Here is a 121,896-nt window from a genome sequence, read left to right on the forward strand (position 1 = left end):
TACCGCTGCTCCTGATGACTACGATGACTCTGCTTTAGTTCAAAATGGCAAGCTCGTCAGCTCCTTTGCCACTCTGATGTGCACCGACGGAAATCAATGCACCGGAACGATGGGTGGGAATGACCTGTACCAGACCAGTAATAACGGTTGGACCTGGTGGGAATCCTCCTTGATAATCATGGTCCGCAGACCAGAGGATGTCGATGATTCTTTACGGGTTAGACGTAACGGACGCAAAGTCCGTTAGGCCGTGTGAGTGTGACGGGTTAGTTAATTCAATAAGAACCAAAGGTCCTGTGGACGTACAGAAAAGAATACCAAATTGCATACACGTCGCAGCAATTTCTAGCATATCACTGTTGCTTTTCGCAAGGCATACCTGAAACGCTTCGACAGCCAGCTACATCCAATTAGATTTCTACTTTCACACAAACTTTTTACAACAAACTCACAACTCCACTCTAACGTATTGTCACACTCGCCGCCTAGAATCAAATGGCCGAATCTGGCCAGAGAAAACCGCCAATTTTTTAATTCAAAATGGAGAGTTGATGAAGCAGGGTTTAATAGTTCCCACACCCATGTTCTACACATTTTTCCTTACTCCGACATTTTTCTTAAGTTCCACTAATGTTATGTTTACAGTGTGTTGAAAATTTTATAGTGTGTTGATGATTAATTAAAACTACACAACAAAAAAAGTGTTGCGATGTTACATCAAAAACGTGCACATAACTCGAGTCGCTAAAGGTATCTAATATTACATTGTTTTGATGTACCAAGCAACTACACGTTTTGGATGTAAAAAAATACACTAAATATATGTAACGCAGTAGACAAGATCGAGCACAGAGGTAAAATACAACTTGTGATAAGATCACTAACCGTTATCATTTTTTTTAATTTGAATAATTTCCGATATGTTAAAACAAATTCGACAATTCAAATTAAAGTTTCTTATTTTAAGCTTTTACTTATGTGTATAATGATAACGGGTTCAGAAAATTTTATCATAGAAAATCAAACCATTTTAAAACTAAAGCGATAATTTTATTCCATGAATAATATAACAAACTTAAAATTGAAGGATAGAAGCATTAGAATGGATTCAATTACAACTGCGTCGGTGAACCTTTTAGTTGAAATTTTGATCATATCCATTATTCTACCTTCAGCCAGATATTCACACGCGAAAAAAACACTGATTGACAATGTTCCGTATCCGATAATCTGTCCCTTTGAAGGCCATTGGTCAAACAACCTCGCATTTGCAAACGGCGACAATCCATTTCTGTAAAGATTGAATGAAAAAGTTCACAGGGAGAATAAAAAACTGAACGCAGAATACTCACCTCAAATACAACTGTTTTTATTTTCTTTTCTCCGGAACTCTTTTGTATCGCTGATTAACGATGGCCAAAATTCCTGAAAGAGCAAAATTATGTTAAGAAATTATCACCAATAGTTTTGCTTAGATGTATTATCAATATTGATATGACTTACCAACAGAGCAAATCCTCCTGAGCTCCATAATCCGGTTTTAACTTTCCGATACGAACACTATTTAAAATGTCAATTGGAATAAACATTGACTACTTGATGTAATACTACATAGTAAGTTGGAATATTACACAACATGACGTGTTCGAATTGTGTAGATCGTTTGGATGTAATATTTTAATCGAAATCAATAAAAATGCATAGGTTGGCTAACATCCTTATGATTTACATCGTCCAACGTTACATTTTTTTTTGCTGTGTATAATTCCCAAACTAAACTAATAACAATATTGACAATCTGGCTAACAGATTTTAGCAATGTGAACGTTCGCTCAATTATTTTAAATGGCACCAACAAAAATAAACGAAGATTTTGTAACGAAAGGTTACAAATTAGAACTCTGAGTTATGATAACTTCCTTAATTATAGAAGTTTCCTGTTGATTTGAATTGGTTATAGGTTAAATAACGTGTTGGTCAACATGTTGATAAACTAATGGACCTGCATGAAAACTAAAAGCTGATTAAGGAATAATTTAATATACTCCATTCAATCCAGGCAGAACTTCCCAGGCTGTTTTTGTTTCTGAGATACAGCGCTTTAGAAACATAAATTCTACAATTTTGGTCAATTTTTAATAGTAATCTATTAGTTACTATAACTATTAGTTTTTAAATGACTAAATTTTTCAGGAAAAAAAACCAGTATTTTGCAGATTTGGAAAAAAAACCTAAAAGAAAACTTTTATTATTTTTTCTCAAATTAATCGCGGTGTTTTGAAAAGTTGATCATTGAGTCAAAATCTAAATTTTCAAAACAGTGCCGACCAACCATGTTCAAAAGTTATCTTGAAAACTAGAGCTGATAGAAATAAAAACGTAATGAATGTTTACAATTAGCAAAAACAAAATTCGTCAATATGTTTGCACCTTGGAAAAAACGTGAATTTTTTGCCTTGTGTAATCATTGTAATGGACATTTAAGAGAATATATAATGGCGTTCCGCGTCTGTACAAAAGCTTTATTAACTTAATTGAAACAACGATTCAAAGCTTTCATCATCGGGTAAATCTCCCCACAGGTGCCACGAAAATCATCCTGATCGTAGGACCATACCATTGCTCCTCCAAGCTGTCTGCTTCTAATATACTGACACTGTGAAAGATAAAAGAAAAATGCAATCATTTCTAGCCAAATCAGGTTCAAAACTACAAACCTTATATGACAGTGTGTCCAAATCCTCATATCCCACCCATTGGTCTCCCGATACGCCGTATACAATTTTTTGGTAATCGTTCCAAAATCTCAACCAACTCTGTTGTATGTAAGGACAATATTCCAAATATGCCAAATATCCGGGCTCACCAGTGTAGGGACCCACATTTCCTGGTCCAATTGCCGGTGCTCTCAGGCCATTATTTGAACTGTTTTGAAGCTTAAAGTTTCTGCCGTAAAGTGGAATTCCCATAATCAGTTTATTTGCGGGTGCTCCTTGTTGCAGCCAATAACTAACACTATGGTGAACATTCAGCGTTCGTTCGAAATCCGTCCTATCCGCAGGGCCAGAGTGAAGTGGGGCATTGTGACCGGTGTCACTATTCCAAGCTCCATTGTAATCATAAGTCATCAAGTGGATCAAATCAAGATGTACGGAAATGGCAGGAATATCGTAAACAATTTCTGCTATATTTTGAGGAGCTGCTACAGCCGCCGTAAGAATCAAACCACTCGGTTGTAAAGCTTCCCGTAGATCTCGCAACATCAACACGAAGTTCTGCCTATCATTGATAGGGTCACCCCCTCGAAGTCCCGGATATTCCCAATCCACATCAAAGCCATCGAATCCATGTTGCAAACAAAACCTCCGGGCATCTTGCGCAAATACTTGCCTCAACTGCGGGTTCGCAGCAACATGTGAAAAAACCTCCGATCCTTCACTGTCCCCTCCAATCGCAACCAATGTCTTGAGGTTGGGATTCAAATTTTTCAGCTCATTAAACCTTCGAATTTGACCCAGCCCCCAGTCGTCATCCAAATCACCCCATGGATCGAGAATTTTAACAGTTCCATCCCAATCCAGTCCAACGAAGGCGTACACAAAATGCGTACAATGGAAGGGATCGGCAAATTCTACCTCGAATTGACCCCTTCCAGGTCGATAGACAGCCCACGACGAGTAGTAACAAACGATGTTTGCTGGAAAATTTCGAATGATGATCTGATTAACATAGTTAATTTTAACAAAAACCAATAAAACCTACCTTGAGCATTGGCCAAGCAAAGGAAACTAAAAAGACTTCCTATCGCCAGCAGCCACTTATCGGGTATCATTTTGTATATGCGAAAGGTGTCACTAAACTGAACCAGAATCAACTGAGCGCTACCGATAAATATACAACCCAAATCTTATCAATAATCGTAAGACTTGTAAACAAAAAGAAGGATTATCAAATTAGTTTAATTGAACCTTTACATACGGTTCGTGCCACACGACCAACCCCAAAAAAATTTGACATAGATTTGAAAAAGCACGTGCTCAGTATTCGAATGATAAGCTGCTCTGATTATTTGAAATTTTAACTTCTCAACTGATCAGCAATCATAATCATGGATTGTCAATATCCTATTTATTATATTCAATAACCGCGATCCGGGATCATTTCAATTATTTTCCGGAAATTAATTGATATCTGTGATCATTGTTTTTGGAAATTCCTTTCTTATTATTGATTACGGCATTTGTGCCAGAAAAGATAAGGAATCGTCGGGTTTTCACCTTTTCTCTCACTGATAGGAGGACCTGTAATAATGTTTTTTTAAATATATAAACGATTTTAGTGAAATAAAAATGAATAAATTGTTTATTCAAAAGGTGTAAGATTCATCAACTAAATATATAGTCTTTTCTTTTTGTTTAATTGATGCTCTTTGAAATTGCAGGTGATCTTTGTTTTATAATTAAAGGTTTAATTTATGGTTGGAAACAAACACGAGATCTGACGAAATTTGCTGATGATTCAGGTATTGCTTTATCGCGGCACGTTATCCAAACATACGGTAGAACTAAGCTTATTCGTGGAACACTCAAAATGGCAGAGTTCGAGGGTTATACGCGTTGATCACATTGCATGCACAAATTAAAATAAAATACAAAATCTAAGAATTGAATGCTTAAAAGCAAAAACCTTTCACCTAGAGGACCTGTGCTCAGTGCTCCCTGAGCCAAGGTTGATCCAGGGTGACTTCAATTCGCATGGAACTGTCTGGGGAGAACAAATTGACAATAGTCGTTCTACTCTTATCTATGATATTTGAGACAGTTTCAATTTAACAGTTTTGAACACGGGCGAAAAAACACGTGTACCTAAACCTCCAGCAAGGCAAAGTGCAATTGACGTATCACTTTGCTCAAATTCACTATCATTTGATTGCCAGTGGAAGGTGGTCCAAGATCCTAATGGTAGTGATCACTTGCCTATCGAAATTTCAATCACCAATGGGGCCAGCTCTTCAAATTCAACAAATATGGTAGGTATATGACCTTACAAGAAACATCGACTGGAAAAAGTACTCGGACGAAATAACAAAAGCCATCGATTCTATGAATGTTTTACCTCCTTTAGAGGAGTATAACTTTCTTTCACTTATGGTACATGAAAGTGCACTTTGCGCTCAAACAAAATCCATCCTAAATTAATCTGTTCCTAGAAACCTAATCCATGGTGGGACCAGCAGTATTCCAAGCTTTGTAAGGACAAATCGAAAGCATTTAAAGATTTTCAAAAACATGGAACTCTAGTTCTTTTTGAAGCCTATGTTCCCCTCGAAAATCAGTTTAAAAAATTGATCAAAGGAAAAAACAAGGCGTATTGGCAGAATTTTGTAGGCGGTTCATCACGGGAAACATCCTTGAGTACCTTGTGAAAAGTTGCACGAAGCATGCGTAATCGATCCTCTACAAATGAAAATGAGGAACATTCACATAGATGGATATTCAACTTTGCACTGAAAGTCTGTCCAGATTCCACACCTGTGCAAAAAATAATCCGGAACGTGCCTCCTGAAAGGTGTGGTCTTGATTCCAGCTTTTCAATGGTCGAATTCTCACTTTCCCTCCTCTCTTGCAACAATTCAGCTCCGGGAATTAATAAAATCAAATTTAACATGTTGAAAAACCTCCCGGACGCCGCCAAATTTCGCTTGTTAAATTTATTTAATCAATTCTTGGAGAACAACATTGTTAACCAAGAGTGGAGACAAGTGAGAGTTATAGCTATCAAAAAGCCCGGAAAACCAGCGTCCGATACGAATTCGTACCGTCCAATAGCGATGTTGTCTTGTATACGCAAATTGATGGAGAAAATGATTTTGTTTCGTTTGGATAAATGGGTAGAAGCAAATGGTCTCCTTTCAGATACTCAATTTGGGTTTCGAAGGGGCAAAGGGACAAACGATTGACTTGCTTTGCTGTCTTCAGAAATACAAATGGCGTACGCAAAACGTGAGCAAATGGCTTCAGTGTTTCTAGACATAAAGGGAGCTTTTGATGCAGTCTAAATAGAGGTTTTGTCAGACAAGTTGCACTCCCGGGGTCTGCCTCCTCTATTGAACAACGTCTTTTACAGCTTGCTTTGTGAGAAACATCTGAACTTTGCTCCAGAGATATTGCAGTTAGAAGAACCTCTTATATGGGCCTCCCTCAGGGTTCATGTTTGAGTCCACTTTTGTATAACGTTTACGTAAGTGACATTGACAGTTGTCTCTCTGAAGGCTGCACTCTAAGACAACTTGCAGATGATAGCGTAGTGTCTGTCACAGGATCTACTGAGTTTCAACTGCACAGACCTTTACAAGATACTTTAGACAGGCTTTGGGGCTTGGGTTTGAGTTTTCTCCACAGAAAACGGAGATGGTTGTTTACTCTAAGAAACATAGACCTGCTCAACCTAAGCTTCAACTCCTAGGCAGAACGATCACTCAATCGAGGTGTTTTAAGTATCTTGGGGTTTGGTTTGATTTCAAGTGTACTTGGAGAGCCCACATTGAGTATCTGAAAGGAAAATGCCAACAAAGAATCAATTTTCTCCGATCAATCACTGGCACCTGGTGGGGAGCCCATCCAGAAGGTCTTTTAAAATTATACCGAACAACTATTCTCTCATGATGGAGTATGGAAGTTTCTGTTTCCAAACGGCAGCCAAAACACACCTCATTAGACTCGACGGTATTCAATATCGTTGCCTCCGCATCGCTTTGGGTAGTATGCTCTCAACGCATAATATGAGTCTTGAAGTTTTGGCAGGCATACTCCCACTGAGGGACCGATTCAGTTTACTATCTCTCCGGTTCCTCATCAGGTGTGAGGTCATGAACCCATTGGTGATTGTGAATTTTGATTACTTGAGCAAAATCTTCAAACCAGGTTTATGTCTATATACCATGTCTTCATATCGATCCTTTCGAGGTAAATCCTTCTACGTACTCTCCAAATCGTGTTTGTAGCCCAGACTACGACCATTCTTCTGTCCAGTTTGATTTGTCTATGCAGCAGGAAATTCGAGGAATCCCGGACCAACATCGCCCACTTTTGGTACCAAGAATTTTCGAAGCTAAATTTAGACACGTCGATGCTGAAAAAATGTACTTTACCGACGGGTCTCTAATAGAAGAATCAACGGGATTTGGAGTATTCAACGAAATAAATAGCGCCTCTTTAATCTCCAATCACCATGCTCTTTATATATAGCGGAGTTAGCAGCTATTCACTGGGCTTTGGACAGCGTTGCTTCACGACCTGCTGGACATTACTATATCGTAACGGATAGTCTCAGCTCTATTGAAGCAATGCGCTCAATAAGACTGGAAAAGCACTCGCCGTACTTCCTCGAGAAGATACGGAATATTTTGAGTGCTTTAACACGACATAGCTTTACCATCACCTTTGTTTGGGTTCCCTCGCATTGCTCGATAGTGGGAAAAGAGAAGGCAGACTCTCTGGCAAAGGTGGGGGCGATGGAAGGCGACACGTATCCTCGTGAAATCGTCTTCAACGAATTTTACTATTTGGTTCGAAGAAACTCTCTTGTCAACTGGCAGCGCAAATGGGACGAGGATGAGTTGGGTCGGTGGCTCCACTCGATTATCCCAAAGGTAAGCCTTAAACCCTGATTTAATAGATTGGACCTGAGTCGGGATTTTATTCGTATATTTTCTCGTTTTATGTCCAATCATTATTCCTTGAACACGGTACTTTATCGTTTTGATTTTGTTGGCAGCATTTGTGTACTTGCGGCCAAGGTTACCATGACATCGAGCATATTGTTTGGTCGTGTGAGGTCCATCTTGTCGCCAGAACGAATTTCATAGACTCCCTTCGGGCCCGAGGAAAACCACCTTACGTTCCTGTGAGAGATGTACTAGCTGTGCTAGATTTGGACTACATGTTTGAAATCTACTGTTCTCTAAAAGCTATCGATCTTCGTCTATATTTTTTTTTTATTTTCACATTTCCCTTTCTATCTTATTTTTTCTTTTAAAAAAAGTGCTAAGCTAAGAAAACGATTGTAAAAACAAAGAAAATGAGTTTGGCTTCTTAAAACATAATCGTATGAGCCGTTTCAAGTAAAGAATTATAAAAAAAAAAATCACACATACCTTAAAACATCGCAATAAAATTCCATGGGCTTATTTCTTTTTATTTTTAAAATGTTTTTTGTGAATACATTACTCAAAAATTTCCACGCGTTTTCGAAATATTTTTATTTTGATTAGTGTTTTTTTGAAACAATACTATGCATTAAAGGGTCTAAGATATATGATCTGTATATGATCAGTTGATTTAATAATAAATAAATAAATAAATAAATAAATATATTTGACAGATTTGAGATCGGTGTAATGCCCAGTTTCTGAAAAGCATAAATTGTTGATGAATTTCCAAAATGTACAAAAAGGGGTTTTGGTCAAGCTTTTGTAGGCCCTGCTCCACTATAACGTGTCGCAAACTGGACGGGTTACAGCTCATTAAATCAGCTAAATGCAACATTGTTTTTCATGCATAACTTTTGAATCCTTGAATGGAAATTGATAAAATTTTCAGTGATACTACCAAACAATGTGTCAAATTATGCGCCGATTGGTCCGGTTGTTTTTGAGATGCGACTATGCGATCAAAGATCGGTAAATCGTTCTAAAAATCCTGAAGGATCCAACGGAGAGCTTCAAATTTAAATAAAAGAGAGAATGACGCTTACCATGAAGGTGAGCGATGTGCGGGGTTCAATTAACAGCAATCCCAATTTTTCGATTGGAGAAGTATTAAAGAAGATCAATTTTTCTCTCTAATTCGCCCAAACAAATGCTAAAAACAAAAAACAGACCAAAATTCGTGATTAAAACATTTAAAAAAAACTCTCCACTGATAAAATAAACAAATTAAGGTGGTCAAATCTTGCACCAAATGGTGCTAGCGGAGGTGAAATTTTGAAAAATTTCGTAAAGGGAAACGACGACTTTGACAAGTCTTCCCTGAATGTTCCAGAGGAAGGCAAAATAAAAAATAAATAGATTAGTACATTTAGAAATGAGACACTTTCATTTGTTTATAGCTAAGCAGTTTTTGCAAGTTCTGGAGCTCGAAAGCTGTGTAGCCGGTGACGAACCAATGCGACAGATAAGTTTTAAGGGGGGGTAGGGTCTAACGGGTATAAAAAAACACAATTTTCACGATTTTTTTCTAGAGCTATCGTTCAAACAAATGTATTCAAATTTTTTGCATTATACAAAGCATTGTTAAAAGAACATTTAGTAAATTTTTCGTAGAAAAATATTGAAAAATGAGCCGGTGACGGAGCATTTTCGAGGATGCCTTTAAGAAAACAGGATTTGCGGTGGACACTGTATCTCAGCACAGAATCATCAGAAGTCAAAAAATCAGAGGAATAGATGTTTTTCTGGACCCCAACGTTTTTATTTAACTTAAAAATATTTTTATGAAATTTTTGTGGCTGTTTGAAGTAAAAACTACGATTTTTCACTTAAAAATCCGCCATTTTTCACCTCTAAAATCTCCCCAAAGTAAAAAAATCAAAAAAGAAAACGTTGGGGTCTGGTATTTTATATGTAGAATATATGTTCCAAATTTGAAAAGAATCAGATAAGTAGTTTTCAAATGACGATGTCCACGGACTTTAAAAATGTGCTTTCGTGAAAAACGCGTTTGAAGTTTCTGCTCTTGCTTTCTTGCAGTATTAGATAGAAGGAGATAAAGGCCTATAACTTCTACAGTTTTGCTTCAATTGACTTGAAAATTTGACACAACATTCTTGAAATGTTTTACAATAAGAAAATAAAAAAATAAAAAAATCGATTTTTTGAAAGTGTTAGACCCTACCCCCCCTTAAGGCACGACAAAACTTGTAGAATATACAACGTGTCACAAGTTACGGCAGCTGAATTCTGTAACATCTCTGTTTCTGACAAGGTCCCTGACATAATGAAGTATATAGGGGAACATGCCCTATTATGCGCCACCTAAGCGAATCGCTGATTTTCTATGTATTCCACATACAAATTGTGTTTAAAATTATTGTTATCGTTGAAGAAAAGTGTTTTCTACAAATTCCTATGATTTTTCATTACTCAAATTGCTATAGTTTCTTCAAAAACATGATTTTTAAAAACCATATTCAAAGCCACAGAACAAAACTGTGTTGCAAATACGCGCCGCTGTGTATTCAATACGCGCCTAGCAGCCGAACACACCCGAGAGCAGCCGAAGACCGAAAACACACCAATACTTACAGACACTTTGACTGAAAAGAAATTCAAAATGGACTAATATAAATTTAACAAAAAATGAAAAATAGATTTTTGGGCTGAATTAACGCTCAAAATATGATTTTAGACTTTTTGTTAATTTTCAATGAAAATTGACCTTTTTGAAAAATTAATGCTATTTTCAGCCTACTACGATTGGCGCGTTATAAAGAGCGCATGGGCCGTGATAGAACATACCTATGAAAAGCATACCTTAGTGAGTTCAGTAGGATTTTTTAGCATAAAATCATAATTTAGATTCTCCTCTATCGATGTGTCAGAAAATATTGTCTTATTCGTTTTTCTTTGCTTGGTGACACCTTATTAAAAGTGTTTTAAAATTTAGATCGAAATGAAGAAAAACCTAAATTGTGAAATTATCACGACACAGGGGCATTTTAAGGAAATATTCATACTTGCCATGACCAATCACAGCATTTAAAACAAATTCGTAATATTTTGCAGGCTTAAAATGTTTCAGATTTTTCAAAACAAGAGTGGCGCGTATTAGCCACATGGGGCGTTATATGAACTTTTCCCCTATTTGCTGGTTGTTTAGCAAAAATACCATGATTTGAAAAAAACTCTGCCCCTGCGAAAAAACCAAAACATTTGGACGAAAACTTTGGATTTCGATGTTTTCAAAAGCCTGAAAAAGGGAAGCATTGTTTGGATAATATTTTCAAAAGTTCAAGACACTTTTCTTCAATTAGAATGGAATTGATTCGGTACACTGAAACTTAAATTTAAACTTACTAAGATACATAACTCTTCACGGAAAAATTTAAGGAATTATCAATTGAAAATTTAACGATTAACGAAAAAGTCAGTGGGCTATCTAGTTAGCAGATCTACTGTAAAACAATAATAAGAAAATTTCGCTGTTGCTAAAGTCTGCTTCATTTAATATTGGAACAAATTCTTTTGTTCATTGTGGCGCTCCTAGTGGACGGATTTGGAAACTTTTTTCATCCACGTGTCGGGAAATTTATTACCTTTCACCATGTATTTATGTCATAACACCAAACGATAGCATTTTGTAAACAACCGCCATGGAAACCGAACGGAGAGATCAAATTGTGCACAGTTTTCTTGAAAATCCATTGTTGTCGGCATCGAAGCTAGCTAAACAGCTTAAAATGCCCAGAAATACCGTATGGCGTGTTATCAAGCAGTACAAGGAAACATTGACGACGGCTCGGAAGCCGCATTCGAAGCGTCGGAGTGGAACTGTCGACCGGAAACTGCGTGGGAAAGTCATCAAGGCCGTCAAGAGGAATCCCAATCTTTCAGACCGCGATTTGGCCAATAAGTTCCAGGCCGCTCACAGTACTGTGCGACGAATTCGTCTCCGGGAAGGAATAAGGTCATTCCGAGCCAGCAAACAGCCAAATCGGACGCTGAAGCAGAACAATGTGGCCAGAATCCGTGCTCGAAAGCTGTACGACCAAGTGCTGACCAAGTTCGACGGATGTATTCTGATGGACGATGAGACCTACATGAAGGCGGACTTTGGGCAAATCCCAGGTCAAAAATTTTATTTGGCGACGGCTCGGAGGGATGTACCTGCAAAATTTAAGTTCGTGTTTGCGGATAAATTCGCCCGCAAGTACATGATTTGGCAGGGGATATGCAGTTGTGGACAGAAAACCAAAGTCTTTCTCACTGACAAGACAATGACATCAGAAGTCTACAAAAAAGAGTGCCTACAGAAACGGATTCTGCCGTTTATTCGTGCCCACGACCGTCCAGTAATGTTTTGGCCGGACCTCGCAAGCTGCCATTACAGCAAAACGGTTATGGAATGGTACGCAACGAACGGGGTCAGCGTAATACCGAAGGACCTCAACCCCCCAAACTGCCCCCAGTTCCGGCCGATAGAGAAATACTGGGCAATCACGAAGCGGAGGCTTAAGGCAAAGGGAAAACTTGTAAGGAACATGACTCAAATGAAGAACTGGTGGAATCAAATCGCCAAAACGGTGGACGAAAAGGGTGTGCGCCGCCTAATGTGCCGTATTACGGGAAAAGTACGAGAATTTCTTCGAAACAGCAATGAATAATTTTTTAATTTTTTTTTAAATTAAAAGTAAAGAAAATGCTACATTTGTATGAAAAACAAATTATGAATTCGTTAATAAATGACTGAACTACACGCAATTGTGTGTGTTCCAATATTAAATGAAGCAGACTTTAGGTTCGAAGAAAATTAACATTTCTTTAATATCAACAATCGCCATGGAAGCGAAATTTTAAAAGGTTTCCATATTTACTATTAGCGTTATCGTTAGGCAGAGGCAACCTAGTTCTCCACTAGTTTTGCTCTAACTACTGTCAGTGTGTTCGTTTATTGATTCCGAAGTTCACCAGTTTTGCCGGATTTGGAACCTCAAGCAGGCGGTTGCACCCCTTAGAAGTTGTCAATGTTGGGATTGAGAGTAACCATGAGGGTGAGTGTAGCTTTCATTGTGATTTTAACAATGACAGCTTTGCTGATGATCGCTGACTGTGACTCGGTGCATGGTTGGAGTTTGGGAAAGTGATGATGATCTTAAACGTTGTCAATTTCAAACAACTCTGATGAAAACACTGCAATTTCAAAATTCATTTAATAATTTTTGCCTAGTAATCCCCTTCAAGCGTCATTTGCGACCTTTGAAATCATATCGTACTTAAAATCTTCCAATTTATCCGCTTCACTCGCCCACATTGGAATAGATTTCCCCTCCACCGAGAAATGCAGAAATATACCGAACAACCGGCTTCGGCAGAGTTCTGAGGTGAAAAGCGACCCGAGAAAAAAAAAACTGCAACCCACGTAAATTCCCGCGTTATTGCGAGCGAGCAAAATCATGTGGATCGTGAAAGCAGGGAAAAAATCACGCAACGGTGAATCCAAAGCGAATGTCGGTAAGTTACCTACCAGAAGTTGTGTACAGAAAATAAGGAAGGTCTGTGAAGGCGGCTCACAGATTGGTCCGACGAAGACGACGACGACAGTTGCGGAAAAAGAGCAAAAATACTGTGTATGTGACATACCTTTCCGAAGAGTCAGTCTAAAAATATAGGAAAGATTTATGAAAATAAGTAGTGCCTTGGGAATGGAAACGTTGTTTTTGCCTTTCGACCAACCGACCGACGACTCCTTCTGGGAGCATCGCTATGATCAGTGTATGTTTACAAACCGAAACTAGAATTCGGACACCGAGACAGTATTGGATTTCTAGTCATGCATTTCTTTACTTTATTTGATTTGAGGTCAAGATATGGTTAACAGGATGTTGTAAATTGAAACTGTCCCCGGAGAGTGATTTGTCATATCGGGACCGCGGATGTAGGGCACGCGTTAGAAGCTTAGCGCAAAAAAGTTCTTAAAGGTTGTGAAAAGATCGGTTAATCAACGATGATTATGATTCTAGTGTATTGATGCACCTTTCAAGTGGAAAATAATATGGATTCTCCGTTCTAATTAATCGAATATAATTTTTCGATTAACGATCGACAATAACAATTTAAAGAGATCGTAGCCAGAAAAAATCTTACTAAAAAGTAACCAAATTTTTCCCAATTTTTTTTTCAATGCTTTTAAAGCATTATGCTATAAAAATTACACAAACGTGGTAAAATGTACTCAAAGTTTCCAAGAAATTTGCGATTAAATCTATTTCACATTTAATCATACCAAAATTAAAAAACTAAAAAAATTACAAAAATAACAAAAATGACAAAAATGACAAAAGTGACAAAAATGACAAAAATGACAAAAGTGACAAAAATGACAAAAATGACAAAAATGACAAAAATGACAAAAATGACAAAAATGACAAAAATGACAAAAATGACAAAAATGACAAAAATGACAAAAATGACAAAAATGACAAAAATGACAAAAATGACAAAAATGACAAAAATGACAAAAATGACAAAAATGACAAAAATGACAAAAATGACAAAAATGACAAAAATGACAAAAATGACAAAAATTACAAAAATTACAAAAATTACAAAAATTACAAAAAATGACAAAAATGACAAAATTGACAAAAAAATACCAATTATATCAAAATTATCAAAATACCAAAATTACAAAAATCACTAAAGTTACCAAAATGACCAAAATGACTAAATTGAAGAAAAGTTTGGAAATAGAAATCAATGAAAACTGGAACAGCAAAAAAAAAAGCTTTCTGGATTTAAGATCTACTAAGTGATTCATCTTCAGACATTTATCTTAAACATGAAAACAAATCTGAGCTCAACCTTAAATCGAAACTGACATTTCAAAAGATTGAAATTCACAATAATTTCCAATCCGTTACGAAATCTTTAACACGTCGTTGAGCACCTGTGTGAGGTTAGGAAAGAAAACTTCTCACTTTGCCTCGCACGAAAACCTTGTCCAGATTGAAATATACAAACAAGTGGATGATTCGCTGATGCTGCTGCTGAGTGGATGTCTAGTAGAGCTAGAGTGTCGGTTATTTAGTTTTGAAGCATCCCACTCCATGTCTAATTATAGCGAAATCTTAGTCCGTTGGCACTCACCTCCGTTGGCAGGTTGTTGCGGGCATATGAAAATTCTCCAAACATGCACAGTCAATTCCGAATACTTTATTTATAAATCTTAGTTAATAGTTGAAATTAGAATTTTTTGAATTCTGATAAAACAATCCGATAAAATTCTCTATTCCTATTTTCCAAAACCAAACTTATTCCGATTTTCCAAAAGTAAATAAACAATTGTTCCCTCTGAAAGATACATGAGTCTATGTGTTTTCAACGATAAACTTTCTTCTGAATGATTTTGTTTTTATCTTAAGTGGCTCAGTTACTATTATATTAGGACGATTTGTCCTGCTGTAAAAAAAACTAGATAGTCCATTCTGAGACATGGTTAGTCTGTGTTTTTTCACGCGCTGGAATTTGGCTAACTCAAACGTATTTCGCCGGGACATAAAAAAAAAGAAGAAATTGCTCCAATTTATTACCATTTCTCGCGAACACACATCCTAGCAGCGTACATTGAAGCTCAGCGAAATGTCGAAACGGCCACAATCTCCCCGCTTTAATTGTGAATCCATAAGATGTCGGTCGGTCGATCGCATTTTCCACCGGTCCAGTCGGCAAACGTTCAGTTCTCTACGGGAAGTGGACGAGGTTATTTGTATATTCACACGTAGCGCACTAAAGACATTAATGATCGATTTAACAGTGTTGCTAGAGAATAGTTTAAACTTCATGACCAGAATCTAACACTTTAACACGTTCGTCGCCACGTCACCCATATATGGGTGACGGCTCTCTCAAGCAAGGTTGCCGCTCAGTTCTGCCACGCGTTGTAAATCTGAAGCTCTCTCGCTTTACTTTCATGCTCTGAGATTTTTTTTTGGGCGACGAACGTGTTAAACAACTATTACCTTATTCTATACATTTGAGAAGTCAGAAATGAAACGTGAGGAAAAAAACTAGATGAGAGAAGAGAGGAGAGAGGAGAGAGGAGAGAGGAGAGAGGAGAGAGGAGAGAGGAGAGAGGAGAGAGGAGAGAGGAGAGAGGAGAGAGGAGAGAGGAGAGAGGAGAGAGGAGAGAGGAGAGAGGAGAGAGGAGAGAGGAGAGAGGAGAGAGGAGAGAGGAGAGAGAAGAGAGAAGAGAGAAGATTGAAGAGAGAAGAAAGAAGAGAGAAGAGAGAAGAGAGAAGAGAGAAGAGAGAAGAGAGAAGAGAGAAGAGAGAAGAGAGAAGAGAGAAGAGAGAAGAGAGAAGAGAGAAGAGAGAAGAGAGAAGAGAGAAGAGAGAAGAGAGAAGAGAGAAGAGAGAAGAGAGAAGAGAGAAGAGAGAAGAGAGAAGAGAGAAGAGAGAAGAGAGAAGAGAGAAGTAAAATTCTGTTAGGTCCTCATCATTTAGTAGTGGTAATAGGTCACTTTAAGTCGCTTCATTATAAAATCATTAAATCATTAAATAATTATGAAACTTTCAAATAACCAGCTTTGGTCGGCAAAACCAAGCACTTTTATTATTTCAATATGAGGTCTCAATCTATCTGATTTCATATCATTCAAAATTTTCAATACGACTTCACCAGTAAATTCAACGAGTGATATTGAAGAATATCAGTGTAATATCTATTTATCAAATAAAGAATCTGAAAAATAATAATTCTGATTTTCAAAAACCCTTCCCCTTCCGCAAGAAAAACCACCAAAAACATCTTGGCAACTTTGTCTAGAACTGCGCCTCGCATGTCCACCTTCTAGTGAAAACTCCTGAAGACTTGGATATTTAGTGTTACAAAGTGAAATTCGGTCTAAAAATAAACGACAAATCTCTAGGTGGAAAAACGTCGCAACGTTTGGAAACTGCAAAAAGGTCGCCCGCGCCCGTTTCATGCGATGTTTTCCACGAGGCGACACGTCCCAATTAATCGCTCCTCTGAACAGATGTTGATTTCGATGCGCATCCAACATGGACCGATGGAGACGCCTGGTTGTTCGAGCTCGGCTCACGGGCAATCCTGGAAATTTGTGCGTGTTTTGTGAATCAACTCAACTCTTCGACTTCAAGTCAGTATTTTTTTCGATTTTCCTCCTCGATCGCATCTTTTCACATGAGTTACCTTCCACTCAGTTGCACCAACACAGCGGCGAGATTCAGCATATTATAGTTAGCGAAAATGGCGTTGTTTATTAGAAAAATTCCATTAGGTGTTTGTTTTGGTGAAAACGTATGCCGAAGAAAGTTTAAAAATAGAACTTTCGGTGATCTCCTTTTTTCGCAGAACCACCAGCAGTGGTTAAAAAGTTTGACGGTGTGATGGTCGAGCATAATTTTTAGGAAAACAGGAATGCACACCTTTACCTACTTGGTATAGGTAAGACAGCCAATGTGGATCTCTGAATTTTGTCATATTTCGTGCTGCTGCTGGCTCCATTTTCAATTCGACATTTAAAGGCCGAGTAACGATCATCATCATGCGATGGAACTATGTGATGAAACTTTTCAAATTTGGAAGTGGATTTGTGGCGGTATTCGGGAACAGTAAATCAAAAAATGCTAACCAGGAGAAAAGTGATCCTAGATTTTGAATATCTTTGAAATGAAAAGTTAGTAAGATTTGTACACTCTATCATCATCTATCTAAATAATTTACATTCACTTAAAAAATCATGACACAATGAAATAAATACTTATTCGCTCGTGCTATCAGATATTAAAGATCTTGATCCAGAAACTGACTCGTTATAGATAGACATTAGGGCGGCAATGGATGTATGGGAAATGTTTCATGATCGATTTTTTAAAACCGACCATATCCATTTTGTATTTGGCCCTTAAAAACTGTCCTGTTTAAAATCTAAGCTCAAACGGACTTGATTTAGGGGTGCTTCGAAGCGCCAAAAGTATCAGTTTTTTTTTATTCTCAAAAATCACCAATTTTAATTTTGATACCAAATAACTTCAAAATGCATAAAAAGTCGAAATCTGGTGTTATCCTGAAAATTAATGTTTGTCAAAGATCGACTTCAAAATTTCAAAAATCTCCATCCCCCCAAAGAAAATCCGAAATCAAATTTCTGGGACTTAATCGGTGTTCCGAAAAACGGCTATGTCCAAGAACGTCGCTTTTTGGCCAAATTTCTTTTTTTTAACATCACTAGATCCCGACATTTCATGCATATCTAAGTCAAGTCGATTTGGGAATTGATCCCCCTTAGGTTAATTTTGAAGTTTAACACATTTCCAATTTCGAACTGTCTCGTTTTTCGCTTGCCACGAGCGTGCTACGCTTAGAAGCATAACTTAACTGTGATGAATACAACAATGAAACTATATTCTACAAAATTTAACAAACCTTTTAAGGTAGCTCAAATATACTAAAATTTGTAGAATTTTGTTCACTGGTTTCTGAGATATATGTAGGTGACCGAATTTCGATCTTCTTTGACTTAGATTTCTTCCCTCAATGTGTGAACGAACGCACTGCCAGTTTTGCGGTGCGAACCACGCAAGACCAACTATTGTGTTGTGTTAGACTCAACCCTGTCCGATCTTAACTTTTCCAAATAGTTGATCCGTGCTTGAACAAAAGTTTAGAATGTAGTGAAAATGTTTCTTAAAAATTTCTAATCGATCATTTTCAACACCTGTAATTTTCTTCTAATCTTCTTCTATCCATCTATAATTTTCAAATCTTGAAAATCTGTTCTCACTATGAGAACATAACATTCACCGATAAGGCCTTTCATTTCATTTCATTTCATTTCATTTCATTTCATTTGTTTATTCATAATTCATGTAACTTAAGATACAAATCTTTTAAATTGTTACACTTTGAAATTCAATTAGATTGTAATCGTTCCTTCGATTTTCGTACTTGGTTTAATACTATTACTGCAGACTAACTATCCTAATTTGTGAACCTCGCCAGCAAACGTCTCTTAAAACTAGATCTCGTATTAGCAGATTAGCGTATTAGCCTTAAAATCAATTTCAAATCAAATATAATATATCAAAACTATTTGCAGCAGCACCATTCAACATTTTCCAACTTATCAAAGGGATGATTTTAATCCAGAAAAAAATGGTTTATATTTTTTAATATATATTGTATGCATGAAAAATCAAAAATAGAAAAACGTATAGGGGGAACTTGTCTATGACCGGACACCGCCTAAAGGGTGATACGGTCAAAATTTGGTCAATATCAACTTGACGTATTTCTTTCAATTTTGCATTTAAAACCTGGACCTGAACCTGAACACCCCTCATTTTGAAAGTGTGTGTGTAGAATGTTGCTCCTATTTTGATTTTGGAATTCACTCTTCAGTTGTCAAAATGCCGTCCAAGGAAGAAGAGCAGCGTATCAAATTTTTTCTCACGCATCGCGAAAATCAGAGCTACTCGCACGCTAAGCGCTAAAAGTTGCCAAATCAACCGTTACAAATGTAATTTAAGTGTTTGGGGAACGTTTGTCGACAGCCAGGAAGTCTGGATCGGGGGAAAATCGAAAACCGGAAGCCGCTGAGACGACAAAGAGAGTTGCCGGTAGTTTCAAGCGAAACCCTAACCTCTCTCTCTGAGATGCCGCAAATAAGCTGGGTGTATCGTCTACAACCGTGCCAAAAAACGAGCCGGAATATCGACTTACAAAAAGGTAGTGACTTCAAATCGCGATGATAAACAAAATACGACGGCCAAAGCGCGATCCCGGAGGCTGTACACGACGATGCTGACGAAGTTTGACTGCGTGGTAATGGACGAGGAAACCTACGTCAAAGCTGACTACAAACAGCTTCCGAGACAGGAGTTTTATACGGCAAAAGGAAAGGGGAAAGGTAGCAGATATTTTCAAGCACATGAAACTGTCAAAGTTCGCGAAGGAATATCTGGGTTGGCAAGCCATCTGTACCTGTGGCTTGAAAAGCAGCATTTTCATAGCTTCCGGGACTGTCAACTAAGAAATTTACGTGAAAGAGTGTTTGAATAAACGTCTGCTGCCTTTCCTGAAGAAACACGGTTGTTCCGTACTGATTTGGCCGGATTAGGCATTTTGCCATTACGGTAAAAATGCCATGGAGTGGTACGCCGCCAACAACGTGCAGGTGGTTCCCAAGGACAAGAACCCTCCCAACAGGCCAGAGCTCCGCCCAATTGAGAAATACTGGGCTATTGTCAAGCGGAACCTAAAGAAGACCAAAAAAAACTGCTAAGGACGAGCAGCAGTTCAAAGCAAACTGGCTTTCTGCGGCGAAGAAGGTGGACAAGGTGGCTGTACAAAGTCTGATGGCAGGAGTTAAGCGTAAGGCCCGGCAATTCGGATTTGGAAAAGCGGAAGCCCAACTCAATATTCTTCCTGATTTTTATACTAATTAATCTTGAAAAAGAAATTTAATTTGATTTTTTAAATAAACGATTTCACCGATTTACACGCGTTTTCCCTTGACCAAATTTTGATCGTATCACCCTTTATGACCGCACAACATTGATTTTGAAAACGCATTAGCGTAATAATGTTTTAACACCATGAAAAAAAAGTAAATAGATGCCTGATATGGTGTTTGAAATGTGGTAATCCAATTTGTGAAGATAATTATCTCAACCAATGGTAGGCATCGAAACCTTTATTCCTAGTAGCACGGAAAGGACCTCCTAAACTTTGCATTGTGATGTCATTGTGTGGTACTAGATTACATCTTCGGCCACATTGCATAGAGACTACGCATTCTGTTGAGCGCCTCGCATACAAAGGCACGAGGCGCATTGAGAGAGCTCTTGATTGTGTTATACACGACTGTATAACCGTCATGCAGTACATAGACACAATCTGCTGGATGATGTGTCACGCACACTATATGCCGCCAGGCTCAGCGTCAGCGCATATAAGCTAGCGCCTATCATTCGTATACAAGCATTCGGCCGGCTAAGTTAGTGCCTCGTGTAAAGGGTGACTTTCGTAGCAGAAATATGAGACTGCACATTGGCAACCTAATCAGGACATTTTCTTTTTGTACCAGGTCACAAACAGAAAAGAGCTTGAAAGTCACCCTTTCTCGAGGAATAAGTTTAAGTTGTTTTTGCGTGGTGTTCATTTTTTCCCTGGAGTGTTGGAAAATTCTTCCATGTAAGTATAGAAAAAAACACTACTCATGCAGCGTGCTGGGAGTCCGTTGCATGAGAACGATTGTTTGCAAGCGCGTTGAGAGTCCGCTTGCCAACACAAAAACTGCTACAGAAAAAAAAATCGTTGGCAAGTGCGTTGAGAGTCCACTTGTCAACGCAAAAGGCGTGCTGAGAGTCCGCCGCAAGAAAACAGCCATTGGCAAGTGCGTTGAGAGTCCACTTGTCAACGCAAATGAAAGCGTGCTGGGAGTCCGCTACAAATGAACAGTTGTTGACAAGTGCGTTGAGAGTCCGCTTGCCAACACTTAAAAAAGAAGAAGAAATGAAAGCGTGCTGGGAGTCCGCTGCAAAGAAAAAGAAAAGAAAGAAAACGAGCTAGGAGTTCGTCTGAAAAAGAACAAATAGCTAAGTTATTGTGAAGTGCACAGAGCCCGCTTGTCAACAAGCAAAGCATGCAAGAGATCCGTCGTAAGAAAAGTCGGAAACTAGAGTTTCCTTGAGAGTCCGCTTGGGAAACAACAAAACTGCCTGTGTGTTTAGAGAGTACCCTGTTGATAAGAGAAGTGGGCTGAGAATTTGCTTGAATGAAATTTTAGACGTATATACCAAAAGTATTATTTTGATTATGAAACCAAAAGCGTAAAGAGCCCGTAGAAATGAAAATTGAAAAAGAAACAATGAAACCAGAGAAAAGAAAAAGGAAAATGCAGATAGAGTTCGCTTCGAAGACAAAATAAATGCATATATTGGGTGAACGAGTCACCAGCCAAACAATATTAATTTGAACTGGTAGTTATGGTGCGATGAGTACAAACACGAATCAGATGAAAGGAGAAGCTCGTAAAAAAAAATATGGCTTAGACGAGGAGCAATGCTAAATGTCCATCTGTGGGAAGTATTGTGAAAAGCTGAGAACGACTTTGTTGATCATAGTTGAAATAAAAAAAATATCATTTGATGAGAGGAATTTGAAATAAACCGAAAAAGAAAAAAATATTTACATTGATAAAAATCTTGGCAATGAAAGAGGAACAAAAAAAAAAGCATAATGTGAGAGACGGAACTGGTAAAACATAAGAATTACATTGAATTTCGCACAATTGGCGAATCAAGAGTCTACGTTGTGGGAAAATTCAAATTTGAAGCATAGTTAATTTGAATGTCAAAGGAATATAAAAGGAAATGCTTAGCAAAAAAAAATGCATTCATTCAAACAAGTGTTACGAACATTCATAAGTGTTTTACTGGGTTACGAATATGCAGTGCGTTGTCTGTGAATTTTCATCCAATACAAAATTCACAAGTTTTTCTGACAAAACTTTGATGCCGAAATCAAAGGCTTCATTTCGAAAAATAGCTACTTTTCTTTTTCAAACATGAGAATTCTCGAGATGTGTACATATTTTATTCCTGAAATCGACGAAAGGCTCAAAAATGATTTCAGCGAGTTTGATCATTTGCTTAACTATAATGTAAATTCCAACTAGTGATCCGCAGATATTGGGTAACATTAAAATCTGTAGACTTACAAAGAAGTCGATCAACACCTACTTTGTTTGTTGCCAAACGAATTAATACCTTTCAACAAATATTCATTAATCAACGCGCGCCGGTGAAATAGTGGCGGAGTTGACTGCATAAGTATTCATGCGCTTTGGAAAGAGAAAGATCGATCCTACGAAGTAAAGTGCTATCTCTCTTCCTCTCAATTATACGATTATCTGTTCTTAAAATACAACTAAAAAAACCGGCTTCGTATACGCGAAGCGTATCCACTCGTTTGCTGTTTGTGTTGTTGTAAATAATTGAAAGGCATCGGCCTGACTCGTTCAACTTTGCATGGCTAGATTGTTAAGGGGTTCTCTTACGCACACTATGGTGCGGTAGACCATTCACGAGATTGAGAAAGTGTACGTTTTGCGAACGGAAGCCAACGGAAGGAATGCACAAATAAAATTAAGCTACAGTTTAAGTGAAGGCATATGCCCACATAAACGCATATAACTGAACCAAAATAGTTGTGTTCAATAGTTTGAAATCCATTTGTTAATCAGGTATACCTAATGAAGTTACTTATTGAAATTTAAAACGAAAATGATGAAATACCTTCATTGAAATAAATGCAATAAGCACAATAGGAATAACAGTAAAGTGGCACAACTGATTGCCTCTTCAGTTCAATTATCGAACAAATTCAATAAGGAGAAAATATTGAATGTTTTCGCAATTGGAAATGACGGAAAATTAAGAGTAGCCATTGAACACACAGGTTGTGGTCGATATATTTATCATGTGACGAATACCTACAATAGCAAGCGCTTCGATGGAGCGATTCAATAAAATAACTCTGAGCTTTTTCGCTATTGATTCTACCTAAAATATGAATAAAGACAAATTGAAACCATCTGTATTACTTTACTAGTTCCTTCGATTTCCACAGACCATATGTTTGAATCCGAAGAACACACATTATCATGCGGTGAATTCTGGTTGGAGTTGAGAAAGTGCTGCTCTCATTTACTCTCCATGAAAAAAGCGCAGATCTGACAAACTGAGCGCGTTGGACAGTGCGACAAAACACGACAAACTGATGCCAGGGTGTTTTGTAGCGCGACAAGTCTTAAATCTAAAAGAAATATTGTTTTTCTCGGTTTAAAGTACTGATTTCGGGTATCAAGCAGAAAACTCGAAGATATGTCCGAATTTGTGATAAGAAACTAAATAATATCTTAATCGGTGAGAAAATTCTCATAAACTCTTATTTCCGAAAAACAAGGAGTGTTTACGGCAATCTCGCAATCCGGATAATGATCTGATGAGCCCTTAATGGCTCCAGAGAGAAAGGAAACGATCCCAAGCTCAAATGGCAAAAAATTATTTGTAGTGAAATTAAATGCGCCAATATGTTATACCTACGCTTTGCTTTGCTTTCTAATAGGAACGCAGGATGCAAAGCAATGGCTTGTCGCTTGAGCATCAATCTTATTTAGACTACGATTTTATGTGTGTATGGATGTGTTATTATTTTGCACTGATGGGAATAACAATTAGGTAAGAGCAGTGTTCAACGACACAAAAGCTACTATTCGGAATTTAATAAATTTATTAATCATTCTGTAAAATAGACAACGGCAGATTAATGAAAATACAGATATTTGATACAGACAACTGATTAAAGGATTTTTTTTATGGCGGTTTCTCGAATGGATTTAGCCGATGAAAGTTTTCATGTTGCACTAAAATAATTGAATAATTCACGTGCAATTAATTGTAGATTTTGGAAAACGGAATAAAAAAAAGATGCTAAATCGTACACTTAAGTAAGTCAAAACAGATCGTAAATGCAGGAAGTATAAAATTTGGAAAATATCAGTATAGTAGTACGACGTATGATGCTTCATGTGAAGTTGGAAAATAAACATACAGTAGGATAGGTTTGAAACCTTGTTTTCTAACACAATTTATGACTCATGTTAAATACATGAATTGATTTGTTGTGAAAAAAATGTTTAAAGTTAACAAATTAACAGACATTTATGCAAAAGATCCTGATATATGTACCTCATTTTTATTCACAGTTATTACTGGGTCCAAAGAAGACCTATAAATAGAATTGTTTAAAAATAAGACTCTTCTCCTCGGTGTTTAATTTTGGATCAAAATTATTTTCGAATAATACAACTGGAACAAATAAATTGGAAAACCTCAAATGAAGTCCAGTAATAGTACCGAAGGCTGACCGACGCCAAAATACCGTCTTCCTTTATTCTACTAAAATTACCGGAAGATAGTGTAGAAACAGAAAATTATTGAAGTGAGCTATCCTCAAATGTTTACTGAAGCACACTACAGCGAAAAAAAATGTAACAGAACCAGTATGTAAATGTTAAATATTATGATTCTCTTTTGCTCATTCATGATTGGAAAAGAAGTTTTAACTTTCATTGGAAAAGACAGGATTAAGATTCATGTTAAGGACGTCGACAATTTGAATGACTATTACTTTCTATACAAAGTTATGAAGTTTCAGAATTTAAAAATATTTCGAAAAACCAATTTGCTATTTGTTTGATTAGGAAATATTTGTTAAGAGAGCACATGCACTGTAAAAAAAGAAGGAATATCTTAATACCTATATAGGTATTACTTTAATTTTTCTGACCTTCTGGACCGTAATTTGTTACTGATTTTTTGTTCAAATTATACAGATGAAAAGATTTCTTTTTTCGATTGTCTTTCTTTTTTTCAAGTGTGTAGAGGGGAGATGTGTGGTACTAGATTACATCTTCGGCCACATTGCATAGAGACTACGCATTCTGTTGAGCGCCTCGCATACAAAGGCACGAGGCGCATTGAGAGAGCTCTTGATTGTGTTATACACGACTGTATAACCGTCATGCAGTACATAGACACAATCTGCTGGATGATGTGTCACGCACACTATATGCCGCCAGGCTCAGCGTCAGCGCCAGCGATGCCACACATACCGATTTTCCGGTATTTATACCGATTTTTGAGCAAAATTTTGACCAAGAATCGGTATATACCGATTACCGATTTTTGGCAAAACATACCGATTTCATACCGATTTTTAAGATTTTAACTCAAACTTCATTCCACTTTCACATTCCCACTTAATTCAAGCTATCCTCGTAAAGGTCCCGTAGAAAGGAGACAAAGTGCGGTAGCTGGCGTGGCGTAAGTGGCGTAAGTAGTAAGTCTGTACAACTTTTAAAGTACCCTGCTAAGATCTGCACGGCTCACTCTCATAATTCGTTCAGATGTTCGCGCTGTTTTGTTCCTATGTTCTGTCAAATGATGCACTATTATAGTGCTAAACCTCAAAGCCAAAGGACTCAGCTCAAGGCTGATATTTGACCTTATGCGACTGCAAGCAGAAGGTAGAAGTTTGTAAAGATCAATCTCAATTGACAATGTTCTTGTCTCCTGAGATGCTAACTTTTCAAGGGAAAATATACACCGTTGGAATATAATTCTTGTTCAATTTGTCGCCAGATGTGGTAGGGGAGGAGCGGGCTATATGCGCCTATTAAGCAGAACACTGATTTAATCAAATATCACATCGAATATGTGTACAAAAACTATATACACGTGTGCAGGCATCTGTTTTCTATACATTGGAGTTATTTTTATGTTAAAATTTTCTTCTGTTTCCAAGAAAATGATTTTATTATAAGTTTTGTCTAAAATGCCGAACCTCAAACCGTGCGGGCTAAATGCGCCTATTTATGTTTTGAACAAAATTTCTGTTTTTGGGCAATATTTCCGTATAATTTCATTGAAACTGTTAGGAAGTAATAATTTCCGTACGACAAAGCTGAAGTTTTATAAAAATCTATGTATATTATAATTTTATGGAATAAAACAAAAGTTAGGGTTGCCATACTATGGAGGCAGTTCATCCATGAGAAAAACTTTATCAAATCTGTTTTTAGATCTTCAATTCTCTCTTAAGATGTTATTCAGAGCTTAGATTTGAAGGTTCAATGATAAAAATCATTTATTTATTCTATTCAACCTGTTATTCTAGGATGGAGGCATTTTACAAACATGATGGGGGCATACAAAAACACTCTATTATTCCACTATATAATCATTATTAAACCTCCACAAAAGCTGAAATATGTTTAATTTCTTAAGTTCATTTGAGTAAGAAACAAAAATCATCCTAGTTTTTGTGTTAAGCTTCTTGACGTATAATTTTTAAAAGTCGAAATATTACATCAAAATGTTTCAAAACCTTGTACGATTTTTTAAATTTTTATGAGTTTGTAAATTCATAAAATTCTTTCTAGCCTTATGTTCTAAGCGTATCACCCTCAAAATGCATTGGTCAGATAAGCTGTCTAGTCAGCCATTTCATCAAACAGCCGTAGGGTCATTTAACCCGATAGGCCCATTTAGGAAACCTTTCCCCTATGTCAAGATTTGAAGTGCAATCAGATACACGGTTTGTCATATCATCGGTATAATCTTCAATCCTTCTCCATCTTGTAAGCCAAATAAATGATATCACATGTTCCTAACTGCAGATATCGCCAGGCCACGTCAGGCAAAATGGGTATTTTCAGTTTTGGAAAAACTATGTGTTTTTTAAACATTTTTCTTAGGAACACCTTCTTTTAGAACACGTTTCTCATTTATTTTCGCATAAAATTCTTGGGTTTTCATATGAATAATGGGTGATTTTTCAAAAAATAAAATTAATTTTCCATTGCCTGAAAAAAATTGAAGCAACAACTTTCTCCAAGCATTTCTTTTTTTAATTGCTAAAACTCATATCTAATACTAAAGGCTTTAAAAGCTGAAATGGCCAGTTTGGCAAAAAAAAACCATCAACCAAACGAAGAACATCAACTTGGCCCATATTTACCTCGAACATCAAAAAGCCATTGGATGTGTAAGTGCTTACTAAATTGACATTTCCTTTAGGTTGACCTGGTTCTATTGCCTTATCGAATTTATCAAATTTACATCCCACTTTAGCTAAACATGAATTAAAGAATCAAGTTTTCATTTCATTAATATGCCTAAACCACGTGTAACATGAAAGTGATCGCCATGCCCTTATTTTTCTTTTCAAATGGTAACTTTTAAATTAGATTTCCATTCAATTATAGTACTGGAAAGGAATACTTATTTTTGATTCTCTGCTGAATTTTCATTTGTGATTTTTACTTTTCTTCAGCAAAAGCAGATAGTTTTGAAAATATAAAGTTCTGTTAAAAATTCAAAACCGTCTTTTTATGTAAACTAGTGTTACCTAGAACCAAGATAAAAAAAGAAATAATAGGTATAGGCTAAAACACACTTAGTCAGCTAATTTAATACTCAAATTAACATTCATAAGAGTTCTTAGACTTGCTTTTTATTACAAGCTTCCATTTATATTAAAAATACGTTAGGAAGTTGAAAGTGTAAGCTTTTTTGAATATCCACCTCAAATACCGATTTTCATACCGATTTTTAGGATTTCCATACCGATAAAAGATTTTTTTGGGTTCCAAAATACCGATAAAAATGTGGCATCATTGGTCAGCGCATATAAGCTAGCGCCTATCGTTCGTATACAAGCATTCGGCCGGCTAAGTTAGTGCCTCGTGTAAAGGGTGACTTTCGTAGCAGAAATATGAGACTGCACAGTCATGAAGTCGAATTTTGTCGTCGTGTTTGAGGTCGTCGTTTTTGAATTCTTTATTTTCTTTGAAAACTGTGGCATCGCTCTTAGTTTTTTTTATTATTGAACTGTATATATTAGAGATCCCGATAGCGTTCTTGTTTTACAATTTTGGTTATTTAAAACGGCTCTGACCTCTGGTTTTAAGGAGCCAAACTCTTGTTTTTGTATTTACAATTCATTGTTCAAAACTATAATTAGAGAAAGAATAGAGTTAAAAGAAAAAAAGGCTTATATCTCGATAGCGTCTTGTTTTATGTTTACTGTATTTCCTTTTTTCAATTTAATATGTAATGTTTCAACAGTCTTTTTTTTTCAACTTGGCTGACTCACTCTAATATATAAGCCTTTTCAAAATCAAATTTGTGGTTTTGTTCAAGAGCATGTTGTGTCAGTCCTGTGGCCCTGGAGTTTTGTTTAAGACTTGTTTTATGGTTTTTATGCGTTTTTCCAGTGTTTGCGTTGTTTGGCCACAGTATTTCTTTTCAATCAGACGGAGTCGAGTACTCTGGGCTGGTAATTCCACCTCCTCGTAGTCCAGGGCGGAAACGTGTCTGCAATCCCGGCGATTGCAGATGTACGGCTAAGAGAACTATCCCTAAACCCATTAGAGCCCGTCGACGGATCGGCCAAATCCGCGCAGAAGAAGTGGTGCACCCGGGTATTTAAGTACCAGTGTTCGGGTGTGAGGGTGAGGGTACAACACGCGTTCGGGGAGTCATGTCCCTGAACTGCGGATGCGACCGGAGGGAAAGCGATCGCCCACTTGTTTTGCGTTTTGGTGGGTCAAGACCCGACTCGCAAAATGAGTAGATGCGCAAAATGGCAACTATGATTGGCCAATCACTTTGAGACGTGTAAGACACGTCAGGCAAAGTATTATGCCGGAGGTGTCAGGGTTCGACACGCGTTTCGGGAATTGATGCGCCTGAACCGTGAGTGCGACCTGATGAAGGCGGTCTACAGCTCGATTTGCGCTTCGGGGAGTGAGTCACCCGACTTGCAAATTGGGTAGTTGCGCTGAGTGGTGACTAAAGTCAACGCTAGAGGATTCGAGGAAGTGTGAGTCTTACACTCCAGAGAAAGCTCCAGAGAAAGTGTTGTCGACAACTCGCTTTGTGTTTCTGGACTTCCTGGACTAGATCCACAAAGTTAGTAGTTAAGCTAAATATAACACGTTGATATGTCGGATCCTAACTTGTCAGAGGAGGGGTCGTGCATCGAGTCGTATTGGAATGAGGTATTTGCTGATAGTGGTTTGGTTGCCTTGGAGCGCTTTAGCGCGAATTGACTTCTCACTATTGAAGTATAGTGTGTTAAACAGCTCGAGGTTTGAACAAAGGTCGGTGGCCCCGGGTGGACTTTATGGCATAGGGGGTACAGTGTTCCTTAGCATTGTATCATGAGTCGTCCAATTGCACCCATGGACCCAGCGTAGCAAACTGGGTGGCGTGGTGGCTCGCCGTACCTTGTAATGCAATCCCTAAAATGGATTTGCCACCTGGGTTATCAACTAATAAAACAAAAAATAGACGAAAACCAGTAAACTACTTTGGTTTTTTCATGTTTTGGGATCTGTTTTTTTAAATTTTGTTTTTTTTAAATACAGGTTTTCTGAAGATGGCCGGAACAAAATAATAAGCTGAAACGTAAAGAAGTTGTTTGGATGTGACTTGATATTCACCAAAAAATATCAACCAAAATCGATAGTAAAAACTTAAATTTCAACAACGTTTTTAGATAGATATTTACATTTTAAAATAAGTATTTCCCACGGACATAAAAAAAATTAAACAAAGAACTTACGAGGTAATTGATCAATATCTGTTGAAAATGTAAGGTTAGCCAAGTTGGATCTCATTGGTCTAAGAGGCATAAGTCGTGTAATATAGGCGCATACAAATAAACAAATAAACCATCAAACAAATAAAAAATGTGAAGGTTTTTTTTACCTTAAATATGAAAGAAAAGGTTTCCAAATTGATGACATGTAACCCGAGATATTTGGATTTATGGACAAGTATTTTTCTTTCAGCAAAATGTCATATTTTGAGCATAACTCCTTGTTCTACTTATTTTCTTAAGCACTCATTTTTTAATTCAGCGCGCGATTCAACAATTGAAACATGGATCGTTCAATAAAAATCGCGCTTTTTCTATAAATTTTGTAAACTACACCGTACATAAAATACAAACGAAATGCGAAAAAATCACACATCATTTCCGAATATCTTATCACAGCAAACTTGTATCGCAATACAATATTCTTCAAATTTGTTTCTCATTTTTATATTCAATAAAACTATATAAATATTCATAAAAACAATCGGCCAGTGAAGAAAAAAGTTTTTAAATAATGAAAAATTTAACTCCTCCCGAGGAAAATTCCTCAAAATCCGAATTTGAATCTCAACCAATATTGATAAATAACCACTTGAAATCTTAGTTTTGAATTGATATTTAAAGCCCATTCAAGGTCAGATTTTTCAAACGTTACTATCGAGTTTAAAAATGTCAATAGAACAAAATTATCTTTAGAAAATGGCATTTTTAATCGTTTTTTCCGATCATGAATTGTCTAATAGCAAAAATAGCTACAGTAAAGTTAAGAAGATCGATTACCCAACATTAATTTGCAAACCTTTAATTTCCAAAATTTCATATTTGGAGAATACTGTCAACTGGGGCATCATGCAACACTTTTCAACTTCAACAGCTTCTAAAAACTCAATGTCCACAGATAATCATAACGCCTGTACATCGAAAGTTTTAATGTTGATGGGACATCAAATTGACGAAGTCTAAAAAATTATTAATTTCACCAGTCATTTTAAAATTTACAAAAACATGCGATTTTCCCTACTAAGAAAAAATGATAAATTGCAATAAACTTTGTTTTTAATGAAAAATCAAATGAAATCGTTTTAAAATGGGTCGCGTGTTTTTTTTCTTTGATTCGTTGCTTCAGAAAATTTTGGAAAAATTAAATTTTAGCCAAAATCCGGTTTCAACGTTTACAAAATTTAATCGTGGTTTGGTAGTGTTTGATATTGAGAAAGTGGAATTTCGACGTTCGAAACTGAAGAATAAGAGTTGAGTTTTTGAGTAGCTTCGGTAAAGGGGACTGGTGCTACGCCTCCCGGACCAACTCAAAAGACTGAAGACCAGCTTCTCCGATAATCTAAGGACTTCAAAAGATAAGTACATTGCAAATTTATGCATTATTTGTTAATATTCATAATTTTCTATGATTATTTATGATAATAAAAAAACATGAATTTTAAAAGTTTTGACACCGCTAATATTTGCTGGCAGGAAATATTTCATTCGAAATTTCGAAAACATTTGAAAACTTGGATTGCATAGAAACTTTTATGCTAGTCCAGATGAAAGTTCTATAGGAACAATTGCTAAAATTAATTTTCACATGTTCAAATAATGTGTTTTCAACAAGTATAAAAACAACCTTTTTCAACAATTGATAAGATTTTTTTCATGAGACTGAACAAATTAAAAAAAACGAATCAAGATAAATAAGAAAATTTAGTCTCAAGAATCATAAAACATCATTTGAGAAATTATTTAATTCTTTATATTTATAGACTGCATTTTTATTATATTATTATTTAATGGTCTAAGGCAGTGGTTTTCAAAGTGGTCCCTACCGACCCCTTGGGGGCGTTGAGAGCTTCCAGGGGGGCGGTGAGCTCAATGCTGAAATTTGGGGGGCGTTGGAAGGTCTCAGGGGGGCGGTGAGGTCGTTATAAACTTTTTCACGAATTACGAACAACTTAGATCTGATATATAGAAATGGAGGTGTTTTCTTTGTAACACCATCACGTATAAACGCTGGGTCGGATTGAAGTGAAATTTGGTATCCGAGGGTTTTTTGGGTTGGAGATGGTTTGTATAATAGTTTCAGAATCTCACTTTTTAAGGAAGGGGGTTCCCCATACAAAATCTTTTCTACATATCTTGTATATAAAAATGGAGGCGTTTTCTTTGTAACACCATCACGTATGAATGGTCGGTCGGAATGAAGTGAAATTTGGTATCCGAGAGTTTTTTGGGTTATTAATCACATTATAAGGTAAAACGAAGTTTACCGGGTCAGCTAGTTTATAATAAAAACGAGTAAATTCGATGCAAAAAATTAAATCACGTTACAAAACTGGACATCAGGTTGAAGACTAAAACATCTATGATTTCACAGAGCTGCAAGCAAATTTTGATCTCAGTATCTCAATGATTATTTTGAGATGTAAATGTAGGAACTAAAAGGTTTTTATTATATTGTCACTGAATTTGCATTCGCTCTACATGTTGATCTTGTTTGGTAAGATTATTTTGGGTTATATTGAAACAAGAATAATTTTAGATGGAAATGCTTGATTTTCTTTAAAATGTAGGTATTGCCTCAAAAAATCAGGTAATAACCTTCAAAAAATCTGTATAACAAGGTGTCATCTGTAATTTAGTGATGGATTTGTTTTTTGATAGAAAATATGTAAGAATGATTTCAGATTAGAGAATTTTCACTTAAAGTTCCTATTTGTTCATCTCTATTTCAATCAATTCAAAAAATCAATTGTGCCATTTACCATGGATAAACTTCCAATCTTTTCGGTTATCACTAACAAAGCCTGGATTCAGCTATTAGAATCTAATTTTAACTTTAGGACCCGTAAATGCTGCATAACTTTGAACAGGAGTCAAAGTCAAATATCAAGAAGTAATATTATCTTTTCGTTATTTGACCGGCTGGAAATTATTCAAATTGTATCCAATAATGCAATTTTGACTTATGCAAATTGATGGTGAATAGAAAATTTTATTACCGTAATTTGAGATGTATGTTTTGATATCAAAATAATTCATAAGTTCAAGTCTAGGAAAGGCCCTTGGAGTTAAAAAATTATAAGTTGAGGTTGCCAGTTTGCTCAGATATTTAATGAGAAAATCGACAATTATGACGGAAATTTTTTTTTCAAGTTTATTTTCTTGATTTTTTGTTTAGAAGTTCCTGGGTTTTGACAAAATTTGCCTGGATTTAACACGGGTTATTGGTCAACAATTTTAAAATCAAATGTCCGGATTTTGCCAGATTTTTAGATAAAATATCCCGGATTTGTCCGGCTCGGGAACGTGCTGGAAAAATTCTCGCAACCTTAGTATAAGTGCATAAAAACTTTTTTTGTGAAAACACGCTTTTAATTTGCTATGTTCGGTCATTTTCAATGCATGTTTCAAAAAATTGCATTTTTCTTCGAACGAAATAGTGTGTAAATTCTAAAAATCTGAAAAATCATGATATAAAGTTCGAAATATAAGAAACGTTTGACCATTTTTTAAAACTTATAATACCCCCTACACAACAAAAATTATTCAGGTCGAAAAACAAATTACGTGACATTTAATTTTTTGTGTATAACTTTTTTACAGGACATTTGCTGTAATAATAAATGAATCTTCGTTAACTTTTAAGGAAATCAATTTAAAATTGCAGATTTTGTTAATTACAGGTTGATTTATTTTAAAGGTTGCAGTTTCAGTGACACGTAATAGTCAAAAAAAAATTCTGTGTACATTTTTGACTCTCAATTTGAATTAGTTTTGAATCATGCCAAAAGCTAACGATTTTTAACGATCCAGATTTTCATTTTTTGATAGATTTTCTGAAAATTTGCCAAGGGGGGCGTTGAGTTTGAAAATTTAGCAAAAGGGGGCGGTGAGTGAAAAAAGTTTGAAAACCACTGGTCTAAGGTGTTCATTATAAAAGCTATGTTTGGCAAAGAGATATACATCTATAAAATAATACCTCATTCTCATATTGATTATGTAACTATTTAAAAACCTTTTTAAAAAATTATTTTAAAGTAATGTAACAAAATTAAAGCAAATTTATGAGAATCAATCATTCGAGAATGTAAAGGGTAATAGATTTCAAAATGAAGATAAAATTAACTAAAATTGAAAGTAAACAGTGTAGCCTTTCGCAATGAGATAACAAGTGAATAGAAAATCGCGTCCTTTGTCTTTCCTACATTTAGGGAAGGATTTATAAGATTTCCAAAATTCATGATAAAATATAAAATTGACTAATTCCTTCCATTATCCGTCGTTTCTTCAAGCATTTAAGCAAAAACAGGAAGATAATTAATAACTTTATTGTGATAGCGTTATCTTACAAAAAGCAACCTTATTTTCCAACCAATTTTTCTAATAAACGCTATTTACTTGTATCACCTTTTTTACAATTTTTTGCTTAAAATTGTTGAAATAATTTGATATTTTTAGTATTTAATCCTTAACCAATTCAATAGTAACCAAATCAAAAAATTTAATACAATTTTTCAAGCGTTTCAGTTCTTCTGTTTTGATTGAATAAAGTTGAATATTTGTTATTGGTTTGCGATAGATTTCAAAATTCGTTAAACACGTTTTCAACTAGTCAATCTTATCCATAAATTTACTAATTCTAGCTGAGAAACAAATCTTTTCAAAAAAATTCAAAATAAAGGCAGATGTATTTTAGGTTTCAGTAATGACAATAGTTTTGATCACACTAGTCAAAAGTGTCTCCCGATCCAATCCTTTAACCCAAACCTCCAAACCAAAATTCTTTTGCTAGGACGCAGAGGTGACCTCGGTCCTAAAGCACAAAACTGATCTTTCATCCTTTTCTACCTTTTCCAATCTATCAATTGACTACTAGGACGTGGCCGGCGCCGTTATTGATGTTCAAAGAGAGAGCATCAGGTTTGAACATTGTGAATGTGTAGCCAATCCCAGGTTCCATTCATTTGACCTTTGAACAAAACTGGTGTCCTCGGTCAATCACGGAGTAGCAACCATTGGCGATGTGGAACTAGTTCTACTGAGCCACGCCAGCGATCATGGAATTCGAAATGTTTTTATTTTCATATTGGTATTTTCCAGATTGAAAACATTTTGAAATAACTTAAACTTGTCTAGGTCAATTTATACGAAAGAAAAATGTTGATGATGCATTTCGGATTCAATGATTAAAGGTGGATGTGAGTAGTCAATCAAGCTAAGCTAAGCTAGCTAATCAAATGAAATCGTTTTAAAATGTTAAGCTTTATAAACAGTGCCGTTCATAATTGTATAAAAATTTCTAAGCACGCGCACTGTCATTTCGACTTTGAGCTTCCAGAACATTTTGCTCTGATCATGTTTTATGGTCAAATTTTCTGCGTAAGACGATCACTCTATAATGTTTATCACAAAATTTAAGTTTCCTAAAATTTGTGTGGGCTGAGATACAGTAATTCCACAAAAATCGGACTTTTTGGACTTTTACCATTCAAACTGAAATATTTCAGAAACTACGCTACAAGTTTTATTGAAATTTGGCAGAGTGATTGAAAAAACATCTAGTTAGCATGTCTGAAGTCTGAAGAACAGTTTTATCGATGGGATCTAAAGTTACGCGAGGTACAATATTTCAGGCATGAACCTAAAAATGCGACTTCTATAGAAATTTGGACGAATGTTTCCATAGAAAAATCATATTTTATGTTCAACTATCAGTAAATCTATTTCAATCAAAAACCCAAAACAATATCGTTAGATTCTGATTTTAAAACTCAAATGGATCATTTCATTCATTTTTATTTCTTTATTACTTTTGTCAGATATTTTTGACTGATTTGTGGATGGAATAAATGTTTTTCTCATGAATCGCCCAAAATTCTATAGGTTTAGGTTCATTCTCGAAATATTTTATCTCGCGTTACTTTTGATACCATCGATAAAATCGATAAAATACTTTAGACATGCTAACTGAATATTTCAACAATCGCTCTGCACAATTTCAATAAAAAGTTAAGCGTAGTTTCTGAAATATTGCAGTTTGAATGATAAAATTCCAGAAAGTCCGATTTTTGTGGAATTACTGTATCTCAGGCCACACAAATTTAAGAAAACTCAACTTTTTTGAAATAATAGTGTGATAGTTGATCTATCTTACGCAGAAAATTTGATCAAAACATATCATCAGAGTTAAAAGTTATGGAAGTTCAAAGTCGAAGTGACAGTGCGCGTGCTTCCAATTTCTATAAAATTATGAACGGTACTGTACATACTGTTTGGATGGATAAAATTTTGAAATTTACAAACGCGTGATGCAAATCAATTATGTTCCGGCATATGGAAATGAGATTTGAAAGGTGAATCTTTGATTTGCATTTTGATGCATTTTAACTCAGACTGGTAACTGACAGTGTTCGGCATCGCTAACTGAAATATTAGCGGCGCTAATTATATCGCTATCTCGGTCAAAGTTAGCGATCGCTAATTAAAACCGCTATATGTTGCGTTGAAGTTATCGATCTTTAATAAAGCGCTAATCGCTAATCGTTAGTAGAAAATTTTGAAAATGATAAGCAAAACACAAATTTTGCAGCCATCTTTAATTATAATATTGACTTGAAAAGTTGTTAAATGATATCAATAGGGGCAGTTTTCGTACTTATTTTGTTATATTTCTGTCCATATCAGTTGCGCTAGCCCACTTTTAGTTTTAGTTAGAGCAGCGGTCGGGGAACCGGGGTAAATTACCCCAAATGGGGTAAAAGTGAAATTCTTGGGGATAACAGTGAATATTTTGTGAGTGAAAAGTGTATATTTTCATTTTGCAATTTTATGAATTTGTTGGTGCGTAACATGAAAATGCTGAAAAAATTTCGATTTCGTTTTTTGCTCTTCGTCATGGGGTAATATCAACTTAAACAAAAATGTTTTGGGGTAATGATTCAAAAAGTTCCCCGACCCCTGAGTTAGAGTATTTGGTAGAAAGTAAAAGGAAAAAAAATTAATAAAAATTTTCAAAATATTCACCCGTTTATTTATTTTTTTTACATCAGTAAATGCAAAGCTAGGTAGATGTTTTGTTTTGTCCGAAATAGTTTTTCATCTTTTTTGACATTAATGCTCAAAAGATTGATTGACTTATTGACTTATTTTGTTCTGGAAATCTCAATTTTTCACAACTTTTTCATCTCTTTTATATTCGAAGAGGGCTTATGCTTAAGACATAAATTCAAATGAAAACAATTCAAAAAGACTCTTATTTCTATGATTCCAATGAAAATCGAGATCGAATAGCTTCTGAAATCAATTAACGAAAATTTATATACCTCATTGGATTCAAAATTTTAAATATGAAGGATGCCGAATTTATGATCTATAAGTCTATGGCCAAATTTAAACTTCAAAGAGGTAGCGTTCTTCAGTTAGCGGAACTAAAAATTAGCGTAACTTTCTTATCCGCTAACTGAAGAAAAATATAGCGGGAAAATTAATTCGCTAACCGAAAGTTAGCGGACTAATTAGCGATTAGCGGATTAGCGTTTTTGTGCCGGACACTGGTAACTGAATTATGAAAATATTCATTCACAAAATTTGGTGGTTGTTCGAAAAATATTTTTACACCAACAGTGTTGGAAAAGGGTAGTGAAAGCAATATAAAGTTTGTAGGTGCCATACTAGGTAAAGTTTATAATGGCATCGGAAAGTGTAAATCTATTGCTCGATTTATAAAATTTTCTATGAGAATCAAAAACATTGAAAAACTGTTCCAGGTTGTGACAGACTATGTCATCATCATTTTGTTACCATTAAATAATAACTTTATTACATTACAAAAAAAAATTGAATAAGTGTTGTGGTATACAAATGTTGTATCTAACCCTTCTGTTGATGATGCCCCGTTTGACGGTAACTCAAAAACTGTTCTACAGAGACTTTTTGTTTAAATATTATTTTCGGATTCAGCGCTAGATTTCACATTAAAAGTGATCTTCAGTTTACTTAGTTCAAAAATGCTGTTTAGGGTAATTAGCCTAGCAGGCAACTCCGTAATGATTGAACAAAGTCAATTAAGATTTAAAACTTACAAAAATATCTTGTGTCTGTGTAGGTGAGTTTTACCTGAAATATACGCTATTAGTAATCCGATTTCAGAGGATACAACGAACAAAACAATAAGAAAATGACGATTCAAGACCATCACAAAAGGACTTCAGTCTAGTGCATCTTTAAAAAAAACGTTTCTAACAGCAAACCACGGTGAGTAACAAGATTACACACGCGCTTGCTAACAGACTAACGAAGTAGATGAGTAAACCACCCCGCACGTACATATGTATATATTTATAAAACAATAAAACAATCCGTGTTGTGCTAATTTTAACCCACCTGTCTTGTGTCATCTATAGGCAACGGAATCGGCACATCTACGATAAAACTCATTCTTTCACGGCTGACTTGGCCGGTTGAGGGAGGCCGCGTCGGAATGATGCGTGCGCAAACGTGGTTCTCCGTTCCGTGGAGTGGTTTTTCCATCGCTTGCTCGAAGATCGCATCCTCGTGGGAGGATGCTGGGCTGGCTGAGTTCCCTTCCCGTCTCGTTGAGGATGATGGGAAAAAATGCCGCCGCTGAGCGACTTATGATTCGATGTTTTTCCACTCGCAGAACCACAGAACGGCACAAATGGAAACCCAACGCGGGACCTATCGTATAATGCCATGAAGGACGTTCCGCGCAGGCCCAGACCGCTTGCAGAAATATTCAATGAAAATCAACCAAAAAACGGTCCGCATGAGAAGAAACATTCAGTCTCGTTCGGATTCGATGAGTTTTCTGCCTCCGTTAAGGAACCGCATCGACACGCACACTTGGAAATTGCCTTTTTGGCGACGTTTTTCCGACTCAGTGGCCACTCAATACCAACTCACCGATGGTCGTTCCCGAGTTTAGTAGATCACCAACCTTGCTCCGGCATTTATGAAAACTTTGGCATATAGTGTGCTCCTAACAGTCGGTTCATTCGGTGTTCAGAACGGATTGATCCCAAGCTCTCTGCCGGTGGAAAGTGGTTGCTAGTTACTTCCTGGAAAAAAGGATTCAGTTTGGGGATTTTTGTGTGTGCATAACTCTCTGTATCTCTCTCTATTTTATTTGTTTTTTTTCTGTCTATCGATCGGATACGTGTCCTGTGGCAGGATAAAAAAAAAGTGAAACTGGTTTTGATTTTGACCAATTGAATTCAACAAGTGCTGATTGAAATAATTGAAAGTGTCTGTACGAGAACATAAAAAAACGATCTAACGAAAATGTCGTCCTCGGCCGTTACAACGAAAACCTCCAAGTATACTTATAAATCCACTGGCGGCGGAAGTGCCGATGTTAGCATCGAGTACAGCGCCGACCTTAGCGCCCTGTCCCGGCTGGAGGTAAGTTCCCTCTTACAGACAAGCCAACACTGTACACTTTAAGTCACATATTTTACAACTCACAGTCAGTTACATAACAACTCGATTAATCCTGCGAAACATTCCAAAGTCCCACGGTCTAGAACCAAAAAGCCATAATTCCCATCCAATCGCACCCGATCCCATTGCGTTCAAATGTCATCCCGTAGAGAGGGTTTCTTGCGAAATTGCTACCGTGTGTCGTCCGTGTCTTTGGTGTCGGTCGATGCATAGTTCTGATGTGCAGTCGGGAACAGCGCTAACTTTAGAACGATCCCGGTCGACAACACGGCCAAAAGCAAAGTGCAAATTCCATCCCACTTCTCGCTAACGTGCGGCTTCAATCGTGTGCCACCCCCGCCCTCCGATTGCCACCACACCATTTCAGTGCATATTGGTGCCCCAAGCTCATCTCATCGATCGTGCGGCGTGCGTCAAAGTGGAATTTTCAACCAAACAAACCCAGAAGCACATCCACATCCACTTAATATCACTTGCCATCAACCCGATCCCGATCCCGTTGTCATTATCAATGGCAACGACCATCGCCACGGATGTTGAACGCACCTGAAATAACTTCCTTGGTTTGGGTTTGGGACTCGAGGGGCGAAACACCCAGTTTTGTAATGCCTATTCAAAGTTTTTTTCTGCTACAAAGCAAATTTTTTTGGCTGAAAACCTGCAAAATTTTGCTGGTTTTTTCCCGCTGACTTTCCAGCAATTTAAATTGCTGAAAAAACAGCAAACGTTAATGCTGGTTTCCAGCAATTCAAATTGCTGGAAACCAGCTATTTCTTGCAGTACAACCTGCTGTATTAAGTATTAAATTTATATTTGATGAATTCAAAATTAATTTTGAATACTGGCTGTACAAATAATCAGCATTAAAAACAATTATTTTTCCCATTTTTCAATAAGGGATATATTTATTTCAAGAAACAATTTTTTTTCAATATTCTATAACACCGGCTCTAGGGGGGCAGCTTCGAGCCAAAGTCTTGATCATCCGCCACCTGTGAAAATAGTTTCGATTAGTTTTTTTTATGGAATATCTATCAGTCGAACAAAAACCCATACTTCTGGTTGCTAGAATATAGAGGAAAATAAAAATAATTAAATGATTCTAACCAAAATTTGAAAAATAGAGTTTACCTTGCATTTGCTTACGAAAACAAATAAACTCCAATTTGACAACTCGATTGCGGATTTCGCAGCAAACTAGATTAACTGCTGAAAAGTCCAGCAATTTGAAAACCGATTGCTGATTTCTCAGCGAAAATGACAAGAATACAACCAAATGCCGAAAAATCCAGCAATTAGAAAACCTATTGCTGGTTTCTAGCAAAAATTTGGATTGCTCAACGTTTCCAGCCATTTTTATTGCTGGAAATCGAGGCAAAATTTTCGTGTATATAATATCAAAACATAACAAATTGCTGTTTCAATATATAAATTCAGTTTCAATATTTCATAGCATTTTGCAAAACAAAATACGGTATTGATTATTTATCATCGTTTATAACATTTTGAGAGCAATGTTTGAAAGTTCCTTTAACTCAAATCTGAATACCTAGTCAAGCTTATTATGATTTTCAATAGATCCACACTTCAATTTGAAATCCTCGAGGAACATACACAAGAATCTTGTTAAACTTTCAATAGAAATGTTTCTACTAGGTTGGTAAACGGATCATTAGAACAACTACAAAATCAATATAAACACGTCTTATTTGCAGTTCTTGAATCTTGGATAAGGACTGTATACTTATTTTGTGAATAACTTTTGAATGCATAGTTGAAAATTGATGAAGTAAAGTGTAAATCTACCTAGTAATGCAATGTATACAAGTTAAAAATTGAAACGATCTTCCGGGTATATTTTATTACACTAAAATATGTTTAATATAAAATTAAAAAAAGTGCCAACTCACAAATTGCTGTTTGAAAAAGGGTTTTCTTCTCATTTATAAAGATGGAGATGACCTTAAAGTCGAGTTGGTAAAAAATGACAACAATAACATGTTTAGGGTAACTAAGCAGGACCGGATTAAAAGAAAGCAAAATTTGAAGTTACCCTGAGCTTCCAACTCTAACTGGCCTCGAGACAAATAAGCAGTATAGAATTCCCTTCGACGAGCCCAAGAACTGTTTAAAATTGAAAAAAAAAACACATTTTTCACCATTTCCACTGTCTGCAACATTGAAATTTTCTAATGAAATCTTAAAAAAAAAGAAAAAAAATTTTCATTGCATAGGTAGTTTATCATATTTCGCATCCTCTGCAATAGATTACTCATTTTTTTCAAATTGGCGTTCAGTTCGGCCTGGTCGAATACCGACCATTTGGTCTAGGAGGAATTATGTAAAAAAAATATTTTACCTTCTAGAAGTTTATAGAGTTTTCAAACTCCAAACGTGTTTTTTTTTTCTTGTAACAGTGATGTTGACGCATTCACCATAAATATAACTTATAACCGTAGTATCTTTTTTTTTCGTCCGTTGGATAGGTTTATTGAGATGTGTCACAAGGCTAGTTTGAAATAAGCCAGATTTGAGATTTATGAGACAACAACACTGGACCTCATCTGACTTAATTTCAAAAAGTTCCATGAGAGATAAATCTATTTGAAAGGGTATGAAAGTTTTTCATTCAAATTTACTTACGTGTATCTCGTAGAAGTTTTTTCAAGAAAATTTTAAAAATCTTCTTCGTTTTCTTTGAACATTCTTTTAACAGAGCTTAAAATCAGTTCAGTAATACAATATTTATGGAAATGTGTAGCAAGTATATCCAAATATTTAAGTTCCAATAACATGAAATTGAACAGCAGTTTTCGCATTCAATTATTTCTCAATAACATTGTAAACTGGTTTACTCAGCCTTTCATTGAGCATTGATGAAAAATAAAGAGCTTTAGTAAGTTCCCTTTAACAAACATGTCACTTGCGAACTTTCTATACTTTTATGATATGGGTATTAGACCGCTGCAATAAATAACTTTTTACTCGCATATGTTTTTTCGATGCATTTTTGTTCACCAAATATCAGGGTAAAATTTTAGATGATTTGGTTGATTCCTGAGTTAGCGCAACGCGTTTCAATTTTGTATGGAAGAAGAAACTTTTACAGTTTAAATCATCCAGAAAACTTAAAAAAGCTTGAAATAAAGTTGGTCTTAGATTTTTAGTTTTGACTATTCCCAAGCTTCATTTCTTACTAAAATGACAAATAGCTAAGCATTTCATGAAAAAAATTATAACCATTTCAAAATAAAAAATCTGAAACCATTGAAAAATATTTAAAAATGGCAGACTGGCGGTTACACAGCTTCCAAAAAATCAGTCTAAAACGCTGAAATTAAAAAAAAAAAATTTTTGTATAAAATCGCACATCTTTTCTGGGTTACAAGTTAGGTTTGTGCTTTGTTCACATGAACTTTACTGCATACATCAAGTAGTATTTTTCATCTCTGGCGATTTTTGAATGAAAAATTTGGTTTTCCCATACAAATTTCCATACAAAATCGTCACGCTAATTCAGGACTGGATGAATCGCTTCCAAAATTTTTATTGCTATTTCTGACAGCAAAAACAACCAAAATAAGCTATGGGAGATGTAAAAATTTAAGAATTTCATATTTCCATACAAAGCTTGCAGCGTTCTAAAGGGCATTCACGGCGATTGTTCTGAAATTTTGGCAAGAAAAAATCTTAAATACTTGAGTTTTTTAGATCTTGAATTATTGCTTCGAAAATTATCCAGCGTGTTTTATATTTAAAAAAGTTATGCCTGAAAATGACAAACTTTTAACGAATTCATAGAAACAACAAATTTACAGCTTCCACCAAATGGAGCAAAGCAAAAGGCGCAAATTATACCGTCCTCCCCATAACATTTGCATAGAAAAAAGAATCCCAATCTATGTTCTGCAACTCATCATCAAGTGCAATCCCCTCACAGCGTGCGTAACCATCACATACACCCGCCGCAACCACACGAACACTAATCACAGCACACTAATCAAAACACACAATAGAGTTAAGCCAGAAACCCGCTCGAGCGTGTGGAATTTCTGCAGGGTTCACAGAAGAAAAAGAAAAAAATGGCAAATCACGGACATGATTTGAAAGATCACAGTGTTCGAAGCGCGTGTGCAAAAGAATTTTAGAAACACAGAAAGGAAAACCGTTTGAAGAAAACTGCTATCATCATAGCGAAAATATGCACTCTGTAAGAGGTGAAAAAGAAAAACACAAGACGGCTAACATTAAAAGTACCCAGATGAGGGTCGTTAAAATAACGATTCTGGCGACAGTCAACCGAATCCAGCAATTTGACCAGTGAAATCATAAACCAAAAGAAATGGTCAGAAAAGTGGCGAGCCCTAAGATGTGCGAAACGGGTGGAGTTGGGGTTAAAAGTGACATAACATGTACAAATCGAATTAGTGAAGTAAAAACGTTTTGGCATCCTGACATGAGAGCGAATGTACCGTGAAAGTTATGGACTGTGCAGAATGGTGTCATTTAATGTTTTGTGTTTTTTTCGCGATGAAGTGGCGTTTTTTTTTTCAAAAGTTTACAATACAATATTAAACGAAAATCGCTTATCGAAGATTAAAACGAATCTCATCCTGTCTTCTTCCAGGATAAAATCCGTCTGCTGCAGGAGGATCTGGAATCGGAGCGTGGCCTGCGCTCGAGGGTAAGTGGATTAGTTTTGTTTACATAATTATTAAACATCAAGATAAAATAACTGTATCACCTATTATATTCTATGATAGAAGGGTATAACGAACACCCGGGGCGAAAAGAGCACCTTTCTGTTCTGTTGAAGTACCCACGCTTTTTTTCAAATAATTTTCATGGGTAACTGTTTTGTGGTTCCTACAGCAGATATCAATTTAAAAAAAAAATCGTTATCGCCTCTTCAAATCCAGAAAAGTTATATTTTTCCATCACATGGAAAGTTCATGTTTGATTTATCATCTTGATCTCTTATGTGAACATTGAAAAATAATGTACACATTGTTCTTCAAATTTCACTGTCGTTAAAGTTCTGGGTTTTAACTATAATTTATTCTATAAATGACTTTTTATTATAACTAGGGGCAAAAGGACACCATTAGGTGGGGAAAATGGGGCACCATATACCGTATAATCTATATTAAAATAGACTCAGTGGGCTTGTCATTTTGTTGGTGCACTTCACCAGTGCGTATTTTCAGTGATGATACTCAAAGAAAAAAAGGGAATTTCGGGTGTCAAAAGCATCCTTGGTCATGGTAAAACAAGATGCATCATCAACTTAAATTATGTAAATCAATGATTGAAACTGGGAGATGATACTGCTTATACGGCGTAGCTTATTTGATTATATGTATCATTTCATCCTCCTCTAAACCTGCCTTAGGCATTTGTACTGAATTCCGTTGTAAAAATGATTTCACTCCTTTTTATCCGCTGGAATATTAACGGATCTCCGGAAGGATCAAGCAAATTTGCAAACTAAAAATCGATTTAGCTAAAAAGTCCTAAGATCTACAAATTCGTATTCGAAGAATCGATCTATGCTATATTGATCCCGGGTTTTTTTTTTCTATTTTTCAAGGCGAGTGCTGTTCGAATTAAATCTTTATTTTAATTTTATCAATGAAAAGGTCAATCACCGTAATGTTTATTGTCACTTAATAATTCGGCCTTATCGGTGAAAAGTGATATCCTTTTAAGTAAGAACATCTTAAGATTACGAAATATGAAGCTCAAATAGTACACTGGATACATACATACAGAACATCTTAAGAATACGAAATTTTATACCCGGATAGAAAGTTCGAAGAAGTGAAAAATGATGAAAATGAATGCTTAGAATTTATTGAAAGCACTATCATCAGATAAGACACGAATGCCGCAGAGATGGTAAAGTGTCTCAAATAAATCAAAAAAACTATCATCAGATACCAAATGTATCTATCTGTATCTACCACTTCATAGTAGTTGGCCCGTGCCGAACAAAAATTTGGTATGTGATGATAATGCTTCTAATAAATTTTACCCGCTCATTTTCACCCTCTTTCATTTCTTCTAACTTTCTATCCGTCTATAGAGTTCCATAATCTTAAGATAAAAAGGACATCAATTTTCACCCATAAGGCCGATAAGTTAACGCGTCATTTCATGATATTTTTAATTTTTCTTGAAACAAAATTTCAATAGTTCGGAAAGATGAGTACATGAAGGGAAATGAAAATGAAAAAATATTATTTTCACATATTTCGTGTATTTACCCTAAATATTAATTGTTGCAAATTGGCAACAATATGAAATGGTTATATCTTTTTGTTCCTCACACAAGACAGTTAGGAATAAATGTTTACTCCTGGTTTATCTTGCACAAATCATAGTTTTAGCTCAAGTACCTATGTATGTTGGTTATCTACCATGGGTGCACGGATTCACCGCAGTTTCTGCCGGGGTTTATGCTTACATGCATTATTTAGATTAATTAAATCTTAGTTCTTTTAGAAATTGGACACTTTCTTTAGCTAATAGCTCGTTTACTAGTAGTCGGATATTCAAAATTTTGACAGCATTTTGCTGCCTGTGAAAGACCTATTTTTTTTCAAAATTATAAATTTACGCTTTTCTAAGATATTTACGAAGCAAGAGAAAAAGAAAAAAAAAATCCCAGTTTCCTTCAAAATCCATCATTATCATATTGATAGCTGACAAAACCGTTGATTATTCAAAGAATTTCTGTGTGTGAGTGGTGTAAAAGTATACAAACACTGTCAAAAATGTCCACAAAGTTCAAATCAAGCATTTGAATGAAACACATGATCGGCAACTACGATTAAGGGTCATCAGGGAAGTCAACCCAGCTAACATGAAATCGTAATAGAAATGATAATCCAAACCGATTAGTAACACATTTTCTATAACCGTCGTAAACAAGGTAGTATTGAGTGATTTTCTATCATTCATTTATAACAAGCTTTGCCCAAAAAAAGTTGAATCGAATAGCAGTTTAGTGAATTCGTAAATATCTCTCCAAAAAGTTGAGAATATGCTAATTCGACATTTTCGATTTGAGTGAACCGATTTACGATAAATGGGCTGTCTTCAATAGACACTCCATCCTGTCTGTTCCTTTGACCGGTTCGTAAAAAGAAAATCTCACCTAAAGAGCTATAGCGTGGATCATATCAACTGATGAGTTGGCATCGTGGTAGGATATCGAACAGCCAACTGGGAGCAGGACTGGAGTTAAAATCTCGGTCGAGGAATTTTTTTTCCGTTTTATTCAAATACTGCCCATATTTGATAAACGGTCTAATATGCCATGAACACCAATGCGAGAAAAACGCAAAACAAATGTTTTAACTATTTTTTTGTATCCTTATACTCAAAATAAAGTAGATTATTGTGCATAACAATCATTGTACACGCTGTTTTTTTTTAAACTCAAAATTAAGTACTTTTGGTTCAAAACAGCACTTCAGTGGCAGCACTCAACTTTGAGTTCGACTGGGCAATCGCAAAACTAAGTTCTGATAGGCATACTCAATACTAAGTTCGGCAGCCGAACTCGAATCTATCCCTTTTTTCGAGGGTAGCTTATTTTCAGGGAATTAAAGGATGATTAAAATTTGTTGTACCCGGATGTTGCTGTTCCGGTACATTGCATTGCAATAACAGAGCGGTGGAAAGTTTTGACACTCCCGGTCATAGAAAACTTCCGGATGTTACTTCCTACGGGAAGTAAACAACATCCGGAAGTTCTTCGGACACTCCAAGCCGCTCACCGTATGATGACAATGACGGACAGAATTTTACGCTGACACGGTGAACATGCATTCCTTCATAGTCTTCCGGTAATTGTTCCGGAACGACAAAATTTTGCGAAGTGTTCGTTGGTTGCTGTTCCGGTTCGAACTGAACTCGCTAAGTGCTTTCAGTCCAACAAAGAGAGTTCAATTTTCAGTTCATATGGTTGAACTAAGCTTTGCTCCCTCGCCGAAGGAAAAAAGGGATCAATTTTGAGTTCGCAGTTCGAACTCCGTTTTGAACCATCGCAAGGAGAAAAAAGGGTACTTAACTTTAAGTTCATAAGGCTATGATGATTTAGTATCCGGGCACTTTATTCCGGTGATAGCTACGTTAATAGAGCTCGGATATGCAAAACTTTAGTAGCGTTGTGTTGGTTATGAAAAGGATTATCTTGCCTATTTTTGACAGATTTTTAAGTTAACGTGTGTTTGAGATATTTACGATGCAAAAAGACATGGTAAAAATAAGTTTGCACAATCACCTCGGAAATTCTTCATTGTCGACTTGAAAAGTCATGAACTGTTGATTTTTCTAAATTTTTTTTGGCTCAAATGGTTAAGAAGTATAAGGAGCCACTTTAAGATGCTCACGAAGTTCAAACCAAGCATCGGAGTGGGACCCTTGATCTCAAATATGGGTAAAAAAAACTATGGTTATTGAGAATAACTAGAAGTAGACCGCTTAACTATGCAGTAAATCCATTTCCGGCTGGCAAAAAGTGTTGCCTGACTAGTAGACACCGAGTAAATAACTAATAATGAGCAGTTCCATGGATCACAATCTGTGCAACCGGTTTTTACGCAATGTGACAGATGTGTTCTGATGGACAAAGAAATTTATAATACAACCGAATTTAAGAGGTCAAATTATTCGAGATGCCTACTAATGAAAAGATTCGAACCAGATTCCAATTGGTTTTTCCAGGTGAATTTGTGTAAAATATCATGATTTTGAAAAGGTTTTGCTTTTGTGGTAAAAAAATAAATAAATACATGACTAAAAAAAGTGTGCAAAAATAAAAAAATTGATTTTTTGAAAAAGTTAGAATATTTCTTGAAATCATTGATACATTTTTTTATATTTTTACATTACATGTCATATTAACACCTTCATTTCATCCATAGAAACTTTTTCGATCAAATGAATAGTTTTTAAAATACACACGTTTGTAACTGCCCGGATACTAAATGATCATAGCCTTAGAATCGAACTATGTTTTGAACCTCGGTCGTACTTAATTTTGAGTTGAAATAAAGGAGCGTGTAGGTGTAAGACATAGGCGGTTGAGTTAAATTGCAAATTTTTATAAAGAATTTATGAAAAAAAAATTTCGGTCTCAGTAGCCCTCTTTATCAAATATACGTGAACAAAAGTTGACAAATAGCTCTGAATTTGCGTGACGTGCATACGTTTTCAAATATTGCTGCGGTTTGCATCTACAAAATGGCTTTAAATTATTAAAAAAACAATGGAAGCTCTAGTGGAAGCGAAAAGGAGGATGAAGTAGTAGCAGATGCTTTCCAGGGTATAAGAGGACGAAAAAGGAAGATGCTGCGTTGGAAATTGAACGAGTGAGACGCTTAAAGCATCCGGTGCTGCCTGGCTGCTCAAGCTGCCTTTTCGACTGCCATTCCAAAATTGATAAGGATTCGCGCTACCGGATCAATGAAGTTTATTGGGGGAAATCGCAGGCAGAACAAAAAGAATTTATTCGGGAATGTGTCCTCCCTGAAGAAATCAAACGGAAACGAAAGCAGTCCGACAGTAACAGGAAATCCTTTAGCTACCTATATCACAACAAGAAGGGATCAGAAAAACTTTCTATAAAAAGACACCGGTTGCTGCGAATGATAATTCAACACATCATGCACATTAGACAATTTATCAAATATATTAGACAAATTTTCTTTAGGGTTGTATGCCTTCATCAATGGGTTTTTTGAAAAATGAATAAAGTAGGGATATTATATAGAGTGTAAACTATCAAATGGCACAATTTTCACCATTTCTAAAAAAATAACATATTAGACCGTTTATCAAATATGGGCAGAATAACTTGAAATCGTTTATTTAGCTTTTTGTGGGTAAACCGTATGTTAACCGGCATCAGAAAAAAAATTCTATGTTTCCAACCGACGGCAAAACCACCAGCCGAGATGTGCTATGCGTATGTAGGGGAACTGGGTGTAAAATGCGCAGTCGGGACAAGATGCGCCACCATCAGTATTTCACTAAACAAACATTGTTCAACATTTCTAAAAACACCAGTTTGTTCTTTTACACTTTTATGCGTTTCTAAACATTTTTGGGCCTTCTTAGTTTTCTATATTTCGTAAGTTTGACGAAAAACGAAAACAATTTTTTTTGGGAGCTTTTCTTGAAATTTTTCAACTTTTCTCGTAAGGAATTACGACATCTATCAGCAAAACATTTACCTGGCATCTGTTCTAATGATGAACATTGGTCTTGACAATTATCGCAATGTCCGTTTAACTTTAAGCATGTTTCATATTTGTTTAAATTTATATGCTGTTTCCATCACAACAATTTAAAAGATATTTATATGTTGAATTGGAAAACAAAGCTTGAATAAAAACGAATACATTTAAATTTCCTACATTTAATATAAATTAAATTAACTATTCACCAGAACGTCAATATATCTGGCAGCACTGCGCGTAGCAATACATTTTTCCATCTGTTAAGTTAAAAAGAAGTGTTTTTATCAGGCAAACACTTTCGGAGGCCCTTGAATTAATAAACGCTTATTATTCGTTAAACGGCGCGTTTGGGTACACACATATGCGCTCTTTGCCCCAAACGAAATGAATATCATACTTGAGAAAGCCTTTCAAAATTCAACGATTAAGACGTATATAGGTAATTAGTATAAGTGTGCATGTTTGTATATTTCTGGTGAAGAATAGTCCCCTTTTCAAAACTATTGTCGAATTTACTGGATTGCATTCTTCATTTACGAGTAATGAAAGATTCTTCTTAACGTGGGCGTCTTACCCCCAGTTCCCCTATTTAAACCGCCCGGCTATTGAAAACAGTTTCTAGTTTCCCATTCACATCCCTTCCCCTTCGAAAACAAAAGAAGGATGAAAAAATACACCGGCTAATCGGCTAAATTGCTTCGAATATTTAATTCAAATAAAATAATAAACTCATCCTAAAAAACTTTAATTCTAGAGATTGATTTGATTAGGTCGTATTAACCACCTGACTTAGTTTTCTAATACATTTTCAATTCTGGTAACTCAGAGTTGTCTGAAAAGTTGTTATGCGATACAAGAATAGATGAGAAATATGCCAGGATACTCAATACAGGCCTAAATTTAGATGTTGTGGTGAAAACGTACTTACGACCTTTAGCAATACTTTTTTGGCGCATACGTCGTATTGCTAATTAATAAATTTTATCTTAAAACATGATTTGTTTTGTCCTAACCTTGCTTGAAATACTAAAGTTCTAACATGATATGATTCCTTTGGCGTATGACTCAATTAATTGCATGAAATTTGAGGAAACTCTTCAGCTGGTACTTTGTCAAGTATCTCGAGAAAGAGCAATTAAGAAAGAGTACTTACGTTTCAATCCCTGGAGTGTTGTCTGGATCCTCGCAGGTTATATATTCTCTACATAATGGGTGGGAGGGCCTTGTCCAACCCGAATAGCAATTCTCGATTCCCAGTTAAAGAACTAAACTTTCCATCATATGGCAATGCATTTACTACCAAAATGCATTAGGACACAAAAACCAAAACGATGAACTGTTGTTTGGCGTCCTTTTGCATCACGGCAATTCAATGTTGCAAAGTTTGTAGAAATCGGTACAATAGTTTCTGGGATATAAAGCGGCGTTCCCACTATTTTTCTCGATTGTTCTTAGTGTAACCAAAACACCTATGGTCCTTTCAGTGTTAAAAAAAACAAATGAGGCCCTTGGAGAGAAAAGGGTATAAGTGCATGAAAGCTTATTTCGAGAAAACAGGCTTTTAAGTTGTTGTGTCTGCCAACTTTCCATATATTTTTCGAAAATTTGTATTTATCTTTGGAACGTAAAAGTATGTAAATAAAATTCTAAAAATCTGAAAAAATCATCAAATATAGTTTGTAACATGAAGAATCTTTTGGCATCATTAACTCAATATCGACAATTTTGTCACTTATACCCCTTTGACTCTGAGGGCCTCAAATATTATCATTAAATGAAACGTTGGAAACGTAAAAAACCATACTATTTTCCATTTTAATTTTATCTCATATTATTAAGAAGTTATGGAGCAAATACAAAGGAGACCAAAATAACCATCACTCCCCTAATAATTTCACGTTTTTGTGATTTTTTCTTCAAACGTTCGTAATTGAATCAAGATTGAGAAAATTCTATTCGGAAAGTTTAAAGTACTTGGCAAAAAGAGTCAAATGATATACAAAACAGCTGATTTTTTTAAATCGTTCAAGCGCATTTACTGATTAGAACAAATCATTTCGAAGAAATCCTAATGCATTTTTTATTTTAAAAAACTGCTGACGTACTGTTAGACAAAAATTTTAAATTTTTAAAGATTGCTACAACTCATTAAGTAATGGCGAAATGAAATTTTAAAATCAATCGTAGTTTGAAAAACAAAAGGTGACTTATGATAATCTAAACGCACGTACTGCGTGAATCAGTAAGAAAATGTGGCAGACAATTCCACGCTGTTTTAAATAACAAATTTGAAATAACAGAGCTTGATAATTACATGTATGCATGCATAGGATACGCTGAAGATCTGACAGGTTATGCATAGCTCTGCTCGGTTTAAAGACTTGCAGCCAGGTGCAAATTACCATATGCCAAAGTTGAGAAGCTTTTTTGGCAATAGCTCTCCGTTTATAGCGGGGAACTAATTTGTCAAGCCTTGGCGACAACAGCCAAATTGAAAATAGGAAGGCATGGTTCGAAACTGATTCTATAAGGAAATGCTGTATGTATTTCGAATTGATTCTTTTTTCGATATTCCTGAGGACGGTTCCGTAATGGCTCATAATGTTCATCTTAAAAGTTAAATTAAGTCGTATGACAAGTCACACAATATCTACCATGTTCGGTAAGACATTTAAGTAATTACGTGTAAGAATTTGACAAAACCAAGAAATTCCAGTTTGTCATACATATTTATATGGGCGTCCAGTAAAACTGACATTCACTGATTTACGCAAAATGTGTCGCGTGCTGTCAGGTGCAATACACTAGAGGAGCATTGCGAAATTCCGTTCTCCGACAGAGATTGCCTCTGGGAAGATGGCACCGCTAACTGATACTAACGGCCAACCTGTCGTACTTTGTCAGAATCCGTGGGCGAACGGTTTGATTTCAACTCCGAAAAATCCACAGCCGCAATTCGTTTAGCTTTGCCGCGACGTCGACGACGATGTCGGCATCTTTAACCCCCCCTCCCTTCTTGTCCTTGTTTTTCTCGTTTTTAGTGAGCCAGTGCCTGCGTGTGGGCGTTGAAATATCGCATATTGCTCAGCAAACGTAAGAACGATCGAGAGATTCCGACATAGCTAACTTTATGTAATTTAGCAAAACGTGAATCATAAAAGTTATAAAATGTTTGCAAAACGTGTGCGATCTGTCGCCGTTGTTAAAATTGCAGATGAGAAAGAGAAACAGAAATGGCATCCAAATTTTGTAGTCCGATGGTCAGTTCCTGTCGGCATGATTTACGAGGATGCATCGGCTTTTCCTCGTTCCGCAATGGCGTCGACCCTTGAGCGAATGCCGTAAGGATAAACATTCAAGAATAAACATTTCCGATTCGAGTGCGAAAGAATAATATTGTTTCGAAAAGAAAAAGTGTCCCTATTTTTAAATATGCCACCCCATTCACAGAATGGATGGGCGGACGAGATTTTACCTCCGTCTAGGAAAGAAAATGCTTCTATGGCGGCAATTCGAGGCCCAACCATCGAGAAGACGTTCCTGGTTGTCGCCGAAAAAGCGAACAATTTTGGTTTATGAAACATGACCTAAAAATAGTCGAACTCGTCAAACGGTTTTCCCTAGAGAGGTGGACAACTAGTTAGGTGTTGGGCAGGTTTTTTTTTTGAAAATTTCGATGTGTTGGCGTGCGTAACCTAGATTACTTTACCCTCAATTAATCCCGCGTTCTTTTTCTGGGAAATGTTATGAATGACACATGGTCTGAGATGACATTTCATAATTGGTGAAATCCTACCTTACAGAAAATAATTTCAAGTATAGAGACATAGCGACGAGCTTGATACGCATTTTCTCATGAAAATAAATGTTTAATAAGCAACGTGCCAAAGTAAAAATGTTTAACTCGAAACGAAAAATGAATATTGCGATCTTCACCCCATAAACATCAATGCAAGACGGAAAACACACCCCACGGCGAGCGAATAATAAACATCTTGGCAATTTCGCAAGCAAACAACATCCGCCATAATATCGTTGAGTAGCTACGAAGTGCAACCCTTACATTCACTTGCGAGCTGAAGTGCATCCCGTTAACACCACCAATTCGATCCTGGCCGTTTCATCTCAGCCAAAGGCCAAAATTTTACCATTTTCCGCGAACAATTAAACCACATATCCACCCTTGGTGACCGTACAATGTCACAATGTTAGTCAACTTCAGTTCAACTGGATATTCTTTTCTCAGAAATTACTTTCAGTCGTCCGAAGCAGCGTCGCGCTACGGTGAGCGTCGTGTGCCAGCCTGGATACGAGCACCTCGAATTATTGGTTCAAAAGTCTGAAAACTCGATGCGCTACGGATTCAAAAATAGAATCTCGTGCGACTTGCGGCAAAGCTTGCCGTAAATGTGTGAAACCAAAAACCACTTGAAGTTAATTTTCTTCCCACCTGTAAGCCATAGGCGCGCATATTTCAATCTTTAAACCGGCGCCGCGCTTGTTTGCCCGCCCACACATACCCGGCCGATCCGTGATTTCCGTTGATAATTATTTTGCATGATTTATAATGCCCGGGACCACATGTCGATCCCGATGAGGTATATATTATGCAGTAAAATTAACTATTCGTTTGATTTTTATTTTAAGAAGTAAAACTGGAACCCATGGTTTAAGAAAATATTTGGTTGGTTCTAACAAATATAGTATACTGGATATCATATTTATTGTGTTGCCAAACTCTATGCCTAACCAAAACACTAAATAGTTTGTCCTTGACTTCTGCGGTTCGAGAAAAAAAACGCTATTTGATGGATTGATATTAATTTCTAATATAGGTATTATTCTTTTTTCTTATTTCGGATAAATCTAAAACATAAGCCATACCCAATTTGTTTTACCAGAATCAGCCATTTCCCAGAAAATGTTTCGCCAGAATTACCATTCCCCAGAAAATTGAATATATTCATCCAAATTAGAATTAGAATTAAAAATAGATTTGTTTACACAAAAAAAACGGTTTACGAAGTATTATTCATAACCAAAGAGTTCATCCGAGACGATCCGGGACGAGACGGCACAAAGCCACCGAAGCTCCCTAATCTGAGGTAGCAAAAAGTATTATTTGGTGTTTGGACTCTTTTGTAAATTTTGTAAATTTTGTAAATTTGAAAAAATTTGTATGAAAATTTCTATTTTAACTAATTTTAGATAAATTCAGATAAAAAATGGTTAAAAACAACTTATAATGTAGGCTGATTGGTGTTATTTTCGACCCTACTTTATTGGACTAATTGATAACTAAATGATAAATATTATCCGAACATTTCATGAAACTCAAGAGAAAAATGTGTGAAATGATTGATTATTCATATTTATTACTAAAAAAACAAAACCACTCGAATCATTTTCTGTTTCATCGAAACACATCAGTTTATGTTGAATTGAACTTTAAGCTTCTTGAAACCGTTCATGATCATTTTGTTAAAACTTGCTCCAAAAATCTCATTTTTATAACAACCGTTTCGGAACGGATCTTTCTCAAAATTTTTATCAAATATCCGGTCATGCCCGGGTAAAAACGGGCAATCTGGCAAGCTTAGGGTCAATAAGATTTAAAAAATGTTTGATTGATCCGGAAGCAAAAATGATTATTTTCGGCAATACGCTGTTTTCCCGTTAAAGGCGTTTTTTTTTCACCTCATAAGGACGATTAACAATCACATCCAAGTATCCATTTTACTGGTGCCACGTGAGTACAGTGGCAAAGAAAATGGGCGCCAAAACTTCCTACATAAATCATTAGCAAGCCTTGATTGCTTTTGGGCCTTTCTACTCTGGGTGGTTGGAATGATTTTTTTTCTTGGAAAATTGGTTGCCATGACTATTAGGTATTTGATACGGAAAAAAACTAAAAATTAATTATCAAATTCCACAAAAACATTTAGGAATCATCTCTCCGTTGTGTTTTCTTCGCGTGAAGGCGAATACAACAAAAAATTTGCATGAAAATCTAATGAACCCTGCAAGTGTTATTCATGATCGCACATATCTATGCCTCCATTTTTAAATATAAGAAGATTGCTTCCCCCAAACCGGAATTTTCGTCAACATCAGCGACGGCGACATCACTGACGACATTTCATATTGACCAGACATGTATCAAACTTCTTCCAAGTGTCGGAACCAACAAAACAAATTATTGCCGATTGCTGAGGTGTTTGATGATTTTTTTCTGCTTTTTGGAAAATGTCAGCTATTGCTCCAATTCATAAGTCTGGAAACGCTCATCGTGTTGAAAATTATCGACCAATATCCATTCTTTGCTGTTTCTCCAAAGTATTTGAAGTCCTGATGTACGAAAGATTGTATACTGCAGCTGTCCCGTTACTCACGGAGGTCCAGCACGGCTTTGTCAAGAAAAGGTCAACGTTGACAAATTTAATGTGCTATGCCAGCGAATTGCATACAGCCACATATAAGAAACTGCAAGTGGACTCTATATACATTGACTTCGCGAAGGCCTTCGATAAAGTTCCACACAGAATCGTCATAGAAAAACTTACTCGCTACGGCTTTTCTGTATGGGTTACCAAATGGTTGTCGTCGTACCTGCTTAATCGTCGAGGTTTTATCAACATTCGTGGTACTCACTCTATTGTGTTCAACATGCCATCAGGTGTACCGCAGGGCAGCCACTTAGGACCGCTTATCTTCGTGCTGTTTATAAACGATTTAGCAACATGCCTTCAATCACCGAAACTACTGTTTGCTGATGATTTGAAAATCTATCGAACCATAGATTCAATAGTGGATTGCGCTGCGCTTCAAGATGACATCGACAGATTACTGGCGTGGTGCAATATACATGGAATGGAAGTTAATGGCGGTAAGTGTAAGTGCATAAGCTTCTTCAGGAGTAGAGCCTCAATCGTTTACGACTACACTTTAAGCGGAAGCTCACTCGAAAGGGTAACCTCCATAAAAGATCTTGGGGTTACTTTTGATCAAAAGCTCACTTTTGCCCAGCATGTCGCGACGACTACAGCCAAAGGTTTCGCTTTGCTCGGTTTTCTTCGTCGGAATACGTCAAGTTTTGAAGACCCGTATGCATTGAAAACTTTATTCTGCTCGTTAGTACGCAGCGTCTTAGAATATGCTGTTCCTGTTTGGGCACCCTACCACTCCGTTCACAGCGACAGGATTGAAAGAATCCAGAAAAAATTTCTGCGGTACGCATTACGCCGTCTGCCCTGGCAAGATCCCGTACGGCTACCTCCTTAATCTGAGAGGTGTGGCCTACTATCAATGACGCCTTTGAGTCAAAGAAGAAACTATCTTCAACGAATGTTCATCTACGATATTTTAACCAACGCTGTTGGCTGTCCTCAACTGCTCCAGAGTTTAAACCTCTACGCCCCAGCTCGACAACTACGCAGTCAGTTGATTTTTTGGTTGCCAAGAAGCAGAACAGTATTTGGACAAAATCACCCCTTAAACCGATGTTGTCAAGCTTTTAATGTTGTCTCGCACTTATTTGACTTTCATATATCTAAATCTACGTTTAAAAGTGCAATCCGTGATGTAAACTAGTTTTTAACTAATTTTTAATAGTTTTGTAATCTTATTCATAAGCTAGTTTTATTTATATGCTAGTTTAATGGCAATGCGGTGAACGTTAGATGATAAATTCTTGATAGAAGAATTAAAGATCGGAAAGAAATGACGGATAGATAAAGCAGACGCTTAGTAGAAGAAAATTTACAGGTGTTGAAATTGAGCCAAGAGCATATTTTATGGAAAGTTTCAAAGGTGCGTTCTAGGGGTAAATATTCAAAAATACAGTTCAAAAAATAAAAAAGTTGTCAAAAGTAGGGACGTTTACGGTACTTGCGTGAAAACAATAAGTAGCGCTGCCGATAAAAACGGAATCCGAAAAACAGACAACACATCGCTTGAACTGGTTCAGCAATAGGAAAGCTTCACCAGAGCCATGCGTTCTAGACTTTTTGTCCGATTGGGAAGCACGTGCTTTACCAATCCATCGGGTTGGATGTATGGGTGAACGTAATTGCGCCTCTCGCTGTTACTTCTCTCAGCCATTCAACTGATGTGGGACAAAGGGTCTAGAACGCACCTTTGAAACTTTCCATAAAATATGCTCTTGGCTCAATTTCAACACCTGTAAATTTTCTTCTACTAAGCGTCTGCTTTATCTATCCGTCATTTCTTTCCGATCTTTAATTCTTCTATCAAGAATTTATCATCTAACGTTCACCGCATTGCCATTGAACTAGCATATAAATAATTTACCAACGGTGACTACTCGTTAATAAGCTAGTTTTAATATTAAGTCTGTATGACAGTAGTCAAAGACTCCAAATAAATAAAAAAATAAGTTCGAACGCGATGAGCTACTAAAATGATTTTCAAAAGGCACACTGGTTAGCGTAGAATCAAAGTAAACCAAACGTATAACAAAATACAATACTGACTATAAGATAAATTCAGTTGGAAATTTTCAAACAATTGTAAGTAAAAAGTAAACAGCAAGTAAGATTAAACTAGAGAGAAATTATGCTTATGCTTTTGCCTATGAAACATACACAGCTAGACCTTTCAGCTTCCCGGTGAGTAGTAAAAGTACATTTACTAGTCATCTTAACTCGGCCGGGCCCACTGTTCAGTATTGAACGCAGAGACAACTGCAACATATGGAGGAAGAAAAGTGGATAACAGACCATACGGTTCCATGATAATAAAATGTTTGAAATACTCACGTTGGAAGCACATTTGCTAAAATTTACTGTGCTCCTTGATGTTGGCCCTTGTGAATTCTTTAGTGGGTAGAAATGAGGTTTTTCTGCACAGAAATCCAAAACAATGCAGTATAAGTTGAATCAAATGATAAATTGTAATTCTATAATAACTTTACTGGGCGGTTAATCAAACTACATGTTTCGGATTATAGTGCACCATCCGCTCTGGTCATTGACCTTGGATCGTGTCCACGTCCACGATGAAATTGCCACACACAAAATTGATTCGCTAAATTCGATTTTCATTAAATTTTCAGCGATAAAAAAAACTATTAAACTTCATTTAACCATTTTACTCGTATTTTATTTACAGTCCATACGTAAATGCCCGCACCTTGGCCTTAACCCCGGCCATAAGATTCTGCACAAGCGTTGAATCAACCGTTTTTTGCATGTAAACCCATATTTTGATCAGTTCCTCGACTGTCTTCACTACCCAGACAACCAGAAGTAGAGTTATTTAAACTCATTTTCGTATATCTGCACCTACAATGTGCGGCCCATGCATATTATTTATCGTTTTTAAATGCATTGCATGATTTTATTACGAAATCCGTATATCTGCACGTACAATTTGCGGCCCATGCATATTGTTTATCGTATTTAAATACATTGCATGACTTTATTACGACAATACAATCCAAATCAAGAATATGTGTGCTAATGTACCTAGATGGCCTCCAAATTGATACGTTTATACTGGTTTTGCTGCATTATATACGATATTTTTACACGTATATTTGTGTTGCAAATTCGAAATATCCACCAAATGGTTGTCTGAGTACCTTAGGTCGTTTAAGAAGATGCTGCTTAATAATCGCCCAGAACTTCTCGATGAGGTGGAGCTCCGGAGTGTTGGGAGGGTTGAACATTTTCGGCACGAAATTGACCTGATTGTCCGCATACCACTTCAGCACGTCCTTGGAGTAGTGGGTGAGACTAAATCCACCCAGAAGATTGTTGGGGCGTTGTGGGGCTTCAGGAAAGGAAGCAGCCGCTTCTGGAGGCACTCTTTCATGTACACTTGTAGTCACGAAAGGTGCACTCCGCTTCCCTCACTTGCAGATGGCTAGCCAAACCAGGAGCTTCTTCGCAAATTTGAACATATTCTGAGTGCGGACATGCTCCGGCACGCTGAACTTATTCTTGGCCGTGAAAAACAGGTTGCCGGGGATCTGTTTGAAGTCGGCCTTCACATATGTTTCGTCGTCCATGATGCAGCATTCAACTTTCGTCAGCACGTTGAGGTACAACTGACACGGGTTTTGGCGGACTTGTTCTGCTTCTCGTCGCGATTAGGGACCTTTTGTACCTTGAACGTTCGAAGCCCAGCCTTAGTTTTGACCTTCTGGATAAAACTTCGGCTTAAGTGCAGCTGATTTACGCAAGATTTTATCACGCACGAGCTGTTCTTCGACTCCATTTCCGCGAATATTCATCACAGGACTTTAAAACAAGCAGGATGTGAACAATGCACTATGAACTAAATCCACCCAAATTTCAATAAATTTTCTCCAACGTTTAAAAAGTTATAGCAATTTCATCGTGAACACCCTTTAGCGTCTTTACTGGCTCTTGAAAATAAATATTGAAAGCACAGAGGAAAAAATCAGCACCACCAAAAAATCTTTTTAAATTAACTTTTTTAACAGATTTTGCGGTATAATTGTTAAAGTACACATCCATGACTGATACAGTATCTAAACAATTCTAATGTGTCGTAATAGATATGAACCATAACGAAAAAAATTATATCATCCAATAACTTACCGCCAATTGAACCTGGAACCTGGAAACCTGGAACATGATTTATAAAACGAGATTATAAAGATATAAAGATTATAAACGAGATTTATAAACGAGCATATAAACAAACTGTCGAGTTCCAAGGCACAACATAATTGTAAGAAGCCCCTTATCTGTACGACGATTTCCGACTTAACTCAAATGCGCATCTCACTTTTCTTCCAGCCGTTTTCAAATTATAATAGTAATTCCAGCACAACTTTATAAATTAAACCGAATATATTCCCGATATTGTACTTCTTTAGTTGAAAAAGTAGGTTGAAATAGAAAAAGAAAACTCCACTACACTCCCCGCAAATAGCGGGGACAGACGACCTCACGATATTTCAAAATTTCAAATTTTGTAGGCTCATGAAAATTTTCGGGTAGAAACTCCCGGATTGCAATATCAGTTCAGAATAAATGAATGAGAAGGATAATTGAACGAACCCACTAAATGTAGCAAGTGTGTTTCATCTTGTAGCGAATCATTCAACCTGCTGGAGATGGACGAAATCAACGGAGAATCGGATCGGGCACAAACAACGAAGCATACAATTATTGATCATTATGCATTATCTAATAATTAAAAAAAATTCAATTTTACAATAAGAAACTACTTAAACTTCAAAAATTTAATTTTCACCACGACGGAGCGAAAAAAACACGTGCGATACCAACAAACCATCGCCTGCTTCCCTGAGATTAAACTAGAGGGAAATATACAAAATAAATCTAGGGAAGAAGCAGGCTATATGCACCTATTGAACAGAATACCGATTTAATCAAATATAACATCGAATATGTGAACAAAAACTATAAACACATCAGCATGCATCTGTTTTCTATACATTGTAGTAATTTTTGTGTTGAAATCTCTTTTTGTTTTCGAAAAAAAAACATTGAAAATGCTTGTATCTGATAACTTTCATACGACAAAGCTGAAGTTTTATAAAAATCTATGTCTTTTTTTAGTTTTATAGAATAAAACAAAAGTTAGAGTTGCCGTATTATGGAGGCATTTCATCCATAAGAAAAACTTTATCAAATCTGTTTTGAGATCTTCAATTCCCTTTCAAGATGTTAATTAGAACTTAGATTCAAAGTTTTAGTATTAAAAATCGTATATTAAACCTGTAATTTTAGGATAAATGCATTTTACAAACATGATAGGGGCATACAAAAACACTCCCTTAATGCGTTTACCAATCATTATAAAACCTTCATAAAATCTTAAATTTGTTTTACTAGTCAATTTATTTCAACAAAAGGTGTCAAAACCTTGTACAAATTTTTCATTTATTTTGAGTTAGTAAATTCATAAATTCATCCTTGCCTTATGTTCAAAGCGTATCGCCCTCAAATGCATTGATTGAATTTTTTGCCTTTTCAGCCAATTCGTCAACGGTCGTAGTCATATTTAGTAACCCCTTTTCCTACAGGAAAATATCTAGGTTTTGTGGCATTCTAAGAAATTCTGGGCAATGGTTCATTCTGGGAAAAAAATTTAGGAAATGGTCCATTCTGGGAAACTCATTTCTGGGGTATGGTTCATTCTGGGATTAGATTTCGTGCATAATCATTCAGGGTAAATGTTTTCGGGCTTTTGGGATACAATCGTTTTCATGCTTCGAAATTAATTTTTGAACGTAGAAATTCGGGGTGCCCGTTACAGTATAATTAAGTAAAACCATTGAAGAATTCTTCTGAACTACGCCACGGTTTGAGTGTTTTTCTGTTCAGTCAATTTTCTTTATTTTTATATAGAAAATAGATTAAACAGATTTATTCGTCGAACAGCGATGACATTATAAACCGCTTAGATGAAAACATAATTCTCCTTTTATTCAGTAATTGGAGAACTTTCTTGAAAACCTTGGGTTATTGGTTTTGAACTTTCAAATGACCTTGAACTTGACCTTATTTTTAACTAGAGTGGAGGAGGAGGAAACAATGACCAACAGTACTTTTGAATGTATTCTCATTGATTTTTTAATGAATCGATGATTATCTAATGATCTTAGTGTTTCTTCTGTTTTCGTTATAAGTATGTAACTAGAAAATGTGAGTAATTTATTTGGCCCAGTCGTCCGTGAAGCGTAAAATTGGTATCAAAAATATCATTTTTGGGTAACCTTTTCAAAAAAAATTTTCTCACCTGTTATGAAATGATCTTAATATCGTAGAGAAGCTGAAATATTTCCCCCTTTTAACATCAACACAAATCTGACATGATGCAATACAAAATTTTTAGACTTCTTCCCAGGAATACTGAATAGCTGGAAATGTTTATTCTTAGCACATGTTTCCGATGTAAAATTTATGTCCCGTTCCATTTTCGATGCAAGCAGCGCGCTATGTGAAAGATACTGATTGGCTATCATCAATTTCATTTCAGATTGAACGCGAGAAGGCAGATCTCAGCGTTCAGATTATTCAGTTGTCAGAACGCCTCGAGGAAGCGGAAGGAGGTGCCGAAAGTCAGGTAGGTGTCAACCATTTATTTTTCACTCTGTCTACATTCCGATGTTGCTTTTTTCATGAAATCACGCATACGATGTTGTTTATATTTCAAACTGTCTGTATATTTTCAATTTGGAGTACACGCAGTCCAATTTGAAGTGGCACCAAGTTTTCATTCATTGAAAAAGAAAACTCATGTTTAAGTTAGAAGGAAAACAAAACATCATTTTTCCAACCGTAAAGAAATTTTGCTAGAATTATAATTCTGCCATATTCTCCATAGCTGGAAATCAACCGAAAACGGGATACCGAACTGACCAAACTGCGTAAACTGTTGGAAGATGTGCACCTGGAGTCGGAGGAAACCGCCCACATCCTGAAGAAGAAGCACCAGGAAATCGTCGTCGACTTCAACGAGCAAATCGAATCACTCACCAAAACGAAACAGAGGTAATATGGTTCCAGAAACACACAGATTGCCTACTAGAATATGAATCATCCTTAAACTGACATTGGGATTGCTTTTCAAATCCTTGATTCAACTTGAATCTGAATTCTGAATTCTGATTTTGAATAATTCAGAATTCGGAATCTGAATTCTGAATACTGAATCTGAATTCTGAATCTGAATTCTGAATCTGAATTCTGAATCTGAATTCTGAATCTGTATCCTGAATCAGAATTCTGAATCTGAATTCTAAATCTGAATTCTGAATCTGAATCCTGAATCTGAATTCTGAATCTGAATTCTGAATCTGAATTCTGAATCTGAACTCTGAATCTGAATTCTGAATCTGAATCTGAATTCTGAATCTGAATTCTGAATCTGAATTCTGAATCTGATTTCTGAATCTGAATTCTGAATCTGAATTCTGAATTCTGAATCTGAATTCTGAATCTGAATTCTGAATCTGAATTCTGAATCTGAATTCTGAATCTGAATTCTGAATCTGAATTCTGAATCTGAATTCTGAATCTGAATTCTGAATCTGAATTCTGAATCTGAATTCTGAATCTGAATTCTGAATCTGAATTCTGAATCTGAATTCTGAATCTGAATTCTGAATCTGAATTCTGAATCTGAATTCTGAATCTGAATTCTGAATCTGAATTCTGAATCTGAATTCTGAATCTGAATTCTGAATCTGAATTCTGAATCTGAATTCTGAATCTGAATTCTGAATCTGAATTCTGAATCTGAATTCTGAATCTGAATTCTGAATCTGAATTCTGAATCTGAATTCTGAATCTGAATTCTGAATCTGAATTCTGAATCTGAATTCTGAATCTGAATTCTGAATCTGAATTCTGAATCTGAATTCTGAATCTGAATTCTGAATCTGAATTCTGAATCTGAATTCTGAATCTGAATTCTGAATCTGAATTCTGAATCTGAATTCTGAATCTGAATTCTGAATCTGAATTCTGAATCTGAATTCTGAATCTGAATTCTGAATCTGAATTCTGAATCTGAATTCTGAATCTGAATTCTGAATCTGAATTCTGAATCTGAATTCTGAATCTGAATTCTGAATCTGAATTCTGAATCTGAATTCTGAATCTGAATTCTGAATCTGAATTCTGAATCTGAATTCTGAATCTGAATTCTGAATCTGAATTCTGAATCTGAATTCTGAATCTGAATTCTGAATCTGAATTCTGAATCTGAATTCTGAATCTGAATTCTGAATCTGAATTCTGAATCTGAATTCTGAATCTGAATTCTGAATCTGAATTCTGAATCTGAATTCTGAATCTGAATTCTGAATCTGAATTCTGAATCTGAATTCTGAATCTGAATTCTGAATCTGAATTCTGAATCTGAATTCTGAATCTGAATTCTGAATCTGAATTCTGAATCTGAATTCTGAATCTGAATTCTGAATCTGAATTCTGAATCTGAATTCTGAATCTGAATTCTGAATCTGAATTCTGAATCTGAATTCTGAATCTGAATTCTGAATCTGAATTCTGAATCTGAATTCTGAATCTGAATTCTGAATCTGAATTCTGAATCTGAATTCTGAATCTGAATTCTGAATCTGAATTCTGAATCTGAATTCTGAATCTGAATTCTGAATCTGAATTCTGAATCTGAATTCTGAATCTGAATTCTGAATCTGAATTCTGAATCTGAATTATGAATCTGAATTCTAAATCTGAATTCTGAATCTGAATTCTGAATCTGAATTCTGAATCTGAATTCTGAATCTGAATTCTGAATCTGAATTCTGAATCTGAATTCTGAATCTGAATTCTGAATCTGAATTCTGAATCTGAATTCTGAATCTGAATTCTGAATCTGAATTCTGAATCTGAATTCTGAATCTGAATTCTGAATCTGAATTCTGAATCTGAATTCTGGATCTGAATTCTGAATCTGAATTCTGAATCTGAATTCTGAATCTGAATTCTGAATCTGAATTCTGAATCTGAATTTTGAATCTGAATTCTGAATCTGAATTCTGAATCTGAATTCTGAATCTGAATTCTGAATCTGAATTCTAAGATAAGTTAACCACCGTTAATTAATTTTGTAAATTTATTTTTCGGCATATCGGTGAAAAGTAGTTATGAAATTGATAAAGATGGATAGAGAAGTGAGAAGAAAATTAACAGATGTTGAAGAGAGCGAAAGAGCATTTTTGCGAGGAAACTTATTAACGTACACCATACTTTACCCTGCAACATTTCATTATTTAGGAGAAGTAGTACCGGGATAGAGGTGGCACTACCTTAACCTATACAATGAAATCTGGTTGGTCCGAAGTCTACATGTGGTGAACACGTATACTCCGGACGGGCGGAGTATACGTGTTCACCACATGTAGACTTCGGACCAACCAGATTTCATTGTATAGGTTAAGGTAGTGCCACCTCTATCCCGGTACTACTTCTCCTAAATAATGAAATGTTGCAGGGTAAAGTATGGTGTACGTTAATAAGTTTCCTCGCAAAAATGCTCTTTCGCTCTCTTCAACATCTGTTAATTTTCTTCTCACTTCTCTATCCATCTTTATCAATTTCATAACTACTTTTCACCGATATGCCGAATCTGAATTCTGAATCTGAATTCTGAATCTGAATTCTGAATCTGAATTCTGAATCTGAATTCTGAATCTGAATTCTGAATCTGAATTCTGAATCTGAATTCTGAATCTGAATTCTGAATCTGAATTCTGAATCTGAATTCTGAATCTGAATTCTGAAACTGAATTCTGAATCTGAATTCTGAATCTGAATTCTGAATCTGAATTCTGAATCTGAATTCTGAATCTGAATTCTGAATCTGAATTCTGAATCTGAATTCTGAATCTGAATTCTGAATCTGAATTCTGAATCTGAATTCTGAATCTGAATTCTGAATCTGAATTCTGAATCTGAATTCTGAATCTGAATTCTGAATCTGAATTCTGAATCTGAATTCTGAATCTGAATTCTGAATCTGAATTCTGAATCTGAATTCTGAATCTGAATTCTGAATCTGAATTCTGAATCTGAATTCTGAATCTGAATTCTGAATCTGAATTCTGAATCTGAATTCTGAATCTGAATTCTGAATTCTGAATCTGAATTCTGAATCTGAATTCTGAATCTGAATTCTGAATTCTGAATCTGAATTCTGAATCTGAATTCTGAATCTGAATTCTGAATCTGAATTCTGAATCTGAATTCTGAATCTGAATTCTGAATCTGAATTCTGAATCTGAATTCTGAATCTGAATCTGAATTCTGAATCTGAATTCTGAATCTGAATTCTGAATCTGAATTCTGAATCTGAATTCTGAATCTGAATTCTGAATCTGAATTCTGAATCTGAATTCTGAATCTGAATTCTGAATCTGAATTCTGAATCTGAATTCTGAATCTGAATTCTGAATCTGAATTCTGAATCTGAATTCTGAATCTGAATTCTGAATCTGAATTCTGAATCTGAATTCTGAATCTGAATTCTGAATCTGAATTCTGAATCTGAATTCTGAATCTGAATTCTGAATCTGAATTCTGAATCTGAATTCTGAATCTGAATTCTGAATCTGAATTCTGAATCTGAATTCTGAATCTGAATTCTGAATCTGAGTTCTGAATCTGAATTCTGAATCTGAATTCTGAAACTGAATTCTGAATCTGAATTCTGAATCTGAATTCTGAATCTGATTTCTGAATCTGAATTCTGAATCTGAATTCTGAATCTGAATCCTGAATCTGAATTCTGAATCTGAATTCTGAATCTGAATTCTGAATTTGAATTCTGAATCTGAATTCTGAATCTATATTCTGAATCTGAATTCTGAATCTTTATTCTGAATCTGGATTCCTTGTCTAAATTTAGAAATCCATCGCTGTTTTCTTACATAAATTTTCCAACAGATAACACTGGCATGAATCAGACTTGTATTGTTGCAATTGGTTTTCCGGTTACTTGGAATAAAGCTTAGTTCTTTTAGAAATGGGACACTTTCATTTGCTAATAGCTCGTTAACTAGTTATTTGATATTGAAAATTTTGACAGCATTTTGTTGCCTGTAAAAAGTACTATCCGACCTATTTTTTTCAAAATTTAAAATTTACGCGTTTTTGAGATATGTACGATGCAAGAGAAAAAGAAAAAAATAATTTTGCACAGTTTCCTTGAAAATACGTCATTATCAAATTGATAGCTGACAAAACCGTTGATTATTCAAAGAATTACTGAGTTCTTGTGGTGGATAAGTATGCAAACACTGTCAATAATGTCCACAAAGTTCAAATCAAGCATTGGAGAGAAGCACATGATCGGCAACAACGGTTAAGGATCATAAAGGAAGTCAAGTCTCATACCAACATTTTTAATTTTCAATAAACGAAAAATTAAGGGTAGATCGCTGAAATGTCCAAAACAATTTTCTCCGATAAGCTGAAAGTGTTGCCTAGTGATGACTCATTGAAATCCAGCCTCAAACAACCATTTTTTGATAGTTCCAAAGCTCTTAAGCTGTAAAACCGGTATCGAAAAAAAAACGTTCAAAAATGTGGTCAAAAATAATCAAATTTGTTCATTTCGAAACAACTGTATTTACTAAAATGCTTCCAGTTTCCAGTTTCCAGAGAAGTATTGGACCAAAAAGTATCAGAAATTGAAGAAGGAGGGTGAAGCCACCTAAAATATAGATTTTTCGAAGTGTAAGTTGGAGAAACTGATCAATACCATGACTGAAAAAAGTGTGCGCCGGCCAATGGGAGAAAGCAAGAATAAAGTAGAAATTTCTTTAACAAAAAACGGTAAATATTTTTTTTCAAATTTTTTCATGAAAGATCATAACATTACCTTATTTTTCTTCATAGAAAGTATTTCGTTCAACCGAATGGTTTTTTAGATACAGGCATTCGTAACTGTCCCATTTCTAAAAGAACTAAGCTTTATGAGCTATTTTTCTTAAATTATATATTCTTTAGGTATAATGAAAAGAAAATTCCTCAAAACATTAAAGTGGGATTATGTCAGAGAATTCGGTGCATTAATGTGTCGGGAAACGGTTGTGGGCGTTCGGTTTTGTGATTCATCTTCTCCGATGTGGTCTAATTTTTGCAACGAATGCAATTCGACTCCCACTCTCGCTGTTGGCTTAGGAAGTCAAGCACTCGAGGGTTTTGAGGTGTGAAAATTTGAAACACGTCCAACAAATCCATTTTAAACGGACCAAATCTTCTACTGGACGCCGTATGGAAAACCCCCCGGCGATGTAGCAATTAAAATATTTCACGTGAGCATCTCATTCTTCTGCACACGTCACTATTATTTTCCCTATTGAAAATGCCGTGAATCCATAAGTTCAAATCTAAGGCAAAATGTGAGGGAAAAAATCTCAGGCAATTCATCTTGTTTGTGCGCCAAAGAGAGTCACAATCCTCTTTTCGCACCTTCGTGACTCAAAGAAAAAAAAAATAATATTCCTCTCAAAGATTCTCAACTTAAAAGCATCATCAATACCATCATCATCATCATGATCACCATTGCCGGGACCGTTCCCGCGATCATTTCAGCTTAGACTGGCCGCGTATTGAGAAAGGCATTCGTGTAAACATATTGCTTGACTTGGGGGGTGAAAAATGGGAAAAACTGAACTAATTTTAGCAGACTGCTCACACTTTGTTGATCATAACTTAACCGAGCGATGGTAGTATTTTTCCTCTGCGCTAAATGGATGATTTGCATGGGAAAAATAAATCTGCAAAGTATGACGTAGACGCTAAGCGTGAATCAGACTAACTTCGAAGGTCACGCCATCCCGCAACAATCGACATCTCTCGGTGTAAAAGATAAATTCTGTTCCGTACTGACATTTTCCATTTCTTCCTTTTTCATCAACAGAGTTGAGAAGGAGAAGTCAAAACTGCAAGCCGAGATCTATGAGCTGCTGTCTCAAATCGAGAGCCTGTCGAAGGACAAATCAGTCAGTATTAAAACCATCGAGAAACTTGAAGTGCAAATCACAGAGCTGAACATCCGCATCGAAGAGCTGAACCGTACCATCATCGATATCACCTCTCACAAGACCCGACTGTCGCAGGAGAATATCGACCTCGTTAAGCAGGTTCAGGATTTGAAGATCAGCATCGAAAGCATCAGCTTTTCGAAGACCCAGCTCAACTCTCAGTTCGAAGAGGCTAAGCGTCGTCTGGAGGAAGATGATCGCCGCCGTTCCATTTTGGAGTCCACCCTGCATCAGGTCGAAACCGAGCTGGAATCGATCCGACTGCAGCTGGAGGAAGAATCCGAGGCTCGTCTGGATCTGGAACGACAACTGGTGAAGGCCAATGGCGAAGCCGGTACCTTCAAATCGAAGTACGAGGCTGAATGCATGGCTCGCACCGAAGAGGTTGAAGAAATTCGTCGCAAGTACACCGTTCGCATCCAGGAGTCCGAGGAACACATCGAATCTCTTCAGCTCCGATTGAACAAACTGGAAAAGGAAAAGAGTCGCCTGTCCAGCGAAATCGAAGTTCTTCTCATCGATTTGGAAAAGGCCAACAATGGCCTCCGCGAGTATTCCAAACGTATCGAAATTCTCGAGAAAACCAATATCGAAATCAAGACTCGTCTGGAGGAAACCATCACCCTGTACGATCAGTCGCAGCGTGATCTGAGACAGAAGACCCAAGATTACCAGCGACTGAGCCACGACCTGGACACAACCCGTGAGCAGAAGGATCAGCTCGCCCGGGACAACAACAAGCTGCAGAAGGAGCTGCACGAAGCTCGCACCACTGTCACCGAGCTGACACGCCGTCTTCATGACTATGAAGTCGAGCTGCGTCGTCTGGAGAACGAGCGTGAGGAGCTGACCGCGGCCTACAAGGAAGCCGAAGCTGTAAGCTCAACCTGCCCACTCACCCTCCAGCATCATTACCATAATTAACAGAAACTTTCCAATTCCAGGGACGCAAAGCGGAAGAAAAACGTGCTCAGGCTCTGTCTGCTGAGTATGGCCAGTTCCGTCACGACACCGAGCGCCGACTTCTGGAGAAGGATGAGGAAATTGAAGTTATTCGGTAAGTGTTTTTTTCCTTTCGATATTATTCTATCTTGTAGAATTTATGACATCCAAATCAATGGACTCTGTCACATTTGCATTTTCGAGCAACGCGTTAATTTCTTCAATATCAAAATTATCTTTCAAAAAGCAGACAACATCATTATACTAAAATTGGGTCTGGAAACTGTGAAACTGGAATACTGAATGGGCTCGAAATTAGTGGCCTGAGCGAACCCTGTTTTTACGAGTTTTTTTTCAAAACCGACTTAAATTTTTGACCATTCCAAAGACAACAGAAAAACTCTTGAAATAATAGTTTATAATCGCTGCAAATCAGCTGCGTTCAAATGGTTTTTTTCTGATTTTTAACCATTTGTTTATAGTTTTTTTTGATCAAGCTAAGTATGTACATTATCTGGTACTTAGCTGGCAAGAGCCGCTTGATCCGAAACAGGCGCTATTTGAGTCGTTAAATTTCGTTTTTCAACGCAAAAAATACAAACATATATGACCGTTTTTTGAGTTCTTTGTTTGACTTTGCTTAAAAGTTCATGAGAGGTTGTGTATGGAACCAGATAGCACCATTAATATATCATTACTACAGCCAGTTTATTTGAACGTTTCTCAGGATTTGCACCGAAAATTTTTAGTAATAATTGTATGTTAATTTCACCATCATGTATTATAATTACTTGTTATCGTAAAAACTTACAAAGTTTTCAGGTTTTTACAATCGCTTCTCAAAGCAACCATTGAAATCATTGGATGTAAAACGCCCTAGTGTATGCAAGATGCTCCAAAACATTGGATCAACACGACTCGAAAACAACACAATTTTCACAGTGAAAATAAATAAATTCTCTTTTTAAAATCGGAAAAAAATGAAAAAAATATTTTTTTCAATTTTATTTACACATGAAAATAAGCGGATTTTAAACATATATCAATGACAAAATGAATAATTTAGAAATTTTTGACTTTGCATTCAAATGCGTCGGTTGCAACTTGGAACCAAATTTTTCTGCTGCTGTTGGCGACAAATTCAGTGAACTATTTTTTTCATGTTTTTTACTCAAACCCGATTTAAAGTTGTAATTATCATGTATTCTCATAATAATTAAGGACTAAGCAAAGAAGAAGATCAATGTATTATGTTTATATTCGGTCTGTTTTCATGGAAAAATTTACTCCAAAATCTAGAGTAAAACACGTGGTTTTGTTCACATCTTACCGAACAGCACCTTGAGAGAAGGGCGACTTGTCCAAAATTCGATGGGGGTATTTTGACCGGATATTAAAAGTTTGATAAATTTTCAATTTATAATAAAACAATAATTTACAGCAGTTTTTTATCAATTGATAATTTGTATATATTCTTTGAAAAACCAATCATATCAGGGGAGAGGATGTTTTAAGCAATCACCTTGGCGTAAAAGCCTATTTCATTTGCTCATTTTTTCAAATTAAGTGATGAATAGCCACCATTTAATTTAATATGATGGTTATTCACGTTTCACGGCTTTTTTAAATTATAAGATATAGATTTCTTGAACTTTTTTGTGTAAGAAGAACTTACTACGCAAATCTTCAAAATCTATAAAAATCTAGTCGTTGGCGTTTTACCCTGCAAAGGCATTTTGGGCATTATTACCCTAACTATACTCAATTTTCTAGAGCAGGTAGAATCATAAATAGCTGAATTTCTAAAATTTTAATTTTTTACTTATTTACATACAAAAACCTTTTAGCAGGAGCCATTTCATCAGGTCAAGGAAATGTTCAAATTGTGTTTTTTTTTGTAAATTTTGTATGGGAGCCAGCCTTTTTTCGGATTCGGAAGGGTTTGAAAGTGTTGAAGAAACCATTCCCGGTCTTGAAAACGGTTTCACCACAAATTTTACGTTTATCGGTTCAGAAGTTTCCAAAAATTGTTCTTATTGTGTCTCAATTTTATGAATTTTGTATAGGAGCTCCCCTTCCTTGAAGTCGGAGCGAGTTGAAAGTATTTTAGAAACCATCTCCGACCCTAAAAACTCTAACATACCGAATTTCCCATTGATCGGTTCAGTAGTTTTCGAGTTTATAGGGAACAGACAGACAGACAAACATTCGTTTTTATATTTACACGGCTGATTTTACTCGGCCTTGCTCGGGTTCACATATAATATAAATCAAAATGAATCGTTCAACCTTTTGAAATTTTGGAAGCTTTATATTCATCATTATAAGAAATTGGCCCAAGTTTGGCCATATAAGTTATGTTAGTCTTTTTAAAGTTTTTATTGAGATTATTCACTCTGTTTATCGTTTTCAAATTATTGAAAAAACTATTCTTATGAGGTTTTGATTAAAAGAAATTTGAATTAATTTCCCTTGAATGCTAATTCCTCCTTTCACGAAAAACATTTTGTATATCCATCATTTTTTAGGAAGCTTGGATAGATTTGGCCCTTTATTTTTTTCTTCAAAAGATGAAACTGTTTTTTTTATCTTTCTCATCCCCTATCTAATGAAAATCTCTGTTAGAGATTATCTCACTTTTCAAGATGGATAATCTTCTTGTACATTGGGTTGTTTAAATTGTATTTACTCAGAAATTCCTAAAAGGACTTCAGGACTTCAGAACAAAACTTACTTTGCATGTTTTCAATTGTATGTGTGTATAGTTTTGCTTTTTTTTTAATTTACACTGTTTCATTATTAGTTCTCCTTAAATGTTAAAAGCTCACTAATAGTTTTTGATGAAAACAGATCATCTCTGAACCTAAGTCCCCAATTAAATTTTTCTATTCATGGGCACAAACATCCCATTAATTATTTTGAAAAGTAATCAATGTTAAATTCTAAGATATCATTTGTTTGAATTCGCAGTACTAAACAGTTTTACAATAAATCTTCTCAAAATTGGATGGTTGAGTCGACTACATTAGTCATCAATGATAAATCAAAAGATAGAAATTGGCCAATGAAACTGAATTGTATAAAACTCAAAACGTTAGATTTAATAATCTAATCAATTTTCTAATCCCTCGTTTAAATTCATCGAAGCTATTGAAGCTCTGAAATTGTGTTTTGTTCATTGTTTCGTCTATAACTTCACTTTGTGAATTGTATTAGTACATCATTTGATTAGTAGGTTAATGTTTCGCATAGTTTTTGTCATAAAGTGTAATCGAGTAAAAACGAACAGTTTTCTTAAGGGCGGGGTAGGGTCTAACACTTTCAAAAAATCGATTTTTTTTATTTTTTTATTTTCTTATTGTAAAACATTTCAAGAATGTTATGTCAAATTTTCAAGTCAATTGAAGCAAAACTGTAGAAATTATAGGCCTTTATCTCCTCCTATCTAATACTGCAAGAAGGCAAGAGCAGAAACTTCAAACGCGTTTTTCTCGAAAGCACATTTTTAAAGTCCGTGGACATCGTCATTTGAAAACTACTTATCCGATTCTTTTCAAATTTGGAACATATTTTCTACATATAAAATACTAGACCCCAACTTTCGTTTTTCTTTTTTGTTTTTTTTTTACTTTGAGGAGATTTTACAGGTGAAAAATGGTGGATTTTTTCGTGAAAAATCGTAGTTTTTACTTCAAACAGCCACAAAAATTTCATAAATTTTTTTTAAGTTAAATAAAAACGTTGGGGTCCAGAAAAACATCTATTAAAAATATTTTGCTCTGATTTTTTGACTTCAGATGATTCTGTGCTGAGATACAGTGTCCACCGCAAATCCTGTTTTCTAAAAGGCATCCTCGAAAGTGCTCCGTCACCGGCGCATTTTTCAATATTTTTCTACGAAAAAATTACTAAATGTTGTTTTAACAATGCTTTGTATAATGCAAAAAATTTGAATACATTTGTTTGAACGATAGCTCTAGAAAAAAATCGTGAAAATGGTGTTTTTTTTATACCCGATAGACCCCCCCCCCCCCCCTTAATGTAACCTATGGGTTCAATTGATCCCTTCAGTTCAAAAAGACACGTTTTTCTATTAAATGATCCATGAACACAATGTAGCATGATAAAACTTATATTTATCGAAAAACTGTTGTTTAAACTAATGTTGCCAGAATTTTAGCACGTATCCGGGCCGGACATTTGATTTCAAAATTGTCGACCAAAAATCTGGGCAAATCGAATAAATCCAGGCAAATTTCGGGCATTTTTCAAAAATATCCGGGCATCTTTAATTTATCCAATTATTGCATGGCTGAAAGGGCTTAAAAGATTGATTTTGTCTTAAAATTATAAATTTTTGCATGAAAGTATGCTATGACTGTAGATTTGAAGACATACTTTTAAAAGTCTCTATATTTAAGACTTTAAAACCAAGAAATAAAAAGTAATGTGCCAAAAAAATCGTCAATCTACCTTTCATCTTTCGAGTTGCTTGATTTTCAACAAATTTGGAGCGTTTTGAATGAATTCCTCTAGGCCTTCCCACTATTTCGATTTACATTTTTTCTTCAAAGTTAACGAGTTGATAGGGTTCCTATCTATTTGTCCTTTTTTTTTTGAATATCAAAAATTCACCATTAAATTAATATAAAAATTGCACCAAAACTGTTCATATAAAAAGAAATAAAGTTGTTCTTTCACATTAAGCAACCCGTTTGCTTCTAAATGCTTTTTGGTATCATCAGGAGAGCTGTTTTTGTGAACCTTGAAAAAAATGGATATTTTATGATTTTGAAATAAGATTTTTACTAACAGAAAAAAAAATCAAATACAAACCAAATTTTGCCTATTTGATTCTCAATTAATAGGCTTTCAAACGAAGAAACCAGTTTTCAAAAATTCAAACTATAGACTGAGTAATTGATGATAATGTGGAAAAGTTTATTGTTGGTCAAATTTACCCCGGTGATCAAAGTTACCCCGTTTTACAGTACTAGGTACTACTCGAAAAAAAAACAAATCGTACCTAAAGAACGTAAAGACAAACGATTAAGTGGTTGGTGAAAAACACCGTTGTTGAAATTTTATCCTATCTGTGATTTGAGACAACAACTATACAATTAATTTTTGAAGAACTTCCGCATTTCATTTACTAAAAAAAACCTTCTAGAGCGTAGACGTGAAGTATTTTCCTGGAAACTCCGCGTTACATAAACAATTTAGGAATTTCGAAATCGGGAATTCAAATTCACTCAATCAATTCAATTATTTTCGACCCCGTACGTAACACAATCGTAAAATCGTAATCACACTTCGAACTCCATAAAACGTAACAAGCTGTTATACCCCCTCCTCTCCCTAAACGCGTTCCGTGATATTCGAATGGTCGCTAAGGTATTTATCATCGATCGTTGAATCTCGACCAAACATAACTGAAAATTCATTCAGTATGGAATCGTTTGGTTTTACAATTAATCTCAATATTTGCTAGAATTAAGCCATACAATTCCGTTGCTTTTACATTTTGCATAGATTGTTTTCATATATGTTGAAGTCGGGACATCAACTGCCAGATTTTCATGAAAAATGGCATAACCAACAATTCGCTATAACCGAGCATCAATTTTCCCTAAAAAAATGTCATGGGCAGTAACACACTGACAAAAATATGAAACTGTATCAAAAAAGTGGCTCCAGAGAGTTGCATTCGGAAATCTCATTTGCGCTGCTTTTAAATGTACATAATTCAAATTGTAACCATAAGAACAGTTCACATTGAAGAGTTAACATCAATCCAAAACAAAAACCGTACGGCAGTTGGCTTTCGTCCAAAGCTTGGCTTCTGCATCGAATATAGTTCAGCGTAAAAGGTGCAACCATACATTACGTTACGATAACAGGAAATGAGAGAGGGAACTCTGTCGAAGTGATTGAAAAGTTGTAAGCGAAGTTGGCATTCATTGAATTGATGAATGGTCAATGTAATCGAGAGTCTCACATGTATGGTCGTCCCCACATTGGCAGGAAACGATCGCGTCAGCTCGATAAACATCTGACAACATTTCAATTCGAGTTTTCTCAGTCTAGTTGTGATCAAGGTTAAGCTGAGATTGATATTATCGGGTGCTCGGTTATCGGTTCTGGTTGGAAATTTATTGTGGAAGGATCATACGAGGATTACGGCAGGGATTCATAACTTTTTTTTATCAATAAATCTTACGTTGCGAGAGAACACATTTAATTCCACCAAATGATGGAAGAAATAAGTTGAAAGTGTTGTTTGAAGAACGAAACTTCCGTGGAATGCTGTGTGGACATTATATAACTCGAAAAATTTTACATTGAGTGCTGTGAAAAACCATCTTGTTAATATTTTTTCTTGAAATTAAATTAGTGAAGCCTGGAGTACGCAGCATACGATAATATTTTTTTATATTAAATGAACTTAACAAAAATATGTTGTTGAATGCACGAGAACGCAATATGCGGTCTAATAAATTTAGCATAAATAGTTACTGTACTTATTTTCGACAAAATTGTAATTTTCAAATTTAAATTCTTGATTCTGAAAGTGAATTTGATGCTACATTCTGATTCTGATTTTTGAAATTATATTCTGAAAACGAGTGCAAATTGTGTTGAAGATATCACGTTTCAAAGAAAGATTATTTAACAGTATAAAGTAAAATTCATCGTTGAAAAATAAATTCGCAAACACGATCAGTTTATTGCTATTATAATATTAAAAGCTGGTTCCAGAGTCTCTCAATAAGTTCTAGATAAACATGCATGAATAAATTTTCTTATCAATATTATTCTGCCTTCATAAGAACATTTGATAGGCAAATTCATAGAAAAAAGTTTTGACATTATTGAGGAGCTTTCTTGAGTGTTCTATGACAAAAATTCTATTTTGTTAAGCAAATAAGTGGAATTTTTATGTGAAAATTATGTTCTTTAAGGAAAATTTAGCACATTTCATCAGCTTTTCTTAAAATAGCTAATGAATCTTAGTTTCCTGAAACTCAGAGAAAAAATTGGTTTTATTTATTTCATTTGGTCGGCCATCAGCAAAACATTAGGCAATTCAGGCCGACTTATATTTTGGACTCAGGCCGATGACATAGTCAATGCGATGCGATGCGATGCGAACCGGCGAATGCGATTCAATGCGGTGAACCACATTTGTAAAAATGTATGTGAATCGCTTAAACCTGACATACACAATGCGTCGATGCGTGTTAATTTGTTCCGCCGCTCGAGTTCGCATTCACCGCGTTCGCCAATTCGCATCGCATCGCTCAGACTATGTCACCGGCCGCACTTTTATAACTTTTTACTCTGATGATATTTTTCAATAAAATGTTCAGCGTAAGATTTATAGATCAACTATCACACCATCATAAGAATTAGTGTATCTCAGTTCACCATGACCGTCGGAGGGAATTCAAATTTCTTGAGCTTTTTTTTATTTAAAAAAAGACATACCTATACCGTCTTAGCCAATTTAGCCTTTACAGACTGAATAAATGACGTGGACAACTTAAGATCAACATTTAACACCTACCAGATGGGAATCGAACCCATGCCATCAATGGACCAGCGATTACCGTCTTATCACGCTAACCACTCGACCACCGAGACGTACTTAGTTCTTTATGCACAATTAAACATAAAAAAGCTTTAAAATAGCAATTCAGAATTGAAAAATATGAATCAGATTCATAATCTGAAATTTAAATCTGGAGTTCAGATTCACAAGACGGATTAAAAATAAATAACTAAAATAATGAATTCAAATTGAAATCCAAAACTTCAAAATTTAAATTATAGATTCTCATTGGAATTCTCTGAAATACATCTTGGCTCATATTTATAAAATTATGAACTTGAAATTTAGATTCTTAAATCGTTTTGAAATTCAGAAACAAATTCCAAATTCAAATTTTGAATCTAGGTTTAAAATTCAGATTCAGAATTATCACTCAAAATTCAGATAAAAATATTAAGATGATTACTTTGTTAAGGAATTTGAATTGCAAAAGATCGCAGATTAATAATTTTTATTGTGAACTCAACTTCAAAATTTCAACTGAAAAACCAATATCATAAAGTACAATATGAGTTTATTAGGCAAATTACGTTTTAATGAAAAAAAACATTTTTTAAGCTTAAAAATATCATCAACAGAATTTTAAATTTTTAATCGATTTTAAATAAAAATTATTGCTGATAAAGAAACATTTAATCTTGACGAAAAAAATCTGCAGGGATTTCGATATTTACTTGGCGTAAATATTCTTTAACACTATTATTGATTCATTAACATTGCTTTTTTTAATTTAAAATTCAACTTTAATTTTTAATTTGGAGTGGATTTGCGAGAATTTCAAACTGCTTTATTTTAAACTCTTAATTTTACTTATACTCTCAATTTAATTTATTCTTCTCGATGGTTAATATCTTTGAATGTGCTCAAAAGTTTGGTAGATGTAGCTAATTTTATTAAAGCGTAGAATTTTTTTTTAATTGAAGGATTTCTAAAAAAAAAAAGTTATATATGCTCAAATCAAACAAGCTAAATCTTCCAGAGTCTTGGGCAAATTCATAGATTTTAACCATTATCCATCCCAGAAATTTTTACCCGTTAGAGTTCCTGGAGTGTCAATTTGATACTCCTAACCAAAACCACCAAAACCAAGAGATTTTTACAGTTTATAGTTTGAAAACCTCGTAATCTAACTCAAATATGTTTCTCAGACAATATTCATCTACAACACTTCAGTAGGTATTCCGTTGTTCAAAGTCTTAGAAAAAAACCGGTCATGCTTCGGAAAAAAGTAGATCAATGAGCTACGGACTGCAAAAAAAAGCACTGGTGAAGGGTGATACGGTCAAAATTTGGTCAATATCAACTTGACGTATTTCTTTGAATTTTGCATTTAAAAATCTGAACACCTCCATTTTGAAGGTGTGCGTGTGTGTAGAATTTTGCTCCTATTTTGATTTTGGAATTCACTCTTCAGTTGTCAAAATGCCGTCCAAGGAAGAAGAGCAGCGTATCAAAATGTTGCTCGCACATCGCGAAAATCCAAGCTACTCGCACGTAAAGCTGGCAAAATCGCTAAAAGTTGCCAAATCAACCATTTCAAATGTAATTAAAGTGTTTGGGGAACGTTTGTCGACAGCCAGGAAGTCTGCATCGAGCCAAAAAACGAGCCGAACTATCGACTTACAAGAAGGTAGTGACTCCAAATAGCGATGAAAAACCAAATACGACGGCCAAAGCGCGATCCCGGAGGCTGTACATGACGATGCTGACGAAGTTTGACTGCGTGGTAATGGACGACGAAACCTACGTCAAAGCCGACTACAAGCAGCTTCCGAGACAGGAGTTTTATACGGCAAAAGGAAGGGGAAAGGTTGCAGATATTTTCAAGCACATGAAACTGTCAAAGTTCGCGAAGAAATATCTGGTTCGGCAAGCCATATGTACCTGTGGCTTGAAAAGCAGCATTTTCATAGCTTCCGGGAGTTTTAACCAAGAAATTTACGTGAAAGAGTGTTTGAATAAATGTCTGCTGCCTTTCTTGAAGAAACACGGTTGTTCCGTACTGTTTTGGCCGGATTTGGCATCTTGCCATTACGGTAAAAAGGCCATGGAGTGATACGCCGCCAACAACGTGCAGGTGGTTCCCAAGGACAAGAAACCTCCCAACACGCCAGAGCTCCGCCCAATTGAGAAATACTGGGCTATTGTCAAGCGGAACTTAAAGAAGACCAAAAAACTGCTAAGGACGAGCAGCAGTTCAAGGCAAACTGGCTTTCTGCGGCGAAGAAGGTGGACAAGGTGACTGTACAAAATCTCATGGCAGGGGTTAAGCGTAAGGCACGGCAATACGGATTTGGAAAAGCGGAAGCCTAACTGAATATTTTTCTGAATTTTATACGAATTAAAATTGAAAAAGAAATTAAATTTGATTTTTTAAATAAACGATTTCACCGATTTACACGCGTTTTCCCTTAACCAAATTTTGACCGTACAACCCTTTATAATAACACCCGCTATAATCTTGTTGCGAAATTCTTGCATTTAGCTACTCAAAATCCAGTGCAAAGTTGAATTTAATTGTTAGAAAATCTGAGAAAAACAAACACAAAATTTCGAACTTCAAACCAGCTACCTTTGAAAATTCGTCAAAAATTCTGTGTGTTCGTGTTTTGAAAATCTAAAGATGCGAAAATGTGCCAAATTATGTCAACCTTCCAATCCCTATTTAAATTTTTTTTCTGGTGTGATTAAAACCGTTTTGACGGTTCATTAATTGAAAAGAACGGTTTCTACCACATTGTTTGAGGGCATGATCTTAAAAAATTCATTTCGATGCGCCCGAATAAAGTTACAAGCCGCAAAATTTCCAAATTGACACTGATTATGATGAATGTCATTTCCCTGTTTTGTTACTTAAAGTTCAGCTATACAAATTTAGTATACCATTTGAAAGATTTTAGGATGTTTTAACGATTTCATATGAAAAATTATCAATGTAAGAGAACTTTAAAATGAATGCTCAAATGGTACAAAAGTAATGTTTATTTTATTCATGCATAGTTTGAGCAAAATAATCATAGAAACAAATCAGTAATACCACCCCCCTTAGGCGATTGTTCCTACGGCCCTGCGTCCACACAAACTAAGACAGCTCAAGTTTTGTGAAATTAAAGGGTGATAGTTGATCGAGTTTATCTACCATACACAGAAAATCTGATAAAAAAATTTCAATAACGTGAATAATCATTTTGACGGAATCCGGCATTCGGGCCGAACCGGACTTTTATCAAACTACAATTCAAAGATTCGAGCAAATCCGGATAAAACCAAGCAACCTGGCAAAATCAGACATTTTGTTCAAATTACTTAAGTTATTCATTTTGTGGAACGATGTCACACTCATTGAATTGAAATTTTGAAACATTCACTATTGAATTCGATAGCACTATTATTTTCATACAATTTATTTTAACTATTTGTAGCTCCCAAATACTCGTACGTTTAGGTTTTTACTTAGTATTTGCCAGTTCTCATTGATACATCAATATTTAATATGAGCAAAAATTATGTATAGGCCTATAGGGTGTCTCATTATGTCTAAGCGCGATTTTATTACAACTCTGCTTATTCCGGATGACGTTTAAACAGCTGATTTCTGCTGATTATTGTTTTTTACAGTTTAACTTAAAACTCTGTGTATCGTGAGCACCAGTTTTCATAATTTTCGTGAAAATTAGAAGCATTTCCCCGAAAATGCGCAAAAATGTCGTGTAAAAATGGTATACTATCCCCAACATTTAGCTGAGAAAGTTTGCCAAAATGGAAGAAGTAAACATTAATAAACATTGGGGCAGTCTGAAATTTGATTCGGAAAAGCGGAAAGGAAAGCGGCTTCGTGCACAAACTAAACAATATCTGGGCTAAAAACAGGTCCGGTGGACAAAATTTTGGAACGGAAAGTCAAGCTCACACCGGTAGGAAGACTAGCTCAATTCAGAATGTGGCCAAAAACGTGGATCCCCTATCAGCACTGTTCATCGTGCCAAGGTGAGATTGTGTCTTAAGACATATAAGAAGCAGAAGAAGCCGAATCCGAGACAGAAACAAACCGCTTCTGTCAAACCAAGAGCTCGTGAATTATATGATCCACTGCTGTGTGGAAAATAGGTGTGCGTTATCATGGACAACGAAACCTATTGCAAGTTTGATTACAAAACGCTTCCGAGTGATCAGTGTAACACTGTTTGGGATGGCCAAAGTATTGACGAGACGGAGACATTATTTTTTACCGAAGAAATCGGTAAAAAGGCAATAGTTTGTGTGCAGTGTAGCGTGCTTTCCGAGCTGTTCGTGTCTACTGACACAACAAATACATCTATTTACATCCGAGAGTGCCTGAACTGTCACCTATTGCCCATGATCCGCAAGTTATCACCCAGTACTGTTTTGACCGGATTTGACTTCAGTTTACTTTTCAAAAGACACAATGACTCGGTACAAAGTCTAGGTCTTACCGAAGGAGACGAAACCGTCAAATTTTCCTCAAGCGAGACTGAATGAAACTTTTTGGGCCGTTACCAAATCGTATTTGAGAAAACATGTGATTCACATGATGTGAAGCCTGCAGATTCTATCGTAAATTTCTCAAAGAACTGAAAAAAGTGGCCATAGTTATCGCGAATCAGTCTATGTTGAAGCTAATGAGCAGTATTCGATCAAATATTCGATTACTGGCCTACGATTGACAGGAATCCATCCTTTTATTGATTCACTGTAAAAGAAGACTATACACAGCCATTTGTTTTATGCTGGAAACCAGCAAAATTTTGATGGTTTTATGCTGATGGTTGTAGCGAGTGAGACCCTCGAATTGCAAGTGGCGCAATCTGTGACCACAGCCAGAAAATAAACAAAATTTCATGAGTCGGCTGTTGTTAATGGCTTAATGCCGAGCACCCCAGAATAATAGGGAAAATGGATTACTTACATTGAGCTGCTCACACGGTGATATCGTCGCACGGAATATGCGACAGGGCATCTTGTTGGAATGCCAATGCGTACCAGCGACCCGAGTTCCTCGTTTCTCCTTCCTTTCGTGGCACTTGTTCCTTGGGACCCAAATGCCTGGAATCCTCCAAGCGACGTAAGTTGCAGTGTCAGAACCGGAATTTCAATACTCGCACCCAGACAAAGCATTCGCGAGCAGTCTGTGCGCAGAAGTACGGTCCGATGACCTCAAGGCACGATGTGTTTGACCCACTTGATGTACCAATGGGGCACCCGTCAGGTCCACTTTAGATCCCGGCAACACCTTCTCCGGTCGATTTTCGATTCACGCCCAGCACGACGTTCGGTTCGACGATTGCTTGTCGGATAAGGCACCAGCCACTGAATCGGCCAACACCAATAACTCGGACGAAAGAAAGCGGTCCTCGCTCGACCGAACAAATGGTTTTGAGCCGATGGTACTGCTCAGTTTCAGCCAACCAGAGATCCGGAGGATGCCCGAATCCAAATCGCACGGCGACAATTCGAGTGTCGAAAACACAAAGACGAGGAATAAAAATAAAAACCCTACGACGGAGAGTTCTGTTAGCTTTAGGCTCTCTGCTTCCAATAATGTGACCTATCTCTAGGAGGGTTTTCCGTTTCGCGTTGCTGGCTCAAGCGGTTGCTCGATAGAGCCGACAAGTCGGAATTGCCCTGTAAATGTCAAATATGGTTAGCTACTCCGGCGTTAGCCTTTTGGTGGCAAAGTGATTACTCACCTCCTAGAGGGTCTTTCCTTTGGGTTTGTCGTCCCGCAACAGCGATGCAAGAATGGCTGCTTTGCGCCCGTTTTTTGTTTCGCACTTTTTTCGCAACGCGTGTGATAAGTTCTGTGCTCGCCTTCTTTCGTTTCCTGACAGCTGTCATCGTCCTCATGTGTCCGTTATTGACTTGAAATTGTGCAGCGTGCCGAAATTTTCTTTAAGGCGCTACCTGCATTATCGATGCACTGTCGTTTTCTGTTCCTAATAGCTTCACACGCTCAATTCTCATACTCTTGGTGCTTATAGCCAAAATAACTTAATTTTGCTCAACAAACGTTACATGGTTTTCAAGCAAAATTTTCAGCAATAATTTGTTTTATTAATGGATGTAAAACAAAATTATAGTTGCACAAAAATTAACCATATCGCATGCTCTTCCTAAATCTTTCAGCGACTATCCGGCTGGAATTTAAAAGTTGAATAAGTCTATAGAGTAAGAAAAACATTGTCAGCTTGCTTGTCAAATTCATGCTAAACAATCTACTTACCGAATGATTCTCTTTGAGAGTTTTTTATATTGGACAACATCAAACTTCGAACTCTATCTTCTCAATCACCTAAAGTTAACTCTCAAGAATAACAAAGTTCCGTATCTGACAAATCGAATGCTGATTTTCCAGCAATACGGATCAATTGCTGGAAAATTTCCAGCAAAAAAAAACAAGTGCTGGAAAAGTCAGCAAAACGAATCATGTTAGCTGGTTTCTAGCAAAAATTTTTATTGCTGGACGTTTCCAGAATTTTTTTGCTGAAAAGCGAGTCGAAAATTTACTGTCTGTAGAGAACATAAAAGTGAAAAAAATTGCTCCGTAGTTGTGTTTCAACTGCTCATTTTAAATCGTGCATAGACATAATGGGACACCCTATACTTGGCCAAAATAAATATAATAAGTGATGTATTTTGAATCTTTTGCTTCAGCGCTACGTGTGTACTAATGTTTTCTATGGATGTTGAGTAAACCGGTCACGCTTGGAGCACGAAATCTGGATTTGGGACTTAAATAGATTAAAAACCTTAAACAAACAAACAAACTACCCCACAAAGTCATTCTACACGAAAGTGTGGAACGAAATATGTGAATTTGCGGCTGCATGGGATACTACTGTCGAGGTGCTCAAAATGTTGAATCAACTGTAGTTTAGAAAATAAACAGTAAATACTGCTACAAAGCATATAAAAAAAGTTCTGCTTTTGTTCAATAAACATGAATGAACTCATAATCATCAATCGTACAGATACCAGTAATTTTTCAGTTTTTTCATTGATGTTATAATGTCGCCATCGTACACATGTACAACGCTTGTCTAGGATTGATATTCACAATGTATCCTCAATTGACATTTCTCAAACAAGACAATGGTTTCAATTTGTTACTGCGGGATTTAGCATGGGAAAAACAGTAAATTAAACACTTAATTGCGATTCCGCCTAGGATTGTGGTTGATTGAATGAATGATTTTTTTATATTCCGAAGAAGATAAGACAACATTAGCCAAAACAGAGACTACCCTAATCCGTGTGAGCCAGACACAGTTGGTTTGGTGTTGTCTAGTGTTCTGAAAAACATAGAAAATAGGTACAAGAGAGATAGCAACGTAAAATTCTGTTACGGCTGCGTATTAGAGATCAAAAGGAGGGGAAAGCGGTTAAAAATACTTTTCAATGGCACCGTTGATGGCGTTGAATAATCGACTCGAGCGTCGTGAGAGGCTTATCCCCACTCAGATATGGGACGCAAACTATAACCATGCGATGCACTACTACCAGCCTATGATCGATTACCTAGATGCAAAGCGTCAAGGCAGGACCCCGGAGAGGATACCTTATCTCCCGTACACGGAAGAGCGTGGCCTAGAGCGGTTTCATACGAGCCACTTCGTATTTCGACCCTACACGCGGCATGACATAGCGGCCCTGTCGGAGGAAGCCGTCGATAAGGCATCTAGCTATCTACCCGATTATCGCTCGGATATAAAACGCTCGGTACTCAGTTTGACCGCGACCGCCGACGCAGCCAGATTGAAGAAACACGTAACGCCGGACAGTGTTCTTGACCGGTACCGTGAAAAGCTCACCGAACGTTCCACCCAAAAGCAGTACCAGCAACGCGAAAGAATGGCCTTGGCCAGGAAAATTTACAACTTCACCGATCTGAAGGATGACACTTCGGCGGAACTGAAGCGTGCCATCCGTGGCAAATCGGCCAACCAGATCTCCCACATTCTGCTGGCCGAGAGTGCCAAGAACCGTGCCTCGGTGGAACGTTCCGATAGCTGCAGGAGCAAGGTTGTCCGCAGTTCTTCGTCCTCCATGCGCCAGTCCAGCAACCGTGCCACCAGCGAAGTACGAAGCTACGTCATTAAATCCTCCAGCGTCAATGTCACTGACACTTCCGCTGTCGAGGAAGCGGCCGAAAAGTACAACGCTGTCCACACCTCGGTCAACAATGTTCGTCGCGAGATCAAGAACTTCGCCGACAGGACCCAGGAGTTCTTGCATGACACCAGGTGAATGCTATCTCTCACTACTATCGTACCTTTACATAAACTACAAACTCTTCAATTAGTTTATAAGGACTTAGAAGTGCGTGTGTGTATGCTCGTTAAACTATTCTATACTAGACTAAGTGCAAATACCGTATAAGGACAGTGCATGCGAAAATTCGCAACAATTAGCCATCAATTATGTGAAAATTTTTTGCTCTACCTTTCGGCGGGTGGCCAAATCATGTTACGTCAAACGGCAAACCCGCGTTCAAGTGGAAGTTGAACCAGAAAACAGCAGACCGATTTGTGCTGAAAAATAATCTATTTTTGAGTTTGCCTGCGCCCATCGGGCCATTATTGTGTGCAGCACAACCCAGCTAAGCGCTTCGTTTGTCCATCGTACGCGCGACGACACGGTTCCCTGTAATTTTCATCCTGTATGATCCTTCCCGTGCCAACAACCGAGTAATTCGCAGGGGAAAAGACAAATTTTGCCTGTTTCAGTTCATATCAGATCCCACCGTTTTGGGGGGAGGGCATCGGAATGCTATAATCACGGTGCATTGGCATGTCCAATCGAGTCGAGTCTCGTTTGGTGGTGGCATTGAAATATCTGCCTTAGGTAATTAAACTCTCGTCTCGAAAATTTGTTAACGACAGCAGACAACCAGTTACAGTGAACGTGCTCTCCGATCGTCATTTTAAATATCAAAAGTATTTCTTTTAATCACACAGAATGAGGTCACACCGAGAAAAATACAGCGAATTGCTATTTTCATTACGCAAGGACTTTCATAAAATAAAAGTTATCTGGGTACTTTTTCTTTCTCATCCACCGTTCAAACTCGCGCAATCCATTTTGTCAACAATGTGGTACATAAATTTGAAGACACGCGCGATGTTATTCATGTCGCGAGCAACATTAAGCTGAGATCATTTGGTAAAAATAAATTCCCGTGACCTTAGGTATCGATCATTAAAAAAATATCAACATTCTGTCTCGTTTTAATGACCGTTGATATTGTGTTTAGATCATTGATAACAACCGCCAAATAACCTTAGAGTATCATAAAGTGCCCAAACAGTATTTTTTTGCCTACGTTAGCTTTGAAAGTCTAACAATTGAAATTAGGGATTGTAATTCCGGTAATACCGAGTAAAACTTTAATACCGAATACCGATTTTAGAATCTTCTAAAACCGGTATTTTCGATATTGAGAAATAATCATAAAAAATACGATAATGAGGTGCAATTTTCATATTACTTTTCTCCAAATTGCCTTGTTTGAATTTGAAAAAATAATATTATCAAAATGAAGGGCAATTTGAACTTTTAGGTTTGTATTGGAAAACTGAATATTTTGTACTGAATAATCAACATCATTTTTGTTTGTTCTGTGGAACTGGGTCTGTTAATGGTTTTGTGCCAATTTATAAATTTTCTAAGGAAATTTTCCGCTGGACAACTTTGTCGGAGACCGCAAATTCGTATCTTGTTAGAAAAAAACCCGATTTAATACACTTAACAGTGGATTGTAGCCTTTCTTACAGTCTAAAAATTATATTTGGATACACATGACACAAAATAATAAATAAATGGTAGATTTATAAATTCTGAGTAATGATTAAAGTATTTCGAACGTAGTAAATCCTAAATGAATTTAAGATATTAGGATTCCAATTTTTTTTAAGGATGAAGGTATTTTGAATTAATTATAATTTTCACATAAATAATAACATAATTGTAAACTTATTGAAAAATTTTGAATGATTGAATTCTGGGATATCTTGTATGATCCCGTTTCTATGACATTATGATCTTATATTTATAAAATAGAAGAGGTCCAAAAATGAAGAGTATAATTTTTAAAAAAAAATTCCTAACCATGTGTTTCAAATAATTCAACCTCTCAAGAAAAGAAAGCGAATAAATGGAAAAAAATTTAAATAAATTTTCAACTGCTAGACTAAAATACGATGCTTCAATGTAGATTACAATAATCTATCGAATCAACTATAGATATTAAACATTTTGACAACTTTGAAATGTCAATATTTTCAATTTTGTCATTTTGTCAATTATGTCTATTTTATCATTTTTGTCAATTTTGTCAATTCAATTAGTTTTGTCAATTTTATAAATTTTATAAATTTTATAAATTTTGTAAATTTTGTAAATTTTATAAATTTTGTAAATTTTGTAAATTTTGTAAATTTTGTAGATTTTGTAAATTTTGTAAATTTAGTAATTTTTGAAAATTTTGTGAATTTTGTAAATTTTGTCCATTTTGTCTACTTGGGTAGTTTTGTCAATTTTGTGAATTAAGTTAATCTAGGCTATTTTGTCAATTTAGCCTAGGTAGTGAATTTAGTAAGTTTAGTAAATTCTGTCAACTTAGTCAGTTAGATCAATTTTGTCAATTGTCTAAATTTGGACAATTTTGCAATTTTGTCAATTTCGCAACTTTGTCAACATAGATTTTTTTTCATTTTTGTCGTATAGTTAATTTAGCCCAGTTTGTCAATTGTTTCCAATTTTGTAAATTTGGTCTCAATTTAGTTATTTTTGTCAATTTTGTCAATTATGTCTATCTACTTTTTCATTTTTCTCATTTTTTTTTATCGTAATTCATAGGAAAAGAACATTTGGAACGACAAGTGAAATTGAATGATGCAAAAACTTATACTCGACAGTATTTAAAATATTTATTTTTGATTTTTGACTTTAACTTGTCAGGATACATGCTACTGCTAGATCAGTTGATCCTAGTATCACATTATTTTATTTCCAATAAGATTCTATTTTCCCTAACCAGCATGGGAGCAGCAGTGGTATAAATTATTTTAGCATACCTTTCAGGGGCATTCTTACTAGTATACAAGAAAGAATGCCCCTGATAGGTATGCTAAAAACTTTGATTTCTATGTTGATTCATTTTTATAAAGGGCGAAAGCTGTTTCGAGAAAATCGCGTTGAAAGTAATTAGGTTTAAAATGTAATTCTTCAAACGGTACTTTTTCACCCAGCTGACAATTCGGCCGCACGCCCTTTTGAAAAAAATTATACCACTGCTGCTCTCATGCTGGGTAGGGAATATAGAATCTTATTGGAAGAAAATAATGGGATTCTGGGCAATGTTCCGAAAATCAATCAAAATAAACACTCAGGATGCGTTTCCTGTTGGATACATTCTGATTGTATAATGGGATAGCGCCTCTCGCAACTGCTTCGCCTGGCTGGTATGCAATCTCGATCAGCGCTCCTATCAGCTATGCAAACCGAGTCGCATCATTCAGAATCATCGGTTTAGCAAACATCGCATATCGGAGATGAGAGAGATACCAACTGATCCAATCTGAATCCGCCTGGCTGATTAGAAATTGAAAAGACGGCGGAAGTGACCATCTTTCCATCAAAAACACAACTTAAGTTTGATTTTATTCTTATTGTAGTAAAAAAAAGCTGTAAAATCAAATAAATTTATTAATTGGCTATGTTTAAAATCAAACATCATTTGCTAATGATCGGTTACATGTATCACTCGCTCACTGCCTTAACCATTCACTCCTGATCCTGGCCCAACATGATTCGCCGTATGCATCGCTCAATGGTGAGATTCCAATTTGATGATAGTGCTGCACTGTTTTGACAGCAAACATCGTGCGAGGTGATCTGTATTTTAGCGATGAATAGAACGATCGATGATCGGATAAGTCCAGTAGCAATCAATAACAAAACCCGATTGCTATACGTTCAGTTGCGAAGTGCATTCAGGAACATTCATTGAAAATGAGTGATATTCGGAACACTGATTCTGGGTATGCCAACGAATGATTCGCAACGTAAGGTCGATTTTTGAAAAGGGCACATTTTTTGCCATATTTGCAAAATTTGTCAGGTTTGTAAATTTTATCAAGTTTGTGAATGTTGTCATTTTTTTTGTATTTTTTTATCAATTTTGTCAACTATGCAAGTTTGGTCCAATTTGTAATTTTTGATGATTTTAACAATCATGTCATATGACAATTATAGACTAGTCAGTTTGGAAAATTTGTTTAATTTTTTTCTATATTGATTCTGTCAATTTTGCATATTTTGAAAACTTTTTCAGTTGTACGATTTGTATTCATTTTATCTATCCAGTTTTGCCAAATTTGTAAATGTTATCATTTATGTCAAGCCATTCAAACTTGGTCAATTTTGGTAAATTTTTGTTAATTTTTTCCATATTTGCGAAATTTGTCAGGTTTGTTAAAACTTGATTAAAATTTGTAAATGTTGTGTATTTTGTAATTTTTATCAATTTTGTACATTATGTTAATTTGGTCAACTTTGAAATTTAAGAAAATTTAAACAATTATGTCATTTTTGTTGAAATTGACTATTTTGACATTTTTGTCAATTATGTCGGTTTTGTAAATTTGTTTTGTAAATAGTCTAGCGCTGGACTGCATCTGAATTTTTGGATTTTAATCTGAATTCTGAAACTCACTATTCGACCCGATTTTTTTAAATTAAAAATCAGAAATACTTTAAAGTCCAGGGAATTCAACATCTTGAAATTAACGCGTCTGTTCAAAAAAATCACTTTAAACTCTAAAACAATTGATAAAATTAAATTGGGTGAAACTTTTTGTTGGTGCATTTTCGTTGGAACAGGTTGGAACGTGAAATTACGCCTATTTAAAATGGGTTTTTTTTTATTCGGGTGGGGCCAATAGATAGTGTCGATTTTTTAAATAGGATTTGATTAGATGTTCCGAAATTTCAAAGGCATTTTTTTTGTTCCGAGCTAACTGATAGTTTTGCTGTTATGAAATGTCACGCTAGATTTGTTTACATTTGGCGCGTTCGCCCTTTTTCAAACTTACTACAAAATTATCTGACAGATTCCCGCTTTCGTCGTAGTATCAAAGCCAGTCATCGCTGCAGAAGAATGCGTTGTAGGGCTTTAGTCCCATCGGTTTGATATGCTAAGTTCGAGGTGGAACCCCTTTATGAAAATCCATATTAACGCAATATGGTTAGATGCTTCGGCTCTAAATTTTTGAAACCGGTTTCGGTTTTCACTGAACTGGTACAAAAAATAAATTAAAATCAAAAGTTTGAAATTATTCCACTCTCCTCTACTCCTACCTCCCGCTCGTTTTGTCATTAAGAAGACATCATGAGTGGGAGTGGAGGCTGTAACTTTTTACCACTATACACAGCGAGCCTTCGTGTAAATGACGTCATGTATAATTTGACGTCATATACACGATAAACTTCAATTTAGTGATTGCTGGTTGTGGCTAGCAAGCCAAATTGACACGTTTTTTGGAGTGATGATTTGATGATAATTACTATGAAAATTTATTTTTCAAACTATTTTGTTTTTTTTTCTTTCTTTTATACATTGAAGAGGGAAAAAAATCAAATTTTTTAAGACAAAAATCATTTTTATTGTACTCCCCAGTTTCGCAAAAACGTGTGGACAAAGTTTACAAAAAATCACACCAATACACACAAATACACTGACATCGTCTGAACTCTTCGAGCTGATTCGATAGGTACCTATAAAGGTATATCTAAGACCCATAATTAATGATCTCCCAAATCGACCGATAACTATACCTTTCTGAAAGAAAGGCAAAAAATAAGGTGTTGAAAGGGGACATGGCTTTTGGCATTAAAAAACATTAAATTCAATTGACATCACTGCTGGGTGCCTAGCGAAATATTGTATGACTACTTTTCATGCAAAACTTCGTGGGGCAATAGCAGCTATGTCAGTTGAATTTATTGTTTTGTCAATGCCAAAAGACATACCCCTGTTAAACAGCTTATATTTTTTGCGTAATAAGAAGTTACGGTCTTCCACAAAGTTGTTAAGCAGAAAATTTCTTATAGAAAATTTATGAGTTAATTGGCACCAAGAAATGCACGACACGCATCGTTATTTCGTCTGTCGGCTTCGCTCTCTGCCCTAATCACCATGGTGGGTGCACCCACCGTACCTACTCGGAGAGCAAACAAACACGTTTCGCTGGACCGCTGCTTGTAGTTCTAGAAATTCAGGAATGATTTTACGTTTATAATTTTCATATTTTTGTGAAATCTCACAGCGTGATTTGTTGCACCTCACTAGAATGTAGATAAAATTAGCTTTCCAATGAATATACTTTTGATTGGTCCAAACAAAGTAAAAGCACTGAAAATCCGGGTACAACCTGACGGTGGACCACAAAAACAGATGAAATTTCAATTTGCAAAAAAATTGCGCAAAGTAGTGAACTTTGAAAAATTCCAGTAAATTCAATTTTTGTTGCATAAAAAATCTAAAGACAGCAAAATGTTAGAATTTTAATAAAGTTTGTTGTCATATTTTTTCTAAAACTCTACTATCGCTCAAACAGTATTTACTAGCAATCGAATGAAAAGTAGGTTTTTTAGACCACTTTTTTTAACTTTTTGTGACCATTTCATTAAAATAAATTTAAAAAAATATTTCTTGTCTTCATGATGTAGGCATTAGCTTCAGCTTTCATATGCACAAGGCAAATATTTTTTTGGACGTGTAATATATGAAATACAGGAGTTTTCGTGAGGCATGTTTTTTCAGATTTTTTTTCTTTCATGCTAAATAACGAGAAAACTTGTAACTTTAGCTGTATATAATATTCTAAACATATTTTACTGACATTACAAGGTTTCTTTTGATGTAAGTTTTGTTTAAATCGGTCTAACACGCCAAAAGTTATAACGATTTGAGCTTGTGGTGTCAAATTGACACCACAAGTGCTGATTAGGGTAATGAAATCTAATGCGGATGAGGGTTAAATAAGAATGCCAGAATGTTTTCCAGACAAATCCAAAACGAGCGAATCCGGACATTTTATATTAAAAACCTTGTAAAATCCGGGCAATGGATTTCAAAATTTACAACCTAAAATCTGGGCAATATCCAGCATATTTGATCAAAATCACGTGATTATTCAATAATAAACAAAAAGAACACACTTGAAAATAATTTTTTTTCTTCAAAACACATCAGCAGATTTTTAGTCGTATTTTAGGCTTGCCAAAAACTATTCATGATTGTTCAGACAAAACTTGCTCAAAGAGATCGCAAAAATAAAAATTTATAATAACTCAATATAAGTTTTTTTTTTGTCATTTTGCGAAAGTGAATAAATCTGGGCAAAATCCAGGCTTTTTTCTACGAAATCCGGGCAACTGGGTCGGACCGAACTTTTCCTAAATTTTGTGTCAAATATCCGGGCAAGTCCTGATAAATACGGGCAATCTGGTAAACTTTTCTTAGCATCACCTTAACAATCTGGTTTAGTCAAGCGTTGAGCACGTTCTAGCGATGTTAATCTTGTGATAAACGATTGAATTAGTCGGTGATTTTTTTAAAACTGATTTTCTTTTAAAGAAAATATTCTTTAAGTTGCTTCCAAATGATGGTGGCTCCAGATGTTTCTCCGGAATTCTTAAAAAAATCCTTTGAGTGTAAAGTTAAGAAAAAACAAATTCCGGATAAAAAATAACAGGACTACCATGCGAAAATGCACTATTTTCAATCAAACAATGAACGAATGGACGAATAAAATTGAATTAACTTGGGAGATGATCAAAAACGGCTGTTAAAAAATTTAAAAACTTTCTTCAAATTTCGGATCTAAAATTACTCTGAACTACAACAATTCAACTTGTGTGTTCGCAGTTTAAAAAGATGGAAGTTTTCTTGTAAATTCAATTTTCAAATCAAATTTCATTTATCGACATTTTATTACTTTCTATGAACTATTTTAGCTAAAGGAACTGAGGAATGGTCCTAAAAATTTGGTTTTGAAGAGTTTATAAAATGTCCCGCTTTTTTCTGAAAGTATCTGGTAAGCCTAGGTTAAAACTCATTTGCTTGAAATTCTTCAACGAAGCAAAACGATGGTTCTAGTTTTGGGATTGCTTTCTGGTTTTAGAAACTGTCTCTTTCCAATTGACTTCGACCGATGTCTATCAGGTCGAAACAATCCTGCTGCCGAGCTGGGTCGGTTTCAACTTGTTTCAACTTGCTCCAATGAACAACGACCTAACTAATTTCGACCAAAACATTGGCTCGTTGAACATCTACCAGTTGACCGAAACCAGTTGCAACTGATTTTTACCAACGATTGAACGAAGCTAAAACCAATTTCAAACTACTACCAGCTACCCTACTACCAGTGGTTGAATCCTTATATTCCAGCCCGTAGCAAGGTCGTGGTATTTCATGATTAAGCAGGAATCTGCTCTTGCGGAAACAAAAAACAACATATTTCAAGACGAGTTTTTTCTCTGTTTTTAAAATAAAAAAAGGACTTTTGTTTGTTTACTTGGCAACCTTTGATCACACTAACCCAGTGGTCGGCAACCTGCGGCTTGCGAATCGCATGCGAGTGTTTGGATGTACAGCTGCAGTTCTTTAGCTCACGACGGCGCTAATATGATTTATTTGACTGAAATAAATATTTAAAAAATCATGCTAAATTAGTATTTTACCTCAATTTCAGCTTCATTGAAGTTTTCATTTTTCACTGTAATCAATTTTAAAAGGCGTTTCTAGTTTAACTTGTTGACTCGGAGCGAACAGAGCACCATTGATCGGGACATGATGAGCATTTTCTGCCGTAGAATGTAGCAACGAATTCAACTCGATGAAGTCAATTAATTTATAGAGCTACAGTTTGACAGATTTCATCTGACGAGTTGGCCTAGAGGTAAGATGTCGGAAAGGTAAGTTAGAATACTCAGGCTTTTGATTCCTAGTCAAGCGAACTTTTTTTTCTATTTACTATTTATGATTGACTATTTTGATTGTTGCAGTATACGGATAGTCGCATCATCCGTTAAACAATGCACCAGAAAAATAATATATGAGTTTGTGCGAATTGTTTGTATTCTGCAAACATACATACAATATTTTGTTGTTGCTTTGTTTGATGGATCAATCAATGATCAATCATAGATATCTAGTAAATGAAAAAAAAAACTCGTTTCAACTAAGAATCGAACCTACGTTTTCAAACTGCCTCTCCGACACCTTACCACAAGGCCAAATCGTGAGATGAAATCTTTCAAGCTGTAGTTCTATAATCTAGTTCACTTCTTCGAGTTGAACTCGCTGATAGGTTCTACGGCAGAGAATGCTCATCGTGCCTCGATATATAGTTACCGATTTCCAGCTTTCGACAAAAAATTTTGAAATGCTTTTATCTAATTTCTCATCGTTACTAGATGCATTCAAAAGCCGTTTTCGTGACTTTAATTCATACGAGCAAGAATTTTCGTTGTTTTTACCTAAATTTTACAGCTATTTGCCTGAACGCTACGTTGAGTTACGGAAATTTGTTACCAGAATTCTTGCTATGTTTGCAAGTAGCTATCTATGTGAGCAGTTTTTTTCCATAATGAAAGCTACAAAGACTCCTCATCGTTCGAGAATATCTGATAAAAATTTGTGTGTCAGTGACAAATAAACTTCAACCTGATATCAGGACAATAGATAAAATGCTTTATAATATAAGAATGTTAAACATTAAAAGCTTACATAAAAATTTAACGCAAAATTTCATTCCAAGTTTACTAATAACTATATTCCATTTTATTGTATCTAATCTTCGCAAAACTTATTAACGTATAGGAAATTTTTAATGCGGCCCGCACAATGGGACGAGTTTGACATGCCTGCTCTAGTGATTCTGTGATAGGGTGGCCATAAAGTTTGCACTACTTTATAAAGAAATAAGTAAGATTTAAGGGGGTGTCCATTTTACCACCCCTGTCCATTTTATCCACACTTCCCTTACTTTCCATACACACTTTGTTTTTCGCTTGTTTTTCACAAGAGAAAAATCAAAGTTATTATCAACAGATGCGTCACTCAAACAGAAATTTAAAATTAAGCTACACCGGGGCAAGTGCATACGTTCAACTTCTTTCAGAATCAAAAAAATTTAAAAAAAAAATCTTCTAGAAATTGTTGTTTAGGCCCAAACAAACAATCTGACCAAGAGAAATTAAATTTTTCCTCAAATTATTCTCTTAAAACACTGTACTGTTGGCTTGCACAAGAATTCAAGTTTTACATATTTTGGCTACAAAAAAGGCATTGAAATACGCTTTTCGTGGGAAAGTGAATTTTTGAGACTGATATTTAAGTGAAAGCAATAATTTTTTGGAAATTTTTTAGCATTCACACTGCAGGGTAAGTGCAAACGCACCTTTTGGCCATTTAACATCAGCCATTTCCGAATTTCATCTCAAAAATGGTTCAGCATTATACTAGAATGGTAAGTAAGGCTATCCAAATGATGTGTCTGAAAATTCTTTAATGCCTTGGTCTTGGTTGCTTAAAGCAACAGTCAATAAAAATGGAGTCAGAAAAAGTTATTTATATTGCAGCAAAACAGCAAATATATCAATAAAAGTTAATAAAACATATCAGAACAATGTATTAAATTCGTTTTAAGACCAATACACTGACGCATCTGAAAATACGTTTGGAAAAGGCATTGTATGAATGACCTCTACTTGAATTTTAATCAAATCTTGTACTTGAGCACTATCCATTGTACCATTAGCTTGAATTCACCTCACCTGAGGCTTAATAAGCTTCCTAGATTATGGGATAGGGGAAAGATTTCCAAAATGGGCCTATTGGGTTAAATGACCCTACGGCTGTTTGATGAAATGGCTGACTAGACAGCTTATCTGACCAATGCATTTTGAGGGTGATACGCTTAGAACATAAGGCAAGAAAGAATTTTATGAATTTACAAACTCAGAAAAATTTAAAAAATCATACAAGGTTTTGATACATTTTGATGTAATATTTCGACTTTTAAAAATTATACGTAAAGAAGCTTAAAACAAAAACAAGGAAGGTTTTTGTTTCTTACTCAAATGAACTTAAGAAATAAAACATATTTCAGCTTTTTTGGAGGTTTAATAATGATTATACAGTGGAATAATAGAGTGTTTTCGTATGCCCCCATCATGTTTGTAAAATGCCTCTCTCCTAAAATAACAGGTTAAATAGAATAAATACATGATTTTTATCATTGAACCTTCAAATCTAAGCTCTGAATAACATCTTAAGAGAGAATTGAAGATCTAAAAACAGATTTGATAAAGTTTTTCTCATGGATGAACGGCCTCCATAGTATGGGAACCCTAACTTTTGTTTTATTCCATAAAATTATAATATACATAGATTTTTTTAAAACTTCATCTTTGTCGTACGGAAATTATTCCTTTCTAGCAGTTTAAATGAAATTATACTTAAATATTGCCCAAAAAACATAAATTTTGTTCAAAACATAAATAGGCGCATTTAGCCCGCACGGTTTGAGGTTTGTTATTTTAGACAACATTTATAATAAAATCGTTTTCTTGGAAACAGAAGAAAATTTTAACACCGAAATTACTCCAATGTATAGAAAACAGATGCCTGCACACGTGTATATAGTTTTTATCCACATATTCGATGTGATATTTGATTAAATCAGTGTTCTGCTTAATAGGCGCATATAGCCCGCTCCTCCCCTAAGTAGTAATTGAAACTTGATTAATCGTACGCGCAACCGATTTGTGATTCTAAGCCTTCCAAAAGATCATAGTTTGATATATTTTGTTCGGAAGAAGAACGAAATAAGCAAACTTCAGGTTCGTTACACGAACTATTTCCATTCATGTCAGATGTTGCTCAACCTTCTACTTCTTGTAAACCAAGGATGAATTTTGGTCTGTGTTACTGTTTTACAGGTAAAAAGTAACCAAAATCCTAATAAATTTGTTAAAATAGGCGTTGGGACGAATGAAAGCTTTGCTGATAAATTTCTAGAAAAAAAATCTAATTTTCGAATGAAAATTTCACAGAATTTGCTGAGAGGGTAGGTTTTGAGGGGATAAGAAACAAGAGAAGAATTTGATATTTGTTCCGGCCATCAGGCCCATTTACAATTCTAGTGAAAATAAACGTGAAAATTTTTATTTCGTCTATAACTCAGAAACGTGACAACACAAGATTTTTCAACATGCTGGAATCCATGGGGAATGATTGAATGATGAAAATCCAACTTTAAAACCTCCTAGAACTGTTTCAGTTTAAGGAAAATATAAGGTACACCGGGGTAAGTGTGGACGGTTTTTCGTATAGTTCAACTTTAAAAATCCATTAAAAAAATCAGCAATTGGAGCAATTTTCATAAAATTTCATTCAATGTGATGCAGAACATGTTGTTTACAAACGCCGAAGAGATAAGCTCGATAGAAGCTAAGCGAGAAAAGTTATCACATAAATTGTAATGGACTGCCGGTGTCTTCACTTACCTCGCTTTATGGGGTAAGTGTGGACGGTTGATTTTCCCTTTGATTTCTCAGAAAATTTTCAAAAAAATGTGTTTTCTTGGTTGAATACGTTATTTTATTGCTCAAACCGTCCAAAATTTAGAAAAAAAAAGTTCATGATACTATTAGTAAGGCATCTTTCAATAATTATTGTGTGTAATTTATGTTGCTACACACGAGATCCGATTTTATCAAAAACACAGAACAAACAAGTACTTTACCCAACTTTTCATGATCCGAATGCTTAATATAGCTAAATAATACAATTCATGAAAGATGAAGGAAAGAAATTTGAAAAAATGTGTAAACATCGAGTCTTTTTAAAGCCGTCCACACTTACCCCAGGCAGGGGTTCGAGACAAAATTTTAGTTTTTTGTTAATAAACTCTTTTTTCTTCATTTTTAACCGCCGTTTCTTTTCCTAACTGGTTGGTTGGAATATAAGGAATGTTTCAATGTAGAGTTTTCCATCGAGAGCCAGCTAGTTTACGAGAAATTTGCAATTGAAAAAGATGCACATCAACTCGACATCATAGTTGAAAATAGAAAATTCCAAAAAAGTCGCTGTAAACATCCGTTATTGTCTGAATCTTATCTTTTTCACAGTTATTGGATAGATTACAAGTAACTTGAACATTCTGCATGAAAAGTTTGAGAAAATAGTGCACAGTATTGTTTTAATAGCCATCGTCAACACTTACCCCGGTGTACCTTAGTGCATTTTTCAACCATTCTCCATTGATTCCACCATGTTAGGTATATATCCTAGTTATGATAGTTATTTACTGAATCAGCTTTGTTCACAGTCATTTTTACGAGTACTGTAAATGTGCCTTTACTGACAAACATTTTTCCTCATTGAGCCACCGTAGGGTTTCTTTAGAATTCTAGCACAATATTAACCAGACTTAAAATTTACAGCACATTGTTTGCACCTCAACTGTTTGATATTTGCGGCCGAAAGCAAACGCGGCATACGTCACGTCAACATATTTTCCAAGAATACAAATTGTTGTATTCACAATTTCCCAGTTATTAAGAGCCGACATTAAAAAATTCAATTTGGTTTAATTTTTACATGTAAAGTTATTTTCTAATAGTAGGATCTTGACAATATTTTTTTTGATATTTTAATAAAAATAAAAGAAGTGACATTATTTCCTCAACCGTTAATTTTGGAAAATTGTTTTCAGTTATTTGCAAGAATTCAAAATATTCCAAAATATTTTTAATATTTTTTTTTATTATGAAATGGTAAATTGCAAACAAAACTTCAATTTGTTAATTGAAAGAAAAAGTTTTGAAAGTGGTGTTGTTGTGCATTTTGGATTTGTAGTTTATAAAGGAGTTGTACTGCCTTCAGCTAGGCAGAACTAAGCTTAATTTTGGAAAGCCTATCTTAAACATGTTTTCTACATTTGAATTAATCTGTACTAATTGAGTTGTCTCAATATTTATTTTTATAACCTGGTATGACCTTGAAATTTTTTTCAAACTTTCAGTCATCAGTGAATTAAATAAACATAAAACTGACAGTTGTTTTCTTTAAACTTATCTTCGCTGCAACAATTATGCCATTACTGTCCAATTCGGAAATCCGTCTCATTAATCCACGATGTGAGTTATTTTTGTAACGTAACATTTTCATCGTTGCAGCGTGCTGCGGTAGCAACAATACGCAAGCACAGTGCACCCATTTAATTTCATAACAATCAGATACAAGTCCCCAACATCTGGTCGCGAAAAAAAATGATACACATATCACACCGATATTTTAAGATAAGCTCGAACTCAAGCCAGTCCGAATGCTTTCTAGGGGTCCAAGGATTTTTCTCGATATTTCTAATGAAATTTGATATTTTTTTTCGCGACCATACTTCAGGTCTACCTTAATTTGTTCGGCTTTATTTCCCTTGCTTCAGCTGAAAAAAGACCACCGTTGATGCTATTTTTGCACATTATACGTAGCATTTTCTCTGCGTACTCTTTCGTTTTCTATGTATCTAGCCAGAAATAGTTCAAAAGTAATGAACCATATTCGAGCACAAAAACATGTATTCCTACACCAATAAATTGCAGCATCAATTAAATGGTGGAATTTTTTCATTCCATTAAAACAGTATAACTTTTCATTCTATCTGATGAAAAATACAATGATTCATTACCAGAAACGCATTGATGGGCTAGAATTTTAAGTTCAAAAGATGTCAGATCAATCACCGGGTCGCCTAGCCTGTGAACTTCGAGGTGAGACTTCTGTGTATCTCGTATATTTCAACCAGCCGAATTGGCAATGGTCCACTTTTTTTTTCTCTCAAAGCATTTTTACAGCATGACTAACTGTTCGTACTTCAATCTTTTTTATTTGCAGCAAGCAGACTAGCATTGAGATCGAGCAGCTGAACGCTCGCGTTGTTGAAGCTGAGACCAAGCTGAAGAGCGAAGTTCAGCGCATCAAGAAGAAGCTGCAGATTCAGATCACTGAGCTGGAGATGTCCCTGGATGTTGCCAACCACACCAACATTGAGCTCCAGAAGACTATCAAACGCCAGTCGGCTCAGCTGACCGAAATCACGGCCCATTACGAGGAAATCCAACGTCAACTGCAGACCACCGTTGACCAGTACGGAATTGCCCAGCGTCGCATTCAGTCCCTGACCGGTGAACTGGAAGAGATTCGTGCCAACTACGATTCATCTCTGCGCTCTAAGCGCCAGGTCGAAGTTAGCCTTGAGGAAGCCACCTCTCGTATCAATGAACTGGTCGTTAGCAATGCCAACTACGCTTCGCTCAGAGCCAAGCTGGAACAGGAAATCACCGTTCTGGCTACCGACTACGAGGAAGTTTCCCGCGAGCTTAAGATCAGCGACGAGCGCTACCAGAAAGTCCAGGTATTGCATTTTGGATCATTTGAGAACTTGGTACATCTTGATCATGTGAACCTCTCTATTATTTTAGGTTGAGCTCAAGCATACCGTTGAGCTGCTGCACGAAGAACAGGAAAGAATTGTCAAGATCGAAGCCATCAAGAAGTCCCTGGAAGTCGAAGTCAAGGTAACTGAAAGCTTTTTGACGCCCTGTTGGTTGAAAACTTATTGCAATCTTTCTTTCAATAGCAACTTTCAGTTCGCCTTGAAGAGGTGGAGGTCAACGCCGTTGCTGGAAGCCGTCGTATCATCAGCAAACTGGAAGCTCGTCTGCGTGATATCGAAGCCGAATTGGAGGGAGAAAGGATGAAGCACGCTGAAACCATCAAGATCCTGCGCAAGAAGGAGCGCTCGGTTAAGGAAGTATACATCCAAATCGAGGAAGACCAGAAGAACATTCAGATTCTCCAAGATGCTCTTGAGAAGGCCAATCAGAAGATTGCTGCCTACAAGCGCCAGTTGGTCGAACAGGTATACAAGCGTTTTTCTTTTTTGTTAAACTTCCAACCAACCAAATCAATATTTTCAATTCAAGGAACAATGCTCGCAAACCTGCGTCACCAAGGTGCGTCGCTTCCAGCGTGAATTGGAAGCCGCTGAGGATCGTGCCGATGTGGCTGAAAGCAACCTGCATTTGGTTCGTGCCAAGCACCGTACTTTCGTTACCACCTCGACCGTTCCCGGATCGCAGGTCTACCTGGTCCAGGAAACTACCCGAACCATCAACGAATCGTCCTCCTAAGAGGGGTTTGCAGGAACATGTCGCAGTTTAGTGCCATTCCTCCGGTTCGCACGATCCACCGGGAAAAAGCAGGGTGTGGCACAATGCACACCAGATGATCTTTCATTATTACCATTTCCGTTCAATTGTTTTTTAGTTCTACGCGTTCATCTTTCGTTGTGTTCTACTTTATGTTATCCTACGTTATCGCCTTTGATTTTGTATATTTTTCATCTTTTTATTCCAACCACGTTAACGAACAAATACCAGCAAATCTCTTTGTAACAAGGCGTCTATTATCCATCGCCAAAAAACCACTACAGAGTGCCATTATCACACAACTCCCAACAACTATGAAGAAATGTGAATCTCTTACATTGAAAAAAATCTAAACGCTGAATACTAGCCGCCATTTTTATTAAGATCAATACTGAAACTAGATGATATAAAAGAGAAAAAGAGAGTGTAGCAAAAATTGATTTAGAAAAGAACGCCTTTTGTTATCAGTTGCGTGCCACTTTTATAACGCAAGCACTGGAAGTGTCGTGAAAAGAAGATCATTTCAATTATATTTCTTTTGTATGATATAAATCTTTGTAATAAATAATTATTATTAAACAAATAAAAAGCTTAAAATCAGAATCAGAACCAAGTGTTCGTGGATCCAAGTTTTGAAAAATCCTAATTCTTGAGGATGTTATCATGATACGGTCCCTTGAGTTCCCGCAGATTTATTCCCAGTGTCTGGCATAAAATCGTCGTTCCGCTAAACGCTGATTAGTCCGCTAATGGAGGAAGGTTGGAAACCCTGGATCGAGATAAACGTGTTTCCACATCGAACTAATTTTGAGTTGAATTTTGTACATATTTAAACTGTGTTTTTGTTAGTTTTATTGGTTTGAAATTATGTGTGAAGTGTGCATCCGGATTGAATGGAGTTTAAGTTTTCAGTTTAGCAGATTGCAGGTAATTTATGTTTTTAATTTGTATTTTGGCATACTTCGGTTCAACGATGGCGACATTTGTTTTGATTTTCGAGTTCGAGCTATCTAGATAAGCTCGAAATGAAAAAAACAAATTGAGAAGGCGCGATTTAAACTTAAAAAAAAGCTCCTTAAATTTAACGATACCATTACAATGCGTCACATCATTCGACATCCACTTAAACCGACATCTGATAAGTAAAAATATTTTTTCTATTTAACGACATCTGGTGGATAATTGAAAATGAATTTTGAATCGACCAAAATCAACGACTAATGACATTTTGAAAATAATGTGATCCAAGATAAAAAGTATACGCACAGTCTGTGGTATACGTGTAACCATTTTCGACAACATAAAGTGTGATTACAAAAATATGACAGTTTATTAAAGCTAATATACCTGGTAGGTACTTTAATTTCCAAATATTTGTCTTCGGTTTCTGGTAATGAATTGAAACTTTCTGATGATAACAACTTTCCGAAATATACATTGGCAAAATTTGAAATACTTATCATATTTTAAAATGGATGCACCGTACTATTCTCTTGACAATTTCTTTTACTTTTGGAAAACCTGTTTCGAAAATGTTTTGCTTACAGCAATCTAATAAACTTTATTTTATTGGTTGCGTCATTTTACTTAAATTTAAGATTGCCTTCTATCACCGAGAACAGACGTACAAGCTGTAGGATACGTTCGATTAGTAAAGCATTCAAGTATGGGTGAAATCATAAATAGGTTCGATTAGTTTAAAGCATTGTAATTCTGGCAGTAACGAACGAACCACCGAGAGAGGAGGTCAATAAAGTGGTGTCAGCCGAAGGTGTTGCCGACTCAGAATTCTACAATTTGGCGCAGCCAGTGGGATTAGTTTTTTTGTCTCGGTTATAGTTGTTTGAAAGGTTAAGTTTCATTAAATGAATTCACTGCAGGGTCCGGTTATCAAATCGAAGCATAAGTCGGTCAGTTTTTTTTTAAATTCATTGGGTTTCGCGGTCCAGTTCCATACTGAAGAGCAAGCAGCAACGCGACGTAAGGTTGCAAGAAAAAGCTGGGCCGGTTAATAAAAAACCGTAGAGCATGGCGAGACCGGTTGAAAATTTTCCCGAAGCGCACGAATACAGGAGGAGCTGGTCCAGTTTATTAACTGAAGAGCAAAGCGGGCCTGGTTGGAAGAATTTAACCGAAGCGCAAGAAAGAGAGGAAATTCTCTAATTATACTCGTTAGCAAGTTAGAAACTGCGGAACAACGTCAAGCGGCTCGGGTGGGAAAATACCCGAAGCGCATGAGAGGAGAGAATTATTTCGATTGAAACTGAGCATCGATCTGTTTAGAAACCAGCTGGAGAGCCAACTGATTTACTTCTCCTCTCGGTGAAACGAACAACGGCAGAGGCTTTCATTTTCACCACACCGCATTTTGCTACTAAAGATTCGCTTAGAAAGAGAGTGAAGAACTTGATGAGAGGGAAAGATTGTAATTTCACCACACGTGTAGTACATGTTTGTGTAGAAGGACAGGAAAGTAGATCTGAGAAACAGATGGTGAAACATCTAAAGCTGCTCATAGTTGGATTGTTCGCCATCTTGTGCAGTGGAAAATTTTCAAAGCAAGGAAAAATTACTTTCGCTAGGAGCAATTGTGGACGATTTGGATTTTAATCACGGTAAGAATGAAGTAAAAAACCACAGAGTGCTAATTGGAATAAGTGATGATAGAGAAATAAGCCAATCCGTTTGGAACTAATTAATATTTCAGATGGACGCCAGATCGAGTCAATTTTCGATTCCCCCATTCAATGATTCTTTGCCGACCCAAGATTTGAGACGAGAATGGGAGGAATGGCATAGATCATTTGAATTGGTGCTTGAGCTTCGGAATATTGAAAGTCAGCACGAGAAGTTTGTGTTTCTTTTGGCTTGCGGAGGCAGAGGTTTGCAAAAAGTATTTTATAATGCCGGACCAGCTGCAGACGAGATCTACCCACTACCAGTGAAGGTTCCATTAAGGCCGGATGAAATTCCCGAATACGACAACGCTATCAAACGATTGCAGAAGTTTTTTGTGGGCAAAAGAAATGAGCGCATTGAAGTTGAACTTTTCAGATCAATGACGCAATCGCAGGATGAAGCTTTCAACCAATTCATCTTAAGACTCCGCTCGCAGGCAGCGTGCTGCGATTTTTCCGATAAAGAGAAACGGGAGATTTTGCATCAGGTGACCATGGGCGCCAGTGACGAAAAGGTACGTGACAAAGGACTTGAGAACGTCATGGGCCTAGATGAGTTGATGAACTATGCGGTCAATCGGGAAATCTTGCATCGCCAAAAGACGAAACCAAAAATTGGAGAAGAGCTGGAAACTGTAGCTGCCGTTAGACAGTCTCAGTGGAAGAGACTTCGAACAACTTCTTCGTTTAAAAGTAGGCCGTTTCAAAACAACGAGTGTGGTGATTGCGGCAGAACAAACCATGCTGCCGGATCCGATATTTGCAGTGCTAAAAAGGCAACATGCCGCAGATGTAGAGCACAAGGACATTTTGCTCGGAAGTGTCCAGGGATGTTTGGCCGAGAGCAAAGGACATCGCGATATGGATTCCAACGTAGAACACAATTTCGCGACAGACGTCAGCAATCTAACACCCACCGGAATGAGATGGAAACAAACGCCTTGCAGGGAGCTGGTAAATGGATTGAGGATTTACCAAGTCGCCCAAGTGTTAAGGAGGACAGTCTTAAGGTGGAGTAACCATTTATGATATTTTTCTTTCTTTTTAAACATTACATTTTAAATCGTTGAATAAATATTTGAATTAACAAGAACTCATGATTTATTTATTCAGGATGATTCAAACGGCTCAATGGTTTGCAAAATTGCTGACTTCCCAGTCTTGTTTCTGAATGACTCGGGCGCCTCAATCAATACCGTCACAGAAAAGGTATGGCGACAGCTCCTTGAGCAGAAAACAAGCATTTATAAAAAGAGATTTCATTGTGAAAAACAGTTCACACCATATGCTTCCGAAAAACCATTGCGTGTTATAGCTACTTTCGAAGCGTGGATTTCTGTTGATCCCATGAAACCTACCATCTTTTCTGAGTTTTTCTTCATCGAGGGGGTCAACAAATCGTTACTAAGCAAGTCTACTGCAGAAGATTTGAGAATTCTTAAAATCGGCCTTGATGTGCAAACTATAGAAGAGACAGCCCAACCGTTTCCAAAATTTCATGGTATACAACTGAAACTCGTCATTGACAAATCTGTTCCCCCAAAAAAATTATCCTACCTGAGAATACCAGAGCCATTAAAAGACAAAGTCGATGAAAAAATCAACGAAATGCTTCGTACCGATATCATCGAGCCAGTAGAGGGTGCTCCAGAATGGATTTCTCCAATGGTGGTCGTGCCGAAAGATCGGAATGATATACGTTTGTGCATAAACATGAAATACCCGAACCAGGCTATACAAGGGGAGCACTTTCCGCTTCCAATTATAGAAACTTTTTTGAACAGCCTGAGAGGAGCTACCGTGTTCTCTAGACTGGATATTTCGTCGGCATTCCATCATGTAGAACTGCACCCAGAATCTCGGAACGTCGCAACATTCATGATGAATAAAGGGCTGATGCGTTTCAAACGTCTTATGTTTGGCATCACCTGCGCGCCCGAGATGTTCCAGCGAATAATGATGGAAATGCTTTAAAAACGAACACACACATATAGGATCTCAGTGAAACTACATGTTTCTTTGAAGAGATCTGAATTCTAATTAAGACTAAAGCGTACATCTTTCAAGGATATAATGGCTAGCATCTTACTAATGGCTAACACCACCAGCCCACAGAAAGAGTACTATGTATGCCGTGACCGAGACTCGATCTCATGACCTCTGGCTTAGAAGACTTGAACGCTATCCTCTAGGCCACGGTCGGCGGCTTGCTTGGTGGTCATGTCTTGGTCATGTCAAAGGGGTCATAGTCTATATCGACGACATAGTTGTTTCGGGAAAATCCCGTCATGAACACGACCAACGTCTTAACCAAGTCCTGAAAATTCTGGAGAAGAATAACGCCAAATTGAACGAGAATAAATGCTGCTTTGCTGTACATGAGCTAGAGATTCTTGGCTTCAAAGTAAGCTCTCATGGTATCAGCCCTTCGGATGAGAAAATTGCAGCCATCAAAAACTTTTGACAACCCGAAACGAAAGAGGAAGTGAGAAGCTTTCTGGGGCTCGTAAATTTTGTGGCTCATTTTATCCCATGCCTCTCTACTCGGACGGAACCTTTGAGAAAGTTTATAAGAGGTAATTTTCAAATAAAAAAAACGATAAATGGTTTGATTAATAATTACATATTTCATTTAAGGCGATGTATCGGTATTTGGTCCTGAACAAAGTGAGGCCTTCGAAGACTTGAAAAGGGAACTCTCAAGCAATGTAGGGAAGTTGGGATATTTTGATCCAAACGATTGTACCGAACTCTATGTCGACGCCTCACCAGTTGGATTAGGAGCGGTATTAATTCAGAAAGACAAAACCAATGTCCCCCGAATCATATGTTTCGCGTCCAAAGGGCTGACACAAACTGAGCGCATTTACCCTCAAACTCAGCGCGAAGCCCTAGCGGTCGTCTGGGCTGGCGAAAAACTTTAAATCTACTTGTTTGGTTTATACTATATATACCGACCACAAAACGTTAGAGTTTATCTTCGGTGGCAAACTTAAAGAAAATAAAAGAGCAATCAGACGGGCCGAAGGCTGGGCTTTGCGCTTTCAGCCCTACGACTTCGAAATTAAACATATTCCAGGCAATGTTGCGGATCTTCGTTCAGAATGAATTTTTCTCCCCATCCTAGTCACCAATGAATTTACTCCTCAACATGGAAACGCTGTTTTCTTTACAAACGACGCTTTTCAGCATCGAACGACGCATACCTAGTTTGTTTTTCTTCCCCTCTCTAGTGATCAGTTATTTTCTGAGTTACTATCGGTAACCATCAAACAATCATCATTCGCTCTTGATGAAAACATTGCGCGAAGACGGCGTCGTATCATCCGGCGCCTTCTCGACTCGCTGACGATCATGCTTCACCACGAATGCTTCATGAAGCAAAATGATTCAATTCTAGGAACACAAGAGGTGCCCAAAAACTAAACCTAGACCAATATTGGCTTATTTTCCTCTCAAGTTGTGTCAATTGTATGGGTCTTAGTCGTTATCTCGGGAATTGTCCTTTTCCTTAAGGGTCTAAGTCTGGGCATGAATCAACAACATCTTCATCAACTCGCGCCGAATCAACTCGCTAACGAATTGATTCTGTTGCGAACTGAATGATTGCTGGAGTAAACAATGACTGAAAATCTGGAGGAAAAAATCAACAAAGAACCCTAGGCAACAGAAACAGAACGAAAAACCATGGTACATAGTTCACTAAGACGGCGTTCTTCTGTTGCAGGTTTTAATTCGTTCGTGGGTAAATGCTAAACAGCGTCGTTACTGTGGTTGCATCGGTAACGATTTGAAATTTTGAAGTAAACGAAGCGATTTTCAGTAACCCTGATTCCAGGCTTGGCGAATATTTCAGATGCTCTCTCGAGATTGTGTATCTAAACAGATCCTCCATTCGATGAAGGTTCGACTCACTTTCTATTTGCTATAGGAGAGGGCTTGACAGCTATAACCTTGGAACAAATTAAGACCGAAACCGGAAATGATGAAACATCCATGGCAGTTATGGAAGCTATCAAAACGGGGGTTTGGCCACGAACATTAATACGCTACGAAGCTTTTGCCAAAGAGCTCGGGATTCTCGAAGGCATTTTGGTGAGAGATGATCGGATAATAGTTCCGAAATCGCTAAGACCCCGGGCTCTGGCCATCGCCCATCGTGGTCACCCGGGAGTAGTTACCATGCGTCGATATCTTCGCGAAAAAGTATGGTGGCCTCTTATGGACCGTGACGTGCTGGAAAACATACAACAATGTGCCGGTTGTGCTGCTGTGAGGTGCTGAGTTTGCCAAGTATTGTAAGGATAAGAACATACGGCTGGTTCGCACAATCCCTTATTGGCCGCAAATGAATGGCCTGGTAGAGCGGCAAAACCAGGGGATCCTCCGGACGTTGCGGATTGCTAAAGCCACTAATATGGATTGGCGCAAGGCCATCTAGGACTACGTATATATGTATAACACATTCCCTCATTCCGTAACGGATAAAGCACAGGTAGACCGATAAAGGATTTATTGCCAGCCATTAGAACCGAAGTTGCACTGCGCCAAGATGAAGGTGTTCGAGAGACCGATGCCATTGGAAAGCTGAAAGGAAAAGTATACGCGGATCAGAGACGAAATGCTGAGGCATCCGACATTAAAGAAGGAGACTTCGTGATGCTTAGAAATAATGAAACAGGAAAATTGGAACCAAAATTTCGACTTGAGAAATTTCAAGTGAAGAAAATTTCTGGACAAGACGCCATCGTGACTAATGAGGAAGGAGTTATTTTGCGTCGCTGCGTAACACATTTAAAAAAAAATGGCCTTCCGTTAGAGCTCCAGAACCTGCAGAATTTACTTGTGACTCTTCTGCAACGGAAAACGACTCTTCCACAGAACCTACCAGAGATTCCCTTGTCCAACCAACACATCACGATGATGACCATCACCTTCAAGACCAGAGTGCTCCCAGCCACCCGCTGGGATCAGCGATTAAAAGAAAGACCGAATCTACTCAACAGCCATCGATGAAACGTCCTGCTCGAGAGAGGAAAATTCCGCACCGTTACGTACAACTGTTAGAAGACTTTTGATTAAATTTCTTAATTTTTTTTTTCTCTTAATTTTTCTCTGGTTACTTTGTTTATAAAGACGAGGGAAGAGATGTAGGATACGTTCGATTAGTAAAGCATTCAAGTATGGGTGAAATCATAAATAGGTTCGATTAGTTTAAAGCTTTGTAATTCTGGCAGTAACGAACGAACCACCGAGAGAGGAGGTTAATAAAGTGGTGTCAACCGAAGGTGTTGCCGACTCAGAATTCTACACAAGCTAGCCCCCTAAACTTGTGTTAAAATTCCAACGCCCTTTTTGAACCATTTTGTTTTTTGGCTGGGACACCAGATGTCTCAAAACACACCAAAAAGAACTGTCAAAACAAAACTGAGAAAAAAATAATAAAATTCAAATCAGTTTTAAACAGCTCGTATGAGCTACTTGGCGTGTTGATAGAAAATCACTGTTTGAGCTTCGTAAATCATTCGTCACATTGCATAAAAAATGTACTTATGATAAAATTTACCCGCTATTTTCTTCAAGCTTGCACGAAGTACTAAATTTTTAACAATGAGGTTCAAATGTGAAACGTGTATGGAACCTGCTTTGAGATGCCTATAGAATCAGTACTGCTGGGTGAGAATGATCGTCAGATTCTTATTTGACTGGAGATGCTTCCTCTGACATCGATAACCATTCAAGAAGTGCGTAAGCTTGATCCAAAAGTTGTCAGTTATTCTCTGCCGCAATAGTACTAAAATAATAAAGTAAAATTTGGCCAAGTTAATAGAAACTCCAATTGCATTTTTCGAGCAATAAGTTTAAGCCGTTCGTTTTTCTGAGATATTGCTGAGCGCTTTAAAAGTTGATTTGTAACTTTTTAGCGGCGCAGCAGATGGCAGATTTCACCTTTTCAGATACCTTCACATTTTCACATGAACGTTCATTTCCTGTTCTTATCGTTGTCATTGGCTGTTTTGTGATACAGTTTTTTATTATGCAGGCATGGGCATTAACTATTTATTTCTACGTTCGTGAGCAACTCGAGAGGAAGGAACATCATCCAGATCGACCACATACCGACGTCGATGAAGCTGGCGGACATTTTGACTAAGGGTCTACCTGCACCAGCGCTTAGAATGCTATACGGGGCAGCCTTGAAATAACAGATTGCTACTCAGAGAATACCACGTTATTTTTGAAACCGTCTTCGAAGTAGTTTTTATTCCAACCGCGAGTGTTCCCCTCCACCATATCACTTCAAACCATACTGTATATTCTGTTCGGATCAAATGGACTGTATTATCGTTCAAAAATAAAAACGCGTCTGTTACGTTTAACAGTCAAAGAACAAGTGATTTATTGGGAGAAAAAATACAATGGTATTGGTATGAAAAGCAAAAAACTATAGCAAAAATACTTGGTATAAATTTCTCTCTATCGGGAAGGGTTGCCGGAACTAACATCCTCCCCGGCGTTGAAATGGACGATTTCAAAATGCAGGATGACACCATTCCTCCTAGGTGTCCAGCGGCAGTAGACAGATATTCTTAACAGCTCTCGTAGTAGTTTTTCCATTGGGCAGCTGAAGGCTAACCACACGAGTGTGGCCATCCTTACCAGGAATCAACTCTTTGATGCGGGCCATAACCCACTGTAGAGGTGGAAGGTTTTCGTCGACCAGCAGCACCAGAGATCCTTCTTTAAACGTTGTATGTTTGAAGTCTTTTTGACGCTGTTGTAGCTCATGTAGATAGTGGGTCATCCAGATTTTCCAGAATTTCTGTTTGAGATCTTGCAAGAATTGCCAGCGAAAGAGCCTGTTCGCTGGGATATCGTGGTACGACGGTTCGACGATCGCTTGGAATTCCCTTCCTATCAGGAAGTGCGCTGGCGTTATCGCACGGATATCATTTGGGTCGTCAGACAGAGGGCATAGAGGACGAGAATTCAAAATTGACTCTATCTGGGTGAGTACCGTTGAGAATTGTTCGTACGACAGGCAATGTTCGGCGAGTATCAACTTGAGATGCGTTTTAACTGACTTTACGCCAGCCTCCCATATACCACCAAAATGGGGACTGTGCGGCGGTATGAAGCTCCATTGAATCCCTCGTTGTGTGGTGAAATCGTTGATTGTACGTTGATGTTGCTCCTCTAGGAACAATGCAGCCAAACGTCGTAGTTCGTTGTTCGCACCCTCGAAATTTGTAGCATTGTCAGAGTAAATTCTTTCTACTAAGCCTCGGCGACTGACAAATCGGTGCAAAGAACCAAGGAACGCTTCAGAGGTCAGGTCGGACACTAATTCAAGGTGGATGCATCGGGTAGCCATACATACGTACACACAGATGTAGCCTTTCGTTGTCTGAGGGCTTCTCAACTTGGTAGTAGCACGAACCTTGAACGGTCCAGCGAAATCGAGGCCAGTATTCGTAAATACTGGTGCTGGTTGGACACGGTAATCTGGCAAGTCTCCCATAAACTGTGTGGATCTTTTCGGTTTCAAGCGGCAACATGGTACACAATCATGTACGATCTTGCGTATAAGATTCTTTGCCTTGAGGGGCCAGTAGCGCTGCCTGACGATGGCTAAGAGACTTCGTTGTCCAACGTGGAGGTTCGTAAGATGCAGATGCCGTATCAGTGTTATTGTCAGTGGGTGCTTATCTGGCAGAAGTGCTTGGTGTTTATATTCGTAGGGTACTTGTGCGTTCTTCAGACGACCACCAACGCGAAGAATACCATCATGTGAATCAATGAACGGACTAAGATTGAGGAGCGGGGATTTTACTAATCTGTCGGTTGTTATTAACTTGATTTCTGTTTCAAACATTTCAGCTTGGAAAAGTCTCAAAATAAGCGTTGATGCTCGTTTCATTTCGTCAGCTTGCAATAGACCCTTGGTTAGCGTTTTCTTTCCATTGCGGATGTAATCACAAAAACGCACGACGTAAGCCATAGCCCGATGAATAACTGGGAAACGGCTGATTTTATTAAATAGTGGCAACCGAGTGTTTGGTAGCGTCGTCAGGAAAATGTTACCTTTTAATTCAGGCAAATCTTCGTCTTTTATCGTAAGCGGTTGTTCAATGTCTGGTTCAGTTGATTGAAGACTCGGTGGCCCGTTCCACCAGAGTGTGTGGGCAGCAAGATCTTTCGGTTGAACACCACGAGACAGGCAATCTGCAGGGTTCGAAATCGAGGGTATGTATTTCCAGACGAATTGATCGCCAATAATCTGAATGTCTCGTACTCGGTTACTAACAAATAGAGCAAGAGTTTCAGGTGGTTTTCGGATCCAACACAGAACTATTTGGGAGTCGCTCCACAATATAATACTTCGGACTTGAATTTCGATCGAGGTCAATAGTTTAGCCGTCAGTCGAGTTAGCAGTTGAGCTGCCATCAGTTCGGCACGTGGTGTCGTAATTTGCTTCTGATTGCCAGTCTTGCGGGGTAGAATTCGTGCTTTGCTACATATCAGCTTCATTTCGGCTACTCCATCGTGACGTATCAAACGAGAGTAGAGACAGGCGCCATACGCCAAATCCGATGCGTCCGCAAATCCGTGGAGCTCGATAACCGCTGTTTGTTCACCGAGAATCCATCTGGGGATTCTAACACCATTCAAACAATTCAGTTGGTTGTAGTAGTCGCGCCACAATTGCCCAATTTGTTCCGGAACCTGTTGGTCCCAGTCAAGATTCAGATTCCAGAGCTCCCTCAGGATCAGCTTAGCTGCAGTAACCGCCGGGCCCACGAAGCCCAACGGGTCGAAGATTTTTGCTATTTGGCTCAGGATTTCTCTTTTCGTTATTGCAGGTTCGGTTAACTTGGACAGGACGAACGTGAAATGGTCTTCAACGGGGTTCCAAGCTACACCAAGCGTTTTCATAATGACGTTGATGCTTGGATCTTCAATTTCGATGCCACTTTCACCTTGCTCCTCAGGAACATCCGCCAGAAGTTCGATACAATTTGAAGCAAATTTGTGCACACTGAAACAACCTCTCTTGAGTAGTTTGACGACTTGGTTCTTCAACTGGATAGTTTCTTCCAACGTGTTTGCTCCCGTTAGAATATCGTCCATATAGCATGCTCTCTGCACAATCTTTGCAGCTAATGGATAGCTTTCTTGTTCATCAATGGCTAGTTGACGCAGTGACATGGTAGCAAGAAATGGGGATGATGCTAGACCATATGTTACTGTCAGTAGATCGAAGGTCTTCAAAGGTTGGCTCTTATCCTCTCGCCAGAGGATTCTCTGATAGGAAACGTCATCTTTATGCAAGGCAACTTGCCGATACATTTTAGGAATATCAGCGGTGAATGCAAATCTGTGCGATCGAAAGTTCAACAGGATAGCGATCAAGTCATTTTGCACAATCGGTCCTATCATCTGCGTTTGGTTAATCGAGACCCCAGAGTCCGAAGTAGCAGATCCATCGAACACTACGCGAAGCTTAGTTGTCGTGCTGGATGGCTTCAAAACGTAGTGGTGCGGTAAGTAGAAACTTGGAGTCTGATCTGCGTCGGCTGTTCGATTCTCCCTCATATGCCCAAGTGATTCATACTCCTTCAAAAAGTCGCTGTATTGCTTCTTCAATTCTGGTGCTTGATCGAGACGTTTCTCTAGAGCCAAGAATCTTCTCTCAGCCATGCGTTTTGAGTTGCCCAGTCTATTTTTGTCGTCATTGAAAGGGAGCCGAACAATAAATCGTCCCTCAGAGTCACGTCGGTGTGTTTCCTCAAAATGTCGCAAGCAATCTTGTTCTGTGGTCGAAGGAGGGAAATTATCGTTTTCAAATGACTCAATTTCCCAAAAACGGTTTACCAATCGGTCTAGATTTTCTTCGGTAACGGTGGTACAAAACGAGTGGACGACAGTTTTTGCTTCAATGGGAACGGAACCGCTTAAAATCCAGCCAAATTGAGTCTCTTGGAGTACAGCGGAACAACGAGGAATATGCATCCGACCAGACTTCAGCATGTCGAAAAATACCTCCGCTCCAAACAACATGTTGATTTTACCAGGTACATCAAACTCAGGGTCCGCAAGTTGGAGGTCGTTTGGCAAACTCAAAGCAGCAGTTTCAATTTTCGTCAACGGAAGATTGCCAGTAATTTTGGGTATCACAAGCAGCTCAAGACAAACAGAATAGTTGGCGATACGAGATTCCACCTTTGTATGGACTTTGGAACGTACGAACGAAACGAAAGGAGAATCTGCCTGTCAAAATCTCTCGGTTGGACGCAAAAATTGGAGCGGTTCGTTTCATCGTTGTCATCCCTCGACGGTTGTTCGGGTTTCGATTCTTCCAATTTCGTAGACGATGTTTCACCAACAGGCTTGCTGGGCTTCTTGGAACCATCATCAGGATGCAGGAAAGTATGATGACGTTTCTTGCATTTCTTGCACGTACTATGGGAGGAGCAATCTGGCGATCTGTGACCTTGCAGCAAACAATTAAAACAAAGGCCACTGCGGCGGAGGGTAACGTATTTATCAGACAAACTAGCACTTTTAAAATCATCACACTCCCAAAGTTTGTGACTCTTCGGACATTGAGGACATTTGTTGTGAGTTGCAACCAGCACACTTGCCTTTACTTTCGTTTCTTGGAAATCTCTTGTAGGTCTTGAATTCTTGATAACGGGTTTCATTGGAAGTCGAATCTTTTCTAATACTCGGCATCGTTCACGAAGGAATTCAATGGTGTCGTCATAATCTGGCAACTCTCCAGCAGTTTGAGCTAATTCCCACGCCTTTCTGGTTTCTGGGTCAAGTTTTGAAGCAATGCGATTGATGAGCATGCATTCGCCTACACGGTAACCAAAGTTACTCTATTCTGTATAAAATTTCATACAGTTTCGGAGCAACTGTCTCCACTTAGTTTTATGTTTGGGCGTTTTAAGCAGAGCGTGAGCAAAGAGCTTTTATACATTTGAAAGCTTTCGGCCAGTTGCTCAATTCTGTATATTTTGACATGGGGATGCCCATGCATTTTCAAGATTTCTTCAGGAAAGTAAAAGTAATAAATTTTTTTTCGGAAAAAAGGTAATTCACGTGTGTAGAGGGTTGATTCTTAATTGCTTATATAAACATTTAATACAAATACATTATTCTTTACATATAATTGTTTTCTACGTAGTGACGGAATAAAAAACTGTTGTGACAGCCTAGATCTTAGGGGGAAACAAATCAGGGCTACGGTTGTTCGTCTTGGTCCCGAAATTTTGTTTTCCATCTCGATCGGACTTAACATCTAGAACGGATCTGCATCCGCGCGGTCCATCATGGATTGAACTAGAAAACGTAGTATCTGGAAAGAGGATGAATTGAATCTTTTAAAATTATAATCTGGTTCGATGTGAAAAATTAGTTATGCCAATATTATACTGGAAAGCTTAATACAAAGAATGAAATTGGTAAATTTGTATTTCAAAATTGAAAGCATTTCGGCCTATATATTATGAGTCTTAGGTCAAGGTCTTAGGAGTCAAGGCAAATTGAAAATTCAGATTACAAAATTGATATTGATGATGTGGTATTCAGTCTGCATTGCGATTAAATAGTTCATTCAAGCATATATAAAAGTTAAAGGCCACTATGCATATGGATATTTAAAATTCTTTTCCTCAGGAAAATTAATTAAAATAATAACATATAGTTATTGTTCCTCACAATACTTTGTCAGTAAGAACGATTTAGAATCTTATCAGCTCATATTACGTCTGCAGCCGGCAAGAATGTGTTCGGCATCAAATTGGGTTTCTCTTGCATCGTAAAAAAATAAACATCAGTTGATTATTGAAATATAGGATCCTCTCCCTCACCTGGTCTGATAAAAAAGGCATTTCTCTCAAGGCACACAGCAGCCTAATTGTATCCATTTTGCCGGCGTACTCGATCAGATTGAATGCCATCTCGACATATTCCTGGACCCCCGAGTTTCGGTTTCGGTCGATTATTTTCACAAGACACCAACTGTTGATGCATTTTACCTGTAGATTGTTATTAAAGGAGGAAGTATGTAAAAATAACTTAGTGTAAGCTTATTTAGAAAGTTATTTTTGTCTGATCACATACATTTGGTTCAATGTCTAAGCAGTCTCGCCTTTTTGCGCATTTGAAGACGCTTGATGCCTAGCACCAGCACGCTTTGAATAATTCATTGCACTTCCTGCAGCTTTCCGCCGGCAGCAACTCGGAACAGGAATCATCTTGCGAACTGAAACAGACATTAGCTGATTAATAATAATTAATGTAAAATATGAAAAATAAAACAAACCTGTAGCAATCTTAGCGCCATGAACCTCTAGTCAGCTGCTTTCCGGATAATCGGGCCTCTGAAGATGGGAAAACATATGTGGTTTTCGGTGTGCCGGCTAAAATACGCAAAACAAGTATTAATTATAATTACCTACTTCATATTCTTGAAGATAGAAGGCAACTTTCTCTTTTCTGTTTTTTTTTCTTTGGAATTCTATGCCGAGAACGATTTGCGACGAATGCTGCATCTTTCTCATTTATCTTCCGGAATCTGATTGCTGCCCGGAAACGACCACTTCACTTCTCATTTCTATTATGTATCCAATAGTTTCATCGGAGATGTTCAATCGCGTTGTGATGTAGAAAAAGAAAATCGAAAAAAAATCTTTATTTCCAAATGGCACAAAAAGACAGATTTTTCTCTACACACAAAATTTTCGGGGCTCCACTTAGCAAAAATTCAGTGTTACTTTCCATTAGCAAAAATATTTTTTTACTTTCGAGTTAGCAAAAAGCTAAATTTACTTGATATTAGCAATAAAAAAGACCATATTACTTGATTTTAGTAAAACAAAGTTTTTTTTAGCCGCTTTGTTCACAGACAGCAGCCGCCGCGCCAGTTGGGAGAAAAATAAAAAGTTGACGCGATTAAGTGCGGTCCCGGATGTTCGTTGCTGGTGGTGCTTGTGGTGACCAACTCCACGACGAAATGGTAGCTAAATAGACACCGGATGCTTACAGGTAAGATCCGATTTTAAAGTCTACAGATTTTCCGATTTTTAATCGAAAAAATTGTTTTTTTTTTCTTCCAGATGACAAACGCCGGCAAACACGACGGGTTTTTTGCAACAGTCCGGAAATGAAAAGTTGAAATTGGAATTTTGAACCCGCTGCTACCGGAACAAACCCGGTGCGTTCGTGAATTAGGATCGGTCGCTTGGCGTTTCACTCGCCGAAAGGTGTGTTCCCAGGATTGTAATCTATATATATAAAAAGCAATTATCTGTATGTTTGTTTGTTTGTTTGTTTGTTTGTTTGTCCTCTATAGACTCAGCCGTCTTAAGAGCTAGAGATCTGAAATTTGGCATGGATGCTCATTAGGACCAGGAATGATGAAAAATGTTTTTAGATTTTTGGACGACCCCTTCTGAAGGGGGTCGTCCATACAAGACAAATATTGTTTTCACGTTATTGACGTTATTTTCCGTCGGATTGTGATGAAAATTTGCACATGAGTGTTTTGAGAGACGAGCAATCGATTACAGTTATCAAATTTAGAGTCAGGGGTCGGCCAAAGGGGTCGTCCATATTCACTGATTAATGTTTTTGCGATATTGGCGTTATTATACACCGGGTTTTGATGAAAATTTGCACATGAGTGTTTTGAGAAACGAGCAATCGATTACAGTTATCAAATTTAGAGTCAGGGGTCGGCCAAAGGGGTCGTCCATATTCACTGATTAATGTTTTTGCGATATTGGCGTTATTATACACCGGGTTGTGATGAAAATTTGCACATGAGTGTTTTGAGAAACGAGCAATCGATTTCAGTTATCAAACTTAAAGTCAGGGGTCGGCTAGAGGGGTCGTCCATATCTACTGTTTAATGTTTTTGCGATATTGGCATTGTTATAGATCGTATTGTGATGAAAATTAGCACATGAGTGTTTTGAGGGACGAGCAATCGATTTCAAGTTTCGAATTGCGGATCAGAAGTCGGCTGAAGGAGTCGTTTATACCCAACTTTAATGTTTTTGCGATATTGACGTTATTCTACATTGGATTGAGATGAAAATTGCCGCATAGGAGATTTGAGGGACGCTCTTTTGCTTTCAGGTTTTAAGTCTTGACTCAGGGGTCGGCAAAATGGGTTATTATCTGTTCACTGTTTTTGCGATATTCTCTTGATTGAGCATAGGATTGTAATTAAAATTGACACATGGGAGTTTAACAGAAAAGATAATTGATTTCAGGTGTCAAGTTTTGAATCGTGGTCAAAGAAAAGACCGTCCATGTTAGTTGCTCACTGTTTTCGCGATATTGTTGTGATCATGCATCGGATTGAGATGAAAATGTTCAGATGAGGGTTATAAACTATGAGCAATTGACTCTAGGTAGCATGTTCCGCGTCAAGGGTCGGCAAAAGGGGGGTCTTTATTCACTGTTCACTGTTTTCAAGTTCCTGACGTTATTTAACATATAATTTGAAAAGAAAAATGGCACAAGTGAGTTTTGAGGATCGTAAAATTGGTTTCAATTATCAAATTTCGGGCCATGTGACAGAAAAAGAGGGTTTCATTGAATGTTCAGTGTATTGTGCAATAATTTTGTTGGAGGCAGTTAATTGATACCAATTTAAGTGTGAAGGTCAAGTAAAAGAGTCGTGCACATACACAATTAGTACATGTTTCTGCCATAATGTCTAGATTTTGCAACCGATCGAGAAGAAAACACTCTCACAGAATAAAAAGCCAATCAACTGTTTAATTTGAATTTCCAGTAATAGTAATATTAGCGACTTCAAACACTGTTGAAATTTTTCCCCCAAATTTTCGAAAGAATGTTTCGAATTCATTTTCTAAACTCATTTTGACGTACCAATGATTTAAAGCGAAACGAAGTTCGTACGGGATCAGCTAGTTATTAAATAAAAGTGCAAATTAAGTTTCGAAAAAATTTGTAAAAAAAAATCAAAATGAAGTTATTTGTGTATTCTAATGCTAAATCAAACATTCCCTCAATAAAAAAAAACAATAAATTTTGAAATTTAAAATCCGGAGCTATCTTTTCCTCCGATTTTTGCTAGCAATTTTAGTAAAACATGCGGCGGCTAACTTTTTTTCTCGTTTGCTCAAATTTTAGTTAAAAAATATTGCTAAATTGATTGCTAAGTTTCTAGCTGGTCAAATTTGAGCAAAATTTTGCTAAATTCCGGCCTCGAAAGTTTTGTGTGTAGTCTATTCCATCCCATGCTAGGATTGCCAAGATCTAGTATACACACAAAACTTTCGGGGCTCCACTTAGCAAAATTTTGCTGTTACTTCCCGTTAGCAAAAATATTTTTTTACTGTTGAGTTAGCAAAAAGCTAAATTTACTTGATTTTAGTAATAAAAAAGGTCATTTTACTTGATTTTAGTAAAACGAAGGTTTTTCAGCCGCTTTGTTCACAGACACCAGCCGCCGCGCCAGTAGGGAGAAAAATAAAAAGCTGTCGCGATTGAGTGCGGTTCCGGATGTTCGTTGCTGACGGTTCTTGTGGTGGCAAAATCCACAACGAAATGGTAGCTGAATCGACACCGGATGCTTACAGGGTAAGGTCTGATCTTAAAGTGTTAAGATTCTATAATTTCTCGATTTCTAATTTGTGTGATTTTTTTTTTTTCCTACCAGGATAAAACTGCAACATGAAGCGCGCCACAGGCCGGTAATGAAGAAGGACCACAACTGGAAATTCAACAAGCTGCATCCGGCAAACACCCCGGTGCTTTCTTTGACGAAGGTGGCATGGCGCTCGCCAGTAGGTGCGTTCCCAGAATAGGAAAAGTGTGAAAAAAATATAAAATTGTGAAAAATAAATTATAAGTGAATGAAATTTGTGTATTTTATTCAATATTCAAACATTCCCCTGATTCACCAGAGAAAAAATAAAGAAACATGAAATTACGGATCCGGGCTATCTTTTTCTCCGGTTTTTGCTAGAAATTTGAGTAAAAACTGCGGCGGCTAACTTTTGTACTCGTTTGCTAAAATTTTAGTTAAAAAATATTGCTAAATTGATTGCTAAGTTTCTAGCTGGTCAAATTTGAGCAAAATTTTGCTAAATTCCGGCCTCGAAAATTTTGTGTGTATTTACTTACCAATATCCAACGCCAAAAGATCCGGAATCAAATGTCCGTCAAACGAACAATTGATTTGGATCTAATTTTGAATATTTACGCGGTCTATATCCACAAAAATTCCGCTTTAATTATTATCTTTTTATTTACACCACCATCAAAAAGCATTTGAAATTCGCATTGACCCGCTTTGACATCCCCTTCCAACAACTGCAAACTTTTTATGCAGAGCTGAATAATCAAGTTTTAGTTTACAAATGTATATCGGCAACCCAAATCTACCCAAAATTGAATTGGGGTTAAACAAATTTTGAGCAACAATCGATTAGTTATAATGAAGGTGTAAATGCAACACATTTTATAAGTAACTCAATTTTTCCGTGTAAGTCACCCATACACTGAACCAAATCTGGAAATAAAATCTACTAGGTCATTCCAATAATTTTTAAAGTTAATCGCTCATATACAAAGTAATGATTTATCCTGTCAGTAAATGTCGCCAGCGCTCATTGACGATAACTCCGGTTTGGGGATTCAGCGACAATACCTCCGCTTGCTCTCGGGTCTCATCGTCGACGTCTGCTTCGTAAATCCGCTGATGGTGTGCGTTGTACTCCGTGTACACATTCTCCACCGCTCGTAACTGCAACTGAAGGAACTGCTTCGATTTCAATTTGGGATTCGGATTCTCGGCACTATGCAGCAAACTCTCGTACACACGATTCAATTTATTCTTCACTGCATTCAATTTGAACCACATCACTTTTAGTTCTTCGCCAGTTCTCTTACTTTGCACTTTCTTCTTTTGTTTTTCTTTTTGTTCACTCACTGTGCCCAAGGCATTTTCAGCAGCACTTCCGTTCGTTTGCTCTCCCACACCAGTGGGGTTTTTTGTCGGTGTGTGCATCATTTTGAAACTGAACACACGCAACACTCAAATCCGGGGTAACTCACTTTTCGGCAATACTTGCACACACATCAACTAAGTTCCCCT

General features: G+C 36.6%; 3 protein-coding genes and 1 long non-coding RNA gene across 6 annotated transcripts; 1 reads left to right on the forward strand and 3 right to left on the reverse strand.

The window, feature by feature from the left end:
• Window positions 1-2,382: 2,382 nt before the first annotated feature.
• LOC129757442 (acidic mammalian chitinase-like) lies at window positions 2,383-3,848 on the reverse strand. The gene is made up of 3 exons (XM_055754666.1): window positions 3,763-3,848; window positions 2,718-3,697; window positions 2,383-2,656 (listed from the first exon to the last, which is right to left on the reverse strand). The coding sequence occupies exons 1-3, from the start codon at window positions 3,830-3,832 to the stop codon at window positions 2,531-2,533; spliced, it is 1,176 nt and encodes a 391-aa protein (XP_055610641.1). The 5' UTR covers window positions 3,833-3,848; the 3' UTR covers window positions 2,383-2,530.
• A 35,047-nt stretch (window positions 3,849-38,895) lies between these two features.
• Window positions 38,896-102,674, forward strand: LOC129754292 (paramyosin, long form). Of its 2 annotated transcripts, XM_055750257.1 has the most exons (10): window positions 38,896-39,388; window positions 44,055-44,111; window positions 62,677-62,763; window positions 63,025-63,191; window positions 69,094-70,093; window positions 70,162-70,274; window positions 100,756-101,275; window positions 101,343-101,438; window positions 101,501-101,782; window positions 101,847-102,674. In XM_055750257.1, exons 1-10 carry the CDS (start codon window positions 39,269-39,271, stop codon window positions 102,051-102,053), a joined length of 2,649 nt encoding a protein of 882 aa, XP_055606232.1. In that variant the 5' UTR covers window positions 38,896-39,268; the 3' UTR covers window positions 102,054-102,674. The 2 variants fall into 2 exon arrangements, with proteins under 2 accessions (XP_055606232.1, XP_055606233.1); XM_055750258.1 differs by lacking the exons at window positions 38,896-39,388; window positions 44,055-44,111; window positions 62,677-62,763; ... (1 more) ...; window positions 69,094-70,093; window positions 70,162-70,274 and adding an exon at window positions 85,012-86,032.
• An 8,634-nt stretch (window positions 102,675-111,308) lies between these two features.
• Window positions 111,309-114,452, reverse strand: LOC129752810 (uncharacterized). Its single transcript, XM_055748588.1, has one exon. It carries the CDS (start codon window positions 114,450-114,452, stop codon window positions 111,309-111,311), a length of 3,144 nt encoding a protein of 1,047 aa, XP_055604563.1.
• Window positions 114,453-115,949: 1,497 nt separating this feature from the next.
• Window positions 115,950-117,187, reverse strand: LOC129755072 (uncharacterized). 2 transcript variants are annotated; one of them, XR_008739156.1, is made up of 4 exons: window positions 117,085-117,187; window positions 116,883-117,024; window positions 116,630-116,797; window positions 115,950-116,115 (listed from the first exon to the last, which is right to left on the reverse strand). It is a non-coding gene; the product is annotated as an uncharacterized LOC129755072 (long non-coding RNA). The 2 variants fall into 2 exon arrangements; XR_008739155.1 differs by having other exon boundaries at window positions 116,630-117,024.
• Window positions 117,188-121,896: the final 4,709 nt, after the last annotated feature.

Source organism: Uranotaenia lowii, chromosome 3, assembly GCF_029784155.1.
Source record: "Uranotaenia lowii strain MFRU-FL chromosome 3, ASM2978415v1, whole genome shotgun sequence".
Classification (NCBI taxonomy): Eukaryota; Metazoa; Arthropoda; class Insecta; order Diptera; family Culicidae; genus Uranotaenia; species Uranotaenia lowii.

What these genes read in the sequence shown, in the direction of transcription:
- LOC129757442 (XM_055754666.1), bottom strand. Translation starts at nt 3,832, where the DNA reads ATGATACCCGATAAGTGGCTGCTGGCGATAGGAAGTCTTTTTAGTTTC. An exon ending in TTGCTTGGCCAATGCTCAAG is followed by an intron (nt 3,698 to 3,762) that starts GTAGGTTTTATT and finishes GAAATTTTCCAG; the next exon opens with CAAACATCGTTTGTTACTAC. An exon ending in TGGACACACTGTCATATAAG is followed by an intron (nt 2,657 to 2,717) that starts GTTTGTAGTTTT and finishes TATCTTTCACAG; the next exon opens with TGTCAGTATATTAGAAGCAG.
- LOC129754292 (XM_055750257.1), top strand. Translation starts at nt 39,269, where the DNA reads ATGTCGTCCTCGGCCGTTACAACGAAAACCTCCAAGTATACTTATAAA. An exon ending in CCTACAAGGAAGCCGAAGCT is followed by an intron (nt 70,094 to 70,161) that starts GTAAGCTCAACC and finishes TTCCAATTCCAG; the next exon opens with GGACGCAAAGCGGAAGAAAA. An exon ending in AGCGCTACCAGAAAGTCCAG is followed by an intron (nt 101,276 to 101,342) that starts GTATTGCATTTT and finishes CTATTATTTTAG; the next exon opens with GTTGAGCTCAAGCATACCGT.
- LOC129752810 (XM_055748588.1), bottom strand. Translation starts at nt 114,452, where the DNA reads ATGGCTGAGAGAAGATTCTTGGCTCTAGAGAAACGTCTCGATCAAGCA.